The following is a 144,179-nucleotide window of genomic DNA, read 5'->3' as shown; positions in this document are numbered from 1 at the left end:
TTCCTAGGTATTTTATTCTTTTTGTTGCAATGGTAAATGAGAGTGTTTCCACAATTTCTCTTCCAGATTTTTCATTGATAGTGTACAGGAATGCAAGAGGTTTCTGTGCATAAATTTTGTATCCTGTTACATTACCAAATTCATTGATTAGCTCTAATAGTTTTCTGGTAGCATCTTTAGGATTCTTTATGTATATTATCATGTCAACTGCAAGCAGTGACAGTTTTACTTCTTCTTTTCTGATTTGGATTCCTCTTATTTCTTTTTCTTCTCTGATTGCTGTGGCTAAAACTTCCAAAACTATGTTGAATAATAGTGGTGAGAGTGGGCAACCTTATCTTGTTCCTGATCTTAGAGGAAATGGTTTCAGTTTTTCACCATTGAGAATGATGTTGCCTGTGGTTTTGTCATATATGGCCTTTATTATGTTGAGGTAGGTTTCCTCTATTTCTACTTTCTGGAGAGTTTTTATCATAAATGGGTGTTGAATTTTGTCAAAAGATTTTTCTGCATCTATTGAGATGATCATATGGTTTTTATCCTTCAATCTGTTAATATGGTGTGTTACATTGATTGATTTTCATATAGTGAAGAATCCTTGCATTCCTGGGATAAATGCCACTTGACCATGGTGTATGATCCTTTTAAGGTGCTGTTGGATTCTGTTTCCTAGTATTTTGTTGAGGATTTTTGCATCTATGTTCATCAGTGATATTGGCCTGTAGTTTTCTTTTTTGTGACATCGTTGTTCGGTTTTCATATCACAGTGATTGTGGCCTCATAGAATGAGTTTGGGAGTTTTCCTCCCTCTGCTATATTTTGGAACAGTTTGAGAAGGATAGGTGTTAGCTATTCTCTAAATGTTTGATAGAATTCACCTGTGAAGCCATCTGGTCCTGGGCTTTTGTTTGTTGGAAAATTTTTAATCACAGTTTCCATTTCAGTGTTTGCAATTGGTCTGTTTAAATTTTCTACTTCTTCCTGGTTCAGTCTCGGAATGGTGTGCTTTACTAAGAATTTGTCCATTCCTTCCAGGCTGTCCATTTTATTGGCATATAGTTGCTTGTCGTAATCTCTCATGATCTTTTTACTTCTGCAATGTTATTTGTTGTTTCTCCTTTTTCATTTCTAATTCTGTTGATTTGAGTCTTCTCCCTTTTTTTCTTGATGAGTCTGCTAATGGTTTATCAATTTTGTTTATCTACTCAAAGAACCAGCTTTTAGTTTTATTGGTTTTTGCTATTGTTTCCTTCATTTCTTTTTCATTTATTTGTGATCTGATCTTTATTATTCCTTCTTTCCTTCTACTTTGGGTTTTTTTTGTTGTTGTTCTTCTTCTTCTTTCTCTAATTGCTTTAGGTATAAGTTTAGGTTGCTTATTTGAGATTTTTCTTGTTTCTTGAGGTAGGATTGTATTGCTATAAACTTCTCTCTTAGAACTGCTTTTGCTGCATGCCATTTGGGTTTGGGTAGTCGTGTTTTCATTGTCATTTGTCTCTAGGTATTTTTGTTTGTTTGTTTGTTTTTTTTTGCGGTATGCGGGCCTCTCACTGCTGTGGCCTCTCCCGTTGCGGAGCACAGGCTCCGGACGCGCAGGCTCAGCGGCCATGGCTCACGGGCCCAGCAGCTCCGCGGCATGTGGGATCTTCCCAGACCAGGGCTCAAACCCGCGTGTCCTGCATCGGCAGGCAGACTCTCAACCACTGCGCCACCAGGGAAGCCCTCTAGGTATTTTTTGATTTCCTCTTTGACTTCTTCAGAGATCTTTTGTTTATTTAGTAGGGTATTGTTTAACCTCCACGCGTTTGTTGTTTTTACAGATTTTTTCCTGCAATTGATATCTAGTCTTATAGCATTGTGGTTGGAAAAGAAACTTGATATGATTTCAATTTTCTTAAATTTACCAAGGTTTGATTTGTGACCCTAGATAAGATATATCCTGAAGAATGTTCCGTGAGCACTTGAGAAAAAAGTGCATTCTATTGTTTTGGGATGGAATGTCTTATAAATATCAATTAAGTCCATCTTGTTTAATGTGTCATTTAAAGCTTCTGTTTCCTTATTTATTTTCATTTTGAATGATCTGTCCATTGTGCAAGTGGGGTGTTAAAGTCCCCTGCTATTGTGTTACTGGTGATTTCCCCTTTTATGGCTGTTAGCATTTGCCTTATGTGTTGAGGTGCTCCTATGTTGGGTGCATAAATATTTATGATTGTTATATCTTCTTCTTGGATTGATCCCTTGATAACTGTGTAGTGTCCTTCTTTGTCTCTTGTAATAGTCTTTAAAGTCTATTTTGTCTGATATGAGAAATGCTACTCCAGCTTTCTTTTGATTTCCATTTGCATGGAATATCTTTTTCCTTCCCCTCACTTTCAGACTGTATATGTCCCTATGTCCTAGTGGGTCTCTTGTAGACAGCATATATATGGGTCTTGTTTTTGTATCCATTCAGCCAGTCTATATCTTTTGGTTGGAGTATTTAATCCATTTACGTTTAAGGCAATTTTCAATATGTATGTTCCTTTTACCATTTTCTCAATTGTTTTGGGTTTGTTACTGTAGGTCTTTTCCTTCTCTTTTGTTTCCTGCCTAGAGAAGTTCCTTTAGCATTTGTTGTAAAGCTGGTTTGGTGGTGCTGAATTCTCTTAACTTTTGCTTGTCTGTAAAGATTTTAATTTCTCCATTGAATCTGAATGAGATCCTTGCAGGGTAGAGTAATCTTTTTAAAATAAATTTATTTATTTATTTTTGGCTGTGTTGGGTCTTCGTTTCTGTGCGAGATCTTTCTCTAGTTGCAGCGAGCAGGGGCCACTCTTCATCATGGTGCGCAGCCATCTCACTGTCACGGCCTCTCTTGTTGCTGAGCACAGGTTCCAGACGCGCAGGCTCAGTAGTTGTGGCTCACAGGCCCAGTTGCTCCGCGGCGTGTGGGATCTTCCCAGACCAGGGCTTGAACCTGTGTCCCCTGCATTGGCCGGCAGATTCTCAACCACTGTGCCACCAGGGAAGCCCAGGGTAGAGTAATCTTGGTTGTAGGTTTTTCCCTTTCATTACTTTAAATATGTCCTGCCACTCCCTTCTGGCTTGTATAGTTTCTGCTGAAAGATCAGCTGTTAACCTTATGGGGATTCCCTTGTATGTTATTTGTTGTTATTCCCTTGCTGCTTTTAATATTTTTTCTTTGTACTTAATTTTTGATAGTTTGATTAAAATGTGTCTTGGTGTGTTTCTCCTTGGATTTATCCTGTATGGTACTCTCTGTGCTTCCTGGATTTGATTGACTATTTCCCATATTATGGAAGTTTTCAACTATAATCTCTTCAAATATTTTCTCATACCCTTTCTTTTTCCCTTCTTCTTCTGGGACCCCTATAATTAGAATGTTGGTGTGTTTAATGTTGTCCCAGAGGTCTCTGAGACTGTCCCCAATTCTTTTCATTCTTTTTTCTTTATTCTACTCTGCAGTAGTTATTTCCACTATTTCGTCTTCCAGGTCACTTATATGTTCTCCTGCCCTAGCTATTCTGCTATTGATTCCTTGTAGAGAATTTTTTTTCAAACATCTTTATTGGAGTATAATTGCTTTACAATGGTGTGTTAGTTTCTGCTTTATAACAAAGTGAATGAGGTATACATATACATATATCCCCATATCTCCTCCCTCTTGTGTCTCCCTCCCTCCAACCCTCCCTATCGTACCCTTCTAGGAGGTCACAAAGCACCAAGCTGATCTCCCTGTGTTATGCGACTGCTTCCCACCAGCTATCTACTTTACATTTGGTAGTGTATATATGTCCATGCCACTTAGAGAATTTTAAATTTCATTTATTGTGTTGTTCATCATTGTTTGTTTGCTCTTTAGTTTTTCTAGGTCCTTCTTATATGTTTCCTCTATTTTCTCCATTCTCTTTCCAAGATTTTGGATCATCTTTACTATCATTACTCTGAATTCTTTTTCAGGTAGACTGCTTATTTCCTCTTACTTTGTTTGGTCTGGTGGGTTTTTACCTTGCTCCTTCATCTGCTGCATATTTCTCTGTCTTCTCATTTTTTTTATCTTACTGTGTTTGGGGTCTCCTTTTCACAGACTGCAGGCTAATAGTTCCTGTTGTTTTTGGTGTCTGCCCCCAGTTGGTGAGGTTGGTTCAGTGGCTTGTGTAGGCTTCCTGGTGGAGGAGACTGGTGCCTGTGTTCTGGTGGGTATGGCTGGATCTTGTCATTCTGGTGGGCAGGGCCATGTCTGGTGGTGTGTTTTGGGTTGTCTGTGAACCTAGTATGATTTTAGGCAGCCTCTCTGCTAATGGGTGGGGTTGTGTTCCTGTCTTGCTAGTTGTTTGGCATGGGGCATCCAGCACTGGAGCTTGCTGGCCGTTGGGTGGAGCTGGGTCTTAGCGTTGAGACGGAGATCTCTGGGAGAGCTCTTGATTGATATTACATGTGGCTGGGAAGTCTCTGGTGGTCCAATGTCCTGAACTTGGGTCTCCCACCTCAGAGACTCAGGCCTGCCACCAAGCCGTGGCACCAAGACTTAGTCAGCCACACGGCTCAAAAGAAAAGGGACAAAAAAAGAAAGAAAAAATAAATAAATAAAAATAAAAAATAATAATAATAAAAAAGGAGAGAGCAACCAAACCAATAAATCCACCAATGATTCCCAGCGTGAAAAGCTAAAGTAAGATAAACCTGAAAATCAGAATCAAATCAGTCACAGACAGCAAAGCCCAAGTCTACCGTTGCTCCCAAAGTCCGCCTCCTCAATTTTGGGATGATTCATTGTCTATTCAGGTACTCCACAGATGCAGGGTACATCAAGTTGATTGTGGGGATTTAATCCACTGCTCCTGAGGCTGCTGGGAGAGATTTCCCTTTGTCTTCTTGTTCGCAGAGCTCCTGGGGTTCAACTTTGGTTTTGGCCCCACCTCTGCGTGTAGGTCGCCTGAGGGCATCTGTTCCTGCCCAGACAGAAGGGGGTTAAAGCAGCAGTTGATTAGGGGGCTCTGGCTCACTCAGGCTGGGTGGAGGGAGGGTAGAGTAGTCATAATTGGAATGCAAGGCAAGACTGCAGTGGCAGAGGTCGGTGTGATGTTGCAACAGCCTGAGGCATGTCATGTGTTCTCCTGGGCAAGTTGTCCTTGGATCACGGGACGCTGGCAGTGGCGGGCTGCACAGGCTCCCAGAGGGGTGGTGTGTGTGGATAGTGACCTGTGCTCGCACACAGGCTTCTTGGTGGCTCCAGCAGCAGCATTAAGCGTTTCATGCCTGTCTCTGTGGTCGAGCTGATAGCTGCGGCTTGCACCCATCTTTGGAGCTTGCTTAGGCAGTGCTCTGCTTTCTGTGGGCACACAGGGAAGGAATACCCTCTCCTCATGCACCCCGAAACAATGGTCTCTTGCCTCTTTGGCGGGACCAGCCTTTTTCCCAGACTCCCTCCCATCTAGCTGAGGCACACTAGCACCCCTCAGGCTGTGTTCACACAGCCAACCCCAGTCCTCTCCCTAGGATCTGACCTCGGATGTCCGAGCCTCAGCTCCCAGCCCCCACCCGCCCTGGCAGGTGAGCAGACAAGGCTCTCAGGATGCTGGTTGGCACTGATCCTCTGTGTGGGAATCTCTCCGCTTTGCCCTCCACACCCCTGTTGCTGTGCTCTCAGTGGCTCCGAAGCTTCCCCTCATGCACCCCGTCTCTGCCAGTGAAGGGGCTTCCTAGTGTGTGGAAACTTCCTCCTTCACAGCTCCCTCCCAGAGGTGCAGGTCCTGTCCCTATCCTTTTGTCTCTGTTTATTCTTTTTTCTTCTGTCCTACCCAGGTACGTTGGGATTTTCTTGCCTTTTGGAAGGTCTGAGGTCTTCTGCCAGCATTCAGTAGGTGTTCTGTAGGAGTTGTTCCACATGTAGATGTATTTCTGATGTCTTTGTGGGGAGGAAGGTGATCTCCACTTCTTACTCATCTGCTGTCTTGAGGGTCTCCCCCACCCCATGATTGACTCTTTATTGTGAGAACTGTGATATCACAGACTAGCTGTCTCCTTTCTTCAAAAATTATTGTCAGCTCAGAAGTTTTTCCTCAAACACTGATATGTGGACTCCATGCATTTTCTGTGTGTGCTTTTTTTTTTTTTTTGCGATACCCAGGCCTCTCATTGTTGTGGCCTCTCCCGTTGCGGAGCACAGGCTCCGGATGCGCAGGTCCAGCAGCCATGGCTCACAGGCCCAGCCTCTCCACAGCATGTGGGATCTTCCCAGACCAGGGTACGAACCCGTGTCCCCTGCATCAGCAGGCGGACTCTCAACCACTGCGCCACCAGGGAAGCCCCTCTGTGTGTGCTCTTAAACAGGCTTTGTTAACACAAGAAAATGGGATTTTATAGTTTAATTATTTCCTGCCCTTGTTTATGTAGCATACTCAAGGATACCTTAATTCAAATTCAAAATTCATAGCTTGAGCCCCCTATTTTTGCCTAGGATAGCAACTAGCAGTTCTGAATGTCTGTAAGAGCAATATCTTTTCACCTTTTCATAATGCAGAGCTACTGAAACTGCTCATTATACAGGCTTTTCTTGGAGGGAGCAAATAATATATGTACCCTCCATGTTTATATTCAGGGCTACAACTTCAGATTTGTACTCTGGACATTAAATTTACACAGATGATTTCATGGATTTAGGCCATCTTACCATTTTGCTTATATTACAGCAACTAAGGTAGAAGTGTTTACATGTGTAATGTATATCAGAATTCCACACTGATAGCTGTATATGAAATTTAATATTCATTAAGAGATTTCACTGATGTCTTGAGCTGCATCTTCTCTGTGAATTCAGTCATATTCTACCATAGGCTCAAATGAGAAAATTAAACAAAGACAAAACCATTACCTGCCCATTCTGATACTAGCAATTACACATTGGGAGATTCACTATGGTACTGGTGAGCAAGTGTCACCCTGTATAACCTACTAGCTGGAATATATACTGGGATGTGAGTTCTCCTTGATAATAGTGATAAAATATGATAGAATATTGAATTTCCTGTGGTACAGTGATGGACACTAAGATGTTCTACATTTAAGCATCCTTTGGATTAGCTTTAGGGTCAATGTGAGAGTTGTAAGAACAAAATACTGCACTACAAGAGAACCTCAGATGTGCTCCTGTATTCTCTGTGCAAACTCAAAAGTGCAAGGCATGTTACCAGATGATTTCCCAAGAGGATATGGTGTTGCTAAAAGAAGGATCTTTTTCCTATAAATTCAGATTGTGGAGGCCACTGGACTAGAGTGGGAATAAACAGGCCTGATAAGGCAGATAAGAGGAAGGTATCTAACAGAGATGCATGGTCTTTCCAGAGGTTCTGGTCCTAAACATCTTCCCTTCTATAGAATCAGTACTTCCTCCCTTTTTCACTGGGCAAAAATTGACCCTTATTATGCCTATTGGTAAGTAGTTTTAGGTGTAGAGATAAATGATGATAATACATGCACAGCAATCTGTAATATTAATTAAAAATTACAGATTTACCAATAATATACGCCATATAAACTGAATTAACTTAGACTTTCTTATACTCTTGAGATATTTTTTGGAGGAAAGAAAACATTGGGAAAACATAATCTTGTAACCTTGCATCTGTGGAATACATGAATAGGCAACAAATCATCCCAAATTGAGGAGGAGGACTTTGAGAGCAAGATTTATGATTTTTTCCCCTTTTCCTCTTTTTGTGAGTGTGTATGTGTATGCTTCTGTGTGACATTTTGTCTGTATAGCTTTGCTTCCACCATTTGTCCTAGGGTTCTATCCATCCATTTTTTTTTCTTTTTAATTTTTTTTCATAATAATTATTTTTTATTTTAATAACTTTATTTTACCTTACTTTATTTTATTTTACTTTATCTTTTTGCTTTCTTTCTTTCTTTCTTTTCCTTCCTTCCTTCCTCCCTCCCTCCTTTCTTTCTACTTCTACTAATTCTTTCTTTCTACTTTTTCTCCCTTTTACTCTGAGCCGTGTGGATGAAAGGCTCTTGGTGCTCCAGCCAGGAGTCAGTGCTGTGCCTCTGAGGTGGGAGAGCCAACTTCAGGACACTGGTCCATAAGAGACCTCCCAGCTCCACATAATATCAAATGGAGAAAATCTCCCAGAGATCTCCATCTCAACACCAGCACCCAGCTTCACTCAATGAATAGCAAGCTACAGTGCTGGACAACCTATGCCAAACAACTAGCAACACAGGAACACAACCCAACCCATTAGCAGAGAGGCTGCCTAAAATCATAATAAGTCCACAGACACCCCAAAACACACCACCAGACATGGACCTGCCCACCAGAAAGACAAGATCCAGCCTCATCCACCAGAACACAGGCACTAGTCCCCTCCACCAGGAAGCCTACACTGAACCCACTGAACCAACTTTAGCCAACTTTAGCCACTGGGGACAGACACCAAAAACAACGGGAACTACGAACGTGCAGCCTGCAAAAAGGAGACCCCAAACACAGTAAGATAAGCAAAATGAAAAGACAGAAAAACACACAGCAGTTGAAGGAGCAAGATAAAAAACGACCATACCTAACAAATAAAAAGGAAATAGGCAGTCTACCTGAAAAAGAATTCAGAATAATGATAGTAAGGATGATCCAAAATCTTGGAAATACAATAGAGAAAATGCAAGAAACATTTAACAAGGACCTAGAAGAACTATTTGTTAAATAGATTTTAATACCAAGATGCAAAGGTCCAAGCTCAAGAGTTCTCTTGAGTATATAGCAATTTAAAAATATCTATTGTCCCAAGACATCTTACAAGGGGCAAACTTTCCATTAAGCATATTAAGAATCCTCTTAAAGATTATGGTGGTGACTAATTTATTTCCAAAATAATGACTAATTTAAGAATAGACTGTAAAAGCCAGCATTGCTATCAGTAAAGGATCTTAGTCAGTACTGTCTCATCACCAGTGGCAGTCAGCTTGGGCCATTACTCATGCTGGAGTTCTGACCTCCCTGCAGTTTTCAATTGCTCACTTCTTGTATAATCAAGAGGGATTACACAAATTTCTCTAACCAAAGCTGTGCTTGGAAGCAGTAAAGGCACCCTGATTTCTAGGTATGGACTCATTTATTTGAAGAAATTGCAGTTGTAAGTTATTTTGAATTTATTTGGCACCTTGGTAGGTCTCATTGCAGTTTACTGTTTTATTTTCCCTTTTCAAAATAATAGGAATGAAGACAATACAACTCAGGAGAGTTCAAGCCATGGAAGTAAAAGGAAAAAATCTCTATTAAGTTCTACAAAGACCTCTTGCTCAGGAAAGCAGGCAATCTTCTATCCTGGGGCGCAAGTAATTGATGCCCACAGGGGGCTATTAAACAAGAGAAGGGAAAGTGTATTCAATGAGAATGGACTCAGGGGTCTTGAATTTTCATTCACTGATGTGCGATCCACAGTTCTTTCCTTTAGGGGCTCCTTTGGCATGCTCTCAGAGAGTACTTTGAGACTTTTTTCAGGTGATCTTTTAACATCTCCCCATTTCCGTGCTGAGTTTACAGCATTCCCACTCAGAAACCTGAGTGAACAATTGCTCAGTTTTATCAGCCCTATGGGTCCCCAGGATGTAAGCAAACAACACTGAGGAAAGATGTTTCATACCTTCCAGTTCCTAAGCCTCTATTTTTACACAAAGCCAACATATTGTGTATACCTTAAGGTTTTGCATGAACAATGCAAGTACCCTGGCATCACCATATCAGAATTTTCCAAAATCCTCGTCTAGGGAAACAGTCATCCCTTATCACAGGAACAAGAATAAATTTATTTTTGTTGCCGAAAAGAAAAAAAAAATCATTAAAGGATTAACAGATATTAAAATAATATTTGTGTAAAGTTAAGCCCACAGACTGGCAGTGAACTCTCTTGAACATTAATAATCTGGAGATAATACCTGTTATACTTCAAAGGATTTAAAGGGAGCCTCTCAGCATGCGAATTAACATGGATGATCAAGAATTCATCTTAGAGTCCCAATTTTTAGCTGAATAATCAGAGACCAATGTTCAGTCACTGTATGTTTTATAGCTATTTGAAAATCTATAATCCAAAAATATCCTTTAAAGGAAAACTTCTACTTAAATTGCTCAGCTTGAATGAGGAACACTTCATATTAAATTTCATAAAATTGGTCATCCAAAACAAAGAACTCTTTGTGTCACGTTTGATGAATTACTGGAAGGCATGTGGGTAAAGTTCATCATATAACCATTACAATCACACACTGCATTATGCTACATTTCAAAGTATCTGCCAAGCAATATTCCAGATAGTAACGCACAGAACTAGCAGAATTAATCTATAAGAAATGGGTAGGAGGAGAATTAGAAGAAAGTTAGGATCTTAGCTTGAGTCATTAGAAAGCAGAACTAGAGACAAGGGTTTGTTTAATTGGGGAGGTGATCCAGGGAAATAAGAGGGTAGGACAGAGGAGGATGAAACAGGGAAAGAGAGAAAGCCAATTCAAAATGGTGTGCTCTTTAGTTGATAAATGCTCCTTGGCATTTTCCTCTGGGGATCTTCCAAGGAGCTATATGGACTACATCACAGAATTTACCCCTTGCTCCTCTGTGCCTCTCTCAGAATATAGCAGATATTATTGACAAGCAAGCTCTCTCCCTTCATCAGAAGAGAGTTATCCTATGGGGTGTTAATTCCTTTGTATACGCATATGATTGCCAGTGGTCCTACATCATAGGTACTATATCATAGAGCTAGAGAAGATTCCACAAGGATCAGTAAGGCATTCTGTAAGTCCTTACATGGTGTTGGTGTGGAGGCCCTGCACACAGGGAATTTACACCCATACGTGGAGTAGATGAAATTTCTGTTAACGATAAGTCTCTGTCTCCTCCAGGGTGGAAAGGTCCACAGTAATCCACCTGTCAATCAGTAGAGCCTATTGCAGTTTCTATTTATCATATCATCCTGTTTATTTTCTTCAAAACACTTTACATTCTGAATTTATCTTGTTTGTTTGTAAATCCCAATATAAATGAAAACTCCTTGAAGTTATAAATGTTGTCTCTCTCATATTGTATTATATATTCAGGAGGTCTGGCATGTAGTAGTACGGACTGGATATATATTTCTCTTTGCATTCTGAACTGATACTTCATCTTTGGTAATTTACTTCCTTTGGGCACCAGTCAGAAGGGAACTTGCATTTATTGAATTCTTTCCATGCAAGCAATTTATGTACATTATCTATGATGTAGGTGTCGCAATTCTTGTCATTCTATATTTGAGGAAGAGCTGGCAGTAAGCTTGCTTAGAGTCATACAGCTGCTCAGGCCTCTGGGTCTAAATTCAGGGTTGTCTGGCTCTGAAATTACTGTAGCTCCTATGGGATGACTATTTGGCACCAATTCCTTATTATCCCCTTTTGTGATGACGTGCCAGATTTCTAATAAATGATTCTGATAGGGGCCAAAATAAATAGACCATCATTTCCAACAATCATTTATTCCCACTCAGGTAAATGGCACCACTCTCCACTCAGCGGGTCTAGTCAGGTAACCAGGGGTTATCTCTAACTTCTTCCTCTTTCTCACCTCCTCTCTAGTATTTCTTTCAGTGGTACATTTGTTTAAACAAAATGCCAGCTGCACCTACACTTTTGTGATGGATGCATCACATTTAGGTTTCTGCTATTTACACAATTTCTATTCCTGACAGAAAATTCAAATGCCATATCATCTAGCTCAGAACTGGGTACCACAATTCTATTGGCCACTTGCCAAGTCCTGTCAATTTTGCTCCTTAAGTATCTCCCATTTCTGTTCTTTTCTTTAACCAACAATTCCACAAGTTAGTTTATGTTCTTGTCACTTTCCACCTAGCTACTACACCATAGTGGACATTTGCTGTTTCTGTCCATACAAAATCTCTTCTCACTTTCTGCTTATAGTACGCCCACCTTCCTTTCGGTAACAGAGTTTCACTCACTATTTTTCCAGGTGTTTTGGGCTTGCCTGTCACAGTCTTCTGCCCCACTGACCATGGAGCTGAGCACCCAGGCTTGGCCAACTAGTGTTCTGTCTTCCTGGCTACAGTGCTTGGTGAAAGGAGTACATGATCCATCAGGCCATCAGACACTGCCTGTGGAGTTTTTCTTAATCTCTTTTCATTCATATTTTTCCAAGCTCAAAAGATATGATCCTGCGATTGTCAAGTTCCTCACCACACAGACAAACCTAACAAGGTGAGCCTAACCCTCAGGTAGATGTTGGAGGAGATGGAGTGAGTCCTGATCACATGTTTTGAGGCTATTTATTCAATGAAGTGTAAATCCAGTTTCATCATGTCCTTTCCAGTAACAACTACCAGTAAATTAGGTGCTTTTCATTTTTGTTTAACATGGGCTGATTTGAGTTTATTCAACTGCAATTTGAAGCACCTAGTAATGAACTTATTTTCTTGCCCTACCCTTGGAATGCCCATATACCCTACACTGGCATAACCTTCCTTATGGTTTTACCCATTAATTCATTCTCCATGTGAGCGTGCATGCATGCATGAGTAAATATGTGCTGAGAGAGAGGGGATTTTTCTCTAAAGATGACATGTGTGCCCCAAATCTTCATGTTACATCCCTTTAAATGGACTGAATTCTTCTGGATGTACCTATTTTTTCTTAGATCTCTCTACTCTAGGTCGGTATGGAACTATTTTCTTTTAATTTCTTTATACCCCACATGTTATGCACAACATCCACTTTTATTTGTAATTCCTTTTCTAAGTGTCATCTGAATCCTGACATGCCAAAGTTTCCAACAAGTATTTTCTCACATTACGTCTTCTATATTTTGGGGATGCAGCATCTTACTCCAGTATCCTAGGTTGATTATTCTCTTACTTCCATTCATTTTCTATCATTCCAATAGCTCTAAAATTGGATTAAGCTTTCTCTTGAGGTGCCAAGGTTTTTTTTTTTTTCTTTCTCCTGAACTTCATTCTTTAGTGCGTGTTGCTTTGCCATCATCTGAAAACATCTCTGCCAACTTCCCCTCCCCATATCTTGCTAATCCTTCCACCCCTAATACACTCTTTCCCTCATACCAGTACCAGTCCTTTACCATCCTTTAAGACAGTCATTTATAATTAACATCTATACAACTTATAGTTCAATTTCTCTGTTCCAGTGCAGACTGGAGAAGGCTTTTGTATTTTTGGCTGTATTTATCTCACAAGAATAAAATCTACCAGCATTTTTTAACATTGGAAATATGGAGTAAATAACAGTTTTATAAAAGAAAGGATGTTTTGAATTTGTGTTTGTTTTACATTTAGAAAGACAGTAGTTCATTATCATGCTCTACAAAAATACTCTGCATCTTGTACACAGAAAGAAAAGGAGGAGAAATACTTTCTTTTATCTCTGTGAATGTGTTTCCAGTGCTTATAAAATGGCCTAGACTAACATGCAGAATGGAGCCTTCGCTCTATTTGAGGTTTTGTGGGTTCCAGAACTAGAGCTTCTTCATCCAGCAAACAGCATCTATATTTCATTACATGCAATCCTCTATTTAATTAGACAAGATCTTTAAGCAAATTTCTTCCCAAATCGCATTCTCTCTTTGCATTTTCGCATCATAGATCAGAAAAATCATGTTCTTAGTTCTTCCTGTTGGTCAAAGGGGCACTAGCAAGTTGTCCCTGGGGACTAGTTGGGATGGACGAAGCATCAACTCCCATCTATCAAAGACCACATAAGATTCTAAAAATTGTCTTGCAAATTAACTTTTTCATTTGATAATAAAAATAAATTCAACAAACACAAATTGAAGTTATCAAATAATATTTAAATAATATTATATTTAAATAATATTTACTTAGAAGTTTTACATGATATTTGTTGGTGGGGCTTGCTATGAAAATGTAACATTCAAGGAGTTCTCCCTGTTTGGGGAAGAAACGAATGGTTAGATTCAGGCCAAATCTAATCAGAAGAACTTTCATGAGAGCATTGTGTTCCCCTGTTTTTATATTCTTCAAATAGGAAGGTAGCCACTTTCAATGTTATTGGAACATTGTCTCCAGTAATTAGTGTTTATTGAACACTCACTATATGAAGCCTATTTTCCTGTTGTATTCAGTAGCAGATACTATCAAGAAAACTGCTGATTAAGACTAGTGGGTCTAAGGTTCAGCTGTTGGCAGTGATGCACCAAAGGTTATCCTTATTATTTTAGCCAATAGGTAGTTTTTCTCTCTACAGTAATTTAGCTTCCAAATTTAAATGTCATATGACTAATGGAGGAAAGTAAATAATATTCTTTTTCAGAATAAGTTTTCTCTTTATAATTTCCAGTGCTCATTGGCATGTAGATGTAAAATGAATTTGCTCTGCCCAGATCTTCTTGGTAAATTTAGGCAACCAATCAAGATAATGCAGGCTTTGGCTCTGCTTATGACAGGACATAGCTGGATCTTTTATCCGTCCATACTATTGGCATTTCATAGGTAATTTCCAACTTAAGTCTCTTTGGTTGCCTGGGAGCCAGGTAAAGTATACTGGATAGCCGGAGCAAACATTTTGGCAATAAAGCTTACAATGCAAGGAAAATGAATGGCCAAACTGGGCCCAAGTGTTCTGAGTTGATGAAACCCTGGTTTGGAGGTGATGAAGAGAGATGGGTTCACCTCAGCTTCATTCTGCCAGGCAAAACCAGGGACTATAGGCTACAACTGCTTAGGAAAGAATTTCTTTCATGGATTTCTACAATGAATTTATTTATTTGGCTGGATCTTAATATTCAAGTGGGTTGCTTGAAGATGTTTACTTTATAATTGAAAAGAAAGCAATTTCATTTAGTGGATGGAAGAGACAGTCCTTTCTGGAGGCCACAGTTTGTTGGTGTCAGGATTTGAACCTTACAATCACTTCTCCACACAAGGGTGGAGTCTAGCAAACACGTGGTTTGTCTTTCAAGACTGTGCTTTCTAGCTCCACTTCAAACATTACTCAGCCTTACCTTTACTGACCTGCTGCTGCCGCTGAATGATATCTGTCCCTCCACTAAAATGTTGTGGCAATTCGTACCTTTCTTGTGGAATAATCGCTGCTGTGTACTTCTCCTACGCTTGCTATTTGACTGTGACTATATGAGGACAGTGAGAATGTAAATGACCTTCAGATTTAAAGTGAAAGCTCATTATAAGTCATGATGTGTTATAGTATTAAAAGTGCTAATTTGGGCGGGGTGGTAAACCTGCATGTACAGATGTAGATGTTTTCCCCTCCAGGACTTATTCCAGTATTAGCACACTGCCTCCTCCTTGCCCACTTGTTTGAAGGCAGGTTCTTGGTTTCTTAGTTCTGCATAGCGCGATTTCTATATTCAGATACACAGGTTGTCCCCGCATTGCCTATGTACCCTACCTCAGGTTTTACTCTACTTGGCTTCCTGTTTCTCCTCTGTACCTGAGATGTCTTCCTACTAACCAAGAGACATATTTGCATATTAATCCTGCCCTTTGTTTTCTGAGTCTGGCAAAGTTTCTCTCCAACCAGTAATATATTCTTCACTAAATGTGACACTTGCATTCCTAACAAGTTCTCAGGTGATGATGCTGGTTCAGAAACACCCTTTTGGAATCACTGATCTAGAAAAACATTTGACTCTTTTTTTGTTGTTTTTATTTTAAAAACTACTTCTATTTCAAAAAAAGTGTTTATCTTTAAATAATTTCAAATTTGGTAAAGATGTAGTAAATACACAGAGTTCCAGTGTGCCTTTTACTCAGATTCCCAGTTGCTTACATTTCAAATGAACCATCTGAGAACAACTCTCCTGTATCTAACCAACTCCTAGTTGTACCTGCCTAGTGTCAGAATCACTAAACTGTTACCAACATGGCTATTAACCTGTCTGTTTGCTTTTCTTTTTTTAAAAACTACTGTTTTTGTTTTTGTTTTAAAATTTGGGAAGTTATTAAAAAATTTTCAATTTCAAAATCTTAAAAACCGCCTTTTGAGGGAGGACTGTTCTACTTTCCCCCAGTTTTGAAGAAGAGGGTCAAAGGTAGGATCCCTGGAAACCAGAATTGGTGAGCTTGAAACCATTGGTAGAGTCACTCCTGCAATGTTAAGTGTGAATTTATATGGTACTTTCTACTAGCAAACTGTTTTATCTTCAGTTTTCTTAACAATTTATTTCAACAACGACATGAAATATATAGGGAACTTGGATCTGTTAATGAAGAATGATATTGAATTTCCTTCACAGAAAATCTTTAGAAAAAATCTCTCCCATGTTGAGGTGGATTTGACTTCCTATCTTGAATCCAAGAAGTATCTGTAAATATTGTTTAATAGACAGATTTTAAAAATTAGGTAAAAAGCTTTATTAAGCTACAAAATGGTCCACAGTCTTTCTCTCACTTGATAGTGTCAGGAGCTGATTCTAGTGAATATCACAGCCTTTAAGAAGTCCAGTACAGTTACCAGGGGCAATAGTTTTAATTTTTATGAAACAACTTATCTTCCTGGGGCATGATTTATTTTAGGCATGGCCTAATTTCTTTCAAGCCTTAGGCCCAAGTGTCTATGATCATTTGCAAAAGTTGGTGAGATAACCTGGAATTTTTCATGTCAATGTAGTATTACTGCTTCTGATCTTGCTGACAGAAAAGCGAGAGACATAATAAAATGAAAGATTGCATCACAAGTTGGCAGAATAGCTAAATTAGACCTCAATCTCTTAACTCACTATCAAGTTAGAAAATCCCTTCCTTGTTACCTTCTTTTTCAGTCTGATTTCCATCCCAAGACATGGGTCTCTTCATCTATTCCAAGAACAAAACTTCATTTACTTCAAAGGCCTTCCGACATAGAGGAAAAAGAACAAGAGCCTGGCCTGATTGGTATTCTGCTTCCAGATTTGTAAGAATGTTTGTCGAAGATTGATACTGTGAGCTTGGTTAATGATGAAGAAAACTCAATCCTTGACCTACTATTTAAAATTATGTAGCTACACGATACAAACTTGATGGGTGAAACTACTAGCCATGAGGGTCTACCTAATGGCCTTTAAAGTCAAAAAAATTTGCATGCTAATCTCCCCAATACTGACTTGAGACTCTATGATGTGGGATATCCACCTTCTGATTTAATAACTCCTCTTCTCCCCTAGTGCTCTCCTAATCCACCTGAGATGCTGCCAAATTTGTGAGTATTGTGAGGTGAACACCGATTTTAATGTTGATCCCAGTAAACTTTCACCCAAAAGATAAAACTTCCACTCCCCACTGTCTCCTCAGGTTATTTCAAATATTTTAAAGTGAAGTAAAAATGACATCTATTTTTACTTCCACAAACTTATTTCTATCCCTGCTGCCTTCTATCATTCACAACCTCCCCAAACTGGAGGTTAACTTTGGGTTTTCCTGTATTCACGCTGCTTTCCCTACAATGTGCTCTAAGCGAACTGCAACAATTCAGCAGTCCGTCTTCTTCCCCTCATTAGTGATTCATTTAATAAGTATGAACTGATAAAGAAATGGGCTGGTATAAAATTTTGCACAGCTGTTTCTAAGAACAAAGATCAAAGATGCTGACTTGGAAACTGATAAAGAAAAAAAAAAAAGGATACTATTCCTGTTCCCAGGACCTCATAGTGGCCACTATCCTAATGGGTAAGAGGTAAGACACCACTTAAGATATAGAGCTATAAGGCAAGAAAAAATTCCATTGAAAAGGGACACATTCAACTTCTGTACAGTGAGGAGATCTCTATTTGGAATTAACTGTCTGTTAACCTCCCTTATTATCTCTTAGCATTCCAAATAAACGTGAACCAGTAATAATGCTGTGGTCCACGGGATGACTCACAAAAGCATTGGGCGGTCGGGGCTTGCCCAATAAAATCCAACTTAGTGCTCAGTTGAAGGGAGACTTGTAGAGTAAAACTGGTGTTTTAGGGCCGCCACGCTAATTCTATCTGTTCTTCTACTATTTGACTGCTGCTGGCCTGCTGTGTTTTTGCTCTAGGCTATGCAAATAAAGACCTTTAAGAGAAAGTCATAAATACTTGATTTAATTAAGACCATTACCAACACCACTTCTCGCCTCATTTCTCCAAGTGCCAAGGTATAGATTACATTTGAACAATGGTGATGCAGTAAATACATAAGGATAAAATGCAATTCCTCTTTTATGGCTTGTAAAAAACAGAGCAACACAACAAGATGCCCTGTAGCAACTACACATTTCCTAGTCAGCAGTTTTCTTTGGAATTGAGGTTTTCATGGCTAGAGGATGGGGGTATATTCAAACCTTTTTGCTTCAGTCAAAAAAGAAGAGAAAAGAAAAAAAAAATCTCAGCCATCTGATCCTATGCTGAAGTATCCAGTGCTATTATTTCAAAGCCACAAGCCACAGGAACTGTGCTATTTTCTGCACCAGCTGGACAATTTTGACTTTTGTGCCAAGAAGAACAACGGTAATCCTGTTCATCCACTGACCCTTATATTTAGTTTGAAGAATTCATAATGTTTAGTCAGATGCTGTTTCTAATATTGGTAAACAGTGGATAGAGTGAGTTAATCTTAACCGCTTCTAGATTATGTCTCAGGATTAAATATATTTCTTTTTTATGGGTAACGCATCTCAGTTTGCCTGGGGTTTTCCTAGTTTAAAAACTGAAATTTCTGTACACTGAGAACCTGTTCAGTCAAGGGCAAACAGGTCGGTTCGTAACACTACTTATGAACAATTTTCAAATTCTACTATTTGATTCTTCCCTTTGGGAGATTTCCTTCTGAGAAATAGTTTAAGTATAGCTAACATTTATATGCCAAGTACTAAGTCCTTGAAATGAATTTGTTTTTTTAACACCCTCAGATGCCAGTGAAGAGGGTTAACTTATACAGTTGCACTGGATGTGTGCTGTACAACCCTGGGGAGCAACAATCACATAGATGAGGTGGCCCTACTGAAGAAGGTAGACATTATTATTATCCCCATTTTACAGATGAGAAAAAAGAAGCACAGAGAGATCAAATATCTTTCCTATGATCAAACAGCTAGGGAGTGGTAAATAGGGAGTTTACCCTAGAAGTCTTATTTGAGAGCTCCCTATGGGGCTAGTATTGTTAATAACATTTGCAATAGTAATCCTTATTCACATTTGAAATGCGTATTTACGTATCTGTTGCCTTTCTGTCTTTACTTGCTCAAAGCTGCCTGAAATTGTTGTACTTATGGTGACTAACCTAGTAAGTCTTCTCCAACTAAATTGCTTAACTATGTCTTTTGTCTTTTTATTTTTTTTCTATTTCTCCACAATGACTGTTGGACAGAGTGATACCCAAGGATATGCATATCCTCCCTGGTTCAATGTGAAAATGTAATAGTGTACAGAACAATACTGTCCAATAGAACTTTTTGTGATGATGGGAATGTCCTATATCTTCAGAGTAGCCACTAACCCTGACCAGTTATTGAATATTTGGCCATCATCAAAAAATCTAGAAACAGTAAATGCTGGAGAGGGTGTGGAGAAAAGGGAACCCTCTTACACTGTTGGTGGGAATGTAAATTGATACAGCCACTGTGGAGAACAGTATGGAGGTTCCTTAAAAAGCTACAAATAGAACTACCATATGACCCAGCAATCCCACTACTGGGCATATACCCTGAGAAAACCATAATTCAAAAAGTCATGTACCAAAATGTTCATTGCAGCTCTATTTACAATAGCCCAGAGATGGAAACAACCTAAGTGTCCATCATCGGATGAATGGATAAAGAAGATGTGGCACATATATACAATGGAATATTACTTAGCCATAAAAAGAGACGAAATTGAGTTATTTGTAATGAGGTGGATAGACCTAGAGTCTGTCATACAGAGTGAAGTAAGTCAGAAAGAGAGAGACAAATACCGTATGCTAACATATATATGGAATTTAAAAAAAAAATGTCATGAAAAACCTAGGGGTGAAACAGGAATAAAGACACAGACTTACTAGAGAATGGACTTGAGGTTATGGGGAGGGGGAAGGGTAAACGGTGACAAAGCGATAAAGAGGCATGGACATATATACACTACCAAAAGTAAGGTAGTTAGCTAGTGGGAAGCAGCCGCATAGCACAGAGAGATCAGCTCGGTGCTTTGTGACCGCCTGGAGGGGTGGGATAGGCAGGGTGGGAGGGAGGGAGACGCAAGCGGGAAGAGATATGGGAATATATGTATATATATAACTGATTCATTTTGTTGTGAAGCTGAGACTAACATACCATTGTAAAGCAATTATACTCCAATAAAGATGTTTAAAAAAAAAAAAAAAGAAAAGTAGCTGGTGTGACTGAAGAACTGAATTTTAAATTTTATTTAATTTTAATTAATTTTACATTAAATTTAAATACCAGCATGTGGCTAGTGGCTACCATATTGAAGAGCACAAGTGTTAAACTCATTTGTCTATTAAAGACATCTTAATATTTATTACAAAAATTACACTAATTGCTTCATTAGTTAGAAGTATACCTTTCAGCTAGCTCCTGTGTGACTTGATATAAAGGAGAGATAGGAGAGAGATGGTATTGAGAGAGAAACTATAGCAGCGGAAAGATACTCCCACTCTCCTATGCTTCTTTAGTCTAATAATGTTTCTAAGGGTGCAAAGAGGATCACAAAGTAGATGACTTTGGGAACCATAAAACCTGTATTTAGGCATTTTCATGGAGACTGGACACAGCTGGGCTTAAGGTCATCAAGGTGAAGATAAACACAAGGATTGTGGTTTTTAAGAAATGTTACAAAAATCACCTCCAAAATATCAATTCTTAGTTATTGCCCATCTCCTTCCACCATCTCTGTACATTCATTCACAGTTTTACATAATACATGTGTAATTAAATGTAATTTGTTTTTTACTATTTTAATACATTTTTGACAAAAGCTGTAACTGAGATTTGTGCTAAAAGACTCTTGGGAAATCGCTCCAAAACAGAATCTGCTTCATATAATAAATGATTGCCCTTTTACCTTTGATTCTTTTGAATGATTGGGTGGAAAATAGATACCTAAAAGAGGGACGATTAAGAAAACAAGGTAGACGGCTTGTTTCTCCATTTAAGGCCGTTTCCTGGCTTTGCTTGACTATTTTTGTAGCACATCATTAGTCTTGAAAAGAAGCCTCACAGGGAAATCACCTAACGGTGACAACCCATTGGGAGCAGGTGCGTGTCCTTTATTGCGAGCCCATGAGTACTACTGAGGCCTTTGTTGTGGGCCACTGCTCTCCCCAGGGCTCAGGCTCTCTCCAGAGCCCAGCTTCATTTACCTTGCCAGCAAAATCTCTCTTTGTTGGCAGGATAAGTATTTTTAAAGGCCCCTGTTCTGGCTCCCACCTAACTGTCAGTTGGTACTTGAATCACCTGCAGCTATTGATCCCTTCTTCTCTAGTTTCACTTGTCCACTTAATAGTGATGTCATCAGGTAGGAATGCCAGCTAAAATGCAGGATGCACAGTTAAATTTGAATTTCAGATCGACAATGAAGTTTTTTTTAGTGTTACTGTGTCCCAAATTTTGCACAGGACATACTAATATATATACATTAGTATAAATATATATTTATATATATGAATATATATATTCATTGTTTATCTGAAATTCACATTTATCCTGTATTTTTATTTGCTAAATATGGCAATCCTAAATTTGAGCACTATCTCCAAATCTTAACAGGGAAGAAAGAACTGATGTAACTGAAACTTTGTGGGAAGATATCACAAATCATTTGAACAGTGTGGTTCACCTTTCAGAAATACAAAATGTGCTTTTCTTGGAGTGACTAAAACTTTGATAATAGGAATAATCACTGAATTTGGGTCTTAGCTTTAATCATCACAGAACAGCAATTTAAGCTGCAGAAGACTAATTCAGAGTCCGGAACTCTCTTTTTTTTCCTCCTATGGAGGTGTGAAGAGCAGAACTAAAATAAAGTAGCTTCAGCTCTGGAAGTTGTTTGTGTTCAAGGATAAGGCATGCTACTGTTAATATTTCAGTAGATTTGTTTTTGCAGTTAGCTGAGGCTACAGAACTTGTGGCATAATACTTTAAAGTATAAAAAGAAGAACAGTCTGATAGTGTTTTACAATGCACAGTGCAGAACTGAAAAAAGAGAAGAGAATGTGTCATAATTTAATTCTTATTAAATAGAGTCAGTGATATAGACATCAATGTCATTGTTCATCGCAAGACTAATGACAAAGGGGACGTGATCAGGAAAGCAACATGACTTTGCAGCCTACCTAGAAATTCTGACTCTATCAGAGGTAACCCTTAACTTGAGGCAAAGCCACAACACTCAGTCCCAAACATAGCTCTTTTATAGTTGTCTGAGTTTGTTTCTTCTCCCCTTTATTCTTGGATTAGTGGCTTTAAAATGGAAATGCTGGATTCATTTCAGTTATTAGGCTGATGTAAGCATTGTAATTCTCTCTCTTGAATTCTTAAATGTGTTGATTGTACTCTGGGAATTTTATGGTTCTTTTTAAAATACCGAAAGTGCTTTGCTCCATTTTTCTGATGTAATTGCTTGTACTATTTAATTCCCAACTCTGTTATATTTGAACTTTTGTAGTGGAATCAAGAGACACAAAAGGCATTCTAAATAATAAATTTCCATTTCTTCTTTCAAAATACAAATAAAACTAGTTTGGAAGAAATAGGAGGTAAAGACATTTGCTTTAATGTGGAACTTACTCTGAGTCTGGAAGTCTTGGTTTTTTAAAAGAAATACTCTTGTGATCAAAACAAATGGTGGTGAGTTGGTGACACAATAATAATTGGCAGACTCTGGTGTCCAAAGCCATTTGCTTGAATTATTTATGTCTCAAAACTGACAGGAATTTCATAAGAGCAAATAAGGCAAGTCCAGCGGGTGTCGTTTACATGAGGCAATCACACATCTGATTGACTGCAGGTCTCATCTGCCAGAGCTGATGCCTTAAAAACCCAGGGGAGGAGTTTACTTCAAGACAGTCCTACACCCATCAGGGTTTGATTAGTCCTCCAGTAGCTTGATTCCATTCCTTGTCAAAAGCAGGTTGACAAAAAACAATTCACATAATGCCCTCTATGTGAATTTAAAATAACTCAGTAGAAGGTATTGCTACTGGATTGCCTCCTTAGACTTTGAAATCATCTTTTAGTCCCTTAAAAAATACTCTAAAATTATCATGAACCCAGTGAATTGTGATTTATTGCTTTATGGTATCTGAGATGTGTCTATTTCATTTTGGCAACCTCCTAGGATGATTTGTCAGGCATGTCTCTGGGACTCAGCTGGCCCTTGATGTCTTCTCCCTCCCCTCATTAACTCAGATTTCCCCCTCTGCAGTGCCCTTCTGGCAAGGCGGGTGGAGATGAGGACATGGCTGTATTTACTGGTCTTGGGAGTTGGAATAGCAAGTGAGCAAAATTAAACTGCCTCAAGACAATTTATAGAGTCCTCATTACATACAGATGAGTGGCTCTTCCTGCCCATTTTCATATGGACTTTGGAGAAATGTTCATGGAGTTTATGATCCTTAAAATTTAAGTTTATTTTATAAATTTTAAGAAAGAGGTTTTTAATGCTTGAAGATGGTAACATATTTATGAAATGTCCACTGGATTTTACATTTACTTATTTTTGCCTTGGGCATGGTAACGAACTATGGGAATTAAGTGAATGACTTATAGTACTCTTCAAATTTTTAATATTTTATAGAACATTTCTCATATTCTTATGTACAGTTGGTCCTTTGTATCTCCGGGTATCCCATCCATGGATGTGGAGGGCAGTCTGTACTATGCCATCTTATATAAGGGACTTGAGCATCTGGAGATTTTGGTATCTGCAGGGGAGATCCTGAAGCCAATCCCCTGTGGATACTGAGAGATGACTGTACTTTAAAGATTTTGTTCATCAAAACTCCACTAGAGTAAATTGCTCAGAGTATCATGGTCATTGTTTACAATTAAATTGCTAAAGTTATTTCAATATCAATTTATAACATTTGTGACAACATGGATGAAACTTGAGGGCATTATGCCAAGGGAGATAAATAAGAGAGAGAAGGATAAATAATACTTGATATCACTTATATGTGGAGTCTGAAAAGGCAAACTTGGAAACATGAGTAGAGTGGTGGTTGCCAGGGGCTGGGGGTAGGGCAAATGGGAAGATCTTTGTCAAAGGGCATATATTTCCAGTTATAATATGGATGTTTCTGAAGCTCTAATATATAGCATAGAGGCTATGGTTAATAACACTGTATTATATACTTGAAAGTTATTAAAAGAGTAGAACTTAAATGTTCTCACCACAAAAAAGAAATGGTAATTATGTGATGTGATGGAAGTGTCAGCTAGCATTTTGGTGGTATAAGTGTACCAAATCAGCATGTTATACCCCTTAAATTTATACAGTGTTAAATGTCAGTTATATCTCAATAAAGCTGGGGAAAAAAAGTCCTGGAGATGGATGGTAGTGTCGGTTGCAGAACAAAGTGTAGGTACTTAATGCATTAGAACTGCACACTTAAAATGGTTAAAATGGTAAATTTTATGTTATGCATATTTTACCACAATAAAAAAGATTATCTTAAAAAGTTATTTCTTTTGGACATCCAGTAGGTAAAATGAATTGATGTTCATCAGTGTAATTTATGATGAAAAGAGAATCTTACCCCCAAAAGTTCTTGAAAAACAAATACTGTCCTATTCACAAGTAAAAGTTATGAGGAAACGCACATAGATTTTACTCTTTGGGGGAGCTTGGGAGAGTGAACAATTGTTACAGATTAAAAGCAGTGTTAGCTCATCTAAGGGCCAATCTTAAGAGGAAAGAATGGTCATATGGTCCCTAGAAGAGAAATCTTTAGCTTCAAAAATATCCCACTAGAGACAAAAAAGTCCTCCTTCTTATCCTAACATATTTCTCTATTCCTTCAAATTACCTTATCCCAAGTCTGTGGTATGTTATTTCTTCTCTCTTATGCTGAACACAATTATAAAATTTCTTATTGTTACAGACCCAAGTGTTAAGGACAACTGCATTAGCAGGAAAACAATTTTATTTTTCTTCCTAAAGGGGGCTTTTTAGCCTTTATTGAGTGGATTATCTTTTCAGTGGTACCTAGCTTTCCTAGATCTTCTAGGATGTCTTGCACTAATTTCTCTAGCTTGGTACAGGAAATTCCTCATCTCACTGCCTCAGACTGCATCCACCTTAAATGTTTGTGGTCTTGATGTCAGAAGGGAAGCCTCTCCAAAAATCATGTTGGTATTTGGTTAGACTTTTCTAAGCTCCTCTGGTCCAGGCACCTATAAAAATGTTTAGGTCCTGCCAATATCATGAATAAATGAGTTGTATTCTTCATCTCCAACTCCTGTGTTTATAAAGATGTCCTGGGCACCTGGAAAAGCAGTCAAACCTCATTCAACACTTGACATTAAGTTTAACCTCCTTCTAAGAAATAAGCTCTGAAAATCTGCTGAATCATCGATTCTCACACTTCTTTTCATGGGAACCATAGACTAGGAGGTTTCACTGGGTGTGCTTACAGTCAGAAAATATCATTTTCTCACTGCTCAGCCTGAGCTTTTGGAACATAACTCGTTCTTGTAAACATATTAAGATACTTAAATTTTAAGACTTGCCTTCTCTGAGCCATTCTTACTTCCCCAGGTCATCTGAACAGCTCATTTTTCTTTCTTGTTCAGAGAACAGCAAGAGATGACACAGTGATCACATTCAGATCAGAGAAGGCAAGCAGATGACTATTCTAAAAACCTCAGGCAGGTAATTCTGCTCTTTAAAGCTGCAGGAAAGTTCACTCATTAGAATACTTATTAAGGAATACCTTTAATTGCATTGTGCTTAGTCAGTCAGTCAATGAGCATTGTCTCAGCATCCACAGGTAACATATTAGCAAAGGAGGACCTGGGAAACTGGACATGGTTTCTGCCATAACAAACACGCAATGGGGGGATCATCATAACAAAAACCCAACGGAAATATGTGCATGTGAAAAAAAATAGTTCCGAAGTAGGCTGAATATTTACTGTTGAAACAGAGAGTTGATGTTAGTAAGGAAGAGCTTCCAAACAGCGCTCTTTCTAGAGAATGAATATTAATTCATTTAAATATGACAGGAAAGAGTTATATCAGAATTTATTCACCTCTGAACTACATCTAGTATGGCACCGACAACTGCACAACTGCTTCACATTTTGTGTATGTGCAGTACACTGGAGAAATTCATAGTTTTTACTATAGAGAAAATACTCATCTTGTCCTCCACAGGGGTTGTGGTATATCCTTCCTCAATTTGTCCTGTTTTCTTTGGCAAGCCTAATAGCATCTTTGCAGCATTTTGTGCGGGAGAGTTGGGGGAAAGGAGCAATACCCCCTCTTTTTTTCCTTTATTACCAGATTGTAATAAAGGAAATATGGAGGAGTGGTACAGCTGAATTGTGAACAGAGGTACTGCTATACAAATTTTAGCATAAATGTATGTTAACAGCAGAGAGTGAAGGAAGTTTGTTGAACTTTCTTAGTACCTTGGTAGAGGTTCTATTAAATAAAGATTGTATTCAACTCCTAAACTCTTCTTTTTTTCTTTAGAGGACAAAGTGTAGTTCAATAAATATCACAAGTATATAATTGAAGATTATGGGGAAGAAAGAAATTCAGATGTCTTAAAGGGTAATACATTTCTTTAAGCTACAATGCATTTGTGAACTACAGATTCACTGCTTTGTACTATATTTTATTGTGAAATGTTACAGGGGATATGACTGATTTAAACTTTAATTGTATATCATTTCAAGCTATTAGATTAAACCACAAGTAATAACAACAACAACAACTACTACTACTACTACTAATTTTTTATTGAGTACTCTGCTAAATTCCTTAGATTTATTTTGGATCTTAAAAAATAGTTATTTCTAAAGCCATCTTCTATGAACAAGTGATGAAAAAACTGAAAGATAGTGGTGAAAGAGACGGTTTACTTCAGTTGGTCAATAAGATGGTATATTTGGTTCCCAAGATTCAATGTAGTCCTACTTTGGGGTCTGTTGTAGATGGAATGCTGTGTTCCCCCCAAATTAATGTTGAAATCCTAACCCACAGTGTGATGGTAATTGGAGGCGATTAGGTCATAAGGGCAGAGCCCTAAAAATAGGATCAGTACCCTTATAAAAGAGACCCCAGAGAATTCCCTTATCTCCTTAGCTGTGTGAGGTTACAGTGAGAAGATGGCTATCTATGAACCAGGATGTAGGTCATCACCACAGTGAATATACCAGCACCTTGATTTTGGACTTGCCAGCATCTAGAAATTGTGAGAAATAAAATTCCATTGTATTATAAGCTACCCAGTCTATGGTATTTTGTTATAGGCATACAAACAGACTAAGGTAGGGTATATTTTTCTAGTTGGATTTCACATGGAGTAGCTATAAGACAAGTTGATATAAATGCTTTTGTATCAAGTAAGCATAAGGAATCTGAGGCTGAGACAAGCAAAAATATTTTTCTGAGTAGTACATTGCTAATTCAAGCAGAATTAGCTTTCTTCATGGAAGTTACATAAATAAAAACAGGTAATAACATTTTCTTAGGAATATATAGAAACCCCCAAAATACCCTCTATCCAATTTTCACATAAATTATTTCATATTCTGCCTCGGAGCAACTAAGCCCGTGTGCCACAACTGCTGAGCCTGTGTTCTAGAGCCCGCAAGCCACAACTACTGAGCCTGCATGCCACAACTACTGAAGCCCATGAACCTAGAGCCCATACTCCACAACAAGAGAAGCCACTGCAATGAGAAGACCAGGCACTGCAACAAAGAGTAGCCCTTGCTCACTGCAACTAGAGAAAGCCTGCGCGCAGCAACAAAGACCCAATGCAGCCCAAAATAAATAAATAAATAAATATATTAAAAAAATTATTTCATGTTCAATATTCTTAGGAAGAAAAAAATTATTGTCACTATTTATTAAATAGAAAAAGTTATGAGGTCTAGATCAATACACTAATAAAACACTTATCCTAAAGCCAATTTACTGACAGCTAATTTTTCCACAACAAATTCACTAAAAGGCCAATTCAATGACAACTGATTTGAATCTAATAATAAAATTAATATGTTTTATTGATAATTACCTTAAATGTAAATGGATTAAACACTCCCACCAAAAGACATAGACTGGCTGAATGGATACAAAAACAAGACCTGGAGACTCTCGGAGGGCTCATGCCAAGGAGTACTTCCAGGAACTTCTTCTGCCAGTGTCCTTGTGCCCACAGTGAGCCACAGCGACCCCCTGCCTCTGCAGGAGACCCTCCAGCACTAGCAGGTGGGGCTCCCAGGGGCAGCTGACGTGAACCTGGTCTTCTCAGGACCTGATGGGGCTTTGGCTTCTGGAACACGTGGGGCTGAGTCCATGCTGATAGCGTGGGGGCTTCAGGACAACACAAGGTCGAGTCCATGCTAATGGGAGCCAAGTCTCCTCAGGAGTTCCTGAGGCTTTGCCTTTGGGACGTTGTGGATCCAGTTAACACTGATGGGAGCCCCATCTCCTCAGGACTGGCTGGGAAGACATGCAGCTGACGGAAAAGCCGTGTGGATGAAAGGTTCTTGGTGCTCCAGCCAGGAGTCAGTGCTGTGCCTCTGAGGTGGGAGAGCCAACTTCAGGACACTGGTCCATAAGAGACCTCCCAGCTCCACATAATATCAAACGGAGAAAATCACCCAGAGATCTCCATCTCAACACCAGCACCCAGCTTCACTCAATGAACAGGAAGTTACAGTGCTGGACACCCTATGCCAAACAACTAGCAACACAGGAACACAATCCCACCCATTAGCAGAGAGGCTGCCTAAAATCATAATTAAGTCCACAGACACCCCAAAACACACCACCAGACGTGGACCTGCTCACCAGAAAGACAAGATCCAGCCTCATCCACCAGAACACAGGCACTAGTCCCCTCCACCAGGAAGCCTACACAACCCACTGAACCAATTTTAGCCACTGGGGACAGACACCAAAAAAACGGGAACTACGAGCCTGGAGCCTGCAAAAAGGAGACCCCAAACACAGTAACATAAGCAAAATGAAAAGACAGAAAAACACACAGCAGTTGATGGAGCAAGATAAAAACCCACCAGACCTAACAAATGAAGAGGAAATAGGCAGTCTACCTGAAAAAGAATTCAGAATAATGATAGTAAAGATGATCCAAAATCTTAAAAACAGAATAGACAAAATGGAAGAAACATTTAACAAGGACCTAAAAGAACTAAAGATGAAACAAGCAATGATAAACAACACAATAAATGAACTGAAAAATACTCTAGATGGGATCAATAGCAGAATAACTGAGGCAGAAGAATGGATAAGTGAACTGGAAGATAAAATAGTGGAAATAGCTACTACAGAGCAGAATAAAGAAAAAAGAATGAAAAGAACTGAGGACAGTCTCAGAGATTTCTGGGACAACATTAAACAAACCAACATTCGAATTATAGAGGTTCCAGAAGAAGAAGAGAAAAAGAAAGGGAATGAGAAAATATTTGAAGAGATTATAGTTGAAAACTTCCCGAATATGGGAAAGGAAATAGTTAATCAAGTCCAGGAATCACAGAGAGTCCCATACAGGATAAATCCAAGGAGAAATATGCCAAATATTAATATAATATAATATAATTATATTATATTATAATTATATAAATATATAATTATATTATATTATTATATAAATATATAATATAATATATTAATATAATATAAATATATTAATATAACATATTAATCAAACTGTCAAAAGTTAAATACAAAGAAAACATATTAAAAGCAGAAAGGGAAAAACAACAAATAACACACAAGGGAATCCCCATAAGGTTAAATGCTGATCTTTCAGCAGAAACTCTGCAAGCCAGAAGAGACTGGCAGGACATATTTAAAGTGATGAAGGAGAAAAACCTGCAACCAAGATTACTCTACCCAGCAAGGATCTCATTCAGATTTGTTGGAGAAATTAAAACCTTTACAGACAAGCAAAAGCTGAGAGTTCAGCCCCACCAAACCAGCTTTACAACAAATGCTAAAGGAACTTCTCTAGGCAAGAAACACAAGAGAAGGAAAAGACCTATAAAGACGAACCCAAAATAATTAAGAAAATGGGAATAGGAACATACATATCAATAATTACCTTAAATGTAAATGGACTAAATGCTCCCACCAAAAGACACAGATTGGCTGAATGGATATAAAAACAAGACCCATATATATGCTGTCCACAAAAGACACACTTCAGACATAGAGACACATACATACTGAAAGTAAGGGGATGGAAAAAGATATTTCATGCAAATGGAAACCAAAAGAAAGCTGGAGTAGCAATTCTCATATCAGACAAAATTGACTTTAAAATAAAGACTATTAGAAGAGACAAAGAAGGACACTACATAATGATCAACGGATCGATCGAAGAAGAAGATATAACAATTATAAATATTTATGCACCCAACATAAGAGCACCTCAATACATAAGGCAAATACTAACAGCCATAAAAGGGGAAATCTACAGTAACACATTCAGAGTAGGGGACTTTAACGCCCAACTATCACCAATGGACAGATCATCCAAAAATAAATCCGAAAATAAATAAGGAAACACAAGCTTTAAATGATACATTAAACAAGATGGACTTAATTGATATTTATAGGACACTCCATCCCAAAACAACAGGATACACATTTTTCTCAAGTGCTCATGGAACATTCTCCGGGATAGATCATATCTTGGGTCATAAATCAAGCCTTGGTAAATTTAAGAAAATTGAAATTGTATCAAGTATCTTTTCCAACCACAACGCTATGAGACGAGATATCAGTTACAGGAAAAGATCTGTAAAAAATACAAACGCATGGAGGCTAAACAGTACACTACTTAATAACAAAGTGATCACTGAAGAAATCAAAGAGGAAATCAAAAATTACCTAGAAACAAATGACAATGGAGACACGATGATCCAAAACCTATTGGATGCAGCTAAAGCAGTTCTAAGAGGGAAGTTTATAGCAATACAATCCTACCTGAAGAAACAGGAAACATCTCGAATAAACAACCTAAACTTGCACCTAAATCAATTAGAGAAAGAAGAACAAAAAAACCCCAAAGTTAGCAGAAGGAAAGAAATCATAAAAATCAGATCAGAAATAAATGAAAAAGAAATGAAGGGAACGACAGAAAAGATCAATAAAACTAAAATCTGGTTCTTTGAGAAGATAAACAAAATTGATAAACCATTAGCCAGACTCATCAAGAAAAAAAGGGAGAAGACTCAAATCAATAGAATTAGAAATGAAAAAGGAGAAGTAACAACTGACACTGCATAAATACAAAAGATCATGAGAGGTTACTACAAGCAACTCCATGCCAATAATATGAACAGCCTGGAAGAAATGGACAAATTCTTAGAAATGCACAACGTGCCAAGACTGAATCAGGAAGAAATAGAAAATATGAACAGACCAATCACAAGCACTGAAATTGAAACTGTGATTAATAATCTTCCAACAAACAAAAGCCCAGGACCAGATGGCTTCACAGACGAATTCTATCAAACATTTAGAGAAGAGCTAACACCTATCCTTCTCAAACTGTTCCAAAATATAGCAGAGGGAGGAACACTCCCAAACTCATTCTACGAGGCCACCATCACCTTGATACCAAAACCAGACAAGGATGTCACAAAGAAAGAAAACTACAGGCCAATATCACTGATGAACATAGATGCAAAAATCCTCAACAACAAAAAAAATACTAGTAAACAGAATCCAACAGCACATTAAAAGGATCATACACCATGATCAAGTGGAGTTTATTCCAGGAATGCAAGCATTCTTCAATATATGCAAATCAATCAACGAGATACACCATATTAATATATTGAAGGAGAAAAACCATATGATCATCTCAATAGATGCAGAGAAAGCTTTCGACAAATTTCAACACCCAATTATGATAAAAACCCTGCAGAAAGTAGGCATAGAGGGAACTTTCCTCAACATAATAAAGGCCATATATGACAAACCCACAGCCAACATCATCCGCAATGGTGAAAAACTGAAAGCATTTCCACTAAGTTCAGGAACAAGACAAGGTTGCCCACTCTCACCACTCTTATTCAAGATAGTTTCGGAAGTTTTAGCCACAGCAATCAGAGAAGAAAAGGAAATAAAAGGAATCTAAACGGAAAAGAAGTAAAGCTGTCACTGTTTGCAGTTGACATGATACTATACATAGAGAATCCTAAAGATGCTACCAGAAAACTACTAGAGCTAATCAATGAATTTGGTAAAGTAGCAGGATACAAAATTAACGCACAGATTGTGACTGCCTGGAGGGGTGGGATAAGGAGGGTGGGAGGGAGGGAGATGCAAGAGGGAAGAGATATGGGAACATATGTATATGTATAACTGATTCACTTTGTTATAAAGCAGAAACTAACACACCACTGTAAAGCAATTATACTCCAATCAAGGTGTAAAAAATAAATAAAAACAAACAAACAAAAAATTAATGCACAGAAATCTCTGGCATTTCGGTACACTAATGATGAAAAATCTGAAAGTGAAATGAAGAAAACACTCCCATTTACCACTGCAACAAAAAGAATAAAATATCTAGGAATAAACCTACCTTAGGAGACAAAAGACCTGTATGCAGAAAATTATAAGACACTGATGAAAGAAATTAAAGATGATACAAACAGATGGAGAGATATACCATGTTCTTGGATTGGAAGAATCAACATTGTGAAAAGAACTCTACTACCCAGAGCAATCTACAGATTCAATGCAATCCCTATCAAACTACCACTGGCATTTTTCACAGAACTAAAACAAAAAATTTCACAATTTGTATGGAAACACAAAAGACCCCGAATAGCCAAAGCAATCTTGAGAACGAAAAATGGAGCTGGAGGAATCAGGCTCTCTGACTTCAGACTATACTACAAATCGACAGTAATCAAGACAGTATGGTACTGGCATAAAAACAGTAAGATAGATCAAGGGAACAGGACAGAAAGCCCAGAGATAAACCCATGAACATATGGTCACCTTGTCTTTGATAAAGGAGGCAAGAATGTACAGTGGAGAAAGGACAGCCTCTTCAATAAGTGGTGCTGGGAAAACTGGATAGGTACATGTAAAAGTATAAGATTAGATCACTCCCTAACACCATACACAAAAATAAGCTCAAAATGGATTAAAGACCTAAATGTAAGGCCAGAAACTATCAAACTCTTAGAGGAAAAGATAGGCAGAACACTCTATGACATAAATCACAGTAAGATCCTTTTTGACCCACTTCCTGGAGAAATGGAAATAAAAACAAAAATAAACAAATGGGATCTAATGAAACTTCCAAGCTTTTGCACAGCAAAGGAAACCATAAACAAGACCAAAAGACAACCATCAAAATGAGAGAAAATATTTGCAAATGCAGCAACTGACAAAGGATTAATCTCCAAAGTTTATAAGCAGCTCATGCAGCTCAGTAACAAAAAAACAAACAACCCAATCCAAAAATGGGCAGAAGACCTAAATAGACATTTCTCCAAAGAAGATATACAGACTGCCAACAAACACATGAAAGAATGCTCAACATCATTAATCATTAGAGAAATGCAAATCAAAACTACAATGAGATATTATCTCACACCAGTCAGAATGGCCATCATCAAAAAATCTAGAAACAATAAATGCTGGAGAGGGTGTGGAGAAAAGGGAACACTCTTGCACTGCTGGTGGGAATGTGAATTGGTACAGCCACTATGGAGAACAGTGTGGAGGTTCCTTAAAAAACTACAAATAGAACTACCATACGACCCAGCAATCCCACTACTGGGCATATACCCTGAGAAAACCATAATTCAGAAAGAGTCATATACCAAAATGTTCATTGCAGCTCTATTTACAATAGCCCAGAGATGGAAACAACCTAAGTGTCCATCATCGGATGAATGGATAAAGAAGATGTGGCACATATATACAATGGAATATTACTCAGCCATAAAAAGAAATGAAATTGAGCTATTTGTAATGAGGTGGATAGACCTAGAGTCTGTCATACAGAGTGAAGTAAGTCAGAAAGAGAAAGACAAATACCGTATGCTAACATATATATATATATATATATATATATATATATATATATGGAATTTAAGAAAAAAAAAGTGTCATGAAGAGCCTAGGGGTAAGACAGTGATAAAGACACAGACCTACTAGTGATAGGACTTGAGGATATGGGGAGGGGGAAGGGTAAGCTGTGACAAAGCGAGAGAGAGGCATGGCCATATATACACTACCAAACGTAAGGTAGATAGCTAGTGGGAAGCAGCCGCATAGCACAGGGAGATCAGCTCGGTGCTTTGTGAGCACTTAGAGGGGTGGGATAGGGAGGGTGGGAGGGAGGGAGATGCAAGAGGGAAGAGATATGGGAACATATGTATATGTATAACTGATTCACTTTGTTATAAAGCAGAAAAAAACACAACATTCTAAAGCATTTATACTCCAATAAAGATGTAAAAAACAAAAACAACAACAAGACCTGTATATATACTGTCTACAAGAGACCCACTTCAAATATAGAGACACATAGAGACTGAAAGTGAGGGGATGGAAAAAGGTATTCCATGCAAATGGAAACCAAAAGAAAGTTGGAATAGCAATACTCATATCAGACAAAATAGACTTTAAAATAAAGACTGTTACAAAAGGCAAGGAAGGACAACACATAATGATCAAGGGATCAATCCAAGAAAAAGATATAATAATTATAAATATACATGCACCCAACATAGGAGCACCTCAATATATAAGGCAAATGTTAACAGCCATAAAAGGGAGAAATCAACAGTAACACAACAATAGTGGGGGACTTTAACACCCCACTTACACCAATGGACAGATCATCCAGACATAAAATCAATAAGGAAACACAAGTCTTAAATGACACATTAGACCAGATAGAGTTAATTGATATTTATAGGACAGTCCATCCAAAAGCAGCAGAATATACTTTCTTCTCAAGTGCAGACAGAACATTTTCCAGGATAGATCGCATCTTGGGCCAAATATTATGCCTTGGCAAATTTAAGAAAACTGAAATCATATCAAGCATCATTTCTGACCACAATGCTATCAGATTAGAAATCAATTCCAGGAAAAAAACTGTAAAAAACACAAAACACATGGAGGTTAAACAATATGTTGCTAAACAACCAATGGATCACTGAAGAAACCAAAGAGGAAATCAAAAAATACCTAGAGGCAAATGACAATGAAAAAAGGACGTTCCAAAACCTATGGGACACAGCAAAAGCAGTTCTAAGAGGGAAGTATACAGCAATACAAGCTTACCTCGGGAAACAAGAAAAATCTCAAATAAACAACCTAACCTTACAGCTAAAGCAAGTAGAGAAAAGAAGAACAAACAAAACCTAAAGCTAATAGAAGGAAAGAAATCATAAAGATCAGAGCAGAAATAAATGAAATAGAGACAAAGAAAACAATAGCAAAGATCAATAACACTAAAAGCTGGTTCTTTGAAAAGATAAACAAAATGGATAAAACTTTAGCCAGACTCATCAAAAAAAAAAAGGCAGAGGACTCATATCAATAAAATTAGAAATGAGAAAGGAGAAGTTACAACTGATAACACAGAAGTTCAAAGGATCATAAGAGACTACTACAAGCAACTATATGCCAATAAAGTGGACAACCTAGAGGAAATGGACAAATGCTTAGAAAGATACAACTTTCCAAGACTGAACGAGGAAGAAATAGAAAATCTGAAGAGACCAATCTCAAGTACTGAAAGTGAAGCCATGATTAAAAAACTTCTAACAAACAAAAGTCCAGGACCAGATGGCTTCACAGGCAAATTCTATCAAACATCTAGAGAAAAGTTAACACCTGTCCTTCTGAAACTCTTCCAAAAAATTGCAAGGAAGGAACATCTCCAAGCTCATTCTATGAGGCCACCATCACCCTGATACCAAAACGAGACAAAGATACCACAGAGAAAGAAAATTACAGGCCAATATCACTGATGAACATAGATGCAAAAGTCCTCAACAAATACGAGCAAACTGAATCCAACAACACGTTAAAAGTGTCATATACTGTGATCAAGTGGGATTTATCCTAGGGATGCAAGGATTCTTCAATATATGCAAATCGGGACTTCCCTGGTGGCGCAGTTGTTAAGAATCTGCCTGCCAATGCAGGGGACACGAGTTTGAGCCCTGTTCTGGGAAGATCTCACATGCCGTGGAGCAACTAGACCCATGCACCACAACTACTGAGCCTGTGCTCTAGAGCTCGTGAGCCACAACTACTGAAGCCCGTGCACCTAGAGCCCATGCTCCTGAACAAGAGAAGCCACTGCAATGAGAAGGCCGTGTACCGCAATGAAGAGTAGCCCCCACTCACTGCAACTAGAGAAAGCCTGCGTGCAGCAATGAAGACCGAACACAGCCAAAAATAAATAAATAAATTTATAAAAAGTATATGTATATGCAAATCAATCGATGTGATAATGATAAACTACATTAACAAATTGAGGCATAAAAACCATATGATCATCTCAATAGATGCAGAAAAAGCTTTTGACAAAATTCAACACCCATTTATGATAAAAACTCTCCAGAAAGTGGGCACAGAGGGAACCTACTTCAACATAACAGGGGCCATATATGACAAACCCAGAGCAAACATCATTCTCAATGGTGAAAATCTGAAATCATTTCCTCTAAGATCAGGAACAAGACAAGGATGTCCACTCTCACCACTTTTATTCAACATAGTTTTGGAAGCCCTAGCCACAGCAATCAGAGAAGAAAAAGAAATAAAAGGAATCCAGATTGGAAAAGAAGAAGGAAAACTGTCACTGTTTGCAGATGACATGATACTATACATAGAAACTTCTAAAGATGCTACCAGAAAACTACCAGAGCTTATCAATGAATTCGGTAAAGTTGTGGGATACAAAATTAATACACAGAAATCTCTTGCATTCTTATACACTAAGAATAAAAGATCAGAAATAGAAATTAAGGAAACAATCCCATTTACCATTACATCAAAAAGAATAAAATACCTAGGAATAAATCTACCTAAGGAGACAAAAGACCTGTACTCAGAACTACAAGATACTGATGAAAGAAATCATAGATGATACAAACAGATGGAGAGATATACCATGTTCTTGGATTGGGAGAATCAATATTATCAAAATGACTATTCTACCCAAAGCAATATACAGATTCAATGTAATACCTATCAAATTACCAATTGTATTTTTCACAGAGTTAGAACAAAAAATTTTTACAATATGCATGGAAACACAAAAGACTATGAATCACAATTTTGAGAAACAAAAATGGAGCTGGAGGAATCAGGCTCCCTGACTTCAGACTATACTACAAGCTACAGTAATCAAGACAGTATGGTACTGGCACAAAAACAGAAAGATAGATCAGTGGAACAGAATAGAAAGCCCAGAAATAAACCCACACACCTATGTTCAATTAATCTATGACAAAGGAGGCAAGAAAATACAATGGAGAAAAGACAGCCTCTTCAATAAGTGGTGTTGGGAAAATTGGACAACTACACGTAAAAGAATGAAATTAGAACACTCTCTAATGCCATACATAAAATAAACTCAAAGTGGAGTAAAGACCTAAATGTAAGGCCGGACACTATAAAACTCTTAGAGGAAAACATAGGCAGAACATTCTGACATAAATCACAGCAAGATCTTTTTTGACCTACCTCCTAAAGTAATGGAAATAAAAACAAAAATTAAAAAATGGGACTTAATTAAACTCAAAAGCTTTTGCACAGCAAAGGAAACCATAAACAAAACGAAAAGGCAACCCACAGAATGGGAGAAAATATTTGCAAATGAAGCGTCTAACAAGGGATTAATCTCCAAAATATACAAACAACTCATGCAGCTCAATATCAAAAAACCAAACAACCCAATCAAAAAATGGGCTGAAGACCCAAATAGACTTTTCTCCAAAGAAGACATACAGATGGCCACAAGCACATAAAAAATGTTCAACATCTTCAATTATTAGAGAAATGCAAATCAAAACTACAATGAGGTGTCACCTCACACTGGTCAGAATGGCCATCATCAAAAATCTACAAACAATAAATGCTAGAGAAGGTGTGGAGAAAAGGGAACCCTCCTACACTGTTAGTGGGAATATAAATTGGTAAAGCCACTATGGAGAACAGTATGGAGGTTCCTTAAAAAACTAAAAATAGAACTACCACAGGACCCAGAAATCCCACTCCTGGGCATATACCCAGAGAAAACCAAAATTCACAAAGATACATGCACCCGATGTTTACTGCAGCACTATTTACAATAGCCCGGACATGGAAGCAACCTAAATGTCCATCAACAGAGGAGTGGATAAAGAAGGTGTGGTACATATATTCAATGGAATATTACTCAACCATAAAAAAGAATGAAATAATACCTTTTGCAGCAACATGAATTGACCTAGAGGTTATCATACTGAGTGAAGTAAGTCAGACAGAGAAGGACAAATATTATATGATATCACTTATATGTGGAATCTAAAAAAATGGTACAAATGGACTTATTTAAAAAGCAGAAATAGAGTTACAGAGGTAGAAAACAATCTTATGGTTACCGGAGGGAAGGGTGGGGAGGGATAATAGGAGATTGGGATCTATATATACACACTACTATATATATTCAATAAAATAGATAACTAGTAAGGACCTACTGTATAGCACAGTGAACTCTACGCAACACTCTGTAATGATCTATATGGGAAAAGAATCTAAAAAACAGTGAATATATGTATATGTATAACTGATTCACTTTTCTGTACAGCAGAAAGTAACACAACACTCTAAATCTACCATACTCCATTAAAAAAATTTTTTAAAATGTTCTGTAAAATGTTTGGTAGATTAGTGAATTTGATGAATTTGTCATTTGGCAAAATGATTCTTTAGTAAAGTGGCCTGCTTCCATTTCAAACTGACAGATTCATTCATTCAATGCTAAAATAATACATTTAATGAACATATAATATGCCAGGGATTGGACATTTAATAGTGAATGAGGCAGTGTTAGACAAATTATACTTTAGTGGAAGAGAGAGTCAAGAACATTATCACAACAGAAAGTGCCACAGTAGTAATGTTACAAGAATACAGAAGAAGGTTATAGGGGAGAAAGATTGTTCTATCTGGCTGTTGGTCACAGGAGACTTCTAAGAGGAGATGATGCTTTTGCTGAGATTTGGAGGCTGAAATTGATTCACCCAGCGGAGTGAGCAAGTGATCAGAACATAGGTTAAGGGATCAGAATGTGCTAAGGTAGTGAAATCAGTGATGGTTTGTGGTTCACAAAATAAATATCAAATAAAAAGAAAGTCAGTACTGACATTTTAAAAGTAAAATAGAATGGAACAGAAAATATGAGAAGGCACTGAATGTGGTTAAGTATTGTGTTATAAAATTCTGTTATGTGTATGTTTATAGGTATACATATTAAGTTATCACATGTATTTCTTACTGTGCCTCCTAGATAAGAGATAGATAAGCCACAGAGGAAAGAAAAGATTTGTTCAGAAGAGGTACTCCGTGTAGATTGTTAAGTGGGGAGGAAAAATTTGATGTGAGAGACTGCAGGGAGGGAAGCCTGGAGAAATAGAGGTCAGATCATGAAGGACCTAATAGACATTCCAAGAAGTTTAAACTTTATCCTGAAGCTAAAAGGAGTCACTAAAGGGATTCATGGCTTAAAATAACCAATTTTCTTTTACTAAATAAATAATATAGAAGCATAAATGTAAGAAGGAAAATTTTCATTTCCTGTGCTACTGCTTACCCCTCAACTCAAGCTTCTATTCCTAGAGGCTACAGCTAATATCAGTTTCTGCTTTGGTTTCTTTTGGTAGCAACATGAAAAGGGTCCCTGATATGCTCTATTTCTTGATTTTTAACTTTGGACAAGAAAATTTGGTTTCTTGTTACAAAAGATAATGAATCTAACATAATTACACTGTTTAATACCTCCTTTTCCCTTCTGCTTCATGAATTGTGTTAGATGTTTTTCTTTTTTTTGTGGTTGTATTTATGATTTTAAGTAGTATACTTAAATCTTGGTATTTCAGTTATATAGCATACCTACTGACTCTTTATTATGGAAATGGAAAAATTAATGTAGTAAATTTTTGATAGGCAATTATAGACTGAGCCATGTATTTGTTACCCTTAGAAAATTCTAATTTAAATGACAGAAAAAATATTTCTCTCTGAATCTCTCTCTCTCCCTCTCATATCTATCTACTGTGTACCTATTTATCTGTATATCTTTTTTTTTTTTTTTTTTTTTTGCAGTACGCGGGCCTCTCACCGCTGTGGCCTCTCCCGTTGGGAGCACAGGCTCCGGACACGCAGGCTCAGCGGCCATGGCCCACGGGCCCAGCCGCTCAGCGGCATGTGGGATCTTCACGGACCGGGGCACGAACCCATGTCCCCTGCATCGGCAGGCGGACTTTCAACCACTGCGTCAGCAGGGAAGCCCCACTTCACCAGTTTTTAATCTTTACCATATTACTTTGCTTTCATAATTTGGACAAGATGCTAATTAAGGTATGAGCTTTGCTTTCTTTAATCTGCAAAATAAGAGGGAAGGTGTGATAATGATGTCTGTCCTGCCTACCTCTCAGGGATCTTCTGAAACACTCTGCAAAGTTATAATTATTATTATGATCCAGCGTCTTCTGTTTATATGTACATGTATAATTATCATAGCTAACATTTACATAGTGCTTACAATGTGCTAGGCACTGTTCTAAGCATGCTACATATAGCTATCACAATAATCTTACAAGGTACATACTACTATTATCCCCCTTTTATAGTTTAGAAAAATGAGACCTGGGGCACTGGTAGGTGCCAGGTAGCTGTGTGTCCAGAGCCTGTGCACCTAATCATGTTAGTCTGTATTCTAGGAGACTCTTCAAGATTCTTGTGTCCTGTAGATTTCTTTTTGCCCCTAACTATATTAGACATCATTTAATACAATGAGAAGACCAGAAGTTTTTGGAATTCTTGATATTTCTATTGATTTGTGATGGGCCACTTCTCTCTGTTGTACATGTGCCTGCCTCTGTGAATTTTCCTGCCCCTATTTTTGTTGCTTCTAATAATTACTGAGGGCCCTGAGGCTCCGTTAAATAGATGCTACGATCTATTTCTTACACAAAACACTTTTGACACAAAATGAGAGGGTTTCTTTTCTCACATTAACCAATTTTCCAATTCTTTGGACACCAACTAGATCTCTTCAATTCAGCTCAACCTTGACACTAACTACCTGGCGTCAGCACAGACGCACAGGGCTCAGTCCCACAAGACTGCTTTTACTTTGGACACCAGCTGCAAGTCTGGGCCACCCGTACTTCTCACTGATGGGTTGTAAATCCGGGGTTCCCATGACACCCTTCTCAGGTTCAATAATTTGCTTGAAGGGCTCACAGAACTAAGACAAACACTTTATGTACATTTGCTGGTTTATTATAAAGGATACCACCAAGAGCATCCAAAGGGAAGAGATGCATAGGCAAAGTACGGGGGAAGCTTTCGTGCCTACTCCAGGTATAACACCTTTCCAGCGCCACAGTGTGTTTACCACCACAGAAGCTTTCAGAAACCCCACTGTTTAGCATTTTTATGGAGGTGACATTATATAGGCATGATTGATTAAATCATTGGCTACCAGTGATTAACTCAATCTCTAGTCCCTCTCCCCCTCTGGAGGTTTGGAGGTGTGAGACTGAAAGTCCCAACTGTCTAATCAGATGGTTGGTTCCTCTGGCAACCAGCTTGCGTGCTGAAGCTCTCTAGGGGCCCACCCACAGTCACTTCATTAGCATCAACTCAGTTATGATTTAAGGGGCTTATCATGAACAGCAAAGGATGCTCTTCTCACCCATCTCACTCAGGGAATTCCACGGGTTTTAGCAGCTCTTGTGTCAGGAACCAGGAACAAAGACCAAATATTATAACAAAAGATACTCCTATCACTACTATCACTCAGGAAATTACAAGGGACTTAGAACCTCTGTGCCAGGAATGGGGGATGAAGACCAAATATATATTTCTTATTATATCACAATATTATAGCAGACCATTAAAGTTAGGTCTAAAATGATGGAAATGATCATGGAAGGAGCCTGAGGAATCTCCTATGAGTGAAGTACTGTAGTATTCTTATGTGGACTTTATGACATCCTGATCTGCTTTGCTGTTTGATTCTGTTCTGAGCAGCTACAGTGAGCAGCTATCTATGGTGACCATATTGCCTGAAACAGTTGGTCCCATAGGTAGAAATAATTTCAGTCCATATGTTCCGATTTTGGTTAAAAGCTTTTGTTCCTATACAAATAAGGGACTTCCAGAGAAGAGAAGCTTTACTGAATTCTATTATATCAACATGAAAATCAAGCCACTGGATCGCAAATCATAATAGGTTTTTCTGTAGTTACTTACAGTCTTCAGTTTACTAATAAGAAGAACAAATTTCCAAAAGGAATATAAGAATTAGAGAAGAAAAGGCTCATTTGGTTGCGTTATCCAGCCTCTTTTCTGACTGTGCCCAGTGTCCCCCAGGGCCAGTTCCATTCCGGTTTTAAATGACTCAGCTGGCAAAGTTTCTTAGCCCCTGCTCCCTCCCATTTCAGGTGAGTCCACAACCTAGTGACTATCACATCCAAGAATGCTTTCCTGACTTTCAGCACAGACATCACTCTGGAAGGCACTCATGGCTCTGGTAATGCTAACTCAGGACTGCAGTATTTCTTTGTCTTTATGAGTCCTCATACATCAGATTATGTGCTGGATAATTATGTAAAATACCTTGGATGGATCCCAGACTGAAAGTCTTCAAAAGACAAACAGATTAATCATACACTAAAAGAAGGCACAGGACCCACTTGTACTCTTACTAGATACACAAGACATCCCTGAGTAATAGCTTACTCTGAAAGAAATGCCTGAGCAAAAGAAAAGCTAGTGAAAAAAATGGCAGGACAGTCCAGAAGTTTCTGTTTTCTCCAGATTCTAGATGGTCTTCCCTTCCCCTTTCCAATCTTCCTTCCATCTCATTAGCCACAGATATTCTTGTAATGAATGTTGACCTAACACGCAAATAAAACTGAAGCATATGTTTACTCATGCACCCTGTACTTTGCCACTCAGTTTTAAATGTTGTTCTCACAAGTTCTGTGTTCAATACCTTTGTCTACATTTAAAGTATCTCTGATCCTATAGTTTATTTTTGATGCTTTGCAAACTAGGCTAGGAAAACTGTCCAGAAACTGTCTTAAGTACTCTTGTGGATTTTCATATCCATTAGGAAAGACACTGGCTATGGCTTCTTTCGGGCCTTTAAGATTTTCTTTTTTCATGAACATTTAAGGAGCCATAACTCCTAGAGCCTGTAAAATTTGAATTAATTCAAGCACACAAGCAAGGAACAGATTTAAAACCCACATAACACCAAAAAGAAGGGAAAAAAAGCCAATGCATAACCCTTCCATCCTGAATAAATACCTTTACTATGTATTGTTCTTAATTATGTTAATTAACTAGCTCCTAACCTTTTTGATCTTTAACTTTTCAGGGCCTGGCTATAATGTTCAAAGGTTTTAAAATCCAGGTATGGTTGTATAGTTCTGGGGGACTGTTTATCATATCTCCTGATTACTTACGCTTTGGAGTGGAAGAAGTGTATTGAGATCACTCTGATGTGCAGTGTCTGTGTTCTTGGTCTATTAGTGGGTTATAAGAAGGCTTAGAGAGGATATAATGTAAATATGGAACACTGTTTACTTTTGTTCTTGATTAAGATCTGGTGGGAGAATCCCTGGCACTATTTTACCTTCTTTTTCAGCAAGCAACAAAATCTAAAGACACTAGAAAAAGAAGTACATGTATCCGTAATTTACCTGCTTGTGAAATGAAAAAAAAGAAGGTATGCAACAAAATGGAACTTTTATTCATTCACTTTTCTGCAACTGATCAGGCCAGGGGCTCTATGAATGCAATGAAACAGAAGAATCAACTGTCTGATGTCATTTTAGCTCAAGACCTCATTTTTGAAACTAAATAGATAATTGTAAGGAGGCTCAATTAATATGCGAATCAGTACCATCGTCAAGGAGAGACGGAAACCTACTCAGCTTCTCATTACATACAAAAGACTTATTGATTAAGCTTAGTCATATCAATAACTATTTAATATCAAACATTAAATATTTATTTTCTGTAAGTCACTGTAAGTGCATTATCTCATATATTACCCACAAAAATTCTATGAAGAAGGTACTAACTGTCCCAATTTTATTTTTATCTTTAAAAATCAATTTTATTGAGGTATAATTTAAGTGCAATAAATTGCACATATTTGACTAGTTTTGAGAGATATTTTGTAAAGCCACAACAATAATCAAGATACAGAACAATTCCATCCCCTGTAAAAGTGCCCTTGTGCCCCTTCACAGTTTATTCTTCCCTCTGCCTCTGGCCCAAGGCAAAACCACTGCTATTTGCTGTCACTATAGATTGGTTTGCATTTTCTAGAATTTTATATAAATTTTTGTAAAAATGGAATCATTCTGTATGAGTCTGACTTCTTTCACTCAACAAAATGATTTTGAGATTTATCCATACAGTTGCGCGTATCAGGAGTTAATTCATTAGCTAACTTTTGATGAGTGTGGATATATCATATTTTGTTTATTCATTCACATGTCGATGGTCTTTGTTTGTTTGTTTTTTTCCAGTATTTGGCTTTTGTTCAGATTTTACTGGGCCATTTGTCTTTTCCAGAGTTGTAAGAGTTCTTTATATGTTCTGGATACAAATCTTTTGTCATATAGATGTATTGCAAATATTTTCTTTCAGTCTCTGCCTTGAATTTTCATTCTTTTAACAGTAATTTTCAAAGAGCAAAAATTCTTAATTTTGATAAAGTCCAATTTATCAACTTTTTCTTCTATCAATTGTTTTTGTGTCTTATTTAGATCTATTTTCCTACTTCAAGGTTACAAAGATTTTCCTGTATATTTTTTTCTAGGAGTTTTATAGTTTTTAATTTGACATTTGAGTCTATCATTCATTTCTGGTTAATTTTTGGTATGGTGTGAATTAAGGATTAATGTTTATTTTTTCCCACATAGATATCCTGTTGTTCCAGCAGCATTTTGTTGAAAAGAATTTCCTTTGTTACTGAATTGCCCTGGCACTCTTGTAAAAAAATCAATTGACAGTATGAGTCTATTTTTGAGCTCTATTCTGTTCCATTGATTTATGTGTTTATTCTTTTACCAGTATCACTTTTTCCTGATTATTGCAGTTTTATAGAAAGCTTTGAAATCAGGTAGAGTGAGTCCTCCAACTTTATCCTTTCTAAAAAATGACTTTGGCTATTTCAGGTCATTTGCATTACCATGTACATTTTAAAAACAACCTGATGATTTCTACAGAAAACCTGCTGGGATCTTTGATTGGAATGGCATGGAATTATAGATTGATTTAAGGGAATTGATATATTAACAATATTGAGTCTCCCAATCCATGAATATAATTGTATATGTGTTTAGGTTTTAATTTCTCTTAAAAATGTTTTATAGTTTTCAGTGTAGAGTTATTTTGTGAAGTTTTTGTTGATTTTTTTTACAATATTTTTGTAAAATTCATTCCTAGTACTTTATGTTTTGATATTATTTGTAAATAGAAATATCTTTTAATCTTACATTCTAATTGTATGCCGATGATACATAAATTATTATTGATTTATATATATATATATTTTTAACATCTTTATTGGAGTATAATTGCTTTAGGATGGTGTGTTAGTTTCTGCTTTATAACAAGTGAATCAGCTATACATATACATATATCCCCATATCTCCTCCTTCTTGCATCTCCCTCCCACCCTCCCTATCCCATTAACCTTATATCTTGTGACTTTGATAAATTTGCTTAGTAGTTCTAATAGTTGTTTTGTTGATTCCTTTGGATTTTCTAAATGTAAAGCAATAAAAATCAGGAACTTAGCATATGTTGGTCATCTATTTAAAATTTCAATTTTCCTCTGAAATCTCCAAAGCCTTTCAAATAGTTGTCTTTTGTATTTTTTCCAGGGTTTATAGTTATTATCTATACAGGTAGCTCCTAATTACTATTGTTATTTTATAATGAGGAAATTGAGACTATGGGAAATTAATAAATTTGCCCAGTGTCACACAGTAGTAAATGGAAGCCATATTTTAATTCCAGGCCTGTCTTAATTTAGAGCTTTCACTGCATATGCATCTATGAAACTACCACAGTGCCAAATAAGTGCCCACTGAATACTAACTGATTACTATTCAAAATGTCTATTTTCTGTTTATTGTTGATTACTTGAATTCTGATATTTCAGTGGGAATGATAAAGTACTACCTGATTGAATGTCATTTGTTTTGGTTTTGCTTCATTTGTTTGTTTTTGTTTAATTTGTCTTTCACCTGGTATGGACATGGTCAAGAGTTAGTAATTGTATACTTTCCCACTCTTAGACATTCAGTGGTACTTGCTGAAGTAGAGAAAAAACATCCCACCCACTTCGCTAAGGGAAAAGAGAAAAATAATTTATCACATATACTTAAAACTTAAAAAGTGAATTTTTTTCAGGAAGCAATTTTCAAAGACATATTTAACATAAAGATGAAAGATATACTTCAAAAGACACACTTAGATATTTTTACCTTTTCCAGCTGAGGGTATGAAAAGGTATAAGTAACATGCATATTTTTCACTATTGGAATTCTTTTGAGTCTGGGTGGGTATTGGGGGCATGCGTGCCTTTTCTTCTTTTTCTAGAAGAATGAATGTATTAAAAATTGTGGCAATCCACTTCGTTTTTTAGCTTTAATGAGTTTGATAAGACTTAATTATATTTTTTAGAAGTTTATTTAGTTTATCAGTCTTTTCAAAAAGCTAGCTTTAGATTTTTTATTTTTGCTCCTAATTTTGGAATTTTTTGGTGTGTTGTGTCTACTTTTCTGTTTTCTTTTTTAATATTGGGTTGGCCAAAATGTTCGTTTGGTTTTAATTGAAAACAGAAGACACATTTTTCATTTTCACAAAGAACGTTATTGAACAACGTATTCACTAACCAAACAAACTTTTTGGCCAATCAATAATTTCTGATTTTATCTTTATTAATCTCTTTTTCTGTCACTTTCTTTGGGTTTGGTTGGTTGCTCCTTTTCTAGCTTTTTGAAATCAAAGCTTAGTTCATTTATTTTCATTCTTTCTTGTTAACTCACATATGTACCAAAGACTATAGATTTTCTTCTGAGTTTTTCTTTGGCCATATCCCACCACTTTTGATATACAGAGTTCTTATTTATGTTTATTTCTAAATAGATGCTAATTGCCATTTTAATTTACATCTTAGTCTGGGTTTCCTTGAAAGCAGTTCCTGAGACAAAAGCCTGGGTGTGGGTAGTTTATTTGGGAATGTGACCTTACGCATCAGGTGTGAGGAACAGTAGGAGTGGATAGGGAAGAAAAAATGCCAAGACCAGGATTATCAAAATGGGCAAAGGTGATCAATCTCATGGGGACCTTTGAGGAACGTTTTAAATTATGTCTTAGAATTGTCCACCCGGAGGTAAAATGTGGATACACCATCTACCATCAGCTCCCAGTCTTCAATAGCTCAAGAGTAGTCCTATGGGTCTTAAGTCCCTTGTACTTCAAGGTTGAACATACCTAAGTACAGAACAACCCATGCCACAGCATCAGAGAAGTCCCAGGGCAGGGAGAGAGGTGAATAAGATGTGACCCAAGGCCATGGTGCTCTCAGGTGCATATGCTTGAATATACCGAAAGCTTGTGTGGAACCGATTATCAAAGGGTGGCTGCATTAAGAGGGTGCCCAGAGGATATGAAAGTACACAAGGCCTCTGATACAATTTCCTTTTTAACTGAAGAGCTGTTTAGGGGTGTAATTTTTTAATGTCCATAGAGTTATTTTTTGCTCTACTTTTGCTGTTAGTTTCACATTTTGCACATCAGTTTTTTTAAGGGTAGATTCCATACTTTCTGTGGATTGTATCTCTCCCAGAATTCCAACACTCAACATGGAAGAGATGCCCTTTTGAGGAGAAAGTCCTATTTACCAGAAGGAAATATAGAAACAAAATTTATTTACTCTAAGGTCTAGTAACTGCTAATATGTAGACTATTTCTCAAAACCCTCCCAGTCTAATCTAATAAACCCATATTTACAGTGCATCATGACCGATACTACAGAGAAGTATACAAAGGGCAATGGGAGGAGAGGGGAATAAAAAATGAAACTAGACTGGGTAGTTCAGGAAGCAGTCAGAGACAATGTGACTTTTGAGTGGGGTCTTGATGGCTGACTAAGATTTGTCAAGCATAAAGTACAGCATGAGCAAAGGCCCAGAGATTTGAATGAACTCTGTGTTTACAGAGAGTTGATATTGCCTACATCAGTAGGAAAGCAGCTTATCTGGTCTGTTCACTCTGGGCCCCAGAATTTTTACTATAATTTCCAGGTATGGTCTACCTACCCTAATCATCTATCCAAAACAATAAGTAAAATGACTTTATTATATGTACTTTATAAACACAACAGGATTAATTAAAAATAATTGAAGACACTGTGGAATGAGGAATATATGCAGTTTATAAAATGGTCCAACTATATATATAAAATACATATGTAGTACATATATATACATGTGTAGTACATATGAAGTTGATATTAACTTTTAGTTTTATTTTTACTAGAGAATTGGCCAAAGCTTTGGTTAGGTATGATCACGGAAATTTTTTTTTCTGCTCTAATTTCTATCCAGTTGATTTTAAACTTTTTTTTTTTTTGGTCTATTCTGAAGGTTCTAGGTTGGTGTGCTCTGAAATGGTGGTTTCTCTGAATTGGTATCTTTTATAGAAGTTCTAAAGCTTGAGGTTTCATAAATTTGACTCTGTTAAGAACAGTTTTTATCAACTGTATTTCCAGGGAAGTTTTGCAAGCCCCCAACATAATTTATAAAATGTCTGTCTCAGGTTACTTATTACCCAGAAAAAAGCTTCCATCTTTATTTTATATTTCTGTTGCTTTATATATCTGTCCATTCAATTAGAGTACTCTACTCTTTCTACCCTTACTGTATTGAGTCAGAGGAAAAGAGGCTTTTAACTCTTTCTATTTTTTGGAAAGTGAGAAAACTTCCACACATAGGCCAAATTGAAAAAAAACTATTTTAATTTGGAAACATGGACTTGGTGGTTCTCCCTATGTATCATAAGGACACATACCTTCTGGCTGTAGCAGCCTGTGATTTAATTAATTAATTATTATTTTTTTTACCATTGTATATCCATAGACACATAGGTGACATCTTGTTATAGAGACACTATGGTTTTTAGAGAATTGTCATAACTGGAACTGTGGTTTTAAAAGATTCTTCTGGGATGGAATGGAGAGAGTTAGTCAAGTGAGAGGTGATGAGGGCCCACACTAAGACACTCTAAGAGAGGATGGAACAGATTAAAGACATATTCAAAACACAGATTGACCTGGACCTGGTGAACTGATTAGATTTGGAAAAAGTTAGTGAAAGAGGAAACATGGATGATTCTGGGGAAAATAACTCTGAGATTAACATCATGAAGTTATTTCCTATTATTTGAGAAAATTTAATTCACCTGCCAAGGCTATTTAATTATTCAAGTTAGAAAGTAAACTACTTCAGTTTCACACTTTAAAATGGGAGAAAAAAATCTCAATGGCAGGTACAAGTTTCAGAAACATGATTCAGCAAATCAAAGGGCTCTGTATGAGCCTTACAGTATTTGTTTATTTTAGGTAGGTTGAGGGAGGCTTATCTAGGAAGAAATAGACTCAGAGTTAGCTTAAAGATAGAAAAAGTTACAAGGAGACTACATAACTGGCAGGTCTGTAGTACGTACTAAAAGGGAATATGCAGAACAACTGACTCTGCTTAGTGAAAAATAACAACAAAACAAACCAATTCTCCCTCACACTTTCATTTAAATATTTAAAAGTGATTGATGAAAGCTAGGTTCTCCAAAATCAGAAAAAAATTTCTACTTGTCAAAAAAAAAAAAAAGTTGTGAAAAGATCATTTGTTCTTTGGATCTTTCAGTGAATGACCACTGAGCTGTTTTGAATTAATGTATCTTTCACTATTATAGCACAATTTCACATATAGACAACACTAATGTACACTATTGTTTTAATCTATTTTCTGTCTTTTTCCTCTTTCCCTGCCCCCTTTTCTCTTGACAACCAAAGTCTATGGGGACAAATTGGACTAAGTGTATTAAGAAATGCTTCATAGACTGAAAAAATGGGGTGAATTGTCCATGAAAGTTCTGCTCATCATCATGAAGATTCTCTTAGAAATTTAATTATTCTGATAGGGTGATAACATTTTCCTGGAAAAAAAAAACTTTATATAGTGTAAAATATTTGTGTGTATGCTGAACATCAGATGCTAATAGGTCATATTATAGCTAACCATGAGAACAACTCTACATGACTGGCCAACAAACTTCCGTAATTCTTATACTTTTGCTTCCCAGTCAAAAGAAATCACCAAAATTACTTGTGTTCTCAATCCTTGGAATTAAATCCATGGACTACCCTTAGAGGCAATACATCTACAATATTACTTTCTCTTTCTCTAGCAACTGGTTTTTAGAGTCCTTAAGTGCCTATAATTTTGGATTGGTAGAAAATATTTGTACTACAAATTGTAAGAGCCTGTATTAAGGGATAATTGCTTTTAATAGAGAAGAGAAGACATTCTAGTGGTAAAGAAAACTTTACACTGTGAGAATTAAAGCAATTATCTGGCTACTACAGACAAGCTAATCCTTTCTTTTGTCAATATCTGGCTAATTTGAAATGCTTTTTGTTGAAAACCTCCAAATAATTCCTTTACTCTTCCACGCATTTTATGTTGTGAATATGCTATCTTAATGATCCCAGTGTAAGTAGATAAAAAGAGTCTTCCTTGCATATTAAATCTATCCTCTCAGGAAATACTCAATTTAACATATAATTTGTTAAAAAATGAATTACCTCAAATAATATTGTGTTAGTCCTATGTAAAATTTTCTGAGTTAGGATAAAATAAATGTTTATTCTGTAAGTAGAACTTAGACTTTCTATCATCAAATCTGCCATCAATACTCTCATCAGACCATTGACCTCCATCCCCACAAGAGAAGCTGGAAAGTAATTTTTAAAAAGTAACGGTGAAAAAAAAAAAAAGTAACAGTGGTTCTTCCTCTTTCTCTTTCCTTTTTCTGTTCTTTTTCTTCTTAAATAATTTGGTCTAAAAGTGCTTTAGGGGCAGAGCAAGGTAGGTGGTGGGAGGGGAGGAGAAAAGAGAGGGTTAGGTGGAGTGTCATGGTGGCTGGGAGCAAGGTGTGGGAGTCTGAGGAGGGTGAGAACATGTGCACAGTGTGAGGGTCAGAGCCAGAGCTTGTTGAGGAGAACATATATGCATGGTGTCAGGTTGGCACAGTGTTTGAGGCACTGCAATAAGGAGGACATTCATACAAGGGGACAGCTCAGAGCAGGTGGCATAACTCAAAAGGGGTGAGGAGGGCTCCTATGTAAGGGAAAAGGAGGCATGGTGATGAGCAACTGGTTAATTACCGGGGATTGACCAAATAAATAAGTATATTAAGGATAATGTGAATCAAGTTTCTCACTGTAAGATGAGGGACTTACAAATACAAAAAGAGAGAAAACTAGGATGAACCTTATGGTGTTAGATTGGAATCTGTGTAAAAAACCAGGTGTTGGTGTAAACACTTGGTTTCCAGTATGCAGATAGGGAAATAATCATAAATGTAAATGAAGTACACACACTTGTATGTGCTCCCCAGCTTTGTCCACTAAGAGGGTTTGGGAGGAGCAACTCCCCAATGGACGGTGGCACATATGAAGTCCAGGTCTTGATTTCTAAACACCATTTTCCACTGTAAGGAAGGAATGGCTGATTCCAGGGTTTGGATGAGGGGATTACAAGGTGATGCTGAAATATCCTGTGCCATAAAGCAAGGAGGTGCTCAAGAATGATAGGGACATAACCGAAGGATCCAGGATCCAGCTGGAAGGGGCTGCCACTAACTAAATTTGGGATAAACTGAACATCAATATAAATAATGATAGTAATGTGTTGTAAGCCATTGAAAAAATTGGAATGCATGAGTCTATTTTGATATAAAATGAATGCATTAAAAATATGATGAGAAATAGTTTAAAAGAAGCTTCTCATAAAATTAATCACTAATTACAATGGGAAAAAAAGTTGTAGCATCATTCTATGATATTCCTGCCAAAGATGCATAATCTGAATCTAATCGTAAGAAAAATATTTCAAAGTAACCCAAGTGAAGGACCTTTTATAAAATAACTGGTATGTAATCTTCAAAAATGTCAGGAAAGCGAAAGTAAGACTGCGGAAATCCAGGGTGAAGGAGATTAAAAAGACACAATAAGTAAACGTCATGTGTAATTCTTCTAATATAAAAGACAATATTGAGATAATTGGCAAAACATGAATAGGGGACTTCCCTGGTGGTGCAGTGGTTAAGAATCTGCCAATGAAGGGGACACGGGTTCAAGGCCTGATCTGGGAAGATCCCACATGCCGCGGAGCAACTAAGCCTGTGAGCCACAACTACTGAGCCTGCACTCTAGAGCCCATGAGCCACAACTACTGAGCCCATGAGCCACAACTACTGAGCCCACGAGCCACAACTACTGAAGCCCGTGCACCTAGAGCCTGTGCTCCGCAACAAGAGAAGCCACCGCAATGAGAAGCCCGCGCACCACAACGAAGGGTAGCTCCCGCTTGCTGCAACTACAGAAAGCAACGAAGACCCAAAGCAGCCAAAAATAAATAAAAATAAATTAATTAATTTTAAAAAATACAAAAAAAAACATGAATAGGATATATGAGCATGAGATGACAGTAATATGTCAGTGTTAATTTTCTGGGTTTGATGGTTGTATTGTGATTATCTAGTGGAGGAATGTCCTTGTTTGTAGGAACTACCCACTGAAGTATTTGAGGGTGAATGGGCATCAGATCAACAACTTATTCTTCAATGAGTAGGGAAAAAAGATTTTTTGTAATTATTTGCAACTTTTCTGTAAGTTTGAGAGTAGTTCAAGATAAACATCCTAAAACAAACAAAAAATGTAACCCTAATCACATTGTTCAGGGTTCATTACTGGGTATGCCCAATTATTATAGGAGAAAAGACATCAACATTCTGAAGCCCACTTTCTTCTCTTTTCCCCTTGAGCTTTGATTCAGATTTTCAAATGTTATTTCATCATATAAAACAACATCCTTAGGAGATCCCCACCCCCTCTGCCCTATACCTTACTAGCAGTTAATATTGTCCAAACCAAATTATTACCAACTAGCTAAAACACTTTAGAAAGGCTTGCGAAGTGCATGTGGACATTTTACTTTCAGGTTTTTGCCTATTAAATTACAAAGGAAAGCTTTCTCTCAGGCCCTGCACTTCACGTAATTTTAAGAGCTCCTTCCATGACAAGTTGCAACTAATCCTTTAAGGCATTTTTTGTGTCTCAGAATTCTTAAACTGCAGCCAATTACCGCCAGTCATCTATTTGGTGTTAAACCTGAACAAGAACTTGTTAATGTATGTGTACCTTGACCTGTTTGTTTCTCCCTAATATTCTAATTCATAGCAGCAATGAATTTTGATATAAACATTATTGGAAAATCTTCCATGACTGAACGTTTCAAGGAAGAACATCACAAGCTACAAAGACAAATGTTTTAAATTAATTAAGTTCCCTAGAAAGATGTTAACTTGAAGTCATGTTGGTTAAGTTTTTCCTCATCATACCTTCAGAACAGATCTATCTAAACATGAAATGGCTCACCTTCTTTAGACTATACTATGGAAAATACTGCTTCATTACATATAGATAAACTTAGTTTATTTGTGTGTGTAAATCATTTTCATAATTTTGGTCAACATGGTATAGAACTGTTATTATGAAAATTAGCAAAAAATTTCCAAAAATATTTGCAGGAAGAAGCATACTTGTGTGCTCTAATTTGTGATGATACGCATGTAGAATAAGTCCTGCTGACTTGCAGAATATATTAACAACATACATGTATAAAACATTCTGACTTATCTGAAAATATTTAGATTCTTAGTTTTATATTGTGAAATGTTAAGCCACTTTCTTATTTATTACATCATATTTGTTGAATACTGATTGTGTACAAGACAGTATATGGCCAGACTATATGTATTTTTCATGCTTGTTGGGAATATTTTACCCAGTTTATATGCAAAAAATGCATGTGCATTTACCTACTCCTGAAAAAACTAAAATATAAATTAGTTCAAGGAAATAGCTAAATCTGTGAAATGTTCATTGTTCTCATAAGCAAAGATCAATGATAATGACTGATTGAAAATTGTACAGTGATTGTTGGGCTTTAACTGTGTCTGCTTTTCTTATTCTATCCTAAGAGCCTGGTAAGTTAGGTACTTTGGAGAGCAGTGTCCTTTTATTTATCCTTCTAAGTTATTTTAGCTCTGAGGAAGATGGGAAAATATTGATCTAGAAGAGTATGGTTGCTTTATTTGAATAAAACAGGAATTTAAATTTGTATTTATTATGTTGTATCTTCTTAACTATTTGTCTTCCATTTTTGGATAAGAAAATTTATGTTTCTTTTTTCTAATTCGTTTTCCACACTCCCATCCATCGTTGGTTTTGAAATAGCAACCATGGTTGCATTAGCACAGGATTCTTGGAGATTTTCATACTGTTGATTAGTAGAGTCTGTTTTACCCAGGGTTCAGAAACATAGATCAGTGAAAGAAAGACGAGGCTACTGTTGAAGCTACAAGTACAGTTTCTGTGTCTCTGTAGGAGTTTGGTAGTACAAAGCAAATGAAAAATCTGTCCTAATATCAAGGCTGAGTAGTGACAGTTGCCAAAGTTTTCAATACAACCCAAATTGCTGTTAACAGTAGCCAAAGGGAAGATCCATAAATTCTTTCATTTATTCAACACTGCCAGCCACTTTGCAGGGGAATGAGGTTATAATGGTACCCAAATCAGATGTGATTCCTGTCCTTATGGGGTTTATAGCCTGGTAGTGGAACAAAGAGTGAAATAAGCAAGCAGACATTATACATTGTGGTAACAATATGAAAAATGACAGAAATAAAGAGGAAAGATAGAGGTGGCTATAACTTAGGAGAAATAATAAGCAGAGAGAAAAACTTTTCAAGAATGGGCTGTGAAGGAATGGTATTGAGTGTAGGGAGTGTTTCCTTGGGCAAACGGATACGTAGGAGCTCCGGACACATAGGTAAGACCAGATTCACTGTAAGGGAAGAGAGGTTACAAACAGAAGAAGGGATGTGTGGTAGTCAAGATAAGCTTTGCTCTCTTTGTATTTTGATGGAGGAGTACAAGAGCTTTGATGAAATGGTTCTTACTCTACCTGAACATTTAAAAATGTACAAATGGCTTCTGCTACTTAAAACGCTCCTATAGCTCCCCATGCCACTAGAATATGTTCCAAGGTCCTTACCATGGCTTTCCAGGCTCTGAAATCAGGCTTCTGACTATTTCTTTAATCTCGTTTTGTGTCTCTGTCCTATTTGCTATGCTTTAGAAACATTAGGTACCATACACTTTCCTATGAGGCCAAGCTTTTTCTTGCTGCAGGCTCTTTGCACCTGTGAGTCTCCAGTCTGAAATCTCTTCCTCCCTTTCATCAAATGGCTGTCTTCTTATCATCCTTTAGGTTTCAGTTCAGTATCACTTACTATGGGAGGCCTTTCCTAATCATGTTGTGAAAAGCAGGATCTCCTCTGCCCTTTGCAGCTTTATGTTCTTTCATAAAGCCTTATTTATTTATTCTATAATATCTTTTATAACTTGTAATTATTTTTGTCATTGTTTCTGTTTAGTATTTGTTTTTGCTTATTAATCTACTCCAGTAGAACGTAAGATTGTGAAGTCAGGCTCTTCCTTGTTCACCAGGCAGTGTCTGTCACATAGACTTACACTAATAGACAAGAGGCAAATGAATAAAAGGAACCAAATGACTCTCTGGTTGAGGTTGCTGGTCCTGAAACTGAAGCTCTCCAGCACTACCACGTCAGTGAGCTTTTTAACACAAAGTAAATTTCATTTATATAAGGAACTTAGATTATCAAAGTCAAGAGCACCATATACTTTATAGTAGAAAGTATATTTTAAGTCACAGTTTGACAAGTTTCAGAGAGGTCACTAATATTTTCATGTGAGCCAGAGTTCATCTCTATGGCACGCTTGTTAGATTGTGGTTTTTGAAAAACTTTCAAAGATCTGTTTATTCACCCAGGAGCTTTCTATTTAGTGGGAAGAAATGAATTTGATAACACGAAAATACAGCAGCGATTATCTGTAAGCGTAAGACTTATTCAGAGGGGCAGAAGTAAGCATGTAACATGCAGCAGCTACTTAGATATCTAAAATCCACAGGATGGAAGAGTCATCACAGCCAAATCTCATTTATCCTCAAGATCTCAACATTTCTAAGAAAAAATCTAATCAATACAGATTGTTTATGTCATGATAGCTTTTGCTTTTTTCATGCAGTGTCATTGAAAATGTTTCAGGATGCATTATTTTTCCTTACAAATACATGGCATCCTTTACTAGATTCTCTAAGGTTAGCTCCCATAAAGGATTCTGCTGTTAACTTTGCCCTCCCTTTGAACTGCATCTGAAATAAAGCTCTTTGAAATATATTGATATTCTTGGCTGGTTGGATTCTGAAGGAAACATAGAAATATCTGTATGTGGGAAGGAATGACTTTTTAAAATTTTATCATCAGTATAAAGAAAGCCAGATACTCAAAAATTATATTTTTGCTTCCAGACTCGTACTCTATAGCTCATTACTACAAATAATCATCATTATAATTTTGTCACTCTGTAGAATTCTATTTCATTTTAATATAATCATCACTCCATCTTCTATGTTCTTCTATTCACAATTTTTTAAATGCCATCCAATTCATGACCAATATAGTTAAATAAGATGTGGCTTTCTTAAAAAAACAATGCCAATATTATGTAAAGTTTGTTTATTTATGTTGATAGGAACTAAACGGTGAGAGATATATAGATGAGTGGAGAAAAAGCTATTGATACACTTAGGTAGCTTTTTAAAGATTAATTGTAATGATCTCTGCTTTGAGTTTTACCCAAATGGGAGCTGTGTCTGGCAGGGTTAAACATTTGTGTTACAGACTTCTTTGAACTCATGCCTTTAATATTTTCCTTAAGCATTAAATTATTACACCAAACATATAATTATATGAACACACACACATATCTATATATCTATATATCTGTATCTATATATCTATATAGATATATCTATATATATACCTATTATATATACATATATATATATATATACACATATATATATTTACATGGTGATTTTCAAAATTCAGTGGGGTGCAGGTAGTACTTTGTAAAACTGCAGATATCCAAGCCCAAACTCCAGAATCAAACTGAGTAGCTGGAGGGTCAGGCCTGTAAATATAATCACCCCAAGTGATTCTGAGGCCAGTGATCCATGGTCTGCTTTGAGAAATCCTGCTACAGGTTATGTTTGGAAGCAAAGAAGGGGATCCCAAACCTTGTGATGATACAATAAGAGGTCCCTGGGAGTTGGATTCAGGAAGTGAGAAAAGCTCTTTTCAGAGAACTTTGTGGTCCCAACTGTGACTTTGTTACAGATACCCTCCCTCCCAGAAGTTGTCTCTAGGATAAAAGCAAGACTGAAGCTTCCTGTATACTGTCAAGGCAACAGATGTCAATTGGCTTTGGGGAGCAAATTGAACAGCCTAGTTTAAAGGACTCTAAGCTCTAGGAAGACCATGATATCCTCTCACATATAATATAAAAGAGTTCATTTTTCTAAATGTCATAAAAAACCATATGCATGTTGAAATTAAAATACCTTCTTAAAGATGTTCTAATTGCAAGAATTAGAACTGCCAGTAAATTCACCAAGGCAGAGATGTTTGCTTTCTCTGTCTCTCTCTCTCTGTCTGGTGCCCCAGTTTTGCTGGAGCCCTTAAAGCCTGATGACTCTGCCTACAAATTAATCTAGCCCTGCCCTGATTGGCCATTCATTTTTTCTTATGCTCTATTTATTCAATCAGTAAGTATAAAAGTTGTGGTGTATGCATTATCGTCACAGAAGGTAACAGAGCAGGGGAAAGTTGAAGGGTATGCTCTAGGGAAATGGCAATCAACCCCACCGGGGTGAAGTTTGGGATGGGAGCTAGATGAAGCCAGTCTGGAGACTCAAGCTCCCTATTTACCACTTTTATATGGGAGTAAAACAGTAAAAGTGAAGCTTAGGAGACCATATTATCACTATTTTCTTTTTCTTTTCATTTGAGAAATCTTAGTTCAATTTTTCAATATCACAAAGCAATCGGAAAGTGAAGACTGAGAATAAAAGGCCCCCCAAAAGAAACGTTTTACAACATTGTTTCAATTGTATCTGACAGCCTTCTGGAAAAAAAAAAAAAACTATAACTCAGTTTTCATTCTGCATCCAGTTCACCATTTGTCTTATGCTTAAATTTCAATAGGAACATTTTTTGTTCTTTAAGTACAAAGGTATATATTCTATATTCCTATAGGATTTTTGAGTCTAAGCAAAGTGTTAAACAAGGTGTTGAAACTATAAAAGAATACAGGCTTTTCAATTCTCATTTAAAGCCTACTTAATTGAAGTACAGATTCTTCTTTTCTACATTCATTGCAACATAAAGGACAGAAATGAACTATTTCGTTTGTCTGGCAATATTGGCTAGGAAGTTAAAGTTTTAAAGAAAGGGAAGTAATAGACTTTTGGCTGAATTTTTACTACTAGGGGATGGTCCAAAAGAGTGTTTCCTCTTTCCTTTAAAGCACAAAGTGCTGGGATTTAATTGCATTATAAACCATTTCCTTAACATATCCATGAAATAACAAGCATCCATATACTTCATCCTCTTTTTACTGTAACATGTCAGAGAGTCAGCTGAAATTAAATGGAAAAAAAAGGTTTTGAGGTGAAGAGACCAGCAAGTTAATATTCCCAGAGAAATAGAAAGAGACAATCATGAATAGGATCGGGGCTTTCTTTTGTCCCTTTCTCATTGGAACCTGTTACAAAAATGACGTTGGTTCTTTTGTGGGATCTTAACCAGCTCTAAAAGGATAAATGGACACTAATGCCTCACTATCTCAATCTAAATCCAGTGTATTAGGGGGAAAATGGAAAAAAATCTTCTAAATGGACAGGAATTTGGAGTTGGACTCTGGTGTGAACACTTGGCTTAGAAGGGAGAAATTGAGGCCTGTGTCTCTTTCTCAGTCACCTCCAGAATGATCTAGGACAAATGTACAATGTCCATCTCCCTTCTTCCTAGCCCCCAAAATGAAGTCTCTTTGGAGGATTGTGTTTATTTCTGCTGTTATCGTGGCAGAAACGGGTCTAGTTTTTCCCATATGCCTTTTCCGCAGTCAAGGTGTTAGTAGTTTTGAATAGCAAACTCTTAAAGAATCATGAAGGATGATCCAAGAGCAGTGCCCTCCTCCTTTTAATGCACAAAGCCTCATCTCTGTTCTTTATAGATCTTCATTGTTTAGCTGGGGAAGTATAGTGGTAAAAACCTCAGGTTCTTCAGCAAGAAAGTTTAGTTGTTAGAGATATTTACTGATCACGCTCCCTAGTACCTATGCACCCTATTCCATTAACAGCATCCTGGATAACTGCACCCTTGTCTCTAGGTTTGGCCATTTAGTGCATAACATTGCTCAAACTGCAGTAGTTCCTTCAGGAACAGGCTTGTGACCCAATCACAATGAAAGGATGCAGTGAGGCTTTTCCTGGGACTGCTGGGCAATAGACATTTGTGTTTTCCTGCTGGTGTTGGTTGAGTCTGGCTGTGAGGCTGGATCTACTGGAGACATTCTGACACCACAATAGGAGAGGTTATTTGAGAACTGAGCAAACACAGAGATATGTGGATAAGAATGAAGAGAGGGACACCATATACTGATCACATTGTGTGAGCTACTTGTTAGGTTCCTTGTGGAGTTAGCCTTAGTTCCGCTCCTGGGCATTTTAGTTATGGGAGCTCATAAACTCCCTTTGTCCTTAAACTACTTTTGTCTGGAGTTTCTGTCATTTGCCAAAACATGAAGCCTAACTGATACAGTTGAATTCTAATCTCAGCTCAGTCATTTTCTACTTGGTGAAAGTGGACAAGGAATTTATCTTCTCTCAATGTAGCTTTTATAACCTAAAAGAAAGCTATACTAGGGACTTCCCTCGTGGTCCAGTGGCTAAGCCCCCAGGCTCCCAATGCAGGGGGCCCAAGTTTGATCCCTGGTCAGGGAACTAGGTCCCACATGCCGCAACTAAGAGTTCACATGCTGCAACTAAAGATACCGCAGGCAGCTATGAAGATCCCACATGCCACAACTAAGACCTGGTGGAGCCAAATAAATAAATAAGTAATTTAAAAAAAAGAAAGCTATACTAAAATTGATAGATTTTTTGTGAAGATTAAGTGAGGTTGTACTTGTCAAATGCTTGACTGCAGTAAATGCTCAATAAATACTAGCTATTTTTACTATGCAAAAAAAAAAAAAAATGTACCACAACCTCACTATCCAGGACAATAAATATCTCCAAAAAACTTTAGAATCTGAGTGTCATTCTTTTGTCAAAGTTATACAATTTCTTGTAATACTGAAGTATCATTCTAGTTCAAATTCCATTCTTTCTCTCTTCCTATATTTGATGGAAAGACTTAAATCCCTTAGACTCAATAACTGCTATTTCATAACTTTTCAGCTCACCCCAATTTGATGTGATGCTGAACCTAACTGAAGTATGTGGTAATAGAGAAATGCACTAGTAGAGAGGATTTTGAGAAACTATGAGATTTTTCAAAATAATAGTATTAGAAGTTGACAGTTAAGGAAATTATGACAACAAAAAGCAAAGTTCATTGATCAGGATACATCTAGGAGAGATAACTTTCAACCTTGGAGCCTCTCAATAGAGGAGCTAAACTAATGAAGGAGAATCAAGTGGTGGAGGTGCTCTCCACTCAAGAGTTCTCTCTTCCACTCTCTCATCTTTGACAATTCTCTCAGCTCTGACCTTCATCCAGATGACTCCTAGGTGTACCTCTTTAGGCTTTGCCAATTTCACACTCCAGATTTCCCCCACATCTCTGCCATTTTTTCTCTCTTTTTTTTTTTTTTGGTACAGATAGCCCAGTGGCTCAGACTATAATCTTAGCTTGTACATTCACTCAACTACCGATCCTGTAGATTCTAATTCTTATATCCATTGATGTCTTTCAGTTTCGTCAATGTCCTGGTTAGGTCCTGATTGCTTCTTGCCATAGATTTCTTTTGTAATTAATTATTTTTGGTTGTGTCGGGTCTTCGTTGCTGGGTGTGGGCTCTCTTTAGTTGCCGCAAGAGGGGGCTACTCTTCGTTGCGGTGCACGGGCTTCTCATTGCAGTGGCTTCTCTTGTTGTGGAGCATGGGCTCTAGGTGCGCGGGCTTCAGTAGTTGTGACGCACAGGCTTAATTGCTCCACAGCATGTGGGATCTTCCCAGACCAGGGCTTGAACTCGGGTTCCCTGCATTGGTAGGCGGATTCTCAATCACTGAGCCATCAGGGAAGCCCTGTTGCCATAGATTTCTAACAACCTTCCTTATATACTGTCATTATCTGTCTCATTTATTGCCTTCCTTCCTACCTTTTCCCTCTTTTATTAAAAATGTTATTACTTCCAGAGTTATGTTACCTAAAGAACAATTTCCATCATGTTGTCCCCCTTCCGAGTCCACATTACCTTTGGAAGTGCCCCCCAAAGTTTGGATCTCATGGACCAGTGAAACAAAAATATATCAGGGAGCTCAAAACTGTGTTTCCAACTTTTATTTTGCCAAATAAGAATATTAGAGACTCTTGCCAAACTGTCTTATCTATTCTTACCATCACTTCATAACAGCAATTGCATTTAGTTCCAAATATAAGTGGAAAGACAATCTCAGAATAAAGGAAAGACCTTTGAATTGAATGCATTTTGTTTCATTAAAAATAAAACAACAGGGCATCTCTGGTGGCACAGTGGTTGAGAGTCTGCCTGCCAATGCAGGGGACACGGGTACGTGCCCCGGTCTGGGAAGATCCCACATGCCGCGGAGCGGCTGGGCCCGTGAGCCATGGCCGTTGAGCCTGCGCGTCCGGAGCCTGTGCTCCGCAAACGGGAGAGGCCACAACAGTGAGAGGCCCACATACCACAAAACAACAACAACAACAACAAAAAAAAACCTTACAAACTGTCTTGATTTTTTTCATTTCTCCTCAGTCCAGTGAAAATTTAGACTTAAACCATCACTGGCCCATAAACAGCTTTTGGGAATCATTGATCTACAGAAAAAAGTGGAAGTTCTGAGCATAGCATGTGAGACCCAATCCAACTGGCCTAAAGGAAACTTTAGTTTGTGAGGCAAAATGTAATTATTTATTGTTTCACAAATGCATTTTGAAAATTCCCTCTTCCATGCCTCACCCATTCTCTTGTCTGAATTGTAAGTTTCTTGGTTATTCCCCATGCCATCCCCCTCAATTCTGAACCCTTACTGAGAACTAGCTCACACGCTGTCTTTCTCCCCATTAACGGCAATTCTCCCATTCATAATTCATCTCACCTTTTGTTCTCAGGTCCATTACAGCTGAACGTTTCATACATTTTATATTCTACTTGCCATGTGTTATGTTATTACTTATGCACAGTTTACTCTGTGGGCAGGGACTATTTCTTATATCCATGAATATGCTGCCAAGTAAATATCTGTGGAATTTGGGTAGAATTTAGTAACCTCAATTTTATGGGAAATGTAGTTTTTAGAAGATATAAAAATAACATCATTCATAGTGTTTCATTCAGTATCAATGGTTTAGTTACAGAAAGCATTCCTATGCCAACAGAACAAGAAGAAGCCCTTTGGTCCCAAGGGCTAACAGAAAGGAGCAGTAAGAGGGATAGTGATCCTCCCATAGGAAGGGCAAGCTTGGAATCCTGCGGTTATTTATGTCTGATTGTCACTGGATGATGCGAGCTGATGGTTACTGGAAAAGTCCTAACCAGGAGGCAGGTAGCCAGGTTTACCTTAACTGACTTGCAGGCAACGTTCCTATGTAGTCTCGCTTGCTGATTAGGAGAAATGCCAAGGTAAGTGCAGAGGGTTGACAGGAAGATAAACAAAAGTCAGGCCACAAGGAATGGAATTAAAACAGAACAAAGCACAGACACCTTTTCTGGCAATTCATTTGATTCCAGCACATGTATTCCAAAAGGAAAAGTGCTTTGTCAGTTTAACTGGGAAAGGATTAGCAGGTTCGAGGTGTGTGAACGATATTCCTCCCCTAAGCATGATATTCCTTGACTCTTTGCTCTGGTTCAAAAACTACAGTGTAGTGAGATAAAGAAATAGGGAGAAAGAAAAAAAAAGTGTGTATCAATTTACCAAAAGGAAATAAATTCAGAGCTAAGACTATTTAGCCTCTGACACAAACAAGTGCTATTTTTTTTTCAAATGCCATTGAATTGGAAGTCTGGTAGCCTAGTAGAGATGCCTATCTATCTATCTATCTATCTATCTATCTATGTATCTATGTATCAATCTATATCTCCATCTATCTATTTAATGACCTGTACTTTCAGTCAACTTGCCATTCCTCACAGTGAGATTCTACAAGAGCAGGAAGCTGCTATGATATTCATCTGGGCAAAATGTTTCTCATCGTGCAATACTTGGTACCTGCTAATAGAGATTCTGGCTGCCTCTAAGGTCCTAAATTAGTTGCATAGATGCTTAGAGGTATCTCTGCCTGGCCAGCCTAACACTGTATATAGTGGAAAAAATAAATTTGAGAAAATTCATAACATATTTCTTGATTCACCATTGTGAGAGCAGAAGGCTGTGTAACAGCAATATTTATAGGCTATGGTTTCAAATACTGTGGTATGCTTCAATGTGCTGTTGAAAAATATTGACAGCAAACATCATAATGAGTTGAGTAGGATTTGAAACCATGTCAGACAATTGAAATTCTAACAGAGGACATGTTTTTATAGAGGTCTAAGAGCTTCATTTCTAGATATCTTCCTTTCTATTGATTGATTCAATAACTGTATATAATATACATGCTTGCTCCTACTCTCGTCTTTCCATGTAAATCATTCAATGATTATGGCTTAAGTAAAAAAGAAATGTAAACTACATTTCTGGGAAATGCTACAACCGATTATTTTTTATCTCTGTTATTTTTAATTTGTGCGCTAATCTCTTCTTTAAGTGTATAAATATACTTGTTCCTAGATTATAACATGTGATTAGATTAATGGATTTCATAATAAGTGAAAGCAGAGCATACCCCAGTCAGGGTGATGGTATGGACTTAACACTACAGGCTGATGAATTTATCTGGAGTCTCATCAGAGCTGACCTCCCAATGACTCAGATGTTTTGCTTGAATTTTTGCTTTAGTTCTCTGATACAGCTCCCTTCAAAGGTCAACCATTGTTCATCTAATTACCTAAACTGATATGAGCAATGAAGAGTATCACTTCTTTAATCTCTGTCCATGAGGCCTATAGTACATGTGATATTTCAAAGTTTTGTTAAAGAGAAAATTTTGGAATTGAGAAATACCTATTGGTTAACATCTCAATGAACTTGGAATAATTTTCTTTTGGAAATACACTAAGTTACGTGTGACTATGGACTGTTTGTGTCCGCCTCTCCCCACCACCACCCAATTTATATGTTGGAACCCTAACTGTATTTGGAGATGAGACCTCCAAGGAAGTAATTTAAGATTAACTGAGGTCATAAGGGTGGGGCCCTGAGCTGATAGGATAGGATTAGACAGCATCAGAGTCTTTATAAGAGACACCAGAGAGCTCTCTCTCCCTGTCTCTTTTTCTGCAGACTTACAAAGAGGTTTATGTGGGCCTACAGTGAGATGGCAGCGGCTTACAGGCCAAGAAACAAGGCCTCAGATGAAACCTACCTTGCTGACACTTTGATCTTGGACTACCCAGCCTCCAGAATGGTGAGAAATAAATGTCTGTTGTTTAAGGCACTCAGTCTATGGTATTTTGCCATGGCACCCCAAGCAGACTAATACAACTGGAAACTTGTATGAACTGTGAGAAAATGTGAACTTTACCGACAAGAGTGGCTGTAGCACACAATCAGTGTGATAATTAAGATCCCAGGAACTACAGTCCCTCAGAACAACTTTCCTATTACCCTTGTTTTGTTCCCTCACCAGACTTCACTTTCTTCATTTGCAAAATTGGGATAGTAATAGATTCAACTTAATGAGGTTGCTACAAAGATCAAGAGTCAACAGAGGCTTGGCAGACCTTAGGTGCTCAGGTAATATTAGCTATTATTATTAGTATCATGACCTCAAAATAGGCAAAACATGAAGTGTCGACTTCATGTAGTGGAAAAGAGCAAATGCACTTACGATCTTCCGTAAGCTAAAACCGCAAATGCTGTACTCAAAAGATTTGTTATTCTGATTTAACAGTGCAAACAAAAACTAGTTTTTCCTCTTCTTTTGGAATTGTATTGGTGGTAGCAATCTTTCATTTTTATGAAATTCTTTTTTTACAGTGTACTAAAATAATTTTTTAGCATAGGTCGTATAGCATGTTAGATACTTCATAACATATTCTTTATTTGGAAGAATAATTACCTGTTCTGATAACAGGATATATGCAAACTCACTGAAAATAACTCAAGACTGGAGCTGAAGTCACACAGCAAGTTTGTCAATGCTGAAGCATGTGGAGGAGGCCTCCTCTCCAACCAAAGCTGTTGGGATGGTGATGTTACATTAAAGAGCAATGGGATTAGAACTAGGGAGGAAAGATTCCTCCAGTCAGGACAACAGTGTGTCAGCCCTACTGCAAAGAGAAACCTGCAAAGCTTCAGAACGTGCTGCATAAAAGTCTGTGTAGTGACCAGTCTAAACTTTTGTTGGAATGGGTCTAACAAAATTTCTGAGGTTCTGTATACCGGGAAATTCAATTTTTTATTTCACAACTTGGCAAAAATCAACTGGTAGTAGAATTAAAACGTGCAAAAGCCAGGGAAAGAGAAAGAATAGAAAGCCCATCTTTTCCATCCTCCCAGTCACAAAATTTGTGGTTGATGGTTCATTGAACACTACAAAAAAACAGCTTTTGATATGGGTCAGTGGCAGGATTTGTGGCTTATGCCCGCCTTGGCCTTGTGGAAACGTTTCCACAAAATTTTATTTGAAAATGCCCTTCCTAAGAAACAAATTAACAAAGGAAGGACCAGACATGAGATTGGGAAATACTGCAGGGAATGGCGTTCTTTAAGAGCAGGTCTGGGTCCTGCCTGAAAACTAATGAATTACTTAGTCTCTTCCACTCTGAAGACATGTTCTTTGATTAGTGTCTGGGGCTGTTGTAAAGGGACTCAGTTTGTGGCTGCTTCTCTTTCTCTAAACTTTGTAAGAGGCAAGAAACACTGGTCAGTATTCCTCACAAACTAAGTATATCTCCTCCAATTATCACAACTACAATTGACACCAAGCAATTTAGAGGAGAAACTAATTTAACCTTCAAGCATTTCAAGGTGCTTTTTAAACTACTTAATGTAGATCTAGATATCACAATGACTGACAAAGTATTATCAGCATCACCATAGGAACCAGAAGTGTTTTACATAGTCCTAAAAGGATCTAACACATTTTCAAAAGACAAGCCCCACTGATACCACCTGCTGTTAAGATGTTTCAGTTCTTTGGTGTCTGTTATCTCTAGCAGTCCTTGATCTTCATATTTTAAGATTTGTTTCACTGGTGAGAGGAAGAAAGGTCCTTTTCTATTGTTCAGTAGTTCCACTGTTTATCTCAGCCTTACAAATGCCAGTTGAGGTGAATGCCTATTTCATTTGGTTTCTGGTATGGCTCCAGTTCATGACCCTTTGAATGCTAACAGGCCAGCTAAAACACTGCCTGTGAGCCAGGGACACTTAGAGATAGACCTGGCACCGCAGGGCAGGCTAGAATTGCAAGCCAGAGTCCTATTGTAAACATAAATGCATTTATTGTAAACATCAATGCTGAATTCTGGGCAGTTGAGACTTGTACAATATTTGAAATCTTTTCCTTCGACCTTGTGGGTAGAAAGCCAAGGGCCTATATTTCCTGCAGTCTGTGATTTAGGATTCTGAAATGTATATTTGTTTCACCCCTGTACTTTTCACAACCAAATTTGCAGGATCAGCTAAGCTCTCCTGTGAATTCAGAGAATCTTGTTACAAAAGGCAAATATTTTTCTTAGAGTGAGTAAATAAACATAACAAATCCGAGCAAATATCAGTTCATAATTCCTTTGGTGCTAAATTCCATGTGCTCTAAAACTCTTTCTTGTGTTTGGGTAGAGAGGTTAACATTTTTGTTTAGGCTTTTTTTTTTTTTAGCGAATTAAGGCAATAAAATTCACTCGACTGAGGTTTGATGAGGCTAACTAATTAGTCTACAGCCATTCCACGGTCTGATTTAGGCTTTCTTGACTCACTAATGCTACTCATCAGCCTCATTTGGTGAATCATGTGGGCAAACATCCCACTGATGTGAGAAGTCATTCTGAGGTCAGAATTATTCAGACTGTTTTGTTCAGTGACACCAGTCTCTCTCTTTTGTTTCCCCCAATCTTTTGTTTTGAAAAATTCCAAGCCTGCGGAAATGTTGAAAAAATAGTGCAATGAACACCCACGTACGCTTCATCTAAATTCACAAATTGTTAATATCTTATAACATTGTGTGGTCTCTGTAGATCACCTACCTATGTAAGGATGAATATATATATATGTGTTTATATAACACATACGTGTATGCATATACATATGAGTGGGTGTGCATGTGTCTATATGTATTTTTAATGAAAAATTCATTCTTCTATTTACACGAGGGGATGAATAAATGAAGGGTTAAGAGGAGAGAATATATTCCCTTACCTGCTTGCACTCATGATTTCTGCAAAATCACCTTCCATCCATTTCTTACTAGGCACCAACTCTGCAAAAATTACATAGATTCACCAGATAAAGAGGAAATTTTATTAATTTAAATTTATTTTATAATTTTAAATTTATAGCATTTTCTTATTATTAATTCAATTTGTGAGATACATGAGCCTATTTTAATGAAGACAATATCTTAATATCGGGGTGTCTAGTTGGTATTTGCAGTCATGTCAGTCTCAACACCCAACTTATAGGTGAATTTTGTTTGTTTCAGTAAGAAAAAAAAATGCTGACTTAGGTAAGTATTTGTGAAAGGTAGCACCTTATTGTGAAATCTCAAGATGCTTTTAATAAATTTCTCTGGAAGCTTTAAAGAGATATAAATGACATTGTTTATTTTGAGTTGCAGTGGGATAACAGTATTTCAAAAGTAGTTTGCATTCCTTATCAATAAAGGTAAGTCAGGTTAGAAGTAATGTAATCTAAAAATGATGGTTAGAGCTAATTATAATATAGTGGTATCAGTAAGTTATGGATTTACTTCTTGTTGGAAAAGTGACATAAGCAGATATACCTAAGCCTTGTTTGGCATGTAATTTAACTTAGCCCACATTCGTTGTCATAAGAATGTAGTGTTTGCTTGAAGGAACAAGTGTAGGCCTGATTTTGAACAAGGCAAGTAAATAAAATAAAATCTTGTTCTGTGTTAGTGCCATATTCAAATGTTTATGAAGAGAATACTGGAAAGCTCCACATAAAAGTACTGTATAAGCAGTATTGAAACACATTGTGTTAAAAGGTGTGATGACCCACAGGCCTCTATTCCTTCTCTTGGCCTCTTCTTTCTCTGTCCCCTTTTTCCAGAGGTGCTGGTAGCCTGGCTGCTCCTCCCACTCTCCAGGCATGCTCCTGCCTCAGGACCTTCGCTTTGGCTGTCCCTCTGGCTCCCTCCCCACTTCCTTCAAGTCTTTACTGAACTGCCACCTTCTCAGACCGATCTACTCAAACCTCTTGAGTCATTTTGCAGCCACTGCTTAATTTTCTTCCATTGCCCTTATAAAATTTTAATATGCTATATAATTTACTTATTTTGACTATTCTTTTTTGCTACCACTACTAGAATGTAAATTTCATGGAGGGAAAGGATTTTTGTCTGTTTCTGTTCATTCCTGAATCCTAAGACAAACTATTTTCAACATATAATATGCACTCCATGAATATTTGTTGAATAAGTAAACATAATATTTTTGAATAAATATATACATATTTTATATATATAATTTACAATATACATTTTAAAAAGTGAAATTCAGATCAAATATTTGCAACCCCCTGAAGGGCTTTATAGAGCTCTAGGGTTTTACATGACCAGTTTGAAATCAGTTGCTAAAGACTTTGTTCTTCCTATATTTCTGGCAGTTGAAGATTGTATAGGAAGTCCAGGAGTGAAGGGGAAAAAAATAAACTTTTGGCATTCTTTCAAACTGTTCCTTTGACAAAAGATATCAGAAAATATACCACTGCCACATACCAATGTTCTCACATACTTGTTTTACTCAGTTCCAAATATAAAAAAAATGTTTAAAACCACTTTATATTTCCTTCCAGTACAATTTAAAGCTCTATTATTAAGAAATTAATAGAAGAGTTCCCTTTCTAAGCTTCATATAAATTAGAACATGAAAGGCCTTTAGTGGTCATCTAATACAAATGCCTCATTTCCAGGTGAAAAAACTGAAGCCTCGAAGATGGAGGAAGAGTAAGACGCGGAGATCACCTTCCTCCCCACAGATACACCAGAAATACATCTACACGTGGAACAACTCCTACAGAGCATCTACTGAACGCTGGCAGAAGACCTCAGACCTCCCAAAAGGCAAGAAACCCCCCACGTACCTGGTTAGGGCAAAAGAAAAAAATAAACAGAGATAAAAGGATAGGGACAGGTCCTGAACCAGTGGGAGGGAGCTGTGAAGGAGGAAAAGTGTCCACACACTAGGAAGCCCCTTCGCGGGCGGAGACTGCGGGTGGCGGAGTGGGGGAGCTTCGAAGCCGCGGAGGAGAGCACAGCAACAGGGGTGCGGAGGGCAAAGCGGAGACATTCCAGCGCAGAGGATCAGGGCCGACCGGCACTCACCAGGCGAGAGGCTTGTCTGCTCACCCGCCGGGGCGGGCGGGGCCTGGAGTTGAGGCTCGGGCTTCGGTCGGAGCGCTGCGAGAGGACTGGGGTTGGCGGCGTGAACACAGCCTGCAGGGCGTTAGTGCACCGCGGCTAGCCGGGAGGGAGTCCGGGGAAAAGTCTGGACCTGCCGAAGAGGCAAGAGACTTTTTCTTCCCAATTTATTTCCTGGTGCGCGAGGAGAGGGGATTAAGAGCGCTGCTTAAAGGAGCTCCAGAGACGGGCACGAGCCGCGGCTAAAAGTGCGGACCACAGAGACAGACATGAGATGCTAAGGTCAATGCTGCCGCCACCAAGAAGCCTGTGTGCGAACACAGGTCACTATCCACACCCCCCTTCCGGGGAGCCTGTGCAGCCCGCCACTGCCAGGGTCCCGGGATCCAGGGACAACTCCCCCGGGAAAACGCACAGCACGCCTCAGGCTGCTGCAACGTCACGCGGCCTCTGCCGCTGCAGGCTCGCCCTGCACTCCGTGACCCTCCCTACCCCCCGGCCTGAGTGAGCCAGAGCCTCCGAATCAGCGGCTCCTTTAACCCCGTCCTGTCTGAGCAAAGAACAGACGCCCTACAGCGACCTACACGCACAGGAGGGACCAAATCCAAAGCTGAGCCCCTGGGAGCTGTGAGAACAAAGAAGAGAAAGGGAAATCTCTCCCAGCAGCCTCACAAGCAGCAGATTAAAGCTGCACAATCAACTTGATGTACCCTGCATCTGTGGAATATATAAATAGACAACGAATCATCCCAAATTAAGGAGCCGTGTGGATGAAAGGCTCTTGGTGCTGCAGCCAGGAGTTAGTGCTGTGCCTCTGAGGTGGGAGAGCCAACTTCAGGACAGTGGTCCACAAGAGGCCTCCCAGCTGCACATAATATCAAACGGACAAAATCTCCCAGAGATCTCCATCTCAACACCAGCACCCAGCTTCACTCAATGACCAGCAAGCTACAGTGCTGGACACCCTATGCCAAACAACTAGCAACACAGGAACACAACCCCACGCATTAGCAGAGAGGCTGCCCAAAATCATAATAAGTCCACAGACACCCCAAAACACACCACCAGACGTGGACCTGCCCGCAAGAAAGACAAGATCCAGCCTCATCCACAGGAACACAGGCACTAGTCGCTTCCACCAGGAAGCCTACACAACCCACTGAACCAACCTTAGCCACTGGGGACAGACACTAAAAACAAGAACTACGAACCTACAGCCTGCAAAAAGGAGACCCCAAACACAGTAAGATAAGCAAAATGAAAAGACAGAAAAACACACAGCAGATGAAGGAGCAAGATAAAAACCCACCAGACCTAACAAATGAACAGGAAATAGGCAGTCTACCTGAAAAAGAATTCAGAATAATGATAGTAAAGATGATCCAAAATCTTGGAAATAGAATAGACAAAATGCAAGAAACAGTTAACAAGGACATAGAAGAACTAAAGATGAAACAAACAATGATGAACAACACAATAAATGAAATTAAAAATACTCTAGATGGGATCAATAGCAGAATAACTGAGGCAGAAGAACAGATAAGTGACATGGAAGATAAAATAGTGGAAATAACTACTGCAGAGCAGAATGAAGACAAAAGAATGAAAAGAACTGAGGACAGTCTCAGAGACCTCTGGGACAACATTAAATGCACCAACATTCGAATTATAGGGGTTCCAGAAGAAGAAGAGAAAAAGAAAGGGACTGAGAAAATATTTGAAGAGATTATAGTTGAAAACTTCCCTAATATGGGAAAGGAAATAGTTAATCAAGTCCAGGAAGCACAGAGAGTCCCATACAGGATAAACCTAAGGAGAAAAATGCCAAGACGCATATTAATCAAACTGTCAAATATTAAATACAAAGAAAACATATTAAAAGCAGCAAGGGAAAAACAACAAATAACACACAAGGGAATCCCCATAAGGTTAACAGCTGATCTTTCAGCAGAAACTCTGCAAGCCAGAAGGGAGTGGCAGGACATATTGAAAGTGATGAAGGAGAAAAACCTGCAACCAAGATTACTCTACCCAGCAAGGATCTCATTCAGATTTGTTGGAGAAATTAAAACCTTTACAGACAAGCAAAAGCTGAGAGAGTTCAGCACCACCAAACCAGCTTTAAAACAAATGCTAAAGGAACTTCTCTAGGCAAGAAACAAAAAAGAAGGAAAACGCCTACAATAACGAACCCAAAACAATTAAGAATATGGGAATGGGAACATACATATCGATAATTACCTTAAATGTAAATGGACTAAATGCTCCCACCAAAAGACACAGATTGGCTGAATGGATACAAAAACAAGACCCATATATATGCTGTCTACAAGAGACCCACTTCAGACCTAGAGACACATACAGACTAAAAGTAAGGGGATGGAAAAAGGTATTTCATGCAAAAGGAAACCAAAAGAAAGCTGGAGTAGCAATTCTCATATCAGACAAAATAGACTTTAAAATAAAGACTATTAGAAGAGACAAAGAAGGACACTACATAATGATCAAGGGATCGATCCAAGAAGATATAACAATTGTACATATTTATGCACCCAACACAGGAGCACCTCAATACATAAGGCAAATACTAACAGCCATAAAAGGGGAAATCGACAGTAACACATTCATAGTAGGGGACTTTAACACCCCACTTTCACCAATGGACAGATCATCCAAAATGAAAATAAATAAGGAAACACAAGCTTTAAATGATACATTAAACAAGATGGACTTAATTGATATTTATAGGACATTCCATCTAAAAACAACAGAATACACATTTTTCTCAAGTGCTCATGGAACATTCTCCGGGATAGATCATATCTTGGGTCACAAATCAAGCCTTGGTAAATTTGAGAAAATTGAAATTGTATCAAGTATCTTTTCTGACCACAATGCTATGAGACTAGATATCTATTACAGGAAAAGATCTGTAAATAATACAAACACATGGAGGCTAAACAATACACTACTTAATAACGAAGTGATCACTAAAGAAATCAAAGAGGAAATCAAAAAATACCTAGAAACAAATGACAATGGAGACACGACGACTCAAAATCTATGGGATGCAGGAAAAGCAGTTCTAAGAGGGAAGTTTATAGCAATACAATCCTACTTTAAGAAACAGGAAACATCTCGAATAAACAACCTAACCTTGCACCTAAAGCAATTAGAGAAAGAAGAACAAAAAATTCCCAAAGTTAGCAGAAGGAAAGAAATCATAAAAATCAGATCAGAAATAAATGAAAAAGAAATGAAGGAAACGATACAAAAGATCAATAAAACTAAAAGCTGGTTCTTTGAAAGGAAAAACAAAATTGATAAGCCATTAGCCAGACTCATCAAGAAAAAAAGGGAGAAGACTCAAATCATAGAATTAGAAATGAAAAAGGAGAAGTAACAACTGACACTGCAGAAATACAAAAGATCATGAGAGATTACTACAAGCAACTCTATGCCAATAAAATGGACAACCTGGAAGAAATGGACAAATTCTTAGAAAGGCACAACCTGCCAAGACTGAATCAGGAAGAAATAGAAAATATGAACAGACCAATCACAAGCACTGAAATTGAAACTGTGATTAAAAATCTTCCAACAAGCAAAAGCCCAGGACCAGATGGCTTCACAGGCAAATTCTATCAAACATTTAGAGAAGAGCTATAACCTATCCTTCTCAAACTCTTCCAAAATATAGCAGAGTGAAGAACACTCCCCCACTCATTCTACGAGGCCACCCTCACCCTGATACCAAAACCAGACAAGGATGTCACAGAGAGAGAAAACTACAGACCAATATCACTGATGAACATAGATGCAAAAATTCTCAACAAAATACTAGCAAACAGAATCCAACAGCACATTAAATGGATCATACACCATGATCAAGTGGGGTTTATTCCAGAAATGCAAGGATTCTTCAATATACGCAAAACAATCAACGTGATACACCATATTAACAAATTGAAGGAGAAAAACCATATGATCATCTCAATAGATGCAGAGAAAGCTTTCGACAAAATTCAACACCCATTTATGATAAAAACCCTGCAGAAAGTAGGCATAGAGGGAACTTTCCTCAATATAATAAAGGCCATATATGACAAACCCACAGCCAACATCGTCCTCAATGGTGAAAAACTGAAAGCATTTCCACTAAGATCAGGAACAAGATAAGGTTGCCCACTCTCACCACTCTTATTCAAGATAGTTTTGGAAGTTTTAGTCACAGCAATCAGAGAAGAAAAGGAAATATAAGGAATCCAAATTGGAAAAGAAGAAGTAAAGCTGTCACTGTTTGCAGATGACATGATACTATACATAGAGAATCCTAAAGATGCTACCAGAAAACTACTAGAGCTAATCAATGAATTTGGTAAAGTAGCAGGATACAAAATTAATGCACAGAAAACTCTGGCATTCCTATACACTAAGGATGAAAAATCTGAAAGTGAAATCAAGAAAACACTTCCATTTACCATTGCAACAAAAAGAATAAAATATCTAGGAATAAACCTACCTAAGGAGACAAAAGACCTGTATACAGAAAATTATAAGACACTGATGAAAGAAATTAAAGATGATACAAATAGATGGAGAGATATACCATGTTCTTGGATTGGAAGAATCAACATTGTGAAAAGGATTCTACTACCCAAAGCAGTCTACAGATTCAATGCAATCCCTATCAAACTACCACTGGCATTTTTCACAGAACTAGAACAAAAATTTCACAATTTGTATGGAAACACAAAAGACCCCGAATAGCCAAAGCAATCTTGAGAACGAAAAACGGAGCTGGAGGAATCAGGCTTCCTGACTTCAGACTATACTACAAAGCTACAGTAATCAAGACAGTATGGTACTGGCACAAAAACAGAAATATAGATCAATGGAACAGGATAGAAAGCCCAGAGATATACCCACACATATATGGTCACCTTATCTTTGATAAAGGAGGCAGGAATGTACAGTGGAGAAAGAACAGCCTCTTCAATAAGTGGTGCTGGGAAAACAGGACAGCTACATGTAAAAGTATGAGATTAGATCACTCCCTAACACCATACACAAAAATAAGCTCAAAATGGATTAAAGACATAAATGTAAGGCCAGAAACTATCAAACTCTTAGAGGAAAACATAGGCAGGACACTCTATGACATAAATCACAGCAAGGTCCTTTTTGACCCACCTCCTAGAGAAATGGAAATAAAAACAAAAATAAACAAATGGGACCTAATGAAACTTAAAAGCTTTTGCACAGCAAAGGAAACCATAAACAAGACCAAAAGACAACCCTCAGAATGGGAGAAAATATTTGCAAATGAAGCAACTGACAAAGGATTAATCTCCAAAATTTATAAGCAACTCATGCAGCTTAATAACAAAAAAACAAACAACCCAATCCAAAAATGGGCAGAAGACCTAAATAGACATTTCTCCAAAGAAGATATACAGAGTGCCAACAAGCACATGAAAGAATGCTCAACATCACTAATCATTAGAGAAATGCAAATCAAAACTACAATGAGATATCATCTCACACCAGTCAGAATGGCCATCATCAAAAAATCTAGAAACAATAAATGCTGGAGAGGGTGTGGAGAAAAGGGAACCCTCTTACACTTTTGGTGGGAATGTAAATTGATACAGCCACTGTGGAGAAAAGTATGGAGGTTCCTTAAAAAACTACAAATAGAACTACCATATGACCCAACAATCCCACTACTGGGCATATACCCTGAGAAAACCATAATTCAAAAAGAGTCATGTACCAAAATGTTCATTGCAGGTCTATTTACAATAGCCCAGAGATGGAAACAACCTAAATGTCCATCATCGGATGAATGGATAAAGAAGATGTGGCACATATATACAATGGAATATTACTCAGCCATAAAAAGAAACGAAATTGAGCTATTTGTAATGAGGTGGATAGACCTAGAGTCTGTCATACAGAGTGAAGTCAGAAAGAGAGAGACAAATACCGTATGCTAACACATATATATGGAATTTAAGAAAAAAAAATGTCATGAAAAACCTAGGGGTGAAACAGGAATAAAGACACAGACTTACTAGAGAATGGACTTGAGGCTATGGGGAGGGGGAAGGGTAAACTGTGACAAAGCGAGAGAGAGGCATGGATATATAAAAACAAAAAACAACAACAAAAAAACTGAAGTCTGAAGAAGTTGTATCAAGCCCTAAGTCATGCAGCTGTTTAGTAGAAACTAATCAGGATTAAAACTGGGTCTTCTGTAGCCCAGCTGAGTTCTCTTTTCAATACATGCATGAAATGACATGCTCTATTTTTATAAAACGTGGAGTCATTTAAAAATAGAACAATAGCTCTCTAGCACAGGAAGCGATGGCTTAGAGATAGGATTTCACTAAAAGGACATGCTCAGGTGTCCTCCTATACTGGAAGGCCAGCCTTACATCCTGTTTGTCCAGATGAGAAGTCAGCAGAATCAACTTAAACAGTTTTTATCACCAGTTTGAACTTTGAATTCCTTAAAAGAGAATTTTTGTCAAGGAAGAGAGAACACAAAACTTGTAACAAGAATTGGACTTAAAAAGGGAAATACCATGCAATTTTCTTTCTGTTATGCCAAAGAAGTAATGCTGATAAGAAGGAATTAACAGCATGTCAGCAGATAAGCTCTTCAACATCCCCTGGTAAAATCTTTGTGTTGTGGAAGAGAGATTCAAAGCAGGTGAAAATGTGGAGGAGACCTGAATATGATTTTGTTTAAGTATGGTTTTGAAGATTAAATACTTTTTGGTTTTCAGGTTCTCATTAGTTTCACTTTTCTAAATATGTAGGAAAAGAAACAAAAAATATTTATATTTTTTCAGTGGAAAATCACTAGTTGGGAAGAAAATAAATTTTTTAAAAACATTCAGATCCAGATAATTATTATTGTTACAAAACCCATTTTGCATATCCAAATATTCTGAAAAAAAGCTAAGGTAAAAACTTCAAATGAAGTGTAAGTTTGTGAAGATCCAGTCCTCTTCATTTGTTATCCTGACACAAGCCTCCTTGGAGTGTGAACAAAAGCCTCAGACTATGAGGATGGTTGGAGGATGCAACTGTTCCCAGATTTGTGGAGTACATCCCTGCTCTTAGTTTTTCTTTCTGTGTCATTAACCAAGATCTTGTTAAACAAAATAAAAATGCATTTTTTCTCATGTACACTTAAGTAATTTTAATGTTTTCATGTTAGTTCATTTTAAATACTAGTTTTATTTTATCTGTTTATCTCCCTCCCCCTCTCCCCAATTTCTTCTCCTGGGAAACTAAAACAATACATGAATAATACACAAGAATATACTAATGATATAAAGAATGTAACAACACAGAGAAATATGGAGAAAACCAAATATCTCCTCCTGGATCATGCTTTCTGTCTAACCCTACCCCCTTCTCAAATCTCTCTATTCTCACTTTGTTCTCAGAAGCAAATCTCTGTACTAGTTTTGTCATTTCTTCCAGTGGTTGAATTCTGAAACGGAAGTGAGAATGAAGAAAATATTAAAATAGACTATATTTTATATCCCTGATTTCAAACTATACTAGAAAGCTACTGTAATCAATAAAGTATGGTACGAGCACAAAAACTGACACATAGGTCAATGGAACAGAATAGAGAGCCCAGAAATGAACTCACACTTATATGAGCAATTAATCTATGACAAAGGAGGGAAGGATGTACAGTGGAGAAAAGATAGTCTCTTCAATAAATTGTGTTGGAATAACTGGACAACTACATGCAAAAGAATCAAACTGGACTACTTTCTCACACCATATGCAAAAAAAAATTCAGAATGGATTAAAGACTTAAATGTAAGACCTGAAACCATAAAACTTCTAGTAGAAAACATAGGCAGTATGCTGACACTCATCTTAGCAATATTTTTTCAGATGTGTTTCCTCCAGCAAGGAAAGCAAAAACAAACAAATGGGACTACCTCAAACTAAAAAGCTTTTGTACAGCAAAGGAAATTATCAACAAAATGAAAAGGCCACCTATCAAATGGGAGAAGATATTTGCAAATGGTATATCCAGCAAGAGGTTAATATCCAAAATATACAAAGAACTCATACAACTCAATCTCAAATAAAATAAGCAACTTGATTAAAAAGTGGTCAGAGGACCTGAAAAGACATTTTTCTAAAGAAGGCATTTTTCCAACAGGCACAAGAAAAGATGCTCAACATTGCTAATTATCAGGGAAATGCAAATCAAAACCACAATGAGATATCACCTCACACCTGACAGAATGGCTATTACCAGGAAGACAGAAATAACAAGTGTTGGTGAGGATGTGGAGAAAAGGGAATCCTTGTGCCCTGTTGGTGGGAATGTAAATTGGTGCAGCCACTATGGAAATCAGTATGGAGGTTACTCAAAGATTAAAAATAGAAATACCAGGCAATCCTGCAATTCCACTTCTACATATTATTTGAAGAAAACAAAAGCACTAATTTGAAAAGATATAAGCACTCCAATGTTCATTGAAGCATTACTTACAACAGCCAAGATTTGGAGGCAACCTAAGTGCCCATGGACAGATGAGAGGATAAAGAAGATGTGATATACATATACATATACATGTACATGTACATGTACACATATATATAAAATGGAATATTACTCAGCTATAAAGAAGAATGAAATCTTGCCATTTGTGACAACATGGATGCACCTGGAGGGTATCATGCTAAGTGAAAGTGCTTTCAGGCAGAGAAAGACAAATACTATACGATTTCACTTATATGTCAAATCTAAAAAATAAACAAATGAACAAATATAACAAAACAGAAACAGTCAGAGATACAGAGAACAAATAGCTGGTTGCCAGAGGGTAAGGGGGTGGGGGGGATGAGAGAAATTGGTGAGGGATATTAAGAGGTACAAACTTCCAGTTATAAAATAAATGAGTTAAGAGAATGATACCTGCAGTGTGGGAAATATAGTCAATAATAATGTAACATCTTTGTATGGTGACCAATGGTAACTAGACTCATTGTGTTCATTATTTTGAAACATATAGAAGTATTGAATCACTATGTTGTGCACCAGGAGCTAACATAGTGTTATAGGTCAATATACTTCGAAAACAAACAAGCAAACTCATGGAAAAAGAGATCAGATTTGTGGTTACCAGATGTGGGGCTTGGGGGAAGGGGATTGGCTAAAGATTGCTAAAACGTACAAACTACCAGTTATAAGATAAATAAGTACTAGGGATGTAATGTCCAACATGATAAACATAATGAGCAATGCTCTATGTTGTACATGAAAGTCGCCAAGAGAGTCAATTGTAAGAGTTCTCATCAAGGAAAAAATTTCTTTTTCATTTCATTTCTTTTTCAGTTCTTCTATTTTGTAGCTATATGAAATGACTGATATTCACTACACTTATTGTGGTAATTATTTCATGATGTATACAAGTCAAATCATTGTGCTGTGTACCTTCAACTTATATAGTGCTGTATGTCAATTTTATCACAATAAAACTGGAAGGAAAAAAACAGACTCTGAAGTGTTTGGGTCAGGAATGGACAAGAATTCTTGCACTCACCAACTTCTATTCAACATTGTACTGTAGTTCCAGTGATAGCAATAGGATAAAAAAGTATGGTTGCAAAATAATAAATAAAACTGTCATTATTAGCAGATGATATATTTCTATATGTAGAAAATCCCAAGAGTCTACAGATGGGGTCAAAGTAAAAAAGAACTATTTTATTTCTATCAACAAGGACTATAAAATTTTAAAAATTTTGAAAATTTAAAATGACATTTATAAATAGCATTGAAAAAGTATCAAATACTTAGGAAGATTCTCAAGAAAGAAAACTACAAAATGTTACTGAGATAATTATAAAAGATTTAAATAAATGGAGGGATGTATATGTTCACTGATGGAGAGATTCAACATTTAAAGATGTCAACTTCCCCCAAATTAATCTATAGAAACAATGTATTTCCAATCAAAATCTCAGCATTTTTACTTTGTGGAAATTAAAAAGCTGATTTTAAAATTTATATGGAGATGCAGAGGGCCAAAAGAGCCAAGACAATCTTTAAGAAGAACAAAGTTGAGGGATATCCTCTAGTGAATATCAAGGCTTCATATGAAGTTAGAACAATTAAGACACTGGTCTTGTCCAAAGAATAAATGAAAAGCTCAATGGAAATAAATAGAAAACCCAGAAACAGACCCATATTAAGGATGCTATGTGACATAGGTGGCACTGCAGAGCAGTAGGGAAAGAACAGTCCTTTTAATAAAGGGTGCTGGGTCAATTCAGTCAAGGGGGCTGGGGAGGTTGGGAGAGGACCTGACAATTCCACCTCTTCCTGACCCCTACTCAGCTCATAAAGTAATTCCCAGTGGACTGTGCTATAAATGTGAAAGGCAAAAAACAAGGCATCTGTAAGGTAACATATAGGAGTATCTTTATGAACTTAGAATAATCAAAGATTTCTTAAATATGATGCAAAAATCACTAGCCATAAAGAGAAAGATGGATAAAATACCGTAAGACTAGAAACATCTATCAAAACATTCTCTTAATAGAGAAAAAGCAAGCCATTGTCTATTTTTAAAAACTCAAGATCTGCAGTGTTTTTTATTCCAAAATATCTATTTTGTTTATATTTTTAGATGAGATTCTCCCTTATGTTTATCTTCAAGTGTTAATTATGCTAATTTAAAAACAGCTCTGTTTTCTCTTGGATTTTTATTCTTCTGTTGCATAGTATCTTTCACTGTGTTTGTTTTCTTCAAATGTTTGATTATTGCTTGTGAGTTCATTTTGCATTGGTATTTAAATTTCCCATTTTCCCATTTGTGAATGAAGGTTCTGATTAGAGCAATTTTCCTCCAGTTATTGTGAAGAAAGTTGTTTGTGCCACTAGCATGGGGGTGCAAGGGCTGTATCTTTTCGGTTTGTGCGTTCCTCCTACTCTCGGTAAATACTACAAACCTGGAGAATTCCTCTGCCTCTGCAACCCCCTTTTCCAACATTCGCTGCTTTAGTCCAGAACTAAATGCTACTTTGAACTAACTCTCTGCTGTCATTCAGCATAAGCAGAAATGGAAGGAGGTGCTGAATTGCCGTGTTGCTACTTGTCTTCCCCAGTTCCCGTTGTGATCACTACCAAGCCCTACCCACTCTGGATCTATTTACTCATAGTTTGGAGCATCATTCAAACTTCATAGAATTCTCCTCCTTTTCATATTTCAGACTAAGGTTTCTCTTCCAATCGTCATGGCTGGTTTCAGGGGCAGGTGACTCGTGGAGTCCCACAGGGCCCAGCACTCTGAAGGGCCCTGCACTTGGCTTAATGTTCTCCTGTTGCCATCTTGAAGTTCTTAATGTGTTTTGAACCAGGGTGCTGGATTTTCATTTTGCACTGGGCCCTTCAAATCATTTTAGCTAGGCCTGTGGGTCTGATACCTCTTCAATACAATCTTGATTCCTTAATAGCTTTCAGAATTTCTCAAACATTTTCTTCTGTTATAGTAATTCTTTCCTGTATCCAATACAATTACATTTTTTAGTTTGTAAGCTTTATTGAAGTATAAAACTTACTTGTTTTAAATGTATAGTTTGGTGATTTTTAGTAAGCTCACAAAGTTATGCAACCATCCTCACAATCGAGTTCTAGAACATTTCCGTCACTCCAAAAAGATTTCATGTGACCATCTGAAGTCACTCCCTGTTCCCATCACTAGCACCAGCACGTCTCATATTTTAAATGTATTTTTAAAAATATGATTCTTAGGTATGTTTGTGCATGGGGAGAAGATTCTAAATTCCTTTTAAAGGAAGTTGGAGAAGAAAAGCCTTAAAGAGAATGACAGTCTTCAAAAAAGTAGTGTGGGAAAGAATCTTTCTGAGAAGTCAGGGACCTTCCTCCCCTTTTTCTTCCTAGTAGGTCATTTGTGAGAGGGCATTTTTGTGTGAATTCAAGTCTGATGACAAGAGAATGAATAGGAACTGTTTAGAGTTTGGCACTTCTAATTAAACAAAATCTGTTTCTCTTTGTATTCTTTTAGATTTTCAACAACAAAAAATTACTTGAAAACAATACAGCCATACAGCTTAAACTTATAAGTTGGTTCATTGCTAAACTCAATAAAACAATAATTAGAGCTATATTTTTCCAAGCAGACTTCTTATAATCATTCAGCTTTTGATTTTAATTTTTATAAAATAATCTTTTCTGATTATAAAACTCCTAAATGGTTATATTAATAGAATTGCACAATGTAGAATGATATATAGAGGAAAATAAAATCTCCAATTTTTCTAATACTGTATCACATTTCTTCCTAATATTTTCTTTTGCATATATGTGTGTATGTAGCAGGTTTTTTTTTTTTTTTTTTTGGTCCAGTCCAACATGGGATCATAACTCATATACAATTTTCTGCTTGGTGTATAACATATATGTGACCATTTATACACATTCATAAATATTCTTCAAAAACATAATTTATTTGTGTGAGTAGCAGCCGATTTTGGACAAGAGAAGAGCCTCGGAGCAGGGTTCAAATACTAGACTGAATATGAGACTGATTAACACCTATACATGATTCAGATCTTTCTAGATTACTCTGTAGCCAGAAGACTCAAGATGATAGAAATTCCCCTGTAGGCCACCTCATTACAGAAACCTAATAATGAAACAGGCTAGAGAAAGGAGAATATTCTTTTAAAGAATTTACTTAGGCAGATTAAAATAACACTAATTCCTTAAAGGTGATTACTTTCTACATATTTCCTTTTTTTTTTTTTTTTGATGATTTTGTTTATTTGAAATGACCAGAATGGGCAACTCCATAGAGACAGAAAGTAGATTAATGGTTTTCAGGGTCCAGGGAAGCAGGGAATTGGCAATGACCACTAATGGGTAGAGGATTTCTTTTGGGGGGGTGATGAAAACGTTCTAGAATAAAATGATGGCACATTGTGAATATACTGGGTTGGCCCAAAATTTCATTTGGATCCCAACAAACTTTTGGGCCAACTCAATACTTAAAATTTCTCATCAAGTTGTACATCTTTAAAAGGTGAATCTTACAGTATGCAAATCATACATATTTGTTAAGATATTTACACTACAGTATTTGTAAGTTTCTGCTTCCAAGATCTATACCTAGTGTAACTCCTAGCACATAGTAGATGTTCAATAAAGTTAATTGGTGAGAGAATGAGGGAGAAATGAGAACAAAGTATTCTATTTATTCTTAATCAATATTTAGGCTGCTGATTTCCCCAAATGCAGAAAACACGCAAATATCTAATTTATTAGATAAGTCCTGTAAAGTCATATAAAATCACTTGGCAAGTTGCCTGGCACATAATAAGCATTCTATAAATACTAGCTATTATTATTAATAAAAATAATCTGCCTCCATAGAGTTGGAAGCCTGAGCACATAGCAGTGGCAGCCAGGAGCAAGTTGTAGTTGCAAATGGGTAGCAATGGTGGTGGCAACACCCAGGGATGGGGACGGGCCTCTCCAGTCTGGTTTGTCCAATTGGAAACTTGCTGGAAGTGCCCCTCAGGACACCCTTCTTTTCATCTGCAGATATATTATTGAAAATTGCACCTCAGCCCTGTCAGTCTAAATTACATTAGGAGGATTAGGAGATACTCTGAAAGGAGAAAACAGGATTTGGCAATTTGATTTCAGGAAAACTTGAAAGGTCAGAGATGGAAGGCCAAGGTGAAAAAAATAGAGCTTTGAGCTTCTGCAGTGAGAACCAACCATCAGAGCAATGACAGTAATGAAAGTTTAGGAGTAATGTCTTCAGTAAGAATCATCAACCATGATAGAATTTTGTCTATTTGGGGAGGTGGGAGATGTAGTGAATTGTCTAAAAGGAATGCTGTTTGTTAATTTTGCTGTTCTCATAGGATTTCTAGTTAAAATAGTATTTTTGGTTCATCAGAACTGTTCTGCTTATTTAGTAAAGCTTTATTTTAATTGCCCCTTAGCATTTCTCATTATTTTTGTCAAATTTTATACAAAACTGCTTTTAAAAACAGTGCTAAAACTTTTATGCTTTTTCTTTCATATAAGCAACTGGCAATTACTAAGAAGTTAATGAAATAAAACACCTCTGTGAGATTTTCTAGAATACGTTTTTCACACATAGTCAGTTGTTTGTTTCACCACTAGTTATCATGTCATGTTTTGTTGGTTGTTTGCAGATAAAAGTTAGTTTTTTTTTTTTAAACCAAGTAGTATAGTTATATAAGTAGATATATGGGCCAGAAATATAACCATGTATTCTTGATCATTAAGTGGTTATTCATACGGGCTTGGTGTCTAACCCTGGATGAGTACTCAATATTTCTGAGCTGCAATTTCTTATAAAATATATAAAATAAAAATAATGGTGAGATAGCTTCATCCACTAGAGGACAGACAGCAGAAGCAAGAAGAACTAAAATCCTGCAGCCTGTGGAACAAAAACCACATTCACAGAAAGATAGACAAGATGAAAAGGCACAGGGCTATGTACCAGATGTAGGAACAACATAAAACCCCAGAAAAACAACTAAATGAAGTGGAGATAGGCAACCTTCCAGAAAAAGAATTCAGAATAATAAGAGTGAAGATGATCCAGGACCTCGGAAAAAGAATGGAGGCAAAGACGGAGAAAGATGCAAGAAATGTTTAACAAAGACCTAGAAGAATTAAAGAACAAACAAACAGAGATGAACAATACAATAACTGAAATGAAAACTACACTAGAAGGAATCAATACCAGAATAACTGAGGCAGAAGAATGGATAAGTGACCTGGAAGACAGAATGGTGGAATTCACTGCTGCAGAACAGAATAAAGAAAAAAGAATGAAAAGAAATGAAGACAGCCTAAGAGACCTCTGGGACAACATTAAACACAACAATATTCCCATTATAGGGGTCCCAGAAGGAGAAGAGAGAGAGAAAGGACCCGAGAAAATATTTGAAGAGATTATAGTCGAAAACTTCCCTAACATGGGAAAGGAAATAGCCACCCAAGTCCAGGAAGCGCAGCGAGTGCCATACAGGATAAACCCAAAGAGAAACAGACTGAGACACATAGTAATCAAATTGGCAAAAATTAAAGACAAAGAAAAATTATTGAAAGCAGCAAGGGAAAAATGACAAATAACATACAAGGGAACTCCCATAAGGTTAACAGCTGATTTCTCAGCAGAAACTCTACAAGCCAGAAGGGAGTGGCATGATATACTTAAAGTGATGAAAGGAAGAATCTACAACCAAGATTACTCTACCCAGCAAGGATCTCATTCAGATTCAATGGAGAAATCAAAGCTTTACAGACAAGCAAAAGCTAAGAGAATTCAGCACCACCAAACCAGCTCTACAACAAATGCTAAAGGAACTTCTCTAAGTGGGAAATACAAGAGAAGAAAAGGACCTACAAAAACAAACCCAAAACAATTTAAGAAAATGGTCACAGGAACATACATATCAATAATTACCTTAAACGTGAATGGATTAAATGCTCCAACCAAAAGACACAGGCTTGCTGAATGGATACAAAAACAAGACTCATATATATGCTGTCTACAAGAGACCCACTTCAGACTTAGGGACACATACAGACTGAAAGTGAGGTGATGGAAACACACATTCCATGCAAATGAAAATCAAAAGAAAGCTGGAGTAGCAATTCTCATATCAGACAAAATAGACTTTAAAATAAAGACTATTAAAAGAGACAAAGAAGGACACTACATAAGGATCAAGGGATCGATCCAAGAAGAAGATATAACAATTGTAAATATTTATGCACCCAACATAGGAGCACCTCAATACATAAGGCAAATACTAACAGCCATAAAAGGGGAAATGGACAGTAACACATTCATAGTAGGGGACTTTAACACCCCACTTTCACCAATGGACAGATCATCCAAAATGAAAATAAATAAGGAAACACAAGCTTTAAATGATACATTAAACAAGATGGACTTAATTGATGTTTATAGGACATTCCATCCAGAAACAACAGAATACACATTCTTCTCAACTGCTCATGGAACATTCTCCAGGATAGATCATATCTTGGGTCACAAATCAAGCCTTGGTAAATTTGAGAAAATTGAAATCATATCAAGTATATTTCCTGACCACAATGCTATGAGACTAGATGTCAATTACAGGAAAAGATCTGTAAAAAATACAAACATATGGAGGCTAAACAATACACTACTTAATAACGAAGTGATCACTCAAGAAATCAAAGAGGAAATCAAAAAATACCTAGAGACAAATTACAATGAAAACACGACAATCCAAAACCTATGGGATGCAGCAAAAGCAGTTCTAAGAGGGAAGTTTATAGCTATACAAGCCTACCTCAAGAAATAAGAAAAATCTCAAATAAACAGTCTAACCTTACATCTAAAGGAACTAGAGAAAGAAGAACAAACAAAACCCAAAGTTAGCAGAAGGAAAGAAATCATGAAGATTAGAGCAGAAATAAATGAAATAGAAACAAAGAAAACAATAGCAAAGATCAATACAACTAAAAGCTGGTTCTTTGAGAAGATAAACAAAATGCATAAACCATTAGCCAGACTCATCAAGAAAAAGAGGGAGAGGACCCAAATCAATAGTTACAACAGACACCGCAGAAATACAAAGACTCCTAAGAGACTACTACAAGCAACTCTATGCTAATAAAATGGACAACCTGGAAGAAATGGACAAATTCTTAGAAAGGTATAACCTTCCAAGACTGAACCAGGAAGAAATAGAAAATATGAACAGACCAATCACAAGTAATGAAATTGAAACTGTGATTAAAAAATCGTCCAACAAACAAAAGTTGAGGACCGGATGGCTTCACAGGTGAATTCTATCAAACATTTAGTGAAGAGCCAACACTCATCCTTCTCAAACTCTTCCAAAAAATTGCAGAGGAAGGAACACTCCCAAATTCATTCTATGAGGCCACCATCACCCTGATACCAAAGTCAGACAAAGATACTACAAAAAAAGAAAATTACAGACCAATATCACTGATGAACATAGATGCAAAAATCCTCAACAAAATACTAGCAAACAGAATCCAACAACACATTACGAGGATCATACACCATGATCAAGTGGGGTGTATCCCAGGGATGCAAGGATTCTTCAATATACGCAAATCAATCAATGTGATACACCATATTAACAAACTGAAGAATAAAAACCATATGATCACCTCAATAGAGGCAGAAAAAGCTTTTGACATATTCAGCTCCCCCCCCAAAAAAAGGTATCCTGTTTATAAGGTTCTTGTGAGGAGTAAATCGGAAAATAAGTGTTAAGCATAAGACTTGGTGCATAGTAAATGCTCAACAAATAGTTTTTTAAAAAACATTTTATTTAAGTGTGTGAATGTGAGAGATAGTCCAAGAGGCATTGTTTTCCTGACAGACTATGTCTATATGACTGTGCAGGAAGATTGTAAACATCTGTGCCTTGGTTACTGTTTGCCTGATTTACTTAACCATGTGGACTTTGTCAACTATTTTCAACTAATCACATACAGGTAGTACCCTCTACACTGCACAGATGGTTTCTTCAACCCATCAGCAATGCCTGAGTGGGGCATCACCAGGGACCAGGCATGTTAAAAGTTAGAGGCAAGGAAATTTGGGTTTTTACATTTTAAGTCTCCTAGAGTGCTTATAAAGTCCTACGTGGCTCAGCTCTGATTATGGAAAAGCTGATCTTTCTAAATACATATTTTTTTTAGAGATTCAGAACCATCAGTGTTGCCTGACTCATCAGGAAGTGTTCTGAGTCTGTGACAGCAGGCAAAGTAAGTAGGAATGGTAGAGGGAGTTAAAAAAACAATTTAATGCTTATTTCAATGTTCATTTTTATTACGAAAATGTTAAATGAATGTAAACATAAGGGAGCAGAATTTTTCATCTTTCCCAATTTCCTGTTTCAATTATCCATTTTTGTAAAATGTCACGTGGGCTTGTCACTGGGAGACAAGGAGGCAACACAACTACGTGCTTTGCAGTATGTGTGTGGATTGAGTAACAATCGTGCAGTGACCAATCACTGACAGGTTTCACAAGAAGCGACATAGTTGGTCATTGATCAGGATACGTATTTGTTATCTATGTAGTGATTTGTGGACTGAAGAGCTAGCAGCAAAGTTTGTACTTTATGCAGTTACTCACAGTTAATATACTGTGGTAATGGAAACGTGAACCCGGTTGCCTGGGACCAGTGTTTTTAATTAAACCATAATAACTGAAATGTGCATACTGGAACTGTGCAAAGCAAGGACTGCCAGGATATAGTTACATACAATGAATGAAGGGGATGACTTCCCAATTTGGTCTTGATAGGCTGTGAATGGCAGTACCTCTTCCTATCCCAACCCACCTGGGGGGGCGGGCAACGTTGGTCTCATGGAATCTGAAGAACATGGTGCATTTAGTTCTCTGACTATGCCATCCCCCATAAAAGGGGAATCATGCTGGTCTTGATTGAGAAATGAGATAGAAATGAGGTAGAATCTAGAAACTGTATTTACTTCTGCTCCTCTTATTCTATAGTACAGCTGAGATCACTGAGGATTTCAGTCTAACTTGGGGATTTGATTGTTTCCTCCATTCTCCCCTCGGAACTTTCCCTCCTCCCCGCTGGCCCCGCACACCTCATGGACACTGACAAAAAGGGCTCAAGTCCTACAGGGTCAAGTCTCTGTGACAGTTCCAGAGGGATAATATTTGTCAAGGTCAGATCAATGATATTAAACACAGAGGGGCAAAGAACCAAGAAAGGTGAGGAATTCATAGCCCAGTCTGTAAATGAAGAGGATTGATGGTAGCTGGAGACAAAGAGAGGATTCACTGGAAAGAGGGTGATATGGTCTTAGGAAATAGGAGCTCGAGAGCTTGGGGAGATTCCTCACAGGGTTGTGATAAATGGTCTCATATTTGCAACACAGTGTCTTTCACATAATAAGACATTACAAATATTTGTTAAATGAAGCAAAGAGTATTGTTGGGATTCCACCACAAAGACAAGCATTTTTAAATTAATATTAAGTTTGGAGAAATAATATTTTATAAAACCTAGACTGAATATGAATATATAGAGCATGCAAATAAAATGGACCAAAGATAAAAGTTAAACCCAAGGATATTCAATGGGAAATTCTTTTTTTTCTCTCTCTATTTGATAATTTGTGTTCCTTTCCAATGTCCCCGAGGGAGTCCGGTTGCTCTTTTGGAAATGTAAATCATGACATGTAGTTTTTTGCTTAAAATTTTCCAGTGGCTGCCACTGCACCAAAAATAAAATCTGAAGTGCTTCCCATGGCTCACCAGCCCTATGTAATCTGATGCGTCACAAATTCTTTAATCCCATCTCTTATCCTCATCCCTCACCACTCTCCCCTATGCTCCAATATTCTTTAGTTACATTGGCCTTTTTTTCTGTTTCACAAATATGCCAAACTCATTGTGGTCTTAGGGTCTTTGTTTTTGCTGTGACCTCTGGCAAGTTCAACCTATAGATCTTCACATGGAAAACTCTTAGCACAGTGTCTAACATATGGAGTTGGTAAATATTATTTATGATATTGTTCTTTGGGATTTCTTCTGCCCATAGAATGTCCAATTAATTCTGTATTTCCTCTTTAATTTTTGCCTGTTTTTGAGGTAAAGGATGCATAATAACAAACCTCTCTATTGGGAAAAAGATGAAAGGTGTGTCTGCCTCAGTCAGGAAAATCTGGTTATGCTGCAGTCACAAATATTTCCCCAAATCTCAGTGGCTTAAAACAACAAAGGTGTATTTTTGCTTATGCTACATATCCAGTGTGGATTGGCAAGAAGGTTCTACTAACTGCAGAGATGCTAACATTTTATGATACCACCAACTCAACATGAAGTTTCAGGGTTTGCATGTCAGAAGAAGAGGAGGATGCAGAGTAGAGCATTGTCAATTAAATTATTTATCCTAGATATGACACAAATCATTGCTCAGATTTTATTGACAGTAAGTCAGGATCTGTTGTCTCCTATCTGCATTCCCATCTTTCTATTAGGTCTTGATGGCAGGGACTACATTTTTTAATTGGGGTTTCCAAAATAATTTGGGAATACTTTTAACAGTTTAGATTCCTAGGTTCCACCCTCCAAAGTTCTAATTTAGTTGGTCTGGGATGGGGAGTGGTCATCAATTTATCTGTAGTACTTCTAGTAACTCAGTTTCCTGTGATTTGAAGACCACACTTTGAGAAACACAACTCTAATGACTAGAACAATGGTTTATTGATTGTAAGTGCTTAATAAATATTTTTTGATTGACTGTACAATTAGGGTTCCCTTATGAATAAAGATTTAAATGACTAAATCAGTAATCTAAATGAAGAGCATCTGTATATGCTAACCTGCATTAGGAGGAAGATAAAGGTCCTGAGTTTTTATCATTTACCCTAAAATAACTTATAACTTTGGTGGGGAGGTGATGTTGGGACTATCTTCCTTTCACTTCATTCAGGTCACTAGGTTGAGCCACACAGGATCCCAGCCATGTCATGTCCCTCATTCAGGAAGAAAGCCCAAATTAAAGGATATTAAAAAAAGAGCAGATGAACACTTTGATTCATTCCATTTGAAATGGACTATGTAGAAAGCAATATAATCTCTTGTAATTAGAAGTTACTTTGTGTGAATCAAGCCCACATTTCTTTGACCATGACAGATAATAGCCTTCTTTTTATGTTGTATTAAAAATCTAATGGCAAATAACTTTAAAACCCTACTAACTGGCAACTAAACTTTTTGTCACTTATCTCAGCGGTATTTTCACATTCTGATCACAGAATAACAACACTAGGAGTAAAGATCATAATGGTGTTATAAAGTAAGAACCATAAATGTATGCTTTTTAAGTGAAGTTAATGGTCCCTTATGATAGATTACTCATCCCCTTGAAAAGCTCAACCATTTAAAAACCAGATCTACTACATTTTCAATTTTCAGGCTTTTCTCTGAAAGGCAGCTTCAGAGTGAAGGTCTCCATGGATATATATTCACAGCATTATGTTTTGGTTCATAAAATCTGAAGGCTTCTATAGTATTAAAATGTTCATGTAAAGCATGCTGGAGTAAAACACAGCAAAAACCAGTGCTTAAAATATCCATTAGTTGTTTTAAAAATTAATTTGTAGGAGATTCTATTTTCATAACTGCTGTGAGATCTTTAATAGTATCACTGTTTCCTCCCTCTCTGGGCATGTCAGGCTACGCTAATAGGCTATGTATGAGTATGGGCACTCACACTGGAGTATGGGCTAAAGAGAAGATAACAAGAGAATATATGTTCGATTATTGTCTTGCTAGAAATATTTGTTGTTTCTTTAGTATCTGTATTCTGACCAGTGAATCTAAGTATCTTGGCTGGGAATTGAATAGGTAATTTTGCCTTTGCCTGAATGTGGATCAAGTTTAGTTGATACTTCTCTAATAGATAATGACAAACTAAAAGAGCTGAAAGAAATGCAAGAAAATCACATATACTCAAAGACTTGTTTCCTTACTGCATGAAGATTTGTGCTTTTCCTGGATCACATCTGAGAAGGCAATGTGCACAGTGGAGTCATGGTCTTTCCTGTAGATTGCTCTGTAATGTTCTTGTTAAAAAAAATGGCTTTACATATTTAGAATATACTGTGAACAATAGTAGTCATAACAATTATACTTGTGACTATTATTGTTCATGGTTTATTCTAAATACAGAAAGAGTCATTGTGATGTGCTTGTTGATAGGTCTCATAATATTGTCATAAAGCACAGAGTGGGATTAATATTGAGAGTCAGGAGTTTTAAGCGTCTACGTTGCTTGGGATGTTTAGTGTGACACAATTTTTTTTTTTAATTCAGGTGCAGAATTGAGATAATCGTATCCCTCAGCTCACAGCTTATTATAATTACTGGTCCTGGGAAAGCCATTCTCTTTATTTCTTTCTCTATTTTATCTTTATTTTCCATGCCTATTTCCTTATTTCCTCCAAAAATAATGTACTGTTTTTGTTATGTATCTTTGTATGTGTTCTTGTGAAATGTGTATTGTTGTTTTGTGCACCTGCATTTTTAATATTCATAAATGGAGCTAGGTAATAAATCTCAGTCAGTTTTACCTTGTTTCACTCAGTCTCTATGTTGCTGTGTATTTCTACTATTCGAGGCTGCTCGCTTCTGTATCATTTATTAAGCTCTGTGTAGTGTTCACACTCACTTTTTAGAAATACAATTTTGCTTGTCTTCTCTGATGCTCACGATTTATTAATTTGTTCACTTTCTATCTCCATCTTTCTAAAAATCAAATGTATTTTGAAAATGAAGGTCATTACATACCAGGATAAGGTCAAACAGCAGCATTTAACAACATTTTCCAGTAAAGTTCCAAAATGGCACAGGAATATCACAGCTCTCCGACCAGGGAGAAGACTTCCCTTATTAGATGAAGTCATCATATGCATGAAATATCCCATACTGCTCTTTCAGTCTCCCCCATACTTTAATTCTAAGTATTAGCCTAACAGTAATTATGAAGCTACCCTTCAGAATGTTCATTTTCATTGAGACATAGAAGCTTCTTGTGCAGATGTGGGATCAGGGATGCTTGAACAAATATATATGTTTAAAATAACATAAAGCCAGGGCGACCTGGAATCAGACCTGCTTGTGACTGGCTTTTGCTGTCACTGCGCAGGTCATTAAATGACTCTACCTTTTTTCTCTTCGTAGATCTTGGACAATAACTCAGAGTATCTTGAGTTTCTTAAGGAAGAGTGATGATTATTATTAAGGAGAACCATCTCCTATTCTCTTTTTTAAGACCTTTGGGACCTAATGAGGAATGTGAACCGACCTGATGAGGACCCGCCTCTGAGAGCACCCAGCTTGCACCTCCATCCTCTGGCCTGTGCCAGGAGGTTGTGTGCCTAACCTGCTCAGAAATCATTCCTTTCTGTCTGTCACTGAAGCCTGAACACACTCCAGGAATTACGCACTAATTAATGTCAGCACATTACAGGTGAAGAAAGAAGGGAAATTGCTTGGACTTATTTCTGAGGAAACCTTCAGCAATTCTCTTTAGTGCCAGTTAATGTGTACCTCATGGCGGCAGTGAACCAAATCATAAAATGGGGCTCATGTAGATGAGTGCCCTGGAGGTGACCCATGTGAGCCTCTTGACCAGTATTTGTTTCCATATTGTGTCTATTTTGTTAGGATGCTACTTACAACACAGGATGATCTATTTGGTGGCATCAGATAGGCTAAGAATTTAAACTGCGGCTTTATTAGCAATAAGTTCTAGAGTGCATATGCAAAAATCTAGGAAATAACTTTCAAAATGGCACTTTCCTGATTTTAATTTGTTGCTGGATTATGGTCTTTGATAAATAGCTTTTCCAAGAGTGGAACACATAATAGATCATTACATGGATCTTAGGAAGTCTTCCTCTTTTAATAAAAGCAGTTTCTAATATGTTTTTATGTCTATAAAATTAGGAACTGGATGCTAAAATCCAAATAATCACTTTGGATAATCATGATAATAGATGTGTACTAATATATCATGTTTGATCTAAAGTTTTGAGAGTAAATCCAATATATGAGATACCAGTCAGGAGTGAGTCTGCAGTTAGGAATGGGAGAGTCATTCTGCAGAAAAAGCAGTTGGAGCTGCAGTAAACCAAAAAGGGGGATTCAGTTTTATGTTTATTGTTCTTTAGCCTTTGTTATTATTTCTTCCCCATTAGGGATGCCATTGATGTGCACTTTAGACTTCACCTGAGTAAGAAAGTCTGGGCTTGGACAGTAAGGTCTGCTTTGCTCAGACCTTCAGCTCTTTAGAGAAGATTCTATGCCATCTAATCCCTCCATCTCCAGCTCAGCACAGCACCTGGCACACAGGATGGGGCAAGATTATTTCATAAATGAGGACTACAGAGTCAGGTAGACATACCTACAAGGTCAGGCCAAGTTTTGAGCATATTAGTAAACTGTTGGAGAACCATTTTGGTACATGGACTTTGGAGTTAGACAAATCTGGATTCCAGTCCTGACAACTATATCGCCATGAGTAAGTACTCCTTTTAGGTCTCTATTTCCTCATCTGTAAATTAGAGTTAATAATGGATTAGCAGAGAAGAAGGGAGAGGGGTGTAGTGAAGACGTATGTGACCACATCAACCCCAACGATTTTGCTAAAATTAAAAAAAAAATTAAGTACTAAGAAATTTGGCTCTTAATTAAATACTGCCTTGATTGTTCTCTAACAGATTTTTTCCTAAATCTTAATATGTTAACTAGAATGAAGGGATTCAAGAGCATGCACATTTCTCTTTGTTCTCCCAAGTATCTAGTACAGATTACATGGAAGCCTTAGTCTGTGTGCTTTCTACAAACCACACTATGTAGGGGCTGGATATGGAAGAACATGCAAGTGAAAAAGTCATGAAAGACTTGTGACCACGTGGCTAGCAAGGAATTAACTTCTCCAAGGAGAGATTTGTTACCTACCAACGGATGCTTAGAGACCACAGAAAGAATCTCAACTCGTCTAATAGTACCTCGTTAGGAATGAGATACTTGGGCGCAGGAATGAACATTTGCAGCCCTATCCGTATTACTCTTCCAAACTCTGCACCACGTTGTGTGCCCCTTTATTTTCCTCTGTCGAGAACGTTTAAACTTTCCTATCCAGGCACAGTTCTCTGCAGTTTGCATAAAAGTTTTAGCAAGTAAGCAACAAAATTAAGAACCAGAATCCTGGACAGTAAACCAAAGTGAAGAACTATATTCCTTGGCTTGGCAGGTAGATATCTGTGTGGATGAAAGGCTCTTGGTGCTCCAGCCAGGAGTCAGTGCTGTGCCTCTGAGGTGGGAGAGCCAACTTCAGGACACTGGTCCACAAGAGACTTGCCAGCTCCACATAATATCAAACGGAGAAAATCTCCCAGAGATCTCCAACTCAACAACAGCACCCAGCTTCACTCAATGACCAGCAAGCTACAGTGCTGGACACCCTATGCCAAACAACTAGCAACACAGGAACACAACCCAACCCATTAGCAGAGAGCCTGCCTAAAATCATAATAAGTCCACAGACACCCCAAAACACACCACCACACGTGGACCTGCTCCCCAGAGAGACAAGATCCAGCCTCATCCACCAGAACATAGGCACTAGTCCCCTCCACCAGGAAGCCTACACAACCCACTGAACCAACCTTAGCCAGTGGGGACAGACACCAAGAACAGCGGGAACTACGAACCTGCAGACAGCCTACAAAGAGGAGACCCCAAACACAGAAGGATAAGCAAAATGAGAAAACAGAAAATCACACAGCAGATGAAGGAGCAAGGTAAAAACCCACCAGACCTAATAAATGAGGAGGAAATAGGCAGTCTACCTGAAAAAGGATTCAGAATAATGATAGTAAAGATGATCCAATATCTTGGAAATAGAATAGACAGAATGGAAGAAACATTTAATAAGGACATAGAAGAACTAAAGATGAAACAAACAACAATGAACAACACAATAAATGAAATTAAAAATACTCTAGATGGGATCAAGAGCAGAATAACTGAGGCAGAAGAACAGATAAGTGACATGGAAGATAAAATAGTGGAAATAACTACTGCAGAGCAGAATAAAGAAAAAAGAATGAAAACAACTGAGGACAGTCTCAGAGACCTCTGGGACAATATTAAACGCAGCAACATTCGAATTATAGGGGTTCCAGAAGAAGAAGAGAAAAAGAAAGGGACTGAGAAAATATTTGAAGAGATTATAGTTGAAAACTTCCCTAATATGGGAAAGGAAATAGTTAATCAAGTCCAGGAAGCACAGAGAGTCCCATACAGGATAAACCTAAGGAGAAAAATGCCAAGACGCATATTAATCAAACTGTCAAATATTAAATACAAAGAAAACATATTAAAAGCAGCAAGGGAAAAACAACAAATAACATACAAGGGAATCCCCATAAGGTTAACTGCTGATCTTGCAGCAGAAACTCTGCAAGCCAGAAGGGACTGGCAGGACATATTTAAAGTGATGAAGGAGAAAAACCTGCAACCATGATTACTCTACCCAGCAAGGATCTCATTCAGATTTGATGGAGAAATTAAAACCTTTACAGACAAGCAAAAGCTGAGAGAGTTCAGCACCACCAAACCAGCTTTACAACAAATGCTAAAGGAACTTCTCTAGGGAAGAAACACAAGAGAAGGAAAACACCTACATTAAGAACCCAAAACAATTAAGAAAATGGGAATAGGAACATACATATCGATAATTACCTTAAATGTAAATGGACTAAATGCTCCCACCAAAAGACACAGATTGGCTGAATGGATACAAAAACAAGACCCATATATATGCTGTCTACAAGAGACCCATTTCAGACGTAGAGACACATAGAGACTGAAAGTAAGGGGATGGAAAAAGATATTTCATGCAAATGGAAACCAAAAGAAAGCTGGAGTAGCAATTCTCATATCAGACAAAATAGACTTTAAAATAAAGACTATTAAAAGAGACAAAGAAGGACACTACATAAGGATCAAGGGATCGATCCAAGAAGAAGATATAACAATTGTAAATATTTATGCACCCAACATAGGAGCACCTCAATACATAAGGCAAATACTAACAGCCATAAAAGGGGAAATCGACAGTAACACATTCATAGTAGGGGACTTTAACACCCCACTTTCACCAATGGACAGATCATCCAAAATGAAAATAAATAAGGAAACACAAGCTTTAAATGATACATTAAACAAGATGGACTTAATTGATATTTATAGGACACTCCATCCAAAAACAACAGAATACACATTTTTCTCAAGTGCTCATGGATCATTCTCCAGGATAGATCGTATCTTGGGTTACAAATCAAGCCTTGGTAAATTTAAGAAAATTGAAATTGTATCAAGTATCTTTTCCAACCACAACGCTATGAGACTAGATATCAATTACAGGAAAAGATAAAAAATACAAACACATGGAGGCTAAACAATACACTACTTAATAACCAAGTGATCACTCAAGAAATCAAAGAGGAAATAAAAAAATACCTAGAGACAAAATACAATGAAAACACGACAATCCAAAAGCTATGGGATGCAGCAAAAGCAGTTCTAAGAAGGTCGTTTATAGCTATACAAGCCTACCTTAAGAAACAGGAAACATCTCGAATAAACAACCTAATTTGCACCTAAAGCAATTAGAGAAAGAACAAAAAAACCCCAAAGTTAGCAGAAGGAAAGAAATCATAAAAATCAGATCAGAAATAAATGAAAAAGAAATGAAGGAAACGATAGCAAAGATCAATAAAACTAAAAGCTGGTTCTTTGAGAAGATAAACAAATTGATAAACCACTAGCCAGACTCATCAAGAAAAAAAGGGAGAAGACTCAAATCAATAGAATTAGAAAAGAAAAAGAAGTAACAACTGACACTGCAGAAATACAAAAGATCATGAGAGGTTACTACAAGCAACTCCATGCCAATAATATGAACAACCTGGAAGAAATGGACAAATTCTTAGAAATGCACAACCTGCCAAGACTGAATCAGGAAGAAATAGAAAATATGAACAGACCAATCACAAGCACTGAAATTGAAACTGTGATTAAAAGTTTTCCAAAAAACAAAAGCCCAGGAGCAGGTGGCTTCACAGGCAAATTCTATCAAACATTTAGAGAAGAGCTAACACCTATCCTTCTCTAACTCTTCCAAAATATAGCAGAGGGAGGAACACTCCCAAATTCATTCTATGAGGCCACCATCACCTTGATACCAAAACCAGACAAGGATGTCACACAGAAAGAAAACTACAGGCCAATATCACTGATGAACATAGATGCAAAAATCCTCAACAAAATACTAGCAAACAGAATTCAACAGCACATTAAAAGGATCATACACCATGATCAAGTGGGGTTTATTCCAGAAATGCAAGGATTCTTCAATATACGCAAATCAATCAACGTGATACACCATATTAACAAATTGAAGGAGAAAAAGCATATGATCATCTCAATAGATGCAGAGTAAGCTTTCGACAAAATTCAACACCCATTTATGATAAAAACCCTGCAGAAAGTAGGCATAGAGGGAACTTTCCTCAATATAATAAAGGCCATATATGACAAACCCACAGCCAACATCGTCCTCAATGGTGAAAAACTGAAAGCATTTCCACTAATATCAGGAACAAGACAAGGTTGCCCACTCTCACTACTCTTATTCAACATAGTTTTAGAAGTTTTAGCCACAGCAATCAGAGAAGAAAAAGAAATAAAAGGAATCCAAATCGGAAAAGAAGTTAAGCTGTCACTGTTTGCAGATGACATGATACTATACATAGAGAATCCTAAAGATGCTACCAGAAAACTACTAGAGCTAATCAATGAAGGTGGTAAAGTAGCAGGGTACAAAACTGATGCACAGAAAACTCTGGCATTCCTATACACTAAGGATGAAAAATCTGAAAGTGAAATCAAGAAAACACTTCCATTTACCATTGCAACAAAAAGAATAAAATATCTAGGAGTAAACCTACCTAAGGAGACAAAAGACCTGTATGCAGAAAATTATAAGACACTGATGAAAGAAATTAAAGATGACACAAATAGATGGAGAGATACACCATGTTCTTGGATTGGAAGAATCAACATTGTGAAAATGACTCTATTACCCAAAGCAATCTACAGATTCAATGCAATCCCTATCAATCTACCACTGGCATTTTTCACAGAACTAGAACAAAAAATTTCACAATCTGTATGGAAACACAAAAGACCCCGAATAGCCAAAGCAATCTTGAGAATGAAAAACAGAGCTGGCGGAATCTGGCTCCCTGACTTCAGACTATACTACAAAGCTACAGTAATCAAGACAGTATGGTACTGGCACAAAAACAGAAAGATAGATCAATGGAACAGGATAGAAAGCCCAGAGATAAACCCACACACATATGGTCACCTTATCTTTGATAAAGGAGGCAGGAATGTACAGTGGAGAAAGGACAGCCTCTTCAATAAGTGGTGCTGGGAAAACTGGACAGCTACATGTAAAAGTATGAGATTAGATCACTCCCTAAGACCATACACAAAAATAAACTCAAAATGGATTAAAGACCTAAATGTAAGGCCAGAAACTATCAAACTCTTAGAGGAAAACATAGGCAGAACACTGTATGACATAAATCACAGCAAGATCCTCTTTGACCCACCTCCTAGAGAAATGGAAATAAAAACAAAAATAAACAAATGGGACCTAATGAAACTTAAAAGCTTTTGCACAGCAAAGGAAACCATAAACAAGACCAAAGGACAACCCTCAGAATGGGAGAAAATATTTGCAAATGAAGCAACTGACAAAGGATTAATCTCCAAAATTCACAAGCAGCTCATGCAGCTCAGTAACAAAAAAACAAACAACCCAATCCAAAAATGGGCAGAAGACCTAAATAGACATTTCTCCAAAGAAGATATACAGAGTGCCAACAAGCACATGAAAGAATGCTCAACATCATTAATCATTAGAGAAATGCAAACCAAAACTACAATGAGATATCACCTCACACCAGTCAGAATGGCCATCATCAAAAAATCTAGAAACAATAAATGCTGGAGAGGGTGTGGAGAAAAGGGAACACTCTTGCACTGCTGGTGGGAATGTGAATTGGTACAGCCACTATGGAGAACAGTATGGAGGTTCCTTAAAAAACTACAAATAGAACTACCATACGACCCAGCAATCCCACTACTGGGCATATGCCTTGAGAAAACTATAATGCAAAAAGAATCATGTACCAAAATGTTCATTGCAGCTCTATTTACAATAGCCCAGAGATGGAAACAACCTAAGTGTCCATCATCGGATGAATGGATAAAGAAGATGTGGCACATATATACCATGGAATATTACTCAGCCATAAAAAGAAACGAAATTGAGCTATTTGTAATGAGGTGGATAGACCTAGAGTCTGTCATACAGAGTGAAGTAAGTCAGAAAGAGAAAGATAAATACCGTATGCTAACACATATATATTGAATTTAAGAAAAAGAAAGGTCATGAAGAACCTAGGGGTAAGACAGGAATAAAGACACAGACCTACTAGAGAATGGACTTGAAGATACGGGGAGGGAGAGGGTAAGCTGTGACAAAGCAACAGAGAGGCATGGACATGTATACACTACCAAACATAAGGTAGATAGCTAGTGGGAAGCAGCCGCATAGCACAGGGAGATCAGCTTGGTGCTTTGTGACCGCCTGGAGTGGTGGGATAGGGAGGGTGGGAGGGAGGGAGATGCAAGAGGGAAGAGATATGGGAACATATGTATATGTATAACTGATTCACTTTGTTATAAAGCAGAAATTAACACACCATTGTAAAGCAATTATACTCCAATAAATATGTAAAAAAAGAAAAAAAAAAGATTATAAGTTCCTAGGAGGCATGAACCAAAAAAAAAAAAAAAAAGTCATGACAAATATGGTTTATTAAGAAAAGTCTGTTTGAAGCTTCCTAGCTCTATTCATGCACTAGTATTCCTGCAAATAATCTGTGTAATTTTTATTATATTTTGGTAAAGTCCTGAAAGATGAGAGAGCTGGAAGGTAAACGAGAGCAAAAAACTTTGGTCCTCGTTCTGGGTGGGTAGCAGGTAGACTAGGACAGGCAGAGAAGTCACCCAGGGGGATTAATTTGTTTCTAACAGTGATAGTATTGGAGGAAGAGGCTTTTTTTAAATAAAGGTGGGAGCACAAGATGCACTTTGAAACATTTCAAAGCTGAAAGAAATAGATGTTTTAAAAGTTTAATAGAATGATACCACAAACCTATCAAATGTCTTATATATCATCCTTATACATGAAAGATAGGTATTAAACCCATAGAATGGCTTCTTGTAATGGAGGAGAAAAAGTGGGGCCAAAAGGGAATAAAGACACAAATGCAAGGGGCCTTCTTCAGATCACTGGTGATCAAGAGCTCTGAACTGAATATGATTAACTTGACTCTGCACTTGGGGGTCAAAAGAAACCAACCACCACCACCACCAAAACAATGAAACTAAAATACATGGTGTGAGTGTGCAGAGTTCCAATGTGACCTCTTTTCATTTCATACACTGGGGAATGATGCTTCAGGCTATGGAGTTCCTGGGATTCCCAGGTGCACGGGTATGTGTGTGTGTTTGCTTTCCTGTGACTAAACTGTCAGGAAGAGAAATGGAGCCTGAGAAAACTGCTGGCTTTTGATTGATTTGGCTTTCTTGAGTTAGAATATTCACAGACCAATCATAGCTTTTCCTTTCAAATAGGAGCTCTTCTTAATTCTCCCATGTCGTTTTTTTTGTGTGTATGGTGTGTGTGTGTGTGTGTGTGTGGGCACGTGCATAGATCTTTGGAGTTCAAAAATAACAACTGCCACCAATTCAAGACCCACAGACTCTAAGGGTTAAAATGCTGCTGCAAAAAAACCCCCCAAAAATGAAAAACCACAAAAAAAACCCCAATAACATTATTTACTCTATTAAATTGTGGTTAGACAAACAATTGCTACATACTTGAAAATCTGCCTTCTTTACCAGGTGAATTGGAATCTCTCCACATTTAATAAAAAGGGAAGAATGTGGGAACTTGGCTGAAATGTAAGACAAAGGGAAATAAAATACTATTTTTCAGAAAGAAATGTATAGGAATTTCTCAATACATTGAGAAAGTGATCAACCAGAAATATGGATCATTGGTTTAAAGATTGAAGATTTAGGTTTTATAAACTACCTGTCTCAGTTATTCTGTTCCAAAGAGAGCAAATGCTGTATGTGCCTCCAATAAGATAATGAGATTGTGGTCATAAAAAATCTCAAATATTGTACTATATTTTGTATGTTTTCTATACGTGACCATTTAGCTATCATTTTACCTCATGTCTGATAGGTTTAAGGTAACTCCACAAATATGCCTAGAGGCATGAATGTGCTGGTGAATGAATATACTCAGCCCGCCTGTACCCCTATACGACCAAGTTTTTCTCCCTATCTGTTCACTTACCCAGAGATTCAAAAGTTAAAAAAAAGAAACATTATCCCAAAGTTTATGCCCAAGGCTGTGATCCATCCTACTTCATGAGCAAAACAAGGCTGGGCCTGATCTGTGCATTTTTGGGCACCAGGCAGCAGCTGCTTGTCATCTACCATCACTGGAGTGTTTCCTCATTGATTGCACTCCTTTTTCGACTCTTTCCTCATAAAAGAGACAGAGAGAAGGAGAATGGAAGTGAAGGAAGGAGGGTAGAAGGGAGGGGGAGAGAGAGAGAGAAAGGGGCCATCATGAAGACCACAGCCACCTCACAGCACTTACAGACTGACTGGTGGATATGCAGGGTGGAGAAGGCACACCCACGATCAAAGCCAAAACTCACCTGCCTGCTTCACTTCTGTGTGTGTACAACCACATGCCAGCTGAGCATTGGACAGTTTTGTCAGATTATCTACTTTTGGCTCAATTCTACTGGCTTAGGTAGCTTGAAGAAGAAAGAGGTCTCCTTCATATGTTGCCCTCAGTGTAGAAAATGAGATATGACGCAGCAGCAATAAAACCTTTACAAATTCAAGGGAATTTTTCCTGAGTGCATAAAAGTCAGGATATTAAGGCAGAGATTAAATCATATCAACATGGAGGAAGTAAGTACATTCTTAAACTGTAACTTCAACAGTTTGCTCTTATTCAGTGCAAGGATAGAAGGTTAAGTCTAGATGTTGTTTTCATTATTTTTGTTGTTTATATTTACAATATGGACTAGACACAACTGTTCAATGTATTGAAAATGTTTCTTAAGTAAAATATGAGCATGAAAGTTTCCATAAACAGTTCCACTTAAAGGAATATTGAACTGGGAATATAAATTGGTAAAGACTAGACTTTCTGAAAGACAATATGAAAATGGCTATCAAAAACCTTAAAAATGTGCTTGCGGGACTTCCCTGGTGGCGCAGTGGTTAGAAATCCACCTGCCAATGCAGGGGACACGGGTTCGAGCCCTGGTCCGGGAAGATCCCACATGCCACGGAGCAACTAAGCCCGTGCGCCACAACTACTGAGCCCACATCTAGAGCCCATGCTCTGCAAGAAGAGAAGCCACCACGATGAGAAGCCCGCACACGCAACGAAGAGTAGCCCCATTCACTGCAACTAGAGAAAGCCTGCGTGCAGCAACGAAGACCCGATGCAGTCAAAAATAAAAATAAATAAATGTATAAAAATAAAGGTGCTTGCCAAACACGTAAAAGTCTATTTTTAAAAAAAATATTCTAAAAGAATTAAAGTTGGTACAAGGTAGCCTTATTTGTAATAGTATATTTTTTGAAAGTCCAAAAATAGGAGAGTAGTTAAGCAGATGATTTTATATCCATAAAATGGACTTTGTAGCCTTAAACAATCATGTTATTAAAAAATATTCATTGTGGTGAAAAAATGGTTAAAAATATGAACAACTGAAAGATGTGGCCTACAAACTGTTTGAATAGCATGCCTATTTTGTAAAATAGAAATGTAGAAGCATTTGTAAGTGTAGGAAGGACATTCAGCAAAATATAAAACGTTATTTTTCTTTTCATGCTTTTTTGTATTTTCCAAATTTTTTCTTTGAGTACTTTCTTATGTGCTAGGATATAATCCCATAAATGCTACTAAAAATACTCATTAATGTTCAAAGGGCTTTCTCTTTCTGAGGCTAATAATTTGGTTACACTCAGAGGTTGTGTCCCACGTGATATACTCTGGATACTGGGATAGACGCATTCAATGGAAAGACCCTCACAGCTGTCTCAAACTTACATTACTTTGGGAGGTTGTGAGTGTAAAAAGATGAATTAGAATGTACTACAATCTTAAGGGAGAATGGTTCTCCCTAGGTTTACCATCTTGTACATCACCCATAACCAGATGTTCATACTATAACACAAACGGTAACAAACTATGAGTTTATAAAATGAAAGGCACTTTCATACATTGCTGATAATGAGGAGGGGGAGGTCTGACTTTCAATTGCTTTGGCAATCCTAACCCTGTATTTCCTGATTCTGATACAACTGAAACCTTGACTTTCTCATATTACAATGGTTTATATAGTATATTTAAAGATACCCACAGAAGTAGATGATAAAGCAGTGTTTTATGGTTGGAGTATGTAAGCAGCTGGATACCACTTTGTTTGACTTGTACAGAAGACTGGAAGTTCAAACATAAACTCAAATGATTACACCTTTGTTTAGCTATCGACGACTGTTTCTTTATCACAGTCACGTGAAATCCATTGGAAAGTGTAGGGGTAATAACAAACACAGTACCAAACTCCATTATAATAAGTACTGCTCCAGTGTATAATCTCTGGATTGGTATCTCTTTAGATTCAGGGTAAGGGGAATAGCTTCCTATAGCCCACTTTCTGTTTAATCACACAGTGATTGTTTAAGGCACATTCAAAATCCGTATTCAAGGAGCACTCATTCACAAAAGCTCATGTACTCCCATTCTGACTCTGAGGATGAAAAATCTCTGCCAAATCCTTACCCGACCTCCTGTCACTTTACCAAGCAGCACTTACTTAAAACCAGAGTTAACAAATGTAGTACATCCTTTGCATGTTGCTTTATATTTGGAAAGAGTAAATAAATTAAATCAAAGAATTTAATGACAAAAGTCACTAAACAATTTTAATTTAAGAGTCTTGGGTTGGACCTCATATTTTCTTAAGTAAAATGAAGGGAAAACGTGTTTTATAAAACAATTTCTATTCTGTTGGTATTTGAGAGGAATCCTGTCTGCTGCTGATAAAACCTTTTTTACCTTTGTGAACATGGCCAGTCATGACAGAATGCTCTCAATAAAGGGATTAAAAGACTCAAACAAGAACCCCAATGAAGCAGTGGAAAACATTAAGATTTCAGACTTTTTTCATCACATCTCTTATTTCACACAATAAAAAGCATGACTCTGTTCAAGTTAAATGTCCTAGCACTGATTGCTGGATATCAGAGAATGGCTGTTAATTTAAGGTGTTATCAGATTACCAAACACTTGCATTGTTTGCTTGATTGACAATTTTACATCTGGTGTACTGAAATATATTCTGCTTAGCAACTAATATTAAGCATAAGAAAATGTTCTGACTATGGCATGGTTGTGAAAACAGGTGCAGGGTATCTGGAAAAAATTTTACTCTAAAAAGAAAGACAAAAGTGGTCTTCAAATGAACAGCTTGAACCCAAAGTATGTTATTCCATCTAATAATAAAAGCAAGTGAAACTTTCTATTTCTAAAAGTTATGTGTATTCCAACAAAAATAAACTTAGTTTCAGCTACCAGGGCAAACTCAATCAACTAATTGAGTTATAATAATTTTTCTTCAAAAAGTGTTATTTAAGTCTAAGGACACTTTTATAATCATTACAGTAATCTATGTTATATTTTGATTCCTCTCTACTAGGGCTGAGTAAAATAGTTCCTACAGTCTTTTGAAATGTAGGAACTCAAACATAAACTGTAGGAGTTAAGAAAAATTGAAGGCATTTTTACCTTTTTCGACTGTTGCAGAAACTGTATTTTAGACTCTTTAATTTTAGGCTCTTTAATGAACAAAATGAATAATGGCCATATCCTTGAAGTAACTAGAACCAGGAGACTCTGGGGTTTTTCTTGATGATTTCTAAGATGTATGGGAAGCTTGAGTTAGGATAAGTAGTAATGTAATTCCCAGGCTTTAGATGGTACGAAACATGTCAGCAGTGGTTCCTGCAACTAAAAATTGTTTATTCTTTTATTTTTAACCCAAATGAAAATTCTGATGCCTCACTTCACATCTATTCTTATGTTACTTCTGATTGATTCTGGCAGCAATGGACTTTAATAAAAAATAGTTTTTTTTAAAATTAAAACTATTTAAATTAAACCACAATCTAGTGAAGAAATATAAATACCTATTTTTTGTTGGTTTGAAAATACTGGAAAAATGCCTTTTCACCATTTAAACAGACTTGGAAGTCATCAAATGACCATATTCCAAGTTAATCACAAGCAAATAAAAATGAACTGCTATTTTAAGGTTTTTTCCCCTGGTGTCTTCTACCCAACATTTTTCAGATTCTTTTCTCCCTAAAGTTATTCAGTTTTGACTCAAATACAGTTATCAGCCTGGTACAGAAGTTCCCAAAGAATGATTCATTCATTTAATGGCCTCTGTCTTCTTCCAGGCAATGTAAGAGGAACAATTGTTTGGTCTCCTTTCTGTGCTATTCTTTTGCTCAGCGGGAACAAACTGGCCTCCATATCTCTCAGCGCAGCCTGCCTCTTTTCAGCCCTCCTAGTTTAGTGTGAGAGCATAAAGGGGAGTGATAAGCTTGGGGTACACCTTCTCCCACTCAGAGGTGCACAGCTAGGAAGGAAGGCAGGAAAGTTCTTCTCATAGCCCACACAAAGTACTCCGCAGCAGGCTGCAGCTCTGACAAGCCAGCAATCCTTCCTTCAACACCTTAGGTGCATATTTCATAGAAATAAGTGCTAAGAATAGAAGTGATTACACTGATCAAGAGTGGGGAGGGGCATGCTGACAGAGTTACCCTCATATGGCTGGGGCTCAGATGCATAAAGCTGTCAAGAGATCTGGTTTTAATTGAAATGCAAGCGTTTGCCATGTGGGATTCTATACATAGGGCCGTTTTGCCTTATATGGTCAGTAGCATATGTTTTGGCAAATTAAAACAAAACAAAACAAAATTAGTGAATATGAGTTGCAACAAGAACTTATCAGGAACCCTAGAAAAAAATTATATCCACCGAATGCTATGTAAAAACATGATATTACATGTTTGATTGTTGTACAGATTTAACATGGCATTTAAAAAAGTATTCCACAATTCATTGCTGTTTTATTCACTTGTAGAGAGGTAATTCTCTTAGAGACAGGTTTTTCTTGTGATTGATATGTGAACAACTGGTAAAGCACTTTGGTGTTTTTGATTACTTATTTGGCATTAGGATTACTTCTTTGAGAAAGTCTGAACAGTAAAACAAAACTGCTACAATATTTTTATTATCATGATACAAAGTAAACACTGAGAACTGACTCACCATCCAACTGATGTAGAAAGATCAAAGAAGACCCATATCATAATTTAACCTTAAGTGAAGGTTTGTGTGGCGATAACAATTAGGCTATCAGGTCAATCCTAAGATATAACTTATTTAGTCTACTTCTCCCTTTCAAGTTTTAAAACATAAAGCCTTCATTGACAAATTAGTCCAGTTGTGGGTTTAGAATAAAAGCCAAGTTCCACGAGGAAATGGTACTTGTTTTTAATTTCTAAGAGGTCTGTACCTTCTTTTGACAAAACTTGAGGACTCCGCATTTGCAAACTCACTGCTGGCATATGGACTGGCATGAAATCTGGCCGTTCTGTTTTTGCCTTTTTGTAGCCTCTTAGTAAAAATGTTTTTAGGAAAGTGTATTGCAAGATGAAATGTAAATACATTCTTAGTAGGGTGAAAAGCTTCTGGCTTTATTATTGGTAAAGGAATAGTTACACCCTTGGATATAGTAGATCATGTTTGTGTCCTGACAGTAGGTGGAATTTACAGTTGAAGCACTGTCCTTTCTTGCCCTGTACTGCTTAAATCTCACCTGACCTGTGGCCACCCACTTTACCTAGACATAAAACAGACTACATAAAGAGAAGGTGATAGATATGCCACATAATTATCTTACCTACCTGCATATTGTTGACTAATTTGTTGATTAATTAAAAGCCATGTACAGTGATCATCATGATCCAAGTCTGGATAAACCTGACATTCAGCTTCTGGGAGGTTGTGAGAACATAGTCTAGATTGTTGTCATACCAGATGTCAGGTGCTTTCCTGAGAGGCTTCATTGTTTGCCCAGGAGAATTCAGGGCACCTTCAGGAAACCCCATCTTACCTGGGCGACACTTATCAGACTGCCAACTGGGAGAGAGGGGGACCTATAGTTATTGCCACAAAGGAATCAATTATAACATCTTAGTGCTCATTAAGTTTTGCCACTGTATAACCCAGCTACAGTCACATTTGCTTCCTTTGTCTAAGGAAGAGGTGAAGACCCTAGGTGTCACAAGCTGGCACGGAAGATAGGGCAGAGGGTCACCTGGTTAAAAGGCCAGTAAAATCCAGCTACAACCAAACCGTCTTCCCTCATGGTTAGCGACGAACTGTGGGACAATGCCCTCGCCCCCGTCATCCTCTGATACCAGAGAAACCTCAAAACCAGCCACTTCCTTTGCCCACCTCACTGTTAGGTACCTGGACTTGGTTCCTGGAATGTGGAACTGTTCAATTACTGGACTCTTGTCTTTAAAATTCACTTTTGTTGTCACTGGTTCCTGGACACCAACTCCCTTCTGACCACTTGATCTCAGAATCCTGCCTTTTCTGGCCACTTTCTCGTGAAAGTTTGTTTCCCACTGTCTGCCACTTAACCTAGCACTAGAAAAACCAGAGTCAGAGCCTCCCCAGGAAACTTCCATGCAGGCCAAGTCCTGGTCCAAACCCTTGGCTAGGTGTTGACCTCAGATTTCAAATCCTATATGGATCACTTTGATCCAGTAAAAGGAATCTGAGTAGATGAGTTGGGCCTTCAGCAGCAGGCCACATTGGGATGAGGGTGTTCTGGTGTTCCTGAGAGTGTATCAGTAATGAGTATGAGTATGTGAAAGTGTGCAAATGCACGTGTGAGTGTGTGTGCAAGTGGGAAATAGTATGACAGGAAAACCTTTGCTGGTAGCAAAGTCTGAGAGAGAAGTGGATCTCCTGGATGAAAGACAAGTGATCCAGGTTCTAGTTTTGCTTCTACTGCCATCTCTCTGGATGACCTAGAGTAAGCCACTTTCTGTCTCTTGGATCATAGTTTTTATACTCAAAAAATGGAAAGTACTATAAATTCCCTGTCCTACAAAAAGTATGTCCTACAAAATCACCATCATGATTATCTTCAGTCTGACTAACTGTATACTAGAAATTCCACATAGAGCTGGAAACAGGAGGCTCTGGTTGAGAAACTCAACGGCAGGCTCAAGCCCCACTGTCACACACTTTTGGGGGTTTGTTAAAAATAGCACAGAAATAGAAACTGAAGGATTACTGGCCTCACCCTAGGTGAGAAGAGGACACCTACGGGAGTGACATCAAGAGGAATGTGAGCACCCCAATGCTCCTCTGCAGGTCCCTTGGCTGAGACATCCCTCTCCTAAAGTCTTCCGAGACCCAGACATGGAAATAAACTCAACTCCCTCTCCTATTGATCTAAAAAAGTGCTTTGGCTCTTTAATACAAAGAATTGGGTGAGTAGGAGACATGGCATGCCATCTTAATTTGAGAGCAAATGAAACATGCCCCCAAGTGGCCTCCATCAATTACAACAAAGAAAACAAGCTTGACTCACCTCACTTCTCCCATTGACCATATTGACGGCTTTCCCAGACTTCCACATAGAAGGCAGGCCCAAGAAGCATCAAACATTAGGTGATCCTTTCTTTTCTGGCTGCTAAAAAATAAATCGCAATTTAACAGAGGTGCTATTAAAGACTCAAACCAAAACCAGAGACAAATGTAAACATCACCTCTTTGAGTAAGAAATCATTAGTAAGTTCACAGATCTCTGTTCTAACTCAGACTGGGCAATGGGATGATCAATTTATAAGCAACATAGATGAAAGAGAGAAGTAGATTTGTAAAGCAAATATATTGGAAAGTCATAACCCACTACCCCTCTCAATTTAAACTTAGACCATTAAAGCAAGAATGGGCTTTAGAGATGAACCAGAATAAACAAGACGAAGATCCAGAAGACTGAGCTCAGAAAGGGCAATTGACGGCCACAGGATCCAGCAGCTTAGGGCTGAGTGTCACTTCCTGCCTCTTAGATTGATGCCTTTGCCACTATTTTCTGCTGTTTGCTATATCATTATACTTTAGGAAAGTCAAATATTTTCCCAGGGTTGAGATTTTAAGCAGACATTACTGTGGTTCTTTCAATGTTCCTTTTTAAAGTTTCCTCCTTGGGTTTGGCCTCTATTTCCTAGTAGGATTTTCTACCTGCCCTCTCCTCCTGACCGCAGACTTGCAAGTTGGCACAAACCCCAAGTTGGCTTTCCTCTTCCCCAGACTCCCTCTACCTGAACATTTTGCTTTGCTCTCTTAGTGTCCCATTGCCCCCCTTTTCTCTCTTCAGTCACACGGTAGCATCTCTAGTTCCTGTAATCTCCACCATATATATCTCAATTTTCCTGACTTCCAGAATCACATCTGTGGATCTAAAAGTGTGGGCCTCAGGCCAGCAGCATCACATTACCTGGGAAATTGTTAGAAATGCAAATTCTCAGGTCTCAGACCAGACTTACTGTCTCAGAAACTCCAATGGTGAGGCCCAGCAATCTGTGTTTTAATGAGCCCTCCTAGTAACGCTGACCCTTGCCCAAGTCTGAGAACCACTAACCTACTGACCTACATTATCTTCTGGTAGCATGAATTTCAGGGAGGAGTTCTGCGTAGGACTGCTTGTATTAAGATCCTGCTTTCTGGCTGGTACTTTGGACAAATTAATATCTCTGTGCCTCACAGTCCTCATCTGTGAAACCGGGATAATAATAGAACGCTTCAGAGATTTGTTGTGGGGATGAAATGATACAAGATATGTATGTAATGTACTTAGCACTGAGCAAAACCTAAGAAATGCTCAAAAATATTAGGACTTACTTTTTCATAAGATAGTTCTACTCATAACACATGAAATGTAGTCACTTTCCATATTGTACCCTTATGAAACTTGTAAACAAAAATTAATCAATGTGAAACCATGTTACTTAAGTATGTAAATTATATTCCAAATCAAGTCTTGATATTATCAATATCTATGAAATTACTATGTTTGCATTTAAAATAGTTATGTGAATTTTTAATTTGTATATTTCAACACAATAAAAATGATGGCATAATACAAACTCATAAGAATCAGTTTAGAGAAAGCTATTTTATTGCCACATAGGAGTAACCCCAGAAAACAGTTTGCAACTTTGTTCCTGTAGTAGCTGATATCCTAAAAGGAACACACACGTTTGTTGTTAATAATAAAGCACCCTGGTATTTTTCAGTCTAGGACAACTGTAAACTTGCCTGTGTAGAATGTCCTTGAGGCATAAAGGCAAACTCATCAGAACAGGACCCCCCAAGCAACTCTTCAAATCTGAATCATGAATTTTTCTTGCATGTAAATATAATTTAATATTAATTGATACTACTGAACATGCATTCATAATTGCTGCTATGCTTGCAATATAAAGAACTGAGTTCATAGAATTTCACATATAAAATGATTCCTATGTATATGTTTCTGAATATATAGTTAAAGTTGTGGGATCCCTTTATGTATAAGGTCTCCTTACTTAATGCTGAAGTGTAGTTTGTTTCTCTTCCATGCAGATTTCAAACACTTTATAATATCATTTATTATACTTCTAATTAAAAAATCAAAATGCTAGATATGTCATTGCTCTCACTCCAATGAGGAGTTCCACTGATTAGCAGAGAGCTTTATACGTGATACCCCAATTTTATATTACCTACTGTTTTCCAGCATGACCATTTAGTTGATGGCTATTGCAATTTTAAAACTCGTGTTACTTAGAACATATGTACAGCGTATCGTCCTGGTGAAATGGCTCAGACCAATAATAAAAATAAAAAGCCCGTCCAGAAGGGACCTTTTCTAAAGCAGGCCAAAAACTGTATGTGCATAGCAATTTTGGCAAGTCAGTGGTAAAGTCCTCAGCTGCGAATATCTTGGACATAAGGTTATGCAATTGTGGTTATGGAAATATGGTGGTTGTTAATTTAATTCCTAGCTGACCCAATTTCCATTCATATAAAATATGCTTTAGGGCAGTCATCAGGAGACCACTTTGACTTTGGTTTAAATGGAATTTCCTTGCCTTTTATGACATTTCAAATTTTCACTAAAAGACATAAGAATTCTATAAAATAAATGGCTTAAACACGTAAAAAATGTGTAGGTAAAGTTTACAGTATATCAACAAAGATTTGTATGTAGTAGTTAAGTAAAAGGAATTCTAGGACAAAAAATTAAACATAATGGAATGGAAACCATAGAAAAACAAGTCTAAATATCAGACGTGAATGGGAGCTGCTCCATTTGGAGGACACAGTTCCAAGAGTTCTCTGAGCTCTTTCTCAGTCAGTTTTGGCCCTGAAACCACGCTGTTTAGTGCTAGGGAGGAGATCTGGAAATCAGAAATCCGCATACTGGTCCCAAGACACTTACTAAGATGCCCAAGATTCTCTTTTATGGGGTTAATTATTGTTAATTTTATTAATAATCACCTTGGAATAAGGAATCTGTACTCGAATTCCCATTGTGAAATCAATCCTTTTAAAAAATAACAGAACCACTGTTAAGACTGAAACACTGAGAGAGAGGATAATGGAATCAAAAGAGCTAGAAGAGCTCTGCTGTAAAAGAACAGATTTATAAAAACAAATAGGGCCAGACGTCTTGATAGCGTTTTCAATAGAATTAAAAACTTAGTGAGCACAATGAATGTACCTTAACACACATATATTTTTGTAATGCATTTGATACAGTATCTCAATAAATCTTGTTTGCCAACCTAATTAGCATTGGCTTTGCAAAGTGCTCTGTCACATGGACTGAGAACTGGCTGGAGGACAAGTCCTAATGACTCAGGGCAATGTGTTGACTATAGGGTCAGTGTGAGGTCTGGTTTTGTTTAATGTCTTTATTAACGACCTGGAAGAAAGAGTAAATAATTCTTGAATGAAATGATATTTTAATGACAGGCACATGGGCTAACTAGAGAACACAAGAAGTAAGTACCAGTTCCAGGCTTGCTACTGATTTGAAGGAGGCCAGTCACTTGATCTTTCTGAGTATGTTTCCCCATGTGGAAAATGGAGATAATGGTGCTCTTGTGAGAAAGCAAAGATAAGATTTTATGATTTCAAATACAAAGTATGATAATACTCCCTCTGATAGTATTTGGTGCTTATCTACTCCTTACAATACTTGTTAGGAGTCACTTTAACATGGCAGAACATAGGGTAGGGGCAGTGTCAGAGAGGAACAGAGCAACACTGTAAAGGGACAACATGTTTGGAGGACAAATGGCTAAAACTCCCTGAAAAGGAGCTTTGTAAATAGGTAGAGGAAGCTTAGAAAGAATAGAAAGCTGAAGAACAGCAAAAGAATCTTTTGTGGGAAAGTAGATGCGAGGGTGCAGAATGATGCAGAAGAGGGTGAAGCTCTCTTGCTGAGTTTTGGGAAGCGACCTCAGGGAGACTTCCCACACCATCCACCTTTTCATCCTTCTGGTCTAGGGAGACTGCACATGGAAAATGCGTTTACATTAAAGTACTCCTTAACTGCTGTTCAGTTTTTATATTTAAAAAAACTGAGCTATTTAAATGCAAAGGGAGAAGTCAGTAAACTATTTCAGATCAAACCCAAAAAGTGATTTTCTTGGTAGGGTCACTTCTAGTCTGACGTGGTTGCAGTTTCAGGAACAGTTTTCTCGGTTTACACAGGGCACTTAGCTAGAGGGAGGTGAAATGGGTGGGTGGTGGTGCTCATTTACACAAATGAAGCTAAAAATGATTTACCAAGATTTTTTTTCCCACTGAAATATTATCAAACAGACCAGAATTCTTGTGACAGCTGAAGAGAATTTTTTTTTAGTTACAAAGAATCTCAGGAATCAAATTAACATTGGAAGATCACTGGTTCTTGCACTGTAAAGCAGGTTTGCTCAAACCAGCCTGATCCTAAATATTTCCCAGGACGGCCTCTTAAAAATATAGATCTCTGCGTCTCAGCCCAGATCCACCAAAGCAGAATCCCCAAAGAAGCTAAAGTAATTGTTATGATCAGGCAAGTGTGAGAAACTCCAAGGTAAAGGGGACTGGATTGTTCTAAAGAGTTAGCTAATCAATCTACAATAGTCTGACATAATTCTATCTACTGAAGTGTGGTCCTTCCAAGCTGACCCAGAATATTTATGTTAGGGCTTTTTTATTTTTAGTTTTTTTCCTGCATAGAATTAAAGATTACATACAAAATAGAATAGTCCATTGCTTTTTCAGTTTTCCTTACCAATCAGCAAAGTCTAAGTTATTGCTCTAGAATCCCCTTTTATAATTTTTTCTGAGTACAGTTTATTTTTCATCAGTTATTTATTTTGAATTCATTTATAATTTATATCCTGCCTGTGTCCAAAGAACAGTTTGAGGATTGTATCTCAAATTGTCTTTCAAGTAAAGGTTGAGGAAAAAAAGTTTAGAATCCCTGAGGCAACTGGAGGGGTCTCATCAGAAACATTCTTAAGGCACTGAGACTAAAATTCACGTCTCTCTCCCTTAAAACAGTGTTCTTTATGCTAAGCCACACATTTTAATTTATTTGGGAGACAAAGCAATACAAAGTAAGGCACAAATATGATGATATGATGCTCTGATAAAATTGTAAAAATGGTAGAAAGTTAGAGGGAGACTCAACAGGCACTCCCAACTAGCACATTAGGATCCTCTTTACATGGGAATCCTTTTCTGGTGGTATGTGGGCTGGTGAAAGCCAGCCCCATCTCTGACAGTACTCTTGGGGCTCTATCCTTACCATTTCCAGAAATAAAATTTTCAGGATTAATTTGATGTTTAGAAAACATAAGACACAACCTAAATTAGCATATGTGGGAGGGTGGGTTCAGGAGAAGATCCCAGAAAAATATACAGGAAAAAGCCCCAACTCACTGAGGAAGAAATAAAAAGTTATGCTATGGAATAACATGGAAAAGAACCAAGATTTTTAAGATCCTTAAGATTTTTATGATCCACTATTAAATAGGTTATAAAATGATAAAAATATTCTTTGCAGAAGTAAATCTACCATAAATGATCATTTGTAGCCATATTTTACTTTGACTAAATATTATCATCGTTGTTTTAAAAGATTTTTTGGTGTATTTTGTATCTGAGGGAAGTTTTGTCTATTTAATGTATTTTCTCCAAGGATATCTAACATTTTGCTCTCTTCCCTTCCTGATAGGCTGTGGCTTGTATATCTTGATTAATCTTTTTTTTTTTTGAAATAGAAAAAAAATAAATCCCTCAAAGAGAATTCAGCTTGTGTTGTGTATTGGTACTGGGTCCCAATGACGTTGGCAGAAACATGGTATTGTGACTCAATTGGATTCAGTATTCGGGACCTTTAAGCCGATGTCTTTCGGTAGATTCCTTTCCACCTCCGCTTTCCTTCATGAATAATCTCAATTCTGCACTCACACATCTTTATGTTTTAGGGGAGGCTCATAGAGGAGAAAGAGTCTCTTTCTGACCAGGGCTCACCTCTTTGCCAGGGATGCTATCTGCTCAGCGCCGTCCTTCTGTGTGGAAGGGCTATGAGGGTGGAGTTTATTTTCTCACAAGTCTTTTTTTCTTCCCACTTTTTAAAGAGTCTAGCCACCCTTTAACAAAACATTTAAAATAGAAATCATACTGAATTTTCTCGCCTTTCAGTTTTAGCTCTTTTATCTACTAGCAGTGTGAATTGCTGGTAGCTTCTGAGTCCTAATTTCCTCATCTCTAAAATGAGGACATTACCCAGCATTTGCCATACAAGGAGGGGCTAATGATCTCAATACATCCAGGAGAGTTCCAGGCACATGGTCGGTGCTTTATAAATGGTAACTACTTTCATTCTGATAGAAATATTCTATTTTTATTGGTTATGATGCTGGGGACATAAGCAGAACTTAAAAGCCAATGTAAGGACTCTGGATGTGCCATGAAAAACTGTAGAAGAGTTTTGATCAGAAGTGTCATATAAACTGACTTCCTGCTGCTCTGTGGGGAATGGATGGTAGAGGAGACAACACTCTTCCAACATCCTCCCTCCTTTGCATTCCTATACAACATTATTAATACATCTCCTATTGCACTTTTCCTTTCTTACCTTGTTTTTCAATTATTCAATTCAAGTCTTAGTTCCACTATCTGGGAAAAACTCAGTCTGATTCATCTTTACCTCTCCCATAGTCTCAGCACAGGGCCTTGAACATAATAAGCCTCCATGAGTATTTATTAAATGAATGAATCATGGAATGGATAATTCAAACTCTGCTTGAATACTTTCAATGACAAAAAGGGCATAGCTTCATAAAACAACCCATTCTGTTGTTACAAGTTTCTTCTAAGATGTTAAAAAAATGTTTTTAAATGGATATGAAATGGATGTTTCTTTTATTTTTACTTATTCAACTTTATTCTTTCATTTGCCTGTGGAAGAGCAGAGAAGAAATAAATTTTGTCTTCCAAAAGATATCCTTTAACTTATTGGTGACAGCAACTGTTTTCACAAATATTTTTATCTTTGTCATTCCCAAATTTTTCAATATCTTTAGACACAATTTTTTGTTCATTTGCTCTCCTCATCACATTTCTCAGTTTACACTTTAGTTTATCATAACCCCTTTAAAATAGGATGCCCAGAATTGAATACAGTATACCACATGGGGAATTCCCTGGTGGTGCAGTGGTTAAGAATCTGCCTGCCAGTGCAGGGGACAATGGGTTCCATTCCTGGTCTGGAAAGATCCCACATGCTGTGGAGCAACTAAGCCCATGTGCCACAGTTACTAAACCTGCGCTCTAGAGCCCACAAGCCACAACTATGGAGCCCATGTGTCACAACCACTGAAGCCCGTGCACCTAGAGCCTGTGCTCTGCAACAAGAGAAGCCACCGCAATGAGAAGCCTGCACACCGCAACGAAGAATAGCCCGCTTGCCACAACTAGAGAAAGCCCATGCGCAGCAACGAAGACCCAACACAGCCAAAAATAAATAAATAAATAAATAAAATATATACCACATGAATCTGAAGAGTCAGGGTATACTGAAGCTATTACTAAGTTTGGTGGAGAGTCATATGTGACTGCATGCTAAACATTTTTAATAGCTTCATCAGAATATTGGTTCATATTGCAATGTTTAATCAGATTATTAAGATGACTCAACTGGTTGGAAGTGATGACTGGGTACTTAAGACTCATTGCCCTGGGCTTGTCTGTGGTTCATGGAGGCAATTGAAATTGGTAGGGTAGAGTCAGGAAACATCTCATAGAGCCTTCTGATGGTGTGAGTTAAGACTAATCAATGAAAAAAAAAATTAACCAATGAGTGCTAAATTGGTAATGAGCATTATCTTTCTAAATCACAGATATTTATTTAGCAGGGATCTTAATTCTCTTAATCCCCTATTTCCCAATTTAGGCTTTGTGAACCACTAAATATTAGATGGTTTGCACATCTAATGTAGTCCATGTCTTGAGCAGGAAATTTTAGAGAATAAGAAAGCTATTTGGAACAGAAAGTCCTTCTTCATAGCACATCTCATAGGTAGGTGTTAATTACACTTGTCTTCAGAGTTGGCCTGCATTATAGAATCACAAAGTTGGAGGTAATCTTAAAGACCACCTCCCAATCTATTTAGAAATTTCTTTTTTCAAGCTGTAGGAAATGAACCATAAGTTAGACCTACTTCCATTGATTGGTTCAACACTACCTTAAAGGATGAAGAGAAAAGGATGAATAAAATCTGAATGTTATTTGTTGGAATGAAGCATGATTATTAATAAACTGCATGGCTTCCTTGCTTTGACCCGTATAGCATGCATTACCTTTACCTAACTTCATCTGTCTTCTTTTTATTTTTTCTTTGACCTGATACCTTCTACTCTTTTAAAATGCGCTTTTAGTTTCTATTTCTGTAAGTCATTTTGAATCTTTTTTGGAACAAGGTATGATATAATTCCACTGGTCATGAGGCTCAAAGGTAACAAGCTCTTACCCTTTCCAGGATAGAAAATAATGTTTGTAGCAGTGATCCATTAACCTAGAAATTTCTGGGTGGCCTAGAATCATTCTATTTCTTTTTTTTCTGTTCTAAGAGGAATAGCTCACACTGCTGATTCAGAAACAAGAATTACTAGAAGTTTGCTCATTTTGTCTCAATTCCATCTTGAGTGATAGTAAATCTGTTATTGTTTATGCTGAATTTGTTTTGATTGGTATGCTTTCGTTATAAATTAGTCACATCTCATCATGGTCTCATTGACTAGATTCTTGAATATAATAGTCTCAAAAATGCATCTCCTAAGTCAATTTTTAGCCATATTAAACAAAAACAGGTTCCTGTGTAAAAACAAGTAAATTTTTGACAGCAAAGTTAAAATTCTCAGATATTTCTAATTCATTTGGTCTATTCACAATTAGAAATAGAATTTGTTATTGAGAAAATACATCCATGAAAAATAAAACTTTCTAAACAGAAATACGATTTTGATCCCCTAGTCCTTAGAAATAAACTGAAGGTATACTTCTTTTTTTTTTCAAGAATGTTGAATGAAAATTATTCTCTCAGTGAAAGTGGGGAACAAAAACTGTTGTTTAATAGCTAAACAAATAAAATTAAAAGCTTCTAGGTAGAATGAAGTGACTGTGGCCAACCAAGAATAGAATAAACAAATGAAAGGCAAAAGTAATCTATTAAAGGCATCTGAGAACTGCTGAAACAACAGCAAGATCTGGAAGAGTTAATAATCCGGAGAAGGGATATTCTGCAGCTGGGTACATGTGTTAATTCTTGGTGTAGGCAAGAAGATGAATACACTGGTTATGTATCAAACAGAAAATTGATGGCAGAAAAACCAGCAGAGCTTCTGGAAGACCTGAAAACAGTGTGATAAAATTGGAGATTAAAGGAGCTTCAAACACAGGGCTGCTTCACTCTCAAGTTATTTACCAAATTTTGAAGCTAAATAGGGATACAGTCTAAAAGCGCAAGCAAAAAAACGCTAGAAAATAGAGCAGAATTTGTGTTAGTCTCTACTGCCAAGGAGACAATGATTAGAGTTTAAGACTTTAGGGGGAGAGAACACAGTAGGTGTATTTGGTAGCAGATTTAAAGGGCAGAAGACAAGATTAAGGAACTAAAAGACAGGTTATTAGGAACTAAGAGGACAGGTTATAAGAAATGTCATAAACTTAAACACACACACACACAAAACCTAAAGTACATTAAAAATGAGCCTTAGATCCATGTGGACCACAGTGGAAAGTTCTAAAATACATGTATATTTGGAGTATCAAAAGAAGAGAGAAAGAGACAGAAGCAATATTAAAAGAGATAATGACAAATAATTTTTCCAAAATTGAAGAAAAACATCAACTCAAAGATTCAGTGTTTGTGAACCCCAAACAGATAAAAAAAATTAACTAGACACACAGTAATAAAATTGCTTAAAGCCAAAGAGAAGAAGAAAAGCAGGCTGAGTAAAAGACATCGGATCTTCAAAGAAGCAACAATAACAACAGAAAGAGGAGATAATGGAGTGACAACTTTAAAGCATTGAAAGAAAAACCAAACAAACAAAACTTTCAACCTAGAATTCTATCCCAGGGAAAATATCCTTAAAAATATTTTTTAGGAAACATGACCTGAGAAAATTAGTCATCAGTAGGCATGTCTTAAGAGAAATGTTAACAGCAGTTCTTTATGCAGAAAGACAATGATCTCAGATGGAAACATGGAAGTGGGAGGTATAACACAGGAGAGGAGAGGAGAGAACACAGGAGAGGATGAACAGATGGATGAATTGAATATTTTTTGTTCAAAATGTATTTAAAAATTATGTACAATTAAAATGCATGAGAGTAATAATACAAAAGACAGAAAGAGTAACTATAATTAACATGTTTAAGATAATAGCATTATGAGAAAAGAGGAAGAAAAAAGTTTGTAAACAGCCTTTGTGGAATTGAACTTGATTTTTTTCCATGTTAATTACTTGGATAAACTTGAATAAATGTGAGTTTTTCCAGTACAGCACCATAAATATTTGGGTACCCATATTGCAATATCATTGCACAAAATGGTTATCATGATTTATGCTTGGTTATGCTGTCAGACATGTTCCATTAAAATTCTAAAAAGGAAAAAAGCCCTGGAAACAATTCCAGAATAAGCTATATATTATGAGTGTCATTAATAATGGTGAGAATGCAAAACTAATTGAGTTGAGAAGACATGGTTCTTTCCTTTTATGGTCAACGTGCAAAACTTTGTGGTGCCTCACCAGATAAACATTAAGCCCATTATTACACACATTAAAGATCAGAAATTTCTTCCTGCCCAGACATAAGCACCTGCAAGGGCAAGGCAAAGTCTTTGTGTTATTTATCAGTGGGAGACCCTCTCTTTACAGAACAGCTGCCTGACACAAAGTCCAAAATGTGGCTCCCTTGTGTTTTGAAAAAGATGATGTCTCCAGTGAAAGGACAGGCATACATTAATGGGAGTTTTGGCTGGGAGTTGCTCTGGCTGAATGACAGATCTTTACCGGTGAAAAATGGACCTACATAACCTGCTCTGTATCACAAACTCAGAAAACAGTGTTTGAGATGCATAGGTTGACAACCTGCCTAGTTCTTATTTCAGTTTCAGTGGAAAATATGACAGTCAAGGAAGTTCTGTTTTTATTGACCAAGTTGAGATTTTCCATCCTGCTATCCTCTCTTTCCTCCCTTTTTCCTTCCAAGGATAAATCTGTTTCCTTTCTTGGTGATTTATATTGCTACATGGTCTATAGTACTGCTTTACGGAGATATTTCTATGTATGTAAAGTTTTATTTTGACTATCTCAAGATGATAAATTGGCTCTCATGGCATTAAGAGGATTTAACTTAATGTCCAGAAAGACCTAGTCAGGTTGAGGATGAAGTTCGTGGATAGGAGTTTCAAAACCTATCTTTGAATCTAGTGCATTGAGCTCTTTTTTGAAGAAGCATTAAAGAAGTGTAAAGCTTTATTTATCATATTAATTTTGTTCATGATTTCTGATGTCTATTTTAAAAATAAGTACAGGGTGACCTCTATCAAGAGACATAAGATGTAAGCTTTTTTTATTTTTATTTTTTTATTTTTTGGCGGTACGCGGGCCTCTCACTGTTGTGGCCTCTCCCGTTGCAGAGCACAGGGTCCGGACGCGCAGGCTCAGCGGCCATGGCTCACGGGCCCAGCCGCTCCGCGGCATGTGGGATCCTCTTGGACCGGGGCACGAACCCGTGTCCCCTGCATCGGCAGGCGGCCTCTCAACCACTATGCCACCAGGGAAGCCCCAAGCTTATTTTTTTAGAACAGACTTCTAGACTTTTTTCTCAAACTTTTAATAACTGGTAGAATTCATAAATGCCATATATACCAATCTCTAAAGCTTAAATTACATGTATTTTGACTCTAGGGTTGTTAGATAAAATACAGAACACCCAGCTAAATTTGAATTTCAGATAAATAATGAATATTTTTTAGTATAAGTATGTCCCAAATATTATATTTTTATTTGTGAAATCTAGCAACTCTACTCTCTGACACTTTTTTAAAAAGATAGTCTGATTTAGAATCACTGTGTTGTACACTTGAAACTAATATAATATTGTAAATCAACTATACCTCAATAAAACTTTTTTTAATTTAAGGAAAAATAAAATAGTCTGGGTGTCATCGGCTCAAGGACTATTAACTACAACCTAAAAATGAGACAGTTTTGTCTGCGTGCGATAAGACTTCAGCACCCTACACTAGTAGTTTATGGGGCCATCATAAAGAAAAATAGACCAGACTGTTTCTAAGGCAATTTGGTGCAAGATCCAGTTCTTCAGCATATATGTATGTATATAGCTGCAGAGTTCAGGAAACTGGCTTCCATGTTAGCACATACCTTTTTCTTTCACACTTTAATGATAATGTTATTATTATTAAGAAGACAATCTAGTACACAGATTTTAGAACCAGCGAATCTGGGTTTTAACTCTAACTCGAACATATTGTAACAATATAGCTTTGGAAGAGTTACTTAACCTCTTTATGCTTCAGTTCCCTCCTGTTAAACAGTGGTAATAATGGTATCCACTTTGTAAGTTTGTTGTGAGGATTTAATATGTTAATGTATACAAGCTCACCAGCGTTCGACACATAGTCAGTGCTATACAAGTGCTGGTGGTTGATACTTTTTTCTTTTCTATGTGCAGTTAACATGTCAAGGTTTTTACAAATATTACATTTAATCTTCATGACAACCATCTGAAATTAATGTTCTTAATATATTTAATAATGTTATATAATTTGACTACATAATAGGGCCAGGATTCAAGCCCAGTGCTTTTAATCAATATGTTTTCCTGTAATACGTTGATTCTACACTCCCCCAGACACACACACACGTTCTTCCAGGATGAGTGGTTATTTTTGAGACGCATGTACTAGTGGCCAAACTAAATCTATATAACAAAGTCCATTTAATGGGAAACTGTTCAGTGATTCTGCTGCCTTTTTCTTCCTTTTGTCAAGGCTAGGTTCACGAAATCCCAGGACTACACAACCTACCTTTTACTTGTCTCATTGTTCTTATTTGTTGTATTAATCAAGTAATCACGTTTGCAAATGTGTTACTTTGAAAAGTGCTGAGACTTCTCTTGATTGTGAATGATCCTTAATAGTTCTTCACATTCGACTGGGGCCTCCCGTGGCTATGTGCCAATTTACTATCCCATCCATGGACACACACTCACAAGCATGAATGCATGAGCATGAGCACACATGCAGATATTAAACTTGTTCAATTTAGTGAGAAGCTGATTACAAATTATCTGATGACATCCTAGATTTCAAGACAACAACAAAAGAGAATTGTTCATTCACTTGTTGGATGGTGGAGTGAGGACAAATACAGAGAACACATTTTAGGAAATTCAGTGAACAGAAATATCGAATTGGGGGGAGTTACAGATCAGTCAAATGAAAGTAAAGGAAGTTATTAAAATTGTGCAACCACACTGAAGCCTGGTTTTAAAGGAGTATTTGATCAAAGAAACACATTGCAACAATAGGGAGTTTTGAAAATAGAACAATTAAAAAAAAAAACTTGAGTTTCTCAAAATACTGTGAGGAAGACATGTGATGTTTACTGATATTTCTTGAAGAATCATTTCTTATCTCCACTTCCTTAACCTTTTATAGATGTTTCTATTCCTCTCTCTCCCTAAAATCAACAGGACTGTCTCTTCCTTGCTCTGGATAAAAACTCCCCTCCCAACCTTCTCCCTGGCCCTTTAAGTCTCCTCTTCTCCCCATTTTATAGCCTCTACCCTCCTGTCTCTCCATACCCCTTCCAGAGAGTATGCATCACCATGGATAATCTCCAGTCCTCAGAGGACAGAAGAAGGTGAGAAACCATGCAGGCAAAAAGAAGATCCTCTTGGAGAAGGGGAGGAAAGAAAGGCCAGGAACATTGAAATACTCATTCTTCCTTCCTCTCCCCTCCTCTCCCCTCCCCTCTTTTCCTCTCCTCTCCTCCCCTCCCCTTCCCTTCTCTTCCTTTCTCTTTCCTTTGCTGTCACTTTTGAAACACTTTGAAGAAACATATATGGAAAAATTATTTCAAGCATTATTGTAGAAATGAAGTAAATACAATTTATATTTACCCATTCTACTAATGACATATTAGCTGAAACTATCAAAGTATAAGGTATTTATGATACTGATTCTTTTTCTTAATCTGTCTGTCTGCCCTTCCCTCTCATTTCTCTTTCTTTGTCTCTCTCTCTCTGTTACCCTCTCTCTCTCTCTCTCTCTCTCTCTCTCTCTCTCTCTCTCTCTCACACTCACACACACACACACACACACACACACACACATACACACTGTTCTCTGGTTTATATTTGCAGCCAACCCATGCACCTAATTCATTTTGCACTGTGGATAACAGACAAATAATCTCCCAACCAGTTCTAACTTTTCATTCATAGGCATGTTGTCTGAAGAATAGTGTCAAATTGCTAAGTGTGACTGAGAGATGTGGCAAGAGGGGCAAGTATGTGATTTATAATGGGGTATTTTTTACAGTTTAAAATTAGTGATGCCCTGCAATAAAGATGTACAAAATAATCAAGAATATGGTCTCTATACTCTTGTGGTATACAATAGCTTAATATTCATAAATTAAGGTCTTAATGTTTGTAATGTGCGAAACAAGGAAAGCAAGTGGAGAAATTTTAATGGACAGAGAGGATTATAAAATACTAATATTAACAATAATTACCTTTTATTGAGTACTGATTTTACTAGAAACTTTGAAAATCTTTAAGCATACATTATCTAATTGAACTCTTGGATCAATACTGATAGAAGTATTGTTATCCGCATTTACAGAGGGAGGAGCTGAGGTTTACATGGATTAAGTAACTCCCTATCATCTATCATAGGGCTTGTAAATTGCAAAGATGGGATTCAAATCCATACCTACCTGATCTAATGTTGTGTTTTAAACTTTGTGATAAATGTGTGTGTGTGTGTGTGTGTGTAATACACATATACATATTTACATATATGCAAATATAAACAGTGATTGCCTCTGTAGGCAGTTTATGATTTCAGATAGAGAGAAGATGTTTAGGAGGTGGGGACAGATTTCATAAGGTTTTATAGTATGGGACAGATAGAGTATAATTGGTTACATAACTGTGTGTTTGGAGAACAGAAGATTAAAGAGTAAAAATAAGGCAACTGAACAGTGGATTCTGTCAGGTGTAGTACTTCATCATTACCTTTGCTATCCTTTCCCTGGTGCCTTCTCTCTCAAGTTTCATCTACTTATTTCCTTCTCATCGATTCATACTTGAGTTGAATTTTCATTGATCTACTTTTTCTTTTTGCCCCTCTTGACATTTGACCTCAATGTTTTTTTTTTTTGTTTTTTTTTAAAGTCTTTATTGAATTTGTTACAATTCCTTCTGTTTTATGTTTCTGGTTTTTTGGCTGCAAGGCATATGGGATCCTAGCTCCCCTACCAGGGATCGAATCCACACCCCACCCCCCCAGCATTGGAAGGCAAAGTCTTAACCACTGGACCGCCAGGGAAGTCCCTGCCCTCAATAGTGAGTGTCCTCATTAACTACTGTCTCTGGCCATCAATGAATTGTGATTAAACAGAAGGATATGCACAGGAAAGTAAATGTTGTTTCACAGGTGGTCTCATAGAAGGGTTTGTGCAGAGTATCACAAAATTCCCAGGCAGTAAGGACTGGTGCCTGTGGTTTAATGAGCCTAAGATTCTCATTCTTGAAAGAACAGAATAAGGAACCAGGCTGGTCATGCTTTAACACAAACCTTGTATAACACCATTTGGTACCATGAATAATATCTGACTTTAGTTAGTCTCGGAAGCCTCTTATATGAACATCAAATAGCTAAATGTGTCCCTAAACTCCTGACATGAGGATTGGACTATAATTCTATATTCCACATTCTCTGCAGTCGGTGGGAAGTCCAGGGGCCAAAGCACTGCATGGAGAGTCAGACACATTGATTTAGGTTTTCAGCTCGGCACACTAGTAAATGATGTGGAATTGCTTGGGGCTCTGGTTTCCCACAGATAATAGGAATGCATCAGCATCATAGCACCTCACATTTGCTGAGTACTCAGAAGTCATATACGAGATGCAATGGGTTTTTACAGCATTTAGGCATGGTCACTAGCCTTCCAAATGTACTGTTTAGTGGGGAGACAAGACAGACGGCTAGAGAATTGGAGCACTGGAAATAGATATGCTGGAAGTTCCCATTGGCTGGAATCTTGTGAAGTGTTTGAGGGCAGGGATAATTTATAGTACTGCCACAAAATGCGCCCTATCTTATCTGCAGTAGAGGGCTCTCCTGGAGTCTGGAAAGTATCCTAATGATTACCCAGAACGTATCCAAAATAATGCTTTCAATAATGCTGCAAAATATTGTGTTATAAACATAATGGAACATCCAGTATAACAAGTATTGTTTTCTTACTTTCTCATGTCACAGCTAAAGGCATTGACAGAGAAGAATAAAAACTACATATCAATTCTACAATTCTGAGTCTTCCTTTATTCTATCTCTAGTGTACAAGCCAGCTTAGCAATAACAAAGTGAATTACACAGGGAGAAACAGGAGCTCTAGAACAAGGGCTGTCAAACCTCTGTGTGCATCAGCATCACTTGGAGGGCTTCACATACACAGCTCTCTGAACCTCACCCTCAGAGTTTCTGATCCTCTAGGCCTAGAGTCAGGGTTCATAATTTGCATTTCTGACAAGTTCCCAGGTGATGCTTATGCTGCTTCTCTGAGGACTACCCTTTGAGAATCTTAAAATACAGGAAGGAATAAAATGGAAACAATGTTTTCCTGCTGGAGTGTTCTTTTTTTGAAAAACAGTGGGTAAAGAAGAAGGACTAGGGACTTCCCTAGTGGCCCAGTGGTAAAGAATCCACCTTCCGGGCTTCCCTGGTGGCGCAGTGGTTGGGAGTCCGCCTGCCGATGCAGGGGACACGGGTTCGTGCCCCACTCCAGGAAGATCCCACATGCCGCATAGCAGCTGGGCCCGTGAGACATGGCTGCTGGGCCTGCGCGTCCGGAGCCTGTGCTCCGCAACGAGAGAGGCCACAGCAGTGAGAGGCCCGCGTACCGCAAAAACAAAAAGACAAAAAAAGAATCCACCTTCCAATGCAGGGGATGCAGGTTCGATCCATGATCGGGGAACTAAGATCCCACATGTCGTGGGGCAACTAAGCCCGCACGCCACAATTACTGAGCCCACGCACCTCATCTACAGAGCCCACGTGCTCTGGAGCCCACGCACCACAACAAAAGATCCCGCATGCTGCAATGAGGATTTTATTACTGCACCTAAGACCCGACGCAGCCAAAAAAATAAATAAAAATACATAAATATTTTTAAAAAGACTAAATGTCCACTTTATGAAAAGAATTTATCATTCTTTTAAAGCAATATTAACACTGTAGAAGAGACTTGGCAGCTCTGGTGGTAAGTTCTAAGCCAGAATTATTTCATTTGAAGATATCATCTGCTACTTGTGTTTACTTATTCTGAAGAAAGTGTTTCATTGTTTTCTTCTTTTCAACTGATTTTTACTATACTGCCATATTTTAAGGAAAATTATAGACATTGTGATATCCTACCTCCTAAATATTTCAGCATATATTTGTAAAAAATGAGAACGTTTGCCCATGTAACCAAAATAGCATTATTATACCTAAGAAAGTTAACAATAATTATTTATTATTATTTAATACTTATTCTATATTCACATTTCTTAAAATTGTCCCTAAAATGTCCTTTTTAGTTGGTTTGTCCATAGCAGGATCTAATCCAGGATAACGGATTGCATTTGGGGGTTGTGTCATTTAAATCTTTTCAGTTTAGAAGAGTTTTTTTGTTTCATGACACTGACTTGACAGAAAGAAAGGGTCATTTGTTCTGTAGAATATTTCATTTTTTTGGATTTGTCTTGCATCCTTGTGGAGAGTCCCAATTAGATCACAGTAAATATTTTGGTAGCAGTATATACTAGCTGTACTCCATACTGCATTATGTCAGGGGACATATAATACCTGGTTTCCCATCATTTGCATTGCTCTATTATGTTAATGCCTTCCTGACCATCCACTATGTTATTACGTTTGCTCCCTGCTGCCAGAAAATAATCTGTGTGCTGTTACTTTGGTACTACACAAATGTCTGATCCCTCCATATATTTACCTTACTGTTTTAATATCACTTGATAATTCTTGCCTAAATCAGTAATTTCACTAAAGTTTAGAAAGTGATAATTTATTAGTTCTATCACTCCTTCTATGTATATTATCTGGCATTCTTTTTAAAAATTAGAGCTTTTGTTTACAACTGAGGCTATTTAATCACCTTAAGATGTATTTCTACTGGGAAGCTCAGTCTTTCCCATAATTTACCAATTTTCAAAGTGAGGAACTGGTTTAATTAAATGTCTCAAATGTTGACAAGTCAGATAGTCTAGCTTTCTCTGTATAAGTATCGTTTAAGACACGTGATGTTCACAGATTAAATGTGGTTCAGTTGCCTACAATTATTCTGAAAATGTATTCGCATGACATGAGTAAGCTGTTAAGAAGCAACGAGCTGAAGACCAAAAGGACAACTCATTATGACAGGAAACAGGTGACTGAGCTGGCAAGGAATCTCAAGGCTTCAGATCTCCTTATTAGCCGTTTCTGGGTAAAGCATTCAAGGAATAGGCACCTAACCAGTGAAGCACTGACAAGAGAGAAGACACATACCATTTGCTTTGAGAGGTATTCATTCCAACGTGGCTAATCCAGGAAATTGTGGCCACTAATTTTTATTAGTAGAAATAGTCTTTTAAAAAGTCAGGGTAGTAAGAAAACTTTAAGGGGGATGTAATCTTTGCAGTGTGTTTGGTTTGAGCCTATTTTGGGAATGGTGATGGTGGAAGAAATGCTGTTCTTTATTGTATTTATAACCATGCTGAGCTTGCAAAGGGAAAACAGACTAAAGTCATTAGATGAATGCAACAAGGCAGTTAAATGTAAACATACGGGGAATCATTTACATGGAAGTCTTCAGCATTTTTTCTATCTCCTGGGGTTGATTTTTTTTTTTAAAAACCAACAACCAAAAAACCTAGCACTGAAGAATTAGAAACCATTTCCTGTTACCTTGGGTTGAAGTAAAAGTAAGTGCCCAATTATTTTGGTAAGACTGCTGGTGATAGTCACAGTCATAGGTTTTAACTATGTAGGTTCAAGTAGTGGAACTTCTAGCAGATGTTTTAGACTCATTTCACTTGGATGCTGTCATCCCTTCCTTTTGTTCAAGTCTCAGCTAAAGGGACATGAAATGTCTTTTATTTCTGTGCTCTGTATGGAGAAATTTACCATGATGGATTTGTTGATGTAAAAGATAGTCCTCCCCTTTCCTTCCCCTTTTGCTGGAGAGCCAGGTGTTATTCCCTGGAAAGCCACACAGAGCTCTGGACTGGGTGAGCTTTCAACAGCAAATGCCATTAGCTTGGGTCATATCCACCCTTACTAGGACCCGTGCCTCGGGACTTCTCCTGTTGGGTTAACCTTAAACCCAAGCCACGCTGTCATCTTTCGTCTCTGTTAATACTGTCACATCCATTCTCTAGATCTGAAATGAGTTACTAGTCTTCCAGAAATGTGTGCAAAAGTAACATTCTGAAAATTTTCCAGGTTGAACTTTCTGGATGCACAAGTTTGTCCTTGTGTGGAAAGTTGCCAGTGTGTCAGAGTTGACAAAAAATAGTGTCTTGCAGAATAATAGTAAAGATAACGTAATTTCTCATTCTAGAAACGGTCAATGAATATTTACTGTGTATCATGAAGGAATAGCTCTCTTAAACCATTAAACATTGTATCTACTCTCTATTAATTGTCTTATTCAGAGATCATGACTCTTCAAAGCAATTAAGTCTATAACTAAAGACGGAATTATGTTTTTTCCCTGGTAGGTAGGATCTTCAATTTAACCTTTATAGCATCCAAACAATAAGATAGCAAAGGATCCAAAATGCTTCTAAGTCTCAGCTTATTGCCAGTTTTATAGGCATTTGGAATGTTTGTTTGTTTCATACTTTAACATTTATTTATTTATAACAAAGAGCTTATTATAGTGCATAATTTCATAATAATTATCCATTGATATATGCAGCTCCTTGCTAAATTCAGTTCCAGGTGCATACTTTATCTTTTTTCATCCAAGGTTCAGAGTTGCCTTTGAGATAATTTATTGTTGGTTTAAAGACAAGAGAAAAAGAAAATGAGAGACACTGCATCTTTGTGGATCCTTTGGGTACAATAAACATTGTAATTAAATCAGCAATTCTGAGAACACTGAAGTTGTTTTAAGAACAATTTTTCTCCAGTGTATAGAAATATAACAATAAAAATGCCATCCACTGTAAGGCTTCTGAAATCAACTGGTTGTATCTTACAGCCAATGAAGTCTTCCACTGGAGATTTTAATGTGTTAGTTATGTCGACTTCAAAAGGAAATTTCTGTAGTGTGGAATGAAATATAATTTTAAGAATTTTAATTCTGTTTCGGTTCAGAACTAGAGGCAATGTAATTAGTATTCTCTGCATTGGCAAAAGTCTTTGAATTTAGATAGCCATGACTGTTAAAAATGAAAACGTTTAATTGTTTAATTGAGAGTTGGAGTTGCATAGAGTTTCTTGGGCAAAGGTTGTGATCCTGCTGCTTCATTAACAAAGGCAAAGTTTTAATATTTTCTAAACCTTGGGTAAAAAACCATATATTGTAAAGAAAAACATCATTTTATTATACTACATCGGTACAGAAAATTTGAGATCATTTGCGAGGTCCTAGATATGGGGAGGAATTAGTCATCAAATCTTTCAGACACTTCCAGGGATTGCAGAGCTCTTTATGTCTCCTATAAAGGTCTGCTCACCCTCATGCAGAGACAAGAAAATGCAGTGATGTCTGCCACAGAGGCAAACTCGCTGTCCCAGATGCCTTGCTTATGACTCTCCCAAAAGACTCATTCTGTTCCTGACTTTCCCCATTTCCTAGGACCTGGGCCACAAGAGGATATTTATTCTCTCCTTCTCCTACCTTTAGTCTGATCCTAGGAGAAGATGCTCAGTGTCCCTTATGTAGAAACAGATGGTGCTGCGCCCTAGATCTGCTGGAGCACAGCTCAGAGCCTCCACCTGGAGAAGACTTTATGGCCTCAGGACATGAGCCCAGCTCAAGGTGAAACATGCCTGAGAATCACAGAATTCCAGGCCTGGGAGGTTCTTTTAAGTTTAGGAATTTACCACCTTGCCCTCCCCACATTACTTTCCAGGTGTGTTTGTGCAGTCCACTTGAGTTCACAGAGCTCTGTTACATTTTTGAAACCACTGTGAGAAAATCTCTGAATCTCTCTTTAGTGTCCCCCCATTGCTCCTAACTGGAGAATTAGATGATTCTGAATATGTTTTTTGGCTCTGATATTTGGTGTTCCCATAATGCGGATGCCTTAGTCTCCTTCATGCCAGATTGGGTCAGTAAGACCCCATGGTGTTAATGAAACTGAGCGGGACCCTGTGGGGCTCCTGGGATGGGGCTTTTCCGTGTCCCCTGTTTCTTGTAGGGAACAAACTCCAGCCTCCATGACCTTCCCTGAGTTTCAAAGTGCAGATTCGAACAGTTGTTAATCCGGGAAGGGAAGGGATACAGAGTCAAGGGAGGAATAGCCAAGAAACAATAGTGCAGCCTTGGGGCAGCTCCTAGCTCTGCCTCAAAGGTTACACAATACAATGTCTTTAAGCCCTTTATAAAATTAAAAGCAGCAAATAGAAGATGTCAGCATTCTTCATACCAGAGAAGACCACCTGAGGCCAGGTTAAAGGAACCAGAGAAACTCATCAAGAAGATTACCTGAGATGAGATTAAAGGCCCTGCCCACACCCTAACCTTATCAGCAACCCCACCCTTGAACCATTGCCATAAAACTCTTCATCAAACCCTCCTGGGTTGGGACACACAGTTTTCGAGAGCAGGAGCCTGCTGTGGCCCCCTTTGCCTGGCAAAGCAATAAACCTATTCTTTTCTACTTCACCCAAAACTCTGTCTCTGAGATTTGATTTTGGCATCATTGAGACATAGTCATTTATTCAACAGACATTTATAGAATGCCTAGTAGGTACCAGACACTGTTTTAGGTGCCAGAGAGACAGAAGTAAACAGAAAAAAAAAAAACCCCAAAACCCTGCTCTCAAAGAACTCATGTTGTTCTTGGAGAGAAGACATCTGAAAGGCAAAAAAAAAAAAAAAAAAAAAAAAAAAAATTTTAAAGTTGGTCTGTTAGATGGTAATAAGTGCTATGGAAAAAAAAAAATTAAAGTTCAGTAGGCAGGTTGCAACTTAAAATCGAGTGGTCAGGAAAGCCTTGCTGAGACCGTCATTTTGAATAATGACCTGAAGGAGGTGGAAGTGACCTGAGCTCAACAGACATTTCTGGAAAAAGCATGCCAAGTAGACGGTGCAGCAAGTGCAAAAGCCCCCAAGCCGCGATTTGAAGAATGGCAAGGAGGTGGGAAATAGCAACGGGACTGGTGTGGTCTTATACAGGCAACTATAATTATAACCTTGGCTTTCATCCATATTGAGCTTGGATATTTTTGAACAGAGAAGTGATGCGCTCGCACTTACCATTTCAAGGAGGATTCTGGCTGCTGTGTCACATGTAGACCAGCAGGGGCCATGGGCAGAAGCAGGGAGTGCAGTTAAGAGAAAGCTTCCAGGAGGAGCTTCAAGATGGCGGAGGAGTAAGACGCGGAGATCACCTTTCTCCCATAGATACATCAGGAATACATCTACACGTGGAACTCCTCGTATAGAACACCCACTGAATGCTGGCAGAAGACCTCAGACCTCCCAAAAGGCAAGAAACTCCCACGTACCTGGGTAGGGAAAAAGAAAAAAGAATAAACAGAGACAAAAGGATAGGGACGGGACCTGCACCAGTGGGAGGGAGCTGTGAAGGAGGAATGGTTTCCACACACTAGGAAAACCCTTCACGGGCGGAGACTGCGGGTGGCAGAGGGGGGAGGGGAGCTTGGGAGCAAAGGAGGAGAGCGCAGCCACGGGGGTGCGGAGGGCGAAGCGGAGAGATTCCCGCACAGAGGATTGCTGCCAACCAGCACTCACCAGCCCGAGAGGCTTGTCTGCTCACCGCGGGGCGGGTGGGGGCTGGGAGCTGAGGCTCTGGCTTCAGAGGTCGGATAGCAGGGAGACGACTGGGGTTGGCGGCGTGAACACAGCCTGAAGGGGTTAGTGCGCCACAGCTAGCCAGGAGGGAGTCCGGGAAAAAGCCTGGAACTGCCGAAGAGGAAAGAGACTTTTTCGTCCCTCTTTGTTTCCTCGTGCGCGAGGAGAAGGGATTAAGAGCGCTGCTTTTTAAAGGAGCTCCAGAGAATGGCGCGAGCCGCGGCTATCAGCGCGGACCCCAGAGATGGGCATGAGACGCTAAGGCTGCTGCTGCCGCCACCAAGAAGCCTGTGAGCAAACACGGGTCACTCTCCACATCACCCCTCCCGGGAGCCTGTGCAGCCCGCCATTGCCAGGCTCCTGTCATCCAGTGACAACTTTCCCGGGAACACACACGGCGCTCCTCAGGCTGGTGCAACGTCACGCAGGCCTCTGCCGCCGCATGCTCGCCCCGCCCTCCCCCGCCCCCGGCCTGAGTAAGCCAGAGGCCCCGAATTAGCTGCTCCTTTAACCCCATCCTGTCTGAGCGAAGAACAGACGCCCTCACGCGACCTACACGCAGAGGCGGGGCCCAATCCAAAGCTGAGCCCCGGGAGCGGTGAGAACAAAGAAGAGAAAGGGAAATCTCTCCCAGCAGCCTCAGGAGCAGCGGATTAAAGCTCCACAATCAACTTGATATACCCTGCATCTGTGGAATACCTGAATAGACAACGAATCACCCCAAATTGAGGAGGTGGAGTTTGGGAGCAAAGATATATTATTTTTTCCCCTTTTTTTCTTTTTGTGAGTGTGTATGTGTATGCTTCTGTGTGCAATTTTGTCTGTATAGTTTTGCTTTCACCATTTATCCTAGGGTTCTGTCCATCCGTTTTTGTTATTAGTTTTTACTTTAAAAAATTTTTTTCTTAATGATTATTTTTTATTTTAATAACTTTATTTTACTTTATTTTATTTTATCCTCCTTTCTTTCTTCCTTCCTTCCCTCCTTCCTCCCTCCCTCCCCCGCCTTCTTTCTTATTTTTTCTCCCTTTTATTCTGAGCCTTGTGGATGAAAGGCTCTTGGTACTGCAGCCAGGAGTAACTGCTGTGTCTCTGAGGTGGGAGAGCCAACTTCAGGACACTGGTCCACAAGACATCTCCCAGCACCATGTAATATCAAATGGCGAAAATCTCCCAGAGATCTCCATCTCAATGCCAAGACCCAGCTTCACTCAACGACCAGCAAGCTACAGTACTGGACACCCTATACCAAACAACTAGCAGTACAGGAACACAGCACCATCCATTAGCAGAGAGGCTGCTTAAAATCATAATAAGTCCACAGACACCCCAAAACACACCACCAGACATGGACCTGCCCACCAGAAAGATACGATCCAGCCTCATCCACCAGAACACAGGCACTAGTCCCCTCCACCAGGAAGCCTACACAACCCACTGAACCAACCTTAGCCACTGGGGACAGACACCAAAAACAACGGGAGCTACGAACCTGCAGCCTGCAAAAAGGAGACCCCAAACACAGTAAGTTAAGCAAAATGAGAAGACAGAAAATCACACAGCAGATGAAGGAGCAAGGTAAAAACCCAACAGACCTAATAAATGAAGAGGAAATAGAGAGTCTACCTGAAAAAGAATTCAAAATAATGATAGTAAAGATGATCCAAAATCCTGGAAATAAAATAGAGAAAATACAAGAAACGTTTAACAAGGACCTAGAAGAACTAACGAGCAAACAAACAATGATGAACAACACAATAAATAAATTTAAAAATTCTCTAGAAGGGATCAATAGCAGAATAACTGATGCAGAAGAACGGACAAGTGACCTGGAAGATAAAATAGTGGAAATAACTACTGCAGAGCAGAATAAAGAAAAAAGAATGAAAACAACTGAGGACTGAGAATGAAAACAACTGACAGTCCCAGAGACCTCTGAGACAACATTAAATGCATCAACATTCGAATTATAGGGGTCTCAGAAGAAAAAGAGAAAAAGAAAGGGACTGAGAAAATATTTGAAGAGATTATAGTTGAAAATTTCCCTAATATGGGAAAGGAAATAGTTAATCAAGTTCAGGAAGTAGAGAGTCCCATACAGGATAAATCCAAGGAGAAATACGCCAAGACACATATTATTCAAACTATCAAAAATTAAATACAAAGAAAACATATTAAAAGCAGCAAGGGAAAACCAACAAATAACACACAAGGGAATCCCCATAAGGTTAACAGCTGATCTTTCAGCAGAAACTGTGCAAGCCAGAAGGGACTGGCAGGAGGTATTTAAAGTGATGAAGGAGAAAAACCTACAACCAAGATTACTCTACCCAAGCAAGGATCTCATTCAGATTTGATGGAGAAATTAAAACCTTTACAGACAAGCAAAAGCTGAGAGAGTTCAGCACCACCAAACCAGCGTTACAACAAATGCTAAAGGAACTTCCCTAGGCAGGAAACACAAGAGAAGGAAAAGACCTACAATAACAAACCCAAAACAATTAAGAAAATGGGAATAGGAACATACATATCAATAATTAACTTAAATGTAAATGGATTAAATGCTCCTACCAAAAGACACAGACTGGCTGAATGGATACAAAAACAAGACCCGTATATATGCTGTCTACAAGAGACCCACTTCAGACCGAGGGACACATACAGACTGAAACTGAGGGGATGGAAACAGATATTCCACACAAATGGAAATCAAAAGAAAGCTGGAGTAGCAATTCTCATATCAGACAAGATAGACTTTAAAATAAAAACTATTACAAGTCTTTGAACAAACAAAAGCCCAGGACCAGATGGCTTCACAGGCGAATTCTATCAAACATTTAGAGAAGAGCTAACACCTATCCTTCTCAAACTCTTCCAAAATATAGCAGAGGGAGGAACACTCCCAAATTCATTCTACAAAGCCACCATCACCCTGATACCAAAACCAGACAAAGATGTCATAAAGAAAGAAAACTACAGGCCAATATCACTGATGAACATAGATGCAAAAATTCTCAACAAAATACTAGCAAACAGAATCCAACAGCACATTAAAAGGATCATACACCATGAACAAGTGGGATTTTATTCCAGAAATGCAAGGATTCTTCGATATACGCAAATCAACCAATGTGATACACCATATTAAGAAACTGAAGGAGAAAAACCATATGATCATCTCAATAGATGCAGAGAAAGCTTTCGACGAAATTCAACACCCATTTATGATAAAAACCCTGCAGAAAGTAGGCATAGAGGGAACTTTGCTCAACATGATAAGGGCCGTATATGACAAACCCACAGCCAACATCATCCTCAATGGTGAAAAACTGAAACCGTTTCCACTAAGATTGGGAACAAGAAAAGGTTGCCCACTCTCACCACTATTATTCAACACAGTTTTGGAAGTTTGAGCCACAGCAATCAGAGAAGAAAAGGAAATAAAAGGAATCCAAATCGGAAAAGAAGTAAAGCTGTCACTGTTTGCAGATGACATGATACTATACATAGAGAATCCTAAAGATGCTACCAGAAAACTACTAGAGCTAATCAATGAATTTGGTAAAGTAGCAGGATACAAAATTAATGCACAGAAATCTCTGGCATTCCTATACAATAATGATGAAAAATCTGAAAGTGAAATTAAGAAAACACTTCCATTTACCATTGCAACAGAAAGAATAAAATATCTAGGAATAAACCTACGTAAGGAGACAAAAGACCTGTATACAGAAAATTATAAGACACTGATGAAAGAAATTAAAGATGATACAAATAGATGGAGAGATATACCATGTTCTTGGAGTGGAAGAATCAACATTGTGAAAATGACTGTACTACCCAAAGCAATCTACAGATTCAATGCAATCCCTATCAAACTACCACTGGCATTTTTCACAGAACTAGAACAAAAAATTTCACAGTTTGTATGGAAACACAGAGGACCCCGAATAGCCAAAGCAATCTTGAGAATGAAAAACGGAGCTGGAGGAATCAGGCTCCCTGACTTCAGACTATACTACAAAGCTACAGTAATCAAGACAGTATGGTACTGGCACAAAAACAGAAATATAGATCAATGGAACAGGATAGAAAGCCCAGAGATACACCCACGCACATATGGTCATCTTATCTTTGATAAAGGAGGCAGGAATGTACAGTGGAGAAAGGACAGGCTCTTCAATAAGTGGTGCTGGGAAAACTGGACAGGTACATGTAAAAGTATGAGATTAGATCACTCCCTAAGACCATACACAAAAATAAACTCAAAATGGATTAAAGACCTAAATGTAAGACCAGAAACTATCAAACTCTTAGAGGAAAACATAGGCAGAACACTCTATGAATAAATCACAGCAAGATCCTTTTTGACCCACCTCCTAGAGAAATGGAAATAAAAACAAAAATAAACAAATGGGACCTAATGAAACTTAAAAGCTTTTGCACAGCAAAGGAAACCATAAACAAGACCAAAAGACAACCCTCAGAATGGGAGAAAATATTTGCAAATGAAGCAACTGACAAAGGATTAATCTCCAGAATTTACAAGCAGCTCATGCAGCTCAGTAACAAAAAAACAAACAACCCAATCCAAAAAGCGGCAGAAGACCTAAATAGACATTTCTCCAAAGAAGATATACAGAGTGCCAACAAACACATGAAAGAATGCTCAACATCATTAATCATTAGAGAAATGCAAATCAAAACTACAATGAGATATCTTCTCACACCAGTCAGAATGGCCATCATCAAAAAATCTAGAAACAATAAATGCTGGAGAGGGTGTGGAGAAAAGGGAACCCTCTTGCACTGTTGGTGAGAATGTAAATTGATACAGCCACTATGAAGAACAGTATGGAGGTTCCTTAAAAAACTAAAAATAGAACTACCATATGATCCAGCAATCCCACTACTGGGCATATACCCTGAGAAAACCATAATTCAAAAAGAGTCATGTACCAAAATATTCATTGCAGCTCTATTTACAATAATCAGGACATGGAAGCAACCTAAGTGTCCATCATTGGATGAATGGATAAAGAAGATGTGGCACATATATACAGTGGAATATTCCTCAGCCATAAAAAGAAACGAAATTGAGTTATTTGTAGTGAGGTGGATGGACCTAGCATCTGTCACACAGAGTGCGGTAAGTCAGAAAGAGAAAAACAAATCCCATATGCTAACACATATATATGGAATCTAAGAAAAAAAAAAAAGGTCATGAAGGACCTAGGGGCAAGATGGGAATAAAGACACAGACCTACTAGAGAATGGACTTGAGAATATGGGGTGCGGGAAGGGTAAGCTGTGACAAAGTGAGAGAGTGGCATGGACATATATACACTACCAAACGTAAAATAGATAGCTAGTGGGAAACAGCCGCATAGCACAGGGAGATCAGCTCGGTGCTTTGTGAGCACCTAGAGGGGTGGGATAGGGAGGGTGGGAGGGAGGGAGACGCAAGAGGGAGGAGATATGGGGACATGTGTATATGTATAACTGATTCACTTGTTATAAAGCAGAAACTAACACACGTTTGTAAAGCAATTAGACTCCAATAAAGATGTTAAAAAAAAGAAAAGAGGAAGCTACCAGTAATAACACAGGTTGGATGTGCAGGGGGAAGTGGGAGCTTAGAGCAGGCTGGAAACAGCAGAGCGGTTGAGAACTGTTCCAGTTCTTAGTACATTTTTATAGTAGTACAAATACAGTCTGCTAAAGGATTAGATGTAGGATGTGAGAGAAAAAGAGGACTCAAAGGTGACTGCAAGGGTTTTGTCCTGAGCAACTGGAAGAACGGAACTATGGCTTACTGAGGCAGAGAAAGACCTGGGTCAAAATCCGTTTCTTCCGGTTACTCAGAGTGTGACTTTGGATACGCATCTTAACAACTCTGTGCCCCACAGCCTTGGTTCCGCTTATAAAATGGAATAAACTTACCAACTTAGAGGCTGATATAAGAATTATAGATAATGTATTTAAAGCTTTTGCATGGTGCCTGACACTGGTGGGTACTCAGTACTAACTGGAACTCTTATCATGATCGTTCCTTAGGAACAAAAGAACAAGTCTGGATTTCCCCCCATGATAGTCCTTCAGATATTTGGAGATAACTCAGTGTTTCCTCTGAGTCTTCACAGAATGAATTCCATTGTCTCTCCTTGTGGGCGTTGGCTGGATTTTCTGACTTTCCTTGCTGCAGGTAGGTTTGAACCACTCTCCTGGTTTATAAAAGGAATGAGAGAGGTTTAAGAAAAGGACTTCATACATCTTTCAATGGTGAGCTAAATGATCAGAAATCCACGTGTGAGCAGTCTGTATTCCCCCTTCTCTCTCTCCCCATAACATTTGTGAATGGAAAAGCTTTACTTTGGATGTAGTTGACATAAACATGAATCAGAATAATCGGAGTCATTATTTATGTGTATTTTCTTTTTGTCGTAAACCTTCATTGTATCTCAGGGCTGTAATGCAATTTTAGTGCAACCAAACTTAACACCTCCAAGTTATAAAATCAATTCTATCCAGCCACAATTATTGATATAATTACTTGTAGTTCCGAGCATGCCTCGGTGGCTGTCATTTACAAAAGACTGGTGGCTGGTCTGGTCCCTCAGTCCTGCAAGCTGGCTACATGGGCAAAAAGTTCTAGAAAGGATGAAAACATCAGATGAACTCTATTTGACTAGGAACCATGCGTCAAAAGCCATATGGTTGGAGCAAAAGCCTGAATACAAAAGGAAATATGGGAGAATGTACAAAATCAGACTATGTCTTTGGTCCTCATTCTTTTTTTTTAAGCTAAAATTTATGGGCCTGGACTAAATAGTTTCTTAAATTCTATATCACATTAATACTTTTTGTTCTGTTTCCTTCCTTCTGGTGCCGTCTCAAAAGACAGTAAAAATAAATGTTAACATTCCACTTGCCATGGTGGAGATTATAGCCTTCTGAAAACTTTTCATAGATAATCAAGCTTCATGGGTTACGCTACAGTCAGCACACAGGCAGGGTCCAAATCTTAATCTCTGTTGGCAAAGCAAAGCAAGGAATTTAAACCAACATATGGAGAAGACAACACAGAGATTCTTTGATACAAGTTGGATTCTCACAGTCATCTATAACCTCAATGTTCCTTATCCAGAAAAAAAAAATCTTTACTAATTTATCTAAACAATTAAATAAACCTGATGAGGCTTCTAAGTCACTTAGCACAATGCCTGGAACATAGCACACATCCAACAGGTGCTTTTTCTAATAGTAATAATGGTCATATTTTAATTTTTTATGTGTCTTTCCAGTGCAGTGCTGCTCTATATTCACTGAGATTGGCCAGTCTATTAGACTCCTCAAAATGTACAACACTGACTTAACTTGTTAATAACCTGGAACTTCACACCTGCTCCCAGCAGTCCCCAAGAGGCCCTGTGAAGTAGAAACACAGCTGAAATGGCCCAGGGATTGCTGGCTGATTTTAAAGTCCTCAGCTTTCATGTTGGTCACACATGTGTTCACACTCCCAAATGAAACATGTCTTTGTGCAAAAGCAAAGAAGGTAAGTGAAGCTGGCAGCTTGCTTCGTAGATGCTTTTATGCTTTTCACCTCCTCCCCACACCAATTTTTATTTAAATCAAGAAAAGTATACATTTGTGACTCTCCTGTATATTAGCAGTGAAATGTGGAGTGTGTAACCAGCAATTTCAAGTGAGTCTAGGGGTGGCTTGGTAGTAAAGGTTTGGCTTGAATGCTGGGAGCAGCCATGTGCACACATCCAGCCTGTGTATACTCTGGGTACGTGCCCTTGGTGCCTGTTTGCTGGCTCACAGGCTTCCTCTTGGTGCTGCTTTTCTGATGGGGTGAATTAAGGTTTATGTCTATCACTAAGAATTTTTCTCTCACTTCTCTGTATTTAAAATTTTTCTCTCAGTAAAAACAGATACGCTTTATGGCCTATACATAAGCCCTTAAAGTTATATTCTAAAAAGACTCCAGAAGAATCTGTAGTAATATTCTAAAGTAACTCCTGGAAATTAAAAGAATATAAACTAATCATACTATTAATTTTTTATTTTATGTTTTCTTATTGTATGTGAATATAGAAATACATATAAAATATATATGTATTAATGCACTTGTGTATATATGTATGTAATCTTTGTTCCCCAGGAAGTGGCTAGGACTCGTTTTCAATTTTCATTTTATTTTCTTGTTGTGATGACCACAGATCTCTGTTTTCCCACCAGAATGTAAAATTCGCAATGAAGGAACTTGTCGATTCATTCTGTGCTGTATCTCCAGTGTCTATAAAAACGTCTGTTAAATACCGTACTGAGTATAGAAAAAACTTAAATATTAGACACCCAACAAGCATACAATAAAGAATAACTGCTTTTAAAGGACAATAGAGACAACTGTACAGTGTTCTTAAATTTGAATGTGCATTAGAAAAAGAACTAGGAGTTTATCAAAAACTCATATTCTTAGTAGATAGTCAGAGATTTCAGTTCAATATGGGGTAGAGCCTAGGACGTGATCAAGCAACCTTCCCCCATCTCCCACCCACACCTTTGCACAAATGATTCTGAGACAGGCAAGTCCCTTGAACCACACTTTGAGAAACACTGCCTCAGAATCTGCTTTTTATTTACACAGCCTGAATAACTAATACTCTAAACTTAGTGGCTTATTTCTGTCCCCGTTCCACTTTGTGCTAACTTTCCTCACCCAAAGTACATCAATGCTTCCTAAATTCCTTTTAGCCTTTGTTCACCTCTTTATCCCCTAGATTAGAACCACAAGGGTTTGGCCACCAATCAAAAAGAGTGTCCCATCTATTGACAGAAGATTAAGAGGTGTTGGGGCCGACTGACATCAGGAAATGAGACCAGGAAAAAATGTGATTGCCTAGGTTTGGGAGAGAAAGAGAACAAGTGAATCTGCCTGGAAACAGCAAAGAGAGAGGAAATGAGATTTGAATTAAGAGCAGAAGGGGACAGGAATTGGTGGAAAAGGACTGTGTGGAAAAGCACCTGGACTGTGTGCTTAAGACAGGCACTCAAGAGGATCTAGTGACAGAAACAATGAAAGGAGAAGCTACCAGCGTAGGTGTTTCCAGTCAATGCCAAAACTGAAGCTGTGCCTTGAGCTTAGGGCGTTTTTTCTGGGATTCAGCCAGAAAGGATCTGGCTTCCCCACGGAACTGGGAATAAGGAAAATAGCTGGGCTAGTTTGTGTATGAAACAGGTTGGAACTAAAAAACAGGTTTGTGCATTGTAATTTGCCAAGTTGGACCCTATGACTAAGTTTGGTAGTTGTAAGTGATCTGCCTGTGGGCTCTTTAGGCTCTGAAATCTTTTACTCTCTAGAAGAGAACTGTTTTTATTTTATTTTTATTTATTTTAAAATATCAGGCTGACAACAGAAGAAGGTATGGACCAGGAGCATGGACGAAACATTGCTGGAGGCAAGATTGTGACTGAAAGGTTGCCTTATAAAAAGAAAAACTTAATCTCCTTTGACATTGGGAGTGAAACCGATAAGTAGCAAGCAGGGAGGTTTTGTAGGTGCACTTCTGGTGCTTTAGCACATAGCTGTCAAGAAGTGCTAATTGAGAAGCTGAATGGATGACTGGTGACTTCAGGACACCCTTGCCTAGAGCAGTGGGTGGGTATACAAGATCATTTTTCAAAATGCACTTATATTTTCTGCTCATTCCATTCACAACTTAAATATTACAGATGATTCCACTAACTAGCTGTGTGAAAACTTGCTTAAGAAATTTAATACTTTTAAATTTTGCTTTTCTTTTCTCATTTAAGAGGAAAGCATATTGCCTTTACAATGGGTAGAAAGTAACATCCATTCCAAAATTACAAGGATACATTCTGGCTCTAGAATTCAATGTCCAGATTCTAAAAATAAATGAAAGTCACTTGTTACCAAAAACATTTATTGCATAGTATGTAAGACATGATGGCTAAGCTTTCTTGCCCTCAAGCGTTTACAGTCAAGTAAAAACAAGATAAATCCCAAATTTTGTCATGGCACTAGTCTAGAAGCAAGAATTAAATTTATTTTGCATAACATTTTAATAAGAAAAAAGGAGAAAAGCTATTGGACTAGGTTACTAAATAAGGAACTGGCAAAACACATGGAATGAATGAGCATGTTTCCACTGGACACACGTATAAGAAAGAACAAACACAAACAAACACAAAACAAGGCTCCAAACAAGTGCACATCTGTGCAGCTTGAGCATTGAAAACAACCATCAGTATCCTAGAGGGAGTTAAATACATTCAGCTCCTTCCTTATACTTGGTTTCAAGTAGAATCTCTCTTCATTTATTGTACAAATGATTAGTGTTTTCTGCTTGGCATTGTGTTAGTGGGAGAAGGAAGATAGATTAGACAGGATTGCTCCTTTCAAGGAGCTCAAACCTAGCTGTATTGTGAGGTAAAAAGCTCGAGGGGCTTTACAGAGGTTCAGGTAAGATGTGTGGGAGCTCATAGGGAAGTCTGGATGGCTTCAGGGAAAAGGTAGGGGATTTGGACTGGACCTGTGGACAGATGCAAGTGGACAATCAGAGTTTGGAGAGCTGGCATGTGTTCTAAATAGAGAGATTC

The sequence above is a fragment of the Lagenorhynchus albirostris genome, chromosome 3, assembly GCF_949774975.1.
Source record: "Lagenorhynchus albirostris chromosome 3, mLagAlb1.1, whole genome shotgun sequence".
Lineage (NCBI taxonomy): Eukaryota > Metazoa > Chordata > Mammalia > Artiodactyla > Delphinidae > Lagenorhynchus > Lagenorhynchus albirostris.
The sequence above is the reverse complement of the archived record's forward strand: the minus strand, read 5'-3'. Positions refer to the sequence as shown.